At 41.6% G+C, this 144179-nt stretch overlaps 2 protein-coding genes, 2 long non-coding RNA genes and 2 pseudogenes across 6 annotated transcripts; 4 read left to right on the top strand and 2 right to left on the bottom strand.

Moving 5' to 3' along the window:
* The first annotated feature begins 2373 nt into the window (after positions 1 to 2373).
* LOC308563756 (cyclin-dependent kinase inhibitor 2A-like) lies at positions 2374 to 8617 on the top strand. Its single transcript, XM_081151175.1, has 3 exons — positions 2374 to 2501; positions 5954 to 6245; positions 8394 to 8617. The coding sequence occupies exons 1-3, from the start codon at positions 2376 to 2378 to the stop codon at positions 8405 to 8407; spliced, it is 432 nt and encodes a 143-aa protein (XP_081007301.1). The 5' UTR covers positions 2374 to 2375; the 3' UTR covers positions 8408 to 8617.
* A 10871-nt stretch (positions 8618 to 19488) lies between these two features.
* Positions 19489 to 20327, top strand: LOC308563564 (eukaryotic translation initiation factor 2 subunit 3, Y-linked pseudogene; annotated as a pseudogene). The gene has a single exon. The product of its transcript is annotated as a eukaryotic translation initiation factor 2 subunit 3, Y-linked pseudogene (transcript).
* A 16349-nt stretch (positions 20328 to 36676) lies between these two features.
* On the bottom strand, positions 36677 to 37511 carry LOC308563713 (small ribosomal subunit protein uS2 pseudogene; annotated as a pseudogene). Its single transcript has one exon. The product of its transcript is annotated as a small ribosomal subunit protein uS2 pseudogene (transcript).
* A 5560-nt stretch (positions 37512 to 43071) lies between these two features.
* On the bottom strand, positions 43072 to 83656 carry MTAP (methylthioadenosine phosphorylase). Its single transcript, XM_081151343.1, has 8 exons — positions 83513 to 83656; positions 70761 to 70847; positions 69560 to 69618; positions 67697 to 67864; positions 56003 to 56105; positions 51082 to 51321; positions 45262 to 45384; positions 43072 to 43301 (listed from the first exon to the last, which is right to left on the bottom strand). Exons 1-8 carry the CDS (start codon positions 83543 to 83545, stop codon positions 43263 to 43265), a joined length of 852 nt encoding a protein of 283 aa, XP_081007469.1. The 5' UTR covers positions 83546 to 83656; the 3' UTR covers positions 43072 to 43262.
* On the top strand, positions 83236 to 102322 carry LOC308563823. The gene is made up of 3 exons (XR_013999851.1): positions 83236 to 83318; positions 101069 to 101171; positions 102292 to 102322. It is a non-coding gene; the product is annotated as an uncharacterized lncRNA (long non-coding RNA).
* Positions 102323 to 104494: 2172 nt separating this feature from the next.
* LOC308563822 lies at positions 104495 to 128540 on the top strand. The gene is made up of 3 exons (XR_013999850.1): positions 104495 to 104774; positions 127487 to 127658; positions 128474 to 128540. It is a non-coding gene; the product is annotated as an uncharacterized lncRNA (long non-coding RNA).
* Positions 128541 to 144179: the final 15639 nt, after the last annotated feature.

Here is a 144179-nt window from a genome sequence, read left to right as displayed (position 1 = left end):
TTGTTATAACTTCTTATAAAGGATAGAGCAAGGTAGAGAGCTCATTTTAAAGATACCAACATTGACGCTAAAAATAGTCTCAAAAGAGTTCACAGTCTAAAAGCTATTTCTCTAACACCTTTTATTTTCCCAATAAGGTAATGTTGCTTATAATGTACTATGTTTGTATATGATGCTTATCATCCTTTGCCAACTCTGCCATTCCTTGTGAGAACCAGAATCTAATTTCAGAATATTACCCTCTCAGATACCTTTCCGGCGATGTTCTGAATTGACACATCTAGTGTCCTGATCGCCACTCTCCCGTGGGTTCTACAGACTGCCCGAAAGGCTGCTCCGTCTAAATCCTGACCCCCACCCCACCCGGCCCCTGTTTCTCTGTACGAGATGTTCTAAACCTCACCACTCTCACTTCCTAACCCACCATCTTCTCCTCAGTGCAAGCCAGCCAGCCTCTGTGCATGGAAGGAAGTGCTTCAACTTCCCTCCCTGCCCCGCCCTGCTCTCCCTTCTCAAATCTAGCTTTGCCTCCTGAGTAAAAAGTCACCACCACTCCCTCTGCCCTGCATTCCATTTCTTCCCGGCTTTTTAGGGACCTCAGGCCCTCAGAAACACCTTATCTTGCCTGTGACCTGAATTTCTTTTTTACTCTTCTAGCTGTTCTTTTCCTCACCTGGCATATCTCCTCCAGGGTGCTGTGTGTGCTCAGGTCTCCGCCACCTTCCCTGTGCCTCCCCTTCACCATCCGTCGCCTTGAACTGTCACAGCTGAGCTCTGAAGGAGTTGCCTACACACGGTGTCCTCGCCATTTGACTCACCCTTGGTTTTCCTTCTGACAATCTGAGAGGTCCTCTGAGGCTCCTCTGCAGACTCCTTCCAGAAGCTGATGGTTTCAGCCTCTCAGCAGGCATCCCACTGAATTACTTCTGGCATTCCCGGACTCCCATGCCTCTGCCCGGCTCTCACCTCCGCCTGGAACGTTTCTCCCATCTTTTATGCCTTTATGCTCCTGCACCTTTCTTCAAGGCTAGGGCCAGCTTCCACGTCGCGGCTGCCTAAGTAAAGCCACCGGAGGTGAGTTTTCATTTTCTCGGTTATACAGAAGCAGTTACGAAATAGTTGTGTGAGGAAGTGATTGTCTTCATGAGCTGCACATGAAGCATTGCTTAAGGCGTGAGCAAAGCCTGAGTGATCCATTAAAAAAAAACAAAAAAAAAAAAACCACATACATTTTTAAAGTGTAAAAGTTATAACCACAGGAAAAAATAGACTTTGGTGGTTTTTCTTTTGCTCGGCATATTCTTACTTCCGTTCAATTTTCCTTAAACATGAGGGCGAAGGTGGAGGGTGTCCATGGTCTTCCCAGCGACCAAGGTCTCCTTGGCCTTCCCCTTCACAGGGCACCCACAGTTCTACTCAAAGCATTTGCTTCTCCGTGCGTCGCAGGACTGCAAGAGAATCCCCAAAATGGGTGTTAAGAGCTAAGAGGGGTTCGCTTAGGGATGCGTGTCACTGTCCTAAGTGCTGTCTGTAGAATGACTCATTTACAGCTCACAGTGGCCCTGGGAAATAGGGACCAATCCTCGCCGTCCATTTTATACCTGAGAAGACTACAGGGCTTTGCTAATCGGAGGAGAGGTGCGGGGGGCTAGGGCGGTGGGGAGCCTCTCTCTGCCGGCACAGCCCCGAGGGCATTTTCTGACCTGGGAGGAATTCACTGAAAATGGAGCCCGTCGGCCCCCACTCCCCGGCCTCTCCTATCTGCGCTGCAGACTGGCCTCTCCACCACCCTGTTCCACAGGCCTCCCGGGGGGCGGGCGAGTGCGCGCACAGCTGCTCTCCGCGCGCGCGGGGGGCGGGGCGGGGGCTCCCCGACGGGCGCGGGGGCGGGGGGTGTCCTCGGAGAGGGGCGGCCTCTTAGTCGCCCTGGTGGGTGCAGGCCCTGGGCTGGGCTGGGGCGAGGAGGAAGGGCCCCGCTGTTCTAAGTAAAGCGACGGCTGTACTTGCCTGGGGCCTGCGGCCCCCGGGAATCCCGTGCGCGTCGCGGCCCCGCGGGGCTGCACATCCGGGAAGGAAACGGGGGGAACGTCCCCGGAACGGAGTGAGGGCGAGACGCGGGGCTCCCTCCGCGCCCCCGCGGGCTCGCGGGGCTCCCGGCGCCGACCGCCTCCGGCCGGCGGGGACAGCGGGGGCCCCGCGTGGGGCGAATTCAGGGAGCGTCACCTCCCAGGCTGGGCGCGGAGGCGCCGCCCGGCATCACGTGGACGCGCTCGCGCGAGGACAGGCTCCGCCGGCCGAGTCGGGGGGCCGCTCCCTCCGCGGGGGCCGGGCGGGCGGGAGGCTGGGCGGCGCGCTCGGGCGGGCGGCAGAGCAGCATGGAGCCCGGGGCCGACAGGCTGGCGACCGCGGCCGCCCGGGGCCGCGCGGACGAGGTGCTGGCGCTGCTGCAGGCGGGGGTGCCGCCCGACGCCCGCAACGCGCAGGGTCGCACCGCGATTCAGGTGGGCGGGCGGTCCCCGGGGGGAGGGGCGGCGGACGGCTCGGGGGTCCCGGTTTGCCAGAAGGTCGCAACCAGGTGGCCACCGGACTCCCGGCGCAGCGGTGATGTCCTCGGGAGTCCTCGGGCCGAGAGCCCTGCGCCCGGGCGCGGGAGGCCGCGGGTGGGAGGCGGCGAGGGCCGGGAGCGGGCCTCCCGCGCCCCTGCAGCCCCAGCCTGTTCCTTACCGGGGGCGAAGCTTCCCGACGTTCCGTGTGAGACTTCAGATGTTAAAAACAAGTAAGATTTGCTGCCATCACTGAGCCCTGGACTCGCAGGCTCCAGGTGCACGGGTTTCCCTGCCTCGGAGGGATTTCAGGGGACATCTGCTCCCCGTGCGTTGGAATAAACATCAATCGAAATTCTGTAGAAGAAACGACACAGCGTTGCTGTGGGTTTTTTTAAAATTATTATTTAACTGAGTAAGGAAAGCAAATGCTTGTTTTCCAATACGTGGTTGTAAGAACATGGAAAATGCAGACGAACGTGAAGCGCCTCGGTGCAGCCGGGCCCCTGCGCTCGGCGCCCAGCGGCTCCCGCGCAAGAAAAGGCGGCCGGTTGGGTGCCCGGTCCTGGCACCCGCCCTGGTCTGGGTGCCTCTCGGGAGCCACCAGTTCATGTTTCTTGCTCTTGCACGCGCTCCCACCCTCCCTCTTCCTTCCTTGGCCTGAAACATTAAAAACAAAAAAGAACAGTCGTGTAACCTCGCCTGAAATAATGCCAATGTAGTTATTGTATCTCCTATTATTGTTGCTATTGTTAAGCTACTTGCTATAGATGAACGTATTTGAAATAGTTTTCAGTTTCTCCTTTCAGAACGCCATTTCTCCTCTGCCCGCACCCCGTGTTGTTGTTGTTGTTGTTGGGTGGGGTTAAGGTTTTTGTTGTTGGCCTTCGCTAACTTTCTAAATCTCAAGCTAAGGATGAATTATTCTGGGCAGTCACCATCCTAGTTTTAGTCTCAGCTTGGACAATGGATACCTGCTTCTGAAAAATAAAATTTATGTAAAACAAATGCATCTTGCAAAAAAACTCCAGCAGCACAACACAAAAGAAAGTGACTCTGCTTGGAACTGCACAAACTTCGCAAGTAAATCTTCCTTTCCTGAAACCAAGCTAATAGGATAGAGTTTATACACTTTAAAATACAGCTATAAAAATAAAGGGCAAGTGCCTAAAACTTGAGATTGTCTGGGACTTGATGTGAGGAGAGAATCTGGATCTAAAGAGGTTGAGCGTAGAAGACAAGCATGTGTCCTTGAAAAAGAATGCTCGCCTGGTGCATGATTTGATCTCTCTAAAATATCACCAGCAGCTTGGAAACTGGGAGCTTGGCCTTAGACCTCTGGAATATGTTAGAAGAGACTTTGTTTGTTTAAATACAAAAAGAAAAAAAGTTGGATAATTAGTTTTAATTTTTTTTTTAATAGGGAGCATGAAGACATAGGGGAAAAGCATGATCTTGGTTTAGAATCCTAATCAAATTTGTGTTTAATATAGAAATGCTTAGTTGCTAGAAAAAAAATTTTAAGTACTAAATTAAATTTAATGTCTTTTCAAACGAATTTAAGCACCCTACAAATATTCCTGTCGTAGATTTATTTCTTTTTTCATGGGATTGCTATTGTGATTTAAATATTTTAATGTTAGGCTACTGTGCATCCTTTAATACTAAACATAATAAAATATACTAAAAAGATTTAAAGCCAGTTAAATGATGAAGGACTTCATTGGATAAATGTAATAATATGAAAGCTTTCAAGCAGTGGATTGCTCTATCGCTCTGCAACAGTTTTTCTTTCCTTTTTGGAGCTCTGATTTGGCTCGCTAACATTTTCTCTCTGTCTTTTTGAGAATTAAATCATTTTCACTTTCTCCAGGACAAAAATCAAAACCATAGTGTAACTTATGATGGTTCCTTGGTTTAGACAAATTCATTTGTGTTTAATATAGAATGTAACTAAAATGAGTAGCTCCTTTTTATAGTCACTATCATCCAACCAATATAACCAAATAGTGGTTACCCTAAAACAAGAGTTGTCTGCCACCACCACCCATCACCCACCACCCACATTGTAAGATTACTGTGATTATAGACATTTTGGTAATGACTGTGTTTCAAAGATGATCTAAGACCCAATGAAGTCAGCACCCCCTGTTCAATGGACTCAGAGTGTAAACTGCGGGAGTGTCTTAGTTTGCTGTTTGTGCTGTAACAAATTACCGCAGCGTTAGTGGCTGAAACCAACACGGGCTCATTGTATGACAGTTCTGGATGGATCTACAAGGCTGCGTGCGCTCCTTTGAAAGTTCTAAGAGAGAATCCATTTCTTCGCCTTTTCCAACTTCTAGTGACCATAACATTCTGGGCTCGTGGCCCCTGCATCTTCTCCCTGACCTTTGCTTTCATGATCACACACCCTTTCTCAACTGTGACTCTCCTCTAAGGAAACGTGGTTACAGTGGGTCACCCTGAAAACCCAGGTTAATCTTCCCCCAAGTTCTTAATCACACCGGCCAGGTTCCCTTTGCCATGTAAGGTAATATATTCGCAGGTTTCCAGTGTTAGGAAGTGGACATCTTTGGAGGACATTACTTACATAGCTTACTACAGCAAACATGTTAGGACTGGTTAGACACACCTTTTCACTGTATACTTTAAAAATATGAAGTTTGCCATGACCAAGTGGCTCAGTTGGTTGGAGTGTTATCAGATACAGGAAAAGGCTTTGGTTCTGTTCCTGGGTAGGGCACGTATCTAAGTTTCGGTTTGGTTTGAGCCTGGGATGCCTGTGGAAAGCAAATGATTCATCTCTCTCTCTCTCCCCTCTTTCTCTCTCCTCCTTCCCTCCCCCTTCCCTTCCTCTCTCTAAAATCAATAAACATATCCTCAGGTGAGGTTTTTAACAATATAAGAAAAAAAAAAGAATTTGAAGTTTAATATTCCAGGAAGCTAACAGTAACTTAAAATTTTTGCCAGGATTAAGGTTTGTTTTCTGTGTGTGTGTGTGTTTATTTTAATTTATCAGTTTTTAACAAGGGCTTGTACATAAAGCAGTGAGCCATAGAGAATCTCTGGGTCTTACATAATTTTATATCAAAGCGGGGGAAGGAAGGACACAGGACGTTAGGCAAGTGCACGCCTCCCTCTTGCCGTGGCCTGTGCCTCCAGCAGCGTTGTGTGTGTGGCTGGGATTCTGCAAAAGGTTGGAGGATATGGGGGGAGTTCAGTGTGCACGGGAAAGTGGGACGCGCAGGAGAACTGGCCAGGAGAGTTGGTAACTGAAAGCAAATAAAGGGCCACTGGACATCGGTGGCTTGTCCGGGCGTCTGCAGCGGGTGGCGGCTTCGCAAATAGTTTCTTTACGTGAATCCTGCCTCCGGCTCGCGCGCTGACCACTGCGCTCTCCCCCGCAGGTCATGATGATGGGCAACCCCCGCGTGGCGGAGCTGCTGCTGACCCACGGCGCGGACCCCAACCGCGCGGACCCCAGCACCCTCACCCGCCCGCTGCACGACGCCGCCCGGGAGGGCTTCCTGGACACGGTGGCGGCGCTGCACCGAGCCGGGGCGCGCCTGGACGTGAGGGATGCCTGGGGGCGCCTGCCCGTGGACCTGGCTGAGCAGCGGGGCCACCGCGACGTCGCCCGGTACCTGCGCAACGCCGCAGGGGGCGCGGAGCGCAGTAGCCCCGCGGAAGGTCCCGCAGGTGAGATGGCCCGTCTAAAAACGCGAACTCGGAGAGCTTCGTTAACCCAGGGCACTCCTTCATCAGGAAGGAAAGTGGGGCCCCGGAGAGCAGAGCCTGAGTCTCCTCCCAGCGCACACACTGCCCGCGTTTGGGCACAACCCCGGGCCCGCAGCGCGCTGCCTGGGCCGGGCTGAGCGTAGGAAATAGCTTCAGACGGCCTTCCGCGGGTCAAAACCCATCCCATGGCCCCTGCTCCCTGCTCCCCCAACACTCCTCCTCCCCGCAGCTCAAGGCCTAGATCTGGGGCATTGGCTCAGGGCTAGAGGACTAGTAGCCCTCAGTTTCCCCATTAGGTTACGTAGATCGGGGGACCAACCTTGCGATTTCCAAAACCGAGTGGGGGCAAGGCATCACTCCGCAGAGATCCGTCGTTCCCGCTCCTTTGCAGAGTTGTGGTGACTCTGCCCCTCCGCTCCAAGCGAACGGGTTTCCCCAGAGCTCCCCAGGGGCGCTGGAGGCGTCTGGGATAGAGCCCTCGCCACCCTCGCGCTGCGCACGCGCACCAGGATTTGCTACACACTCTGGGAAAGAGACCCTTAAGCTTTCCGACCCGGAGGGAGAGGTCGCTCAGAGAGGGAGATGGGTGCGTCGGTCTCCTCTTCTTATCCCACCACCAGAGCCTATTCCCGCGAACCCGCTTCCCTACCTCCACTCCTGCCTGCCTAAAGTGCCAACTTCAATTTTTATCTGAAGGGGGGGCCGTTTTTATCAAAAGACATATATATATGTGAAGCAATATACGAAGTTAGCACGAATATTTAAGGTAAACATGGACTTTGAAGATACTGAAATCTATGCGCCCAGAACTGGGGCCCTAGGCTCCCTGGGCCGCGGGGGGTCTCGCTCCGAGCGCAGCGCCTCGGGTGCCGGAGAGGAAGATCTCCTTTAACCCGCCCACCCTCTCGCTCCCCCAACTAAAGCCTGCCTCCGAGGGGCCAATCACAGGACTGAGGACTGGGAACCCCAGAAGAGAAGGAGATGATGTAATTGGGCCCCAGGCAAAAGAAAATTGAGTAACCCTTTCTAACCAAACGTGAAAGCCAAGGACGCGAGCCCTGCCTTTCTCCCTTCGTCCCGCGCCCTCCCCTCCGCCCCCTCCCTCCCTTTGACGGGGATCCCGTGGCGTGATCAGCCCCCTTCTAGGCAGGACACAAAACTGAACTAGACAAAGCAGGAGTCCTGCCCTCATAGAGCTTACATTCTGGAAAATAGACTTTAAACACTGTAACAACGTATGCTAAGAGAGTGAGTTTGTGGACCCAATGTGATGGGTAAGAGTGAAGTGTGAGCAGGAGCGGGAGGCTGCCCCAGGGCGGTGCAGAGAAGCTGTCGGGGCGAAGACTGCGGGAGAAATGAAGGGCGGGTCGAGGGTGGAGAGGGGGGCCCGGGGAGCGCGCGGGCGGGGAGAGCAGAGAGGAGGGCGGAGGCCAGGCCCTCGGGGGGCCTGGTGGGTCCAGGAAAGGGTGACTGGCCAAAAGGTGGGTTTGGCTCTGGAAACGTTAGGGCGACGTTAGCTGGTTTGGGAGGGGGACTTGAGGAGGACAATAGGGCTGGAAGGTCCGGCCCCCCCGCGGCGCGGCGCGGCGCCTCCTCCGCAGCCGCTCCTGACGCGGCGCAGCTGAGCCGCTCGCCGGCCTCGGGTGTTGGCGGACGCGGGGGGCCAGGCAGCGTCCTTAGGTTTCTGCGCCCCGCACCTGGCGTTGTGTGGCCCGCACTCCGCACCCAGTAGGAACCGGCTTTCCTCTCCTCCCGCCACCCCGCGGGCCCGCCCGGCTCTCCTCGCCCGCGCCCTGGGGGGTCCGAGCGCGAAGCCTCGGAGCCCAGAGCTGCCCGCGGGCCGTGGACGCGCTGCGGCCCCCGGGCGCCCGGGAGCGTGGCGGCCCCGGCAGGGCCCCGACTCCAGGGGCAGCCCCTGCGCCCAGGGCTGGCTGATCCTGCGAGGAGGCGTGCATGCAGGAGAAGCCAATCCTGTCCATAAGTCTCTGAACACCTGGTGTGGGACTGGGGCAAACAAACAAACACAAATCGAAGGGGGAGGAATGGGCGAGCACATCTTTGATACCCGATTTCTAATGTCTTTTTTTCTTTTCTTCCTGCCGTCTGCAGACACTACCGCCTGACAGAACCACTGAAAGGCAGAAACACCACCGGACCTCTTGAGCTCTACCCCTGCCCCTCCCAGTCCTTCCCTGCTTTGCAAGCTGCAATTTATCAAGTGGTTCTTTTAAGCATTATAAACCGCTTCTTCCCAAGCAGATGCTTTCCCCTTCCCCTCAAGTCCCATTCCTATCTGAATTTATGCATTGCTATAAAAGGTTTTTACAAACCCAACACCGTTCCTGCCTTTTCTTTGGGTTGGAGTTCCCAGGAGCCAGGACGCAGGCCCTGAGAGCGTATCTGTGCATGTGCCATCTTGTGAACTAGCAAAATGAAGCTTAAATGGGGTACGTGGCCTTTCTTGTGTCAAACTGCCAGCAAATGTCAGAGCCAGGGCTCAATTTAAAAAATAATAGTATCCTTTCATTCGCTCATTTATTCAGTTAGTAATTATTGAGCACCTATTATGGGCTCCGTGCCAGGGGTATAATGGTGGTGGTGGGGAGACAGACATCAAATATTAAATACAACACATGACTAGAAATTTTAATGCACTTTCATTGAATCAAAGACAGCATTGTTTCTGAGACTCACTGCTGTTTCATGTATTTCTTAAAAAAGAAAAGTGCAGCGGAGGAGTGCACACCGTGGATTATAAGACACACCTGGATCTCAGATAACATAATGTCAAAAGTCAAGTCTTAAGATCAATGAAATGGGGTGAAAAGTGATGTGGAAACCTTTCATCAATTTGATGGAAGATCTCAGATTGACAGACTCTCAGAGCCCACTTGACCTTCCGTTACTTATCGGGCTCCAGTATTGGAGCCCCTCCCTCCCCCACAAAGTTGGGGTATTTTGCCCAAGATGCCACAGCCAGCAGGTGGCTCATGGAGCCTGGCGCTGCAGCCCGCTGGGGCCTTCATGAGTTGGCACCCCACACCTGGTGCAGTGCTCTGGGCCAGTCAGCAGCAACTCCAGCTGGCCGTGAGGTTGCTGCTGGCCACCCAAATCAAAAGCAGTTCAGGGCTTCTCTGTCAGAGCTGGGATGCTGCAGGGACCGATCCCAACTGCAACTGGGCAACTGGGCAGAGAGGGAACACTGCTTCCTCTCAGGTCCAGGGCATGCCTCCAGTTATTTATTGCTTATGGAGGTGCAATGCGCATAACATAAAATTAATTATTATTATTTTAAAATATGTCTTTATTGAGAGAGAAGAAAGAAGAGGGAGAGAGAGAGAAACAGCAATGAGAAGAGAATCATTGACTAGCTGCCTCCTGCAGACTCCTGACTGGGAATCGAGCCTGCATTCTGGGCACGTGCCCTGAGTGGAACTGCAATCTCCTGGATCATAGGTTGATGCTCAACTGCTGAGCCAAGCTGGCTGGGCAAAAAATAATTATTTTAAAGTGTACAATTCAGTGGCATTTAGAACACTCACAGTGTTGTACAACCATCACCATTTATCTAGTTCCACAACACATTTATCACCTCCAAAGGAGACCCCATACTAATTAAGCACTCATTAAATACTCACTATCCCCAGGCTCTGGCAACCACTAATCTCCTGTTGACCCTATTGATTTACCTAATTGGGACATGATTCCACTTATAAGAAATGTTTGAAATGTCCAGAATATATGTTTGTCTTTATGACAAGTCCATAGTTTTTATTTCTGTAGCTTTGTAGTAGCTTTTGAAATAGGAAAGTGTGAATATTTTAGCTTTTTTTTTCTTCCAAAATTATTTTGATCTGTTTCAAACTTGTACCTGGGGCCCCTTGCAATTTTATATAAATTTTAGAATCAGCATTTTCCATTCCTACACATACACAAAATGGACATTGAGCTTTTCATGGGGATTGCATTGGATGTGTAGATCACTTTGGACACTATTGCCATCTTGGAAATATCGAGTCTTCCAAACTGTGAACACAGAATGTCATTCCATCCAGTTAGATCTTCTTTAATTCCAGCAATGTTCTGTAGCTTTCAGTGTACACATATCATAACTACTTGGTTAAATTAATTCCTAAGGATTTTATTCCTTTTGATGCAATTGAAAATCAAATTTAGGCCCTGGATGTGTAGCTCAGTCGGTTAGAGCATTGTCGCCATACCCCAAAGGCACATACAAAAATCAACCAATGAATGCATAAATAAGAGGGACAACAAATTGATGTTGTCTCTCTCAAAACAATAAATAAAAAAAGAATTGAATTGTTCTCTTAACCTCCTCCTTTGATTGTTTGTCGCTAGTGTATAGAAATAAAACTGATTTCTGCGCGTGGATCCTTTATCCTGCAGCTTCACTGAATTTGTTTCTTAGCCCTACTAGAGTTGTGTCCGTGTGTGTATACCTTAGGATTTTCTATATATAAAATCGTGTCATCCGTTGGATAGTTTTACTTGTTCCTTTCCAATGGGGAGGCCTCTTATTTCATGTTTCTTGCCTAGCTGCCGTGGTTAGAACTTTCAGGACAATGTCGCTTGTAGTATTTTGAGTAAAAGCAAAAGCAGACTTTCTTGCCCGGTTCCTGATCTTAGTGAGAGATCTTTCCTTTTTTCACCACTGAATATGTTAGCTGTTTTTTTGGGGTTTTGTTCCCCTCCCCCCCATAAATGCCCTTAATCAGATTAAGGAAGTTCTCTTCCATTCCTACTTTGTTGATTTTTTTTTTTTTTTTAATCATGAAAGAGTGTTGGATTTTGTGAAATTACTGCATCAATTGAGATGACCATGTTTTTGGGGTGTCTTTTTTTCCCTTCATTAATATGAGAGATTACATTGACTGATTTTCCTACGTTGAACCCCTGGCACTCCTGGGAGAATCTTACTTGGTCGTGGTGTGTAATTCTTTTAACATACAGCTGCATTGAGCTTGCAAATATTTTGTTGAGGATTTTTTGCATCGATAAGTCATAGAAGATTTGGGTCTGTAATATTCCTTCTCTCTCTCCCCCCCCCCCACGCGCGCGCACACACCCACACACGCGCGCGCACACACCCTTCCGTTGTTCCAGAGATTCCTCACCGCGCGCGCCCCGCGCCCACTGCCCCCCGCAGGCTCCTGCCCGCGGCCGCGGCCACAGCTCTGGCCAGCGCTGTTCTGAGGCCCCAGGGCCGGCCTTCACCGGCACAGCACCCTGGGCTCTCACCCGCGCAGGTTTCGGGGTCTCCCGGTTCCGCAGTGGGACTGCCCCCTGGTCGCCCACGCGCCCGGCGCCCGGACTCGGGGCCCAGCGCCCTTTGGAGAGGGGCCGGCGGGTGAAGCGCGCTACTGGGCCGGGGTTTCAGAAGAGCCCGCTGCGAAACTGGGGGGGAGGGGGGAGCGCTGGGCTTTGCTTAAAGCAAAAGTAGAAGCAGCAGAAGAAAGCGGCGAGGGGAGGAGTTTCAGGTCTGCTCAAGGCCAGCAGGGTTCAAGGGAAGCTGCGGGGCTTTCCCACGATAACGGACGGACGCCGGCGCCAGCCCGCGGCGGGGACCTGCCGAGGCGCAGCGGCCCCGCCGGGGAAACGCCGCGCCGCCGGGTCAGCGGGCGCCGCGGGCAGGGGAGCGGGCGGGGCGGGGGGGGGGGCTGGCCCCGGGCATGGAAACTGGCGGCGCCCCGGTCCCCGCACCCCCCGCGGCAGCCCGCCCGCATCTCATACCTGACCCGAGCCGTGCGGCTCGAGTGCAGAGCGGGAGGGAGCAGGTGCCGCCCGCCCCCCTCCTGGCTCCCGGGCGGGGAGGGTCGGGGCGCTGCCCGGCTCGCGGGGGCCCCCTGCGCCCCCGCTCCCATCTCCGCGCCGCTCTCCTCCGCGCCTCTGCGCCCGCAACCCTCCCGCTCCTTCCTTTTGTAAGCACACCGGTCATCGGATTTAGAGCCCGCTCTACATCCAGAATGAGCTCACGCTGAGGTCCTTCATTTAATTGCATCTGCACAGAGACCCTATTTTAAAATAAGTTCACCCTCCCAGGCGCTGGGGGTTCGGCCTCGGGCCTGTCTTTCCGGCAGACACCGTGCAGCTTACTACGCGGCCTAGTTCAGTGCTTTTTGTCGCCAGGCCCCAGAGAGGAAATAGGTACACCAGGGACTGGCTTTTCAGAGATGAGCCCTAAAGCCAAACACTCATCCAAGACCAACCTAAGACATTCAGAATCTCTGGCGAATAAAATGGGAGCACCGACTGGATATAAGTTTTTAGAGCAAGCTAAAAGAATGAGGATTTGACTTTTGTGGCCATCAGGGAAAATCAGGACGAGATTTCTCTCCCATAAACTGGGGTGAGGACACTAACAGGGATAATCTCTTACAAGGACCCAGTGGATTAAGGGAGATAAATCGGCACGCAAGATTAACCCAATTTAATCTGTAAAGGGGAGAAAAGTAGAATAGAGTGGGGGATCCCTTCTTCATGCCCCACCTCATGGTGCATTTAGACAAAGTTACAGAACACAATCCTGGCTCAATGTCACTGAGGAAAATTAGCATTACCTTTGATTTTTCCAATTACTTTCATAAACAATATCTCAATGAATTGCTGCAACCCCCTATAAGGCATTGCTATTCCATCTTTAAAATCAGGAAATGGAGAATCTGAGGGATCACACAAATTTGCTGAGGGCATGAGAACCCTCCAGGCCTTCAGTAGCGACGCAGAGATGGACTGCACAAGCTCCCTTACCTAACTGCCATTACTCTACTCATTTTATACATGAGGGAGCTGAGGCTTTGAGAGACGCTGTAACTGGCCCAAGCACATGCATCTAGTGAGCGGTGGAGCCAGTGTCTGATGCTAGTCCTGTCCAGGAGAGCATAGACTACGCCCATTAAGTCTGACTTTGCTCTTGACTGGGTAGTTTCTAGGTCCTTGACCTTTCTCAAAAAGGCAGCTGAAATTAAAGCCACCCGGATTCTCATTCCTGCTTTCATCAGTAAGAGATCTCTGTAAAAGTAAGTACTCCTGCTCAGTCCCCTCTCCCTCCCTTTCATTCCCCATAATGCTTAATACCTCTTTGCCCTTAACCCAAACCTCTCCCACCTCCCAAACTTTCCACTGTGTTCCCCGGTATTTCTACTACGTAATTAACCAATGCCCAATAGCCCCAGTTTCTTCTTAGATAAGTTTCTGGATCCTTCTTGGTATAAATGCAGTCCTATCAGAAAGCCAGGAAGTGAATTTGTGACACTCCTTACTTCCCATTGTCTCTTCCCCAACTGTTATGGGTTGAATTGTGTACCCCCAAAATACATATGTTGAAGCCCTAGCCTCAAGTATCTCAAAATGCGATCATCTTTGGGAAGGTCATTGCAGATATAAGTTAAAATGACATTCAATATGACTGGTGTCTTTATACAAAGAGAAAATTTAGATTCAAAAACACACACACAGAGGATACCATACGAAGATAAAGGCAGAGATCTACAAGCCAAGAAACACAGAAGATTGCCAGCAAACCACCAGAAGAATCTGGAGGAGAGGTATGGGACAGATTATCCCTCACCACTCTCAGAAGAAACCAACCTTACTGACACCTTGATTTCAGACTTCTAGACCTGAAAATTGTGAGACAATAAATTTCCATTATATAAGCTACCCAGTTTGGGACTTTGTTATGGCAGCCCTAGCAAACTAACATACCAACCCTCTGGTAAAAATCCTGGTTAAAGCTCAGACCATTCAAACCAACTCATCCTTCAGATCTCAGTTTAATGCTTATTTCTTCAAGGGTAATTCCTTGATCAGGTTCTTTGATATAAACTCTCATAGAATGATTCTCCTTTTTGGAGCACTTATTTATCTCAGTTTGCAATTGCACATATGCTAATGTTGTTGAATTGATATTTGGCTTTACCTCTAGCACCTAAACTCCATGGCCCCAGCCAAAGTTTGTTTCGCTCACCATCGTATCCCCAGAGTAGGCACTGAGCAAATATTTGTTGAGTGAATTAAAACATTCCATTGTTTTAGAAGTTGATTCCTTTTTGAAATACAAGTAAACTTTGGCAAATATAATCTGCCACACCTCACCGGTCATCCCATGTTTAATATGTACATGAAGGTTAGGCCTAAGAGGGCTTTGAGTTTTCTGTGATGAGATAATTGCTTCCTAAATGACACTTGGCTTTTTAGTCCTATTTCTTGCTCTTGCCTACTTTGACCACCATTTTATTGACTTTTTTGGGCTTATTTATTTGACTGTTTTATTGACAGTCCTGTGGCCTCCAGAATCTTCTTCACAGTCTTTTAACAGCAATTGCCTCAGATACTTTTGGGGGCAACAATTGCCACATCATAATTTGTTACAGCCATTACATGGCATTTTCACCATCTTTTTATGTTTGATCATGGTCGTCTTCTAGTCAAGGTGTTAGAACATTAAGAGGCAAATGGCCTAGCCCTAGTTTTAGCCCCATGTAGGGGAAACTTACTCTTTCTAAAATGGTAGCTATAGGTAGCTAGTGCTATCTTGAAATTAGTCAAGGATGCACCATTATGCAACTTGAGGCAGACAATGCCTTGGTGATAACTTGTGGATGCAAGGGAATGACAACCAATAAGGTGCTTCTTGAATTTTTTAAATAGGTGTTATTTTCTCAATTGGAAATGGGATGACAGATGTTGTGCAAGGGTTTCAGACATGACCAAAAAAAAAAAAAAAAAAGATTTACTTGTACGGTACTGTAGTATTGAGTAAGCATGAGGTCCCTTTTGGGTTTGGTTTTCTCTTATGGTACATTAAGATACTAGAAAAAACAGAAGGAAACATATCAGTATTCAGCTGCATAATTTCAAATTTAATTTTAAATTTTTATACCTACTACATTTGCAGGGTTCAAAAATCAAATATTACTATATGTTATTGAGGTATAATAAGAAATCTATTTGGTCTCCCCCCCCCCCCAAACACCTCTCACCTTCCTTCTTGGCACAGATTCCCTTGGAATCTCTTGAGTGATAAGAGTGTCTCTTGTTTGCTGAAGAGATGAGTCATGGCTGGGGCTCCTAGATAGCTTCAGATTAGGGACCGGTCACTAGGAAGATCAAGCCATGATCTCAGGCGAGGAGAGGAGTGCCTCTGCTGACTTAGTTCATTAACAAAGAGCCAATGATTTAATCAATCATGTCTGTGCAGTGAAACCTTCATACAAACCCCTCAACAATGAGGTTCACAGAGCTTCTGAGTTGGTGAAGATACTGAGGAGCTGGGAGGTGGTGTGCTGAAGAGGGCATGAAAGCTTTGGGCAACATCCCCACATACATTTGTATAGCCAAATGACAAATTGATACACAAAATGTGGTATCATTCAGCCTAAAAAGTAAGAAAGTACTGACACATGCTGTGGTGTGAATGAACTTCGAAGATATTAGTCCAAGCAGAAGAAGCCAGACACAAAAGGCCACATACTGTATAGTTCTTGTTATAGGAATTGTCCAGAATAGGCAATTCTGTTCTGGGAGACAGAAGGTAAAATTGTGGTTCCCAGGAACTAGGGGAAGGGGGAAATGAGCAAACCCCAAGATATGGAGATCCTTTTGGGGGTGATGAAAATACTCTGGAGTTAGATTGTGATAATGCACAACCCTGTGTATACACTGTAAACCACTGAATTGTACACTTTATAAGTGTGAACTTTGTTGTGTGAATTATATCACAATAAAGCTGTTATTAAAAACAAACACAGACACCACTATCCTTCAAAAAAATCCCCAGACCTTTCAGTGACTTTCATGCCTGTGTCTCTTTTACCACGTCTACTACTACTCTCCACTGGGCCGTTTGCTTCAGCCACACTGGCCTCCTTGCCATTCTTCAAACATGCCAGGCACTCTCCCAACTTAAGATCTTGGAACTGTTCTCTCCACCTGGGGTCCTCTTCCCCAAAGACGAATGTCTCCTTACCAGGTGTCATTTTCTTATTTGGGCCACCCTACTCCATGCTGCTTGCAGCCTGCACACCCCTCTGCTGAGCTTCCTTACCTACACTGCTTTCACCTTTTCTCTAGCACCTCTACTTTCAAACATGCTGTATAATTCACTTGCTTCTTTCTCTTTTTTCAGCTAGTTTATTATTTTTCCTTCATGCTAAAATGCAAACTTTTTAAAGGCACCAATCTCTTGTCTGTTTTAGTAACTGATGTGTCTTAAGTACTTACAAAGATACCTGGCACAAAGTAGGCATTTTATACATATTTTTGATAATTAAATGATGGGGTTTTGCCCAGCTGGGCATGGCTCAGCAGTTGAGCGTCGGCCTAGGATCCAGGCGATCGGGGTTCGATTCCCGGTCAGGGCACATGCCCGGGTTGTGGGCTCGATCGATGATTCTTTCATCATTGATGTTTCTGTCTCTCTCTCTCTCCCTCTCCTTCCTTTCCTCTCTCTGAAATCAATCAAGATATATTAAATAAATAAATAAATAAATAAATAAATAAATAAATAAATAAATAATAAATAAATAAAAATAAATGATGGGATTTCTTTCAAATACATGAAGAACCTGTTCTTTCTCTTTTTTTGTATCTTCATTGTTGAAAATATTGGATGTCCCCCTTTTCCCCCCATTGACTCCTCCCTATGTTCATAGCACCACAATTTACAATAGCTAAGATCTGGAAACAGCCTAAGTGCCCATAAGTAGATGAATGGATTAAAAAGCACACCATTTGAAATACATTGATAGCTTTGTTTTTATTATATACATACTATCAAGCATTAAGATATTAAGTGACAGCCTTTACAGGTCAGTGCATTAGAATCTAATGTAAATTAAATTCTGCTGACCAGCTGTCTAAATAGTCAAAATCTAGATTAGATGACCCCAACATCTGGCGTTGTACTTAGTTATCATATGCTATTTCTTCAATAAGAATTTCCAGCTCCCCCACTTTACAGTTAACCCAACCACATTCCTTCACAGAATTACATAGCCTGAATTACTGGAAAATACCTGTGATTTAACATTCATTTCAATTGCTGGGTTCAGTCTTCAGTTGCCAGGCTATTCACAAATTTACTGAATTGCTGCCAAGCATTCATTGACAGGAAAAGAGATAATTCAACTTCTTTTTTTCTCAAAAGGAATTAATTTTTGAGATCATCAGGCATAGTTGACTGTATATTCTGGTAATTCTTTCCCCTGATTTATGACTTCTGTTGCTGCAGATTGTGAAACATCTACTGTTAAGTGATGAGTGTCCTTTTTGTAGTAATCTTTTATCATTAGGTGCTGTTAAGAATTTTACTTTATGTGGAATTTTGTAGTTTCATCACCTTTGTTTAAGTATGAATTTAATTTCTCCAGCCTGGAACTTACTTTATTTCCAGAATCTAAGCATTTGATGTCTATAATTTTGGTGAACATTTCAGTGTTTATATTTCCCTCAAACATTCCCTATCAAGCCTCCATTCTCTCCATTCTCTCATTCTTTCTGTTCTTTCCACCTGATACTTCTATTAGATTTTATGCTAGTCTTCTTATAATCCATTTCAATTAATATCTATTGTATATTCACCCTCTCTTTTTTCCTATACCCCTCTCTTATTTGAGGTATTTCTTCAGGTCTATTATCCAGTTGCCTAACCTTCTCTTCAGCTGCGTTCATTTGCTATTTAACCCTTCCAATGATTTTTATTTTAATGACTATATTTTTCATTTCTATAATTTACTTTGTTTTCTAAAGTACATTTAAAAACATATAGTTTTTACATTTTGATCATATTTTTATCTCCTTTATAATTTTATTGGACAATTTGAGCTGACTTCTCCATTACCTCATGTTCTTAGGAATTTAATCTATATCTTCATCTGCTGACATTTGTTCACAGAAGATTGTACTTTATGAGTTTTGTATTTTGGAAAATGAGTTCATTTTAAGTGGGGCTTTATCCATAGAAATCCACTTATGGCAGCAAGTGGCACAATCTTATGCATTGTCATCTCTCTTTGCCATATTTTCTAGGACCTCCTAAATCATCAGTGTATAGCTCTTCCAGATATCTGATTCTATGTAGGGATTTCAATTCTAATTCCTGCTTTCATAGTCTCGAGGTCTTATCTCCATCAGAGAGAGTGGCTCTTATGACCCAAATATTGATCCCTGATACTAGAATCCTCCCTTCCCATCCTCTTACTGATATATTTTTTAGTTCCTTTGTTTTGGAGCCCTTGGAAATTCTTTCACTTTATTGAAATCTTACCTATGCATGTAACAGAATATTTGCTATATTTTCTCCAGCATTTCTAACTTTCTATGGTGAAAGATTTTTACATTTTCTAGTCTGCCATATTCTTGGAACAGGCAGCGATTGTGTGTGTGTATATGTGTGTGTGTGTGTGTTGTAATCAGGAATATTAATGGAAAATGGGGAGGGGACACCAACCTAAGCCAATAGCTTTTTTTAAAGGTATGTTGGTTTTAATTTATTGCCATCTATTCACTAAAAGAATAATAAGTAGATCAAAACCTCATGATATTAGCTCTAAGCAATTTTCCTCCAAAAAAAGGACAATCTCTGAATAACATTGACCCTAATGATATTCTAAGTGGGTTGAGGCAATCATATGCTGAAAACATGGTGTTAAAAACCAATTCTTCTCTCTGGACAAGATGGCCAAGGGTGGAGTTCTGGGCCAGAATCTTGCCACCTTAGATGTTACCAAATTGTGGCACTTTCGCATGAAGTTATCAGCAAACAAGCCACAATTAATGTAGGTACAATTGGTCAGATAGCTCATGGGAAATCCACAGTTGTAAAAGCTATTTCTGGAGTTCACACCATCAGGTTCAAAAGTTAACTAGAAAGAAATATTGCAGTCAAGCTTGGATATGCTAATGCTAAGATTTAGAAACTTCATGACTCAAGTTGTCCTCAGCCAGAATGCTGTAGATCCTGTAGAAATAGCACACCTGATGAGTTTCCTACTCATTCCAGGGATCTGGGGAATTTCAAATGAGTCAGTCATGTCTCCTTTTTTGACTATCCTGGTCACGATATTTTGATGACTACTCTGCTTTACAGAGAGTAGCAGCAATGGATGCAGCTCTTCTGTTGATAGCTGGTCATGAGTCTTGTTCTCAGCCTTAGACTTCTAAACGCCTGAGTGCTATAGAAATCATGAAACTGAAGCATATTTTGATTCTACAAAATAAAATCCATTTAGTAAAAGAGAGGGGAAAAAAAAAACAAACAAAAAAATAAGCTAAGAAGATTGCATTCTACTATTCCAATTTCTGCTCAGCTGAAACACAATATTAAAGTTGTCTGTGAGAACATAGTAAAGAAAAATTCAATACCCCAAGAGACTTTACTTCACAGCTCCCACTTATTGTTATTAAGTCTTTGATATCAACAAACCTGGCTGTGAAGTTGATGACCTTCAGGGAATGTAGCTGGCAGTAATATTCTAAAAGGAATGCTAAAGGTGGACCAGGAGGTAGAAGTCAGATCTGGTGTTGTTTCCAAAGATAGTGAAGGAAAACTCACGTGTAAGCCAGTCTTTTCCAAAGTTGTATCACTGTTTGTGTAACGTGATGATCTCCATTACGCTGCTGCAGGAGGTCTTATTGAAGTAGGAACAAAAATTGACCCCACTTGGTACTGACAGAATGGTGGGGCAGGTGCTTGATGCAGTTGGAGCTTTTCACAGATTTTCACAGAATTGGAACCCTCCTAGTTCCTGCTTGGAAGGCTTCTAGGTGCACATACTGAAGGAGACAGGAAAGCAGCAAAGGTGCAAACATTGTCTAAGAGTGACGTGTTCATGATGAACATAGGATCCCTGTCAACAGGAGGAAGTGTTAGGTGCAGTTCAGGCTGATTTGGGCAAAATCGTTTTGATTAATTCTATGTGCACAGAAGCAGGAGAAAAAATTGCCCTTAGTGGAAGAATTGATAAACACTGGTGTTTAACTGGATGGGGTCAAATAAGAAAAGGAATGACAAGCCAAAAATAGATGATGACTGAAGAATTCCAGTTTAAAATGCATTTAATTAAATTCAGATTTTTTTATTTTTTTTTAACAACCTTATGGGTATAGTTTCAAAACAATACTGGGGAATGAATTTCACAGCTCATTACCTTAGTAGTAGCTGTTATTCTCGTTTTTTGGTGATAAAAATTTAACCTCTAGTACTAAAATAAGGTCTAGCATAATCACCAAAATTGGCATAATGTTGGGTTGAATTTACATTTCAGGATAAATAAATCATTCCCAAATAATGTCTAATTTATATATCAATTCAGGTTTGAATGAAACTGTTTGCTACAACCGGCCTTTTCTGTAGCTCACATACCACCAAACCTGTTTGTAGTAAAGTTTTTCTCCTTATATTCATGATTCATCTTTGAGTAGCTCCAGGCCTGAAAGGATTGTTATACCAGTAAAAACTTGAAGACACAAATTCTTGAAGACCAGCCTCCCTCTGCCTCATATTTTATGTTGCTTTATCTTTGCAATGTTGAGTGAAAATGAATTAATAAGGTCAAAGAAAATTATCCTTTAGACAAAAAAACAAACAAACAAAATCAATCCTTATTAATCAGTAGTAACAAGTACCAAAGCAACCTCATGTATTATTAGGTCATTTTCTTTCTGCCCGGAACCCTTTTTTCTCTAATTCATCCTGGCTCTCATGTCTCATGTATAGTATATGTTTTTTGTTTTGTTTTTTAAGTGAGTCAGGGTTGCTTTTTCATGCGGTTTACCAATTATGAAGGCCTGTCTGCATACTGGCAAAAATGACTCACACAGGGCCTAGGTTCATGGAGCAAGAGCAGCAGAGAGGAGAAGCGTTCAGATGAAAGGGTGGTGAGAAGAAGAGAGCCCCTGGGGAAGACGGCAGCCCTGGGAGCAGCTGCTCGGGGCCTTCTTCTGCCAGGGTCTCTGCTCTGTATTTTTCATCTCTTCTCCTTCCAGGAGCCTTTCTTTCTAATTACACACATTATGTTATCAGTAGATGGCATTTTAGATACTGGTTAAGAGTTAGCCCTGGAGATTTTTTTTAGTCTTCGTTATAGTTTCAAGCTAACTTTCCAGAGATCATCATTTCGCAGCAAGCCTAAGCACGCCTCAGCCTCGGTCACCCGCGGCGCGCTGTGACTGTCCTACGGTCCTTGCACCCGCCTTCTGAAATCGCCTGCAGCTGAAGCCATTTGACAGAGCAGGTTCCACCCAATGCCACAGGAAGAAACACACACTCATGGGCTCCTTCCTCCTCATCTGCACCCAGAGAACATCACGGGGAAGACACCAGAGCCTATTTTGAGATGGTTGTCCATGTAGTTGAATCAGTTATCTCCCCAAGAGCTTCTGATAATTATTGCAATTTTTACTTCTTCATGGAAATCCGCCACTTTTGAGATTTATATTTTGGTGGACATTTCAGTTTCCAGGCATAGAGTGGCTAATTTTATTCCACAGTAAACAAGCATTATATGTTGATATTTCTGTTCTTGGCATAATCATTTGCTTTTATAACTGATGAACTCGGCTTTATTAAGAGCCCTTAGAGATAATAAAAAGGATTGGCTATTTTATCTACTCCTTCCTGAATTCGGGATTCTACCCTTGGATCAAGTTAAATTAATCCAATAGTTACATATATGGATGCATTAAGAGTAAAATAAATGCAGCGTCATAATACATGATTGAATTGAGAATGGTTAGATCAGTAAGTCAATATGGGCACAAGTAACAATTATTTTTACAACTCAAAGTAATTTCTGTTTTTAAAGAAGTTATAGTTGATACACAATAATATATTAGTTCCAGTTGTACATAGTAATTTGACTTTTTTATGTTTTACAATGCAGTCACCACAATGGTGAGTAACTATCTGTCACCATACAAAGTTGTTACAATAATGTCGACAATTTTTCCCTCTGCTGTACCTTATATCCTTGTGACTTTATATATATATATAACTAGAGGTTTATGCTTCTTATTCCTCTTTACCTTTTTCACCCATTTCCCAATACTCTCCTCTTTGGCAACCATCAGCTTCTTCTCTGATGACTCTGTTTCTGTTTTGTTTTACTTGCTCATTTGTTTTGTTTTAGATTCCACATATAAATGAAATATGGCATTTGTCTTTTTCTGCCTGACTTATTTCACTTAGCATACTCTGTAGATCCATCTCTGTTACAAATGGCAATATTTCATTCTTTTTTATGGCTGAATATTATTTCATTATATATATAAACATCTTTATCTGTTCGTCTGTCAGTGGACACCTAAGTTGCTTCCATATCTTAGCTATTGTAAATAATGCTGCAGTGAACATAGGGGTGCATGTACCTTGCCTAATTAGTGGTTTTGTTTTCTCAGGTACCCAGAAGTGGAATTTCTGGATTGTATGCTACTTATGAGTAACAACTTGCATTCTTAATTTAAATCTTTCCCAGAATTGATGTCATCGATCACACACAAACTCAGAAGTGTACCATATATGGTTTTGTCAGGACATTTGTCATCTATTTTCACTGCCCAGCAGCAGAACCATTTTTTGTTTGCTGAATCCCTAATCTTATAAATATAAACATTTGTTTTGTAAGACAGAAGCTAAAAATGTCAGATGCTTAGTTTCCCTTCCTCTTCTGCATCTAAGGCATAGACACACAATCGCGTCTTTACCGAGCAGAAGCTGGCATACCGGCTTTGACACTAGCTACCCTAGCTCTGCAGATGGAAGCGGCAATATCTGCAGCACTCGTGGAAACAGCTTTTATCTCCAGACCAATTCTAGAACATCCTTCAGTGCATTTTTCCTAGTAGCTTAGCCCGTATCTTTATCCATCATGGTGGATTCTGTGAGCTATCCAATATCTGTTTAGTAAATTATGTTTTTGCTTAACTCGGCTGCAGACAGCATCTGTTTCTTGCAGGTGAGAATCTAGACTGGCAGCTGTTTCATACACACTTTCTAGAAATGAGCACTATAACGTTGGTCATACTTTCCTTTTTCCCCTCTCCTGGCAGATAGAAATCTCAGAATCAAATTTGAAACTTGATCATAGTACAGAGAATAACTCTTACAATTAGCATAATTAGCTTATTTACCTTTGTCCCCCCCCTCCCCCATTTTTTATTAATTTTAGTTGTATTGTTATGCCATTTGTTTTAAGCAGCCTATCAGGAAACTCCAGGGATCTTTTCAAGCCCACATGGGTTCCTGAAATTCTTCTTCCTTCCCTGTGGCCAGCCCCCACGGCTCTGTCTCCTTTCCTTGCCCTTGTGGCCCTGGTTACCCTTTTATTTTCCTCCGCACACCAGGCAAAGGGAAGTGACATAGTCTCTCCAGGCCCTCACTCTCATCTCTGACTCCTAATAAAAGCTCGTTCAAGGATTTTCTAGTTAATAACAATAGGAAAAGCTACAGCAAAATAGAAGTAGCCGAGATTCTAAAATCTGCCAATTTTGTGTGCCTTATGTACGATTATTTCTGAGACAGTCAATCACAGTGCTATCAGGACTCTGTCTCCTTTTGAATTGTCAAGCTTCATTGAACTTCCTTTTACTCTATTAAACTTAAACTTAAAATATTGTGAAAAAAGTATACAAAAAAATTTTAAAGCTCAACTCTGTCCAATTTTTTTAAAGAATCAGAATTGCATTGGCTAGTTTATCTTGAGAAAAACTGATGATTTTGTAACACTGAGTCTTTCTTTCCATGCAGACTTTCCCATTTATTTAAGCTTTCTTTAGTGCTTTCAATAAACTCCTCCCCCCCCCGCCCCATGAATCTATTGTACATTTTTTCTAAGTTTTTTTCCTAAGGATCTTGTTTTGTTGCTATTATAAATAGGATCTTTTAAAAATGGGGACATCTGTAATGGTGTCAACAATAAAAATAAAGTTAAAAATAAAATAAAACTATATATCTAAATGTTTATTGATTGCATATAGGAACATAATAGATTTTAAAAGTATTAATCATGTATCCAGTAAACTTGCTGAACTCACATAGTAGTTCTAATGATTTGTCTTTGAATCTAATCTTGGATTTTTTATTTATACATTGCCTCTGTTAATAGTTTTGATCCTATTTTTAAAATTTTTTTATTGGAAAATGAAAGGTATTATTATTTTAATTACAGATATCCCTACTCTCCCCCCCCCCCCTTTGAACACCTCATCCGAGCCCCCACCCCCTCCCGCTGGCCATCACCACAGTGTTGTCTGTCTATGGGTCATGCATATACGTTCTCTGGCTAATCCCTTCACCTTCTTTCATCCATTCCCAACCCCTCCCCTCCGACAGCTGTCAGTCTATCCCATGTATCCAGGCCTCTGTTCCTATTTTGTTCAGCAGTTTATTCTATTCATTAGATTCCACATATAAGTGAGATCATATGGCATTTGTCTTTCTCTGACTGGCTAACTTCACTTAGCAAAATAATATCCAAGTCCATCCATGCTGTCAAAGTAAGATTTTGTCCAGCCGGTGTGGCTCAGTGGTTGAGCATCAACCCATGTACCAAGAGGTCACCAGTTCGATTCCCAGTTGGGGCACATGCCTGGGTTGCAGGCTCAATCTCCAGTGGGGAGCATGCCAATCAATGTTGATGTTTCTCTCTCATCAACGTTTCTCTCTCCTTCTCTCTTCCTCTCTCTAAAAAATCAATAAAAAATATTAAAAGAAAAACAAGGTAAGATTTCCTTCATTTTAATGGCCACATAGTATTCCATTCTGCAAATGTACCACAGCTGTTTTATCCACTCATTTACTCATGGGCACTTGGGCTTCTTCCAGATCTTGGCTATTGTAGATAACACCACAATGAACATAAGGGTGCATATATTCTTTTAAGTTGGTGTTTTGGGATTCTTAGGGTATATTCCCAGAAGTAGGACTGCTGGGTCAAAAGGCAGTTCTATTTATAATTTTTTAAATAAACTCCATACTGTGTTCCATAATGGCTGCACCAGTCTGCATTCCCACCAACAGTGCACCAGGGTTCCCTTCTCTCCACACCCTCACCAACACTTGTTTGTTGATTTACTGATGGCAGCCATTCTGGCAGGTGTGAGGGGATATCTCATTGTGGTTTTGATTGGAGCATTTAAGACATTTACATTTAAAGTGACTATTGACAGGTCTGTATTTATTGCCATTGAATTCTTTAAAAAAAACAAAACACATGGTTTTTTTATTGACTTGAGAGAGAGAGGAAGGGAGAGGGAGAGAAAGGGAGAAACACAGATGAGAGAAAAACATCGCTCAGTTGCCTCCTGCATGCCCGCGATGAGAGAGAGAGCCCACAACCCGAGTATGTGCCCTGACTGGAAATCAAACCGGTGACCTCTTGGTGCATGGGCTGATGCTCAACCACTGAGCAACACCAGCCAGGGCTGCCATTATAGTCTTTTCACTCTGTCCCTTTCTTCTTCTTCCTCTTCCTCTTCCTCTTCTTCTTCTCCTTCCTCCTCCTCTTCTTCTTCTTCTTCTTCTTCTTCTTCTTCTTCTTCTTCTTCTTCTTCTCCTCCTCCTCCTCCTCCTCCTCCTCCTCCTCCTCCTCCTTCTTCTTCTTCGTCTTCGTCTTTGTCTTTGTCTTCTTCTTCTCCTTCTCGCAGACCCTTTAACATTTCTTCTAATACTGGTTGGTCATAACAAATTTTCTTGTCTGGAAAGCTCTTTATTTCACCTTCAATTTCAAATGATGACTTTGCTGGGTAGAGCAATCTTGGTTGCAGGTCTTTGCTTTTCATCACTCTGCATATTTCTTGCCCATCCCTTCTGGCCTGAAATGTTTCTGTTGAGAAATCAGCTGACAGCATATGGGAGCTGCCTTGCAGGTAACTGTCTTGCTCTTGTTCCCCTTATGATTCTCTCTTTGTCTTTAACTTTTAACATTATGCTATGTCTTGGTGTGGGCCTCTTTTGGTTAGTCTTGTTGGGACTTTTTGTGCTTCTTGGACATGGGTGTCCTTTTTCAACAAGTTAGGAAAGTTTTAGTCATTATTTCTTCAAATGAGTTCTTGATTCCTTGCTCTCTCTCTTGTGTTTCTGGTACCCCTATGATCCAGATGTTGCTATGCTTCATGTTGTCTAAAAATGCCCTTAAACTAGCCTCCTGCTTTTAAAATCTTATTTCTTTTTGCTGCTCTGATTGCGTGTTTCTTTCTACCTTGTCGTGCAAATCACTGATTCAATCCTCTGCTTTATCCAACCTACTTTTTATTTATTCCATTATATATATATATTTTTAATCCTCACCTGAGGATATTTTTTCTTTTCTTTTTCTTCTCTTTTTAAATTTTATTATTATTTTTTGAATTTATCTTTATTGCTGAAAGTATTACAAATGTCCCCCTTTTGCCCCTTCCCCCGTGTCTTTCACCACACTATTGTCTGGGTCCATGGGTTATTCATATATGCATATAAGTTCTTAGGTTAACCTCTTCCCACATACCCACCCACCCCTGCTTCCCTCTGGATTTGTGAGTCTGTTCCATGCTTCTATGTCTCTGGATCTATTTTGTTCATTGGTTTATTTTGTTCTTTAGATTCCACAAATGAGTAAGATCATGTGATACTTGTCTTTCTCTGACTGGATTATTTTACTTAGTATAATACTCTCCAAGTCTCACCATGCTGTCTCATAGGGTAAGGGATGCTCCTTTTTTACAGCTACATAGTATTCCATAGTGTAAATGTCCAAGAAGATGCTTGATATGATTTCTATCTTCTTGAACTTGGAGAGACTTGTTTTGTGTCCTAACATATGGTCTATCTTTGAGAATGTCCCATGTGCACTTGAGGAGAATTCATAATCTGCAGCTTTGGGGTGAAATGTTTTGTAAATGTCAATTAAATCCATCTGATCTAGTGTGTCATTTAGAGTCACTGTTTCCTTGTTGATTTTTTGTCTGGAAGATCTATCCAGTAAAGTCAGTGGGGTGTTAAAGTCCCCTACTATTACTGTATTGCTGTTGATCTCTCCTTTAAAGTCCTCCAGAAGTTTTGGGGGTTTTTTTTAGCCTGTGTGAGGTTTTTGTTCTGAGGTGGGTTTCTTGCAGGCAGCATATATTTGGGTCTTGTTTTCTTATCCATTCAGCTACCCAATGTCTTTTGATTAGAGTATTTAATTCATTTATATTTAAGATTCTTTTTTTAAAAAAATTATATATATATATGTGTGTGTGTGTGTGTGTGTGTGTGTGTGTGTGTGTGTGTGTGTATCTTTAGTGATTTCAGAGAGAAGAAGGGAGAGGGAGAGAGAGATAGAACATCAATGATGAGAAAGTCATTGATCGGCTGCCTCCTGCACACCCCTGACTGGGGATGGAGCCCACAACTTGGGCATGTGCCCTGACTGGGAATTCAACCTCTATCTCCTGGATCCTAGGTAAATACTCAACCGCTGAGCATGCTGGGCTGGGCTAAGGTTCTTATTGATAGGTACTTACCTATTGTGATTTTATTTCCTTATGCGTATGTTTCTTATTCTCCCTGTTTCAACTTCTTATTACAGCAGTCCCTTTCCATTGCTTTTCAGAGAGAATGGAAAGGGGAGGGGGAGAGAGAGAGAGAGAGAAACATCAATGTGAGAGAGACACACCGATTGGTTGCCTCCCACTCTTGTCCTGACTGGGGCCAGGGAACAAGCCTGCAACTGAGGTACTTGCCCTTGACTGGGAATCAAACTTGAGACCCTTCAGTCCTCGGGGTGATGCTCTAACCATTGAGCCAAACCAGCTAGTGTTCTTCCAGTATATTCTTGATGTCAGATATGGTATTTTAAATTTCCAACTGGTCCTTTTTCATGGTTCTATGTCCTTTCTCATGCTATTGTAGTTCTAAGTTTCTTGAGAATCCTTATAAACTTTACTTAAAACTGTATATCTGATAGATTGCTTGCCTCCATTTTATTTAGCTTTTTCTGGAGATTCTTCCTGTTCTTTCATTTTGGGCCTGTTTATTTGTCTCCCCATTTTGGCTGTCTCTTTGTGTTTGTTTCTATGTATTAGATAGAGCTCTGTTATGACTCAGTCTTCAAGGGGTGCCCTTATGTAGTAGATGTCCTGTGGGACCCAGTGGTGCAATCTCCTTGATCTTATGAGCTAGATGCTCTAGGAATATCCTTTTTTGCGGGTTATGTTGGCCCTCTTGTTGTAATTGAGTCTTGATTGCTGGTGGCCTGTTCGTGCATGGGATTGATCCTCAGGCTGGCTGACTGTGAGGTTCAACCTTGACCATGTCGTGCAAGCTGCTGTGCAGGTGCTGACCAAAAAGTTAAGAAAATTTTTTTAAATACATAAATTTAAAAATGAAGAAGAAAATAAGAAAAGATAAAAGGGAAAAAAAATAAGAAAAGAAAAAGGAAGAAAATGTTAAGAAAAGAAAAAAGAGAAAAAAGAATAAGAAAATGAAAAGAGGAAAGAAAATAAAATAATAAAGAAAAAAATTTTTTAAGAAAAAAGAGAAAATAAAAGAAGTAAAATATATATATATTTTTAAAAAGCAGCTTTCACCTCCATAGAGTTTAGTGCCTGCTGCTATCTCCCTTTGGATATGCTGTTTGTAAAGTTTTTTGGATCCTGCTGTGATGTTGCCTGAAGCTTGCCACTTGGTGTGTTGTTTGGGGCCTCTTGGGAGGGACTCTCGTGCAAGCCAGTGTCAGACATTGTCTGTGCCCGGCCCTCAGCAACCTGTTTGAATCTACAAGTGATCCACAGTTTTTGGCTGCCTCTTCGGGGCTTAGCTGCACACAGGAAGGACCAAGCTGCTCTCCAAGACTGACTTTTACTAACACTAGGCCCCAGGGCAGGTCAGCAAACGTCCCAAGGCTCCCCAGGATCCACCTCTGACTGCCTCTGTTTGCTGGCTGCCTGTTAGGCTCACTCACTGAAAGAGCCTCTGGTTGAATTTGGAGGATGGGGCTAGTGGATCTCCCATGAGGGGAAGGTGCTGTTCAGGCTTCAAGAAATGTGATGAGTGTGGCCCCGTCCCCACCCCCAATACCAGAGCCACGTGACTGAGTCTATCCTGAATTTAGGCCTGACCTCAGTAGGATGGATACCCTAGTAGTCAGATGGGTGAAGCCTCCAAAGCTGAGAGGTTGGGTCTGCCGGAAGCCAGAAGGGTGTTTCTATCAGATCTCCTGTGAGGGGTAAGCACCAGTCAGGTTCACCAGAAAGTGACAGGAATGGTCCCTGCCCCCAAGCCAGTCACTGATACCTCCTAGTCAGCCCAGACTTATCTGCCTGAGCCTATGCAGCTGACTCCTCAGCGGGGCTTAAGATCTGCAGGGTGGTTCAAGAGGTATTCCTGAGGGTATGGTAATTGCTTTCCCCCAGGCTGATGCTGCTCAGAGGGGATCGCTCCACCCAAGAAAGATGGCAACTGTGGTATCTGAGACTGACTCAGTACAAGGATCCTGGTGGCTGTCCCCCAACATCTCTCACCAGAGCCACAAACCCCAGACTCTGCTTAGGTGACTCTAGTCCACACCACCTTCCATCTGCCAGAGCTCAGGGTGAGTGGCTGTGAATGAAATTTTGCACGTTGGGCTACTAAAAGGGTGCCTCTGTCTCCAGCAGACTCTACCTCTTCTTGGTGGACAGAAACCCCACAGCTTTTCACTGCCGGATGCTATGTGGGCACCTCTTCCCAGTTCTGATGCTCTGGCCTGGGAAGCCTGGCCTGGGGTTTAAGCCCCACACCTCTCAGGGGGAAATCTCCCATGGCTGAGATATCCCTTTGGCACCTCAGCTACCACCTGAGGGAGCAGAGCTAGCCCCTTTTGTCTTTGCCCTTCCTACTAGTTTTGATGTGGCTTCTTCTGCAAATCCTTGGTTATAAGACTCTTCTTCAGCTAGTCCTCAGTTGGTTATTCAGGGTGATTGTTCCCCAATTTATATGTATTTCCAATTTGGTTCTGGGAGGAGGTAAGTGCAAGATCCAACTACTCTACCACCACCTTGAATATTACCTCTTCTCTTTTTTTTTAAAGATTTCTTTAATTGATTTAAAATTTTTTATTTTTATTTTTTAGAAACAGAAAAAAGGAGACGAGGAGAGAGAGGAGAGAAATATTGATGTGAGAGTGCAACATCAATCAGCTACCTCCTGCATGGCCCCTACTTGGGATTGAGCTTGCAACCTGGGCATGTGCCGTGACAGGGAATCAAACAGGCAACCTTTCAAAGCATGGGACAATGCTCAACCAGTTGAGCCACACTGGCCAGTGCTCTTCTTTTAAAATTCTTATACCATTGACTGACTGACTGCAGTTGCAGTTTTTAGTTTTTCTTCTTTTCTAGTATAAGCATCTAAAGGCTATAAATTTTCCTCTCAGTGTAAGATTTAGCTGCATGTCACAGTTTGATATGTAATCAAGTTTTCCAATTATTCTTTATTATTTTACATATGAATTATTTAGAAGTATATTTTTAAAATTACAAATGATAACTATTTATGATTTTTAATTTTTATTGAACTTCACTTTTGAATTGTGGTCAGAGGGTAAAACCTCTGATAAAGTAACTTTAAAATTTGTTGAGACATGATTTGTGTACTAAAATGTCATTATTTCTTGTAAATGTCATGAGTTTTTGAAAAGAATGTAACTTTTCTAATTATCACATATAGGATATGTTTATTTAATAAAATTTGATAATTATGTTGTTCGAATCTTCTATATCTAAATTACAGGGGTTTTTTGTATGTGTTTTTGTTTTGTTTTGTTTTTTGGTCTATTTGATGCATCAGTTAGTGAAAGAGAAAAATAAAAATCTTTCACTTTGATGTGGTTTTAAAATTTTTTCCATGGAATTCTGTGTTGAATCTCTAGACCAATTTGGGGACTATTGCCATCTTAATAATATTAAGTCTTCTGAGCCATAAGTATGTGGTGTTTTCCCACTTATTTAGATCATTAATTACTTTCAACAATGTTTTGTAGTTTTGAGAGTATAAGTTCTTTTTTCAAATTGTGGTAAAACACATTACATAAAATTCACTATCTTAACTATTTTTAAGTATACAGTTTAGTAGTGTTGAGTATATTCACAATATTGTGCCACAGATCACTACAACTTTTCATCTTACAAAGCTAAAACTCTATACCCACTGAACAACAACTATCCATTTCCCCTTCTCCCCAGAACCTGGTAACTACCATTCTATTTTATGTTTCTATAAGTTTACTTTAGAAACATCATATAAGGGGAATCATACAGTATTTGTAGTTTTGTGTCTGGCTTATTTTACTTAGCATGATGTTCTTAAGGTTCTTTTATGTTGTAGCATGTGACTTTCTTTCCTTTTTAAGACTAAATAATATTCCATTGTTTGTATATCATATTTTGTTATCCATTCATCTCTTGATGGATATTTGGGTTGCATCCACCTCTTGGCTCTTATGAATAAAGCTGCTATAAAGACTTATGCTTAAGTCTTTAATCCATTTTGAGTAATTTTAATCCATTTTGAGTAATTTTTGTATGTGGTATAAGGTAATGATCCAACTTCATTCTATTGCATTGGGATATCCACTTTTCCCAACACCATTTATTAAAAAGACTATCCTTTTTCCATTATGTATTTTTGGCACCCTTGTTGAAAATCAGTTGACTGTATATGTGTGGGTTTACTTTGGGGCTCCTTTTTCTGTTGAAATGGTTTATATGTCTGTCTTTATGCCATACCACACTGTTTTATTTACTGTAGTTTTGTAATATATTTTGAAATCAGGAAGTGTGATGTCTAGCTTTGTTCTTCTTTCTCAAGATTGGTTTGGCTATTTTGTGTCCTTTGTGTTTTCATATGAATTTAGAATTTTTTTTCTATGTCTGAAAAAGAATGAGATTGGAATTTTGATAGGGATTGCTTTCAATCTGTAGATCACTTTGGGTAGTACGGAGATTTTTAACAATATTATTCTTCCAACCCATGAGCATAGGGTATCTTTCTATTAATTTGTCTTCTTTAATGCCATTCCTCAAAGTTTTGAAGTTTTCATTAGTTTGTTCCTAAGCATTTTATTCTTTTTAAAAATTGATTTGAGAGAGGAAGAGAGAGATTGATTTGTTGTTCCACTTATTGATGCATTCTTTGGTTGATTCTTTTTTTAAATTTAAATATTATATTGCTGAAGCTATACCAGATGTCTCCAATTCCTCCCCCTCCCTATTTGCCCACCTTCACCCAGCCCCGTCCCTACCCTTGCCACACTATTGTCTGTGTCCATGGGCTATGCATATATGATCTTTAACTGATCCCTTCACCTTCCTTTCTCTAGTCCTCCCCAACTCCCAACACTCTGACATTTGTCAGTCTGTTCCATGTATCCATCCCTCTGGTTCTATTTTGTTTCTCAGTTTATTTTGTTCATTAAATTCCATGTATTAGTGAGATCATATGGTCTTTCTCTGACTTGCTTATTTTGCTTAGCATAATAATCTCCAAGTCAATCCACACTGTCACAAAGGGTAAGAGCTCCTTTTTTACACACCCACTTAGTATTCCATTTTGTAAATGTACTGCAGCTTTTTTATCCACTCAATTACTGATGGGCATTTGGGCTGTTTCTAGGTCTTGGCTATTGTAAACAGTACTGCAATAAACATAGAGGTGCATATATTCTTTCTGATTGGTGTTTCAGGATTCTTAGGCTATATACCCAGAAGTGAGATCACTGAGTCAAAAGGCATTCTCATTTTTAATTTTTTGAGGAAACTCCATACTGTTTTCCACAGTGGCTGCACCAGTCTGCATTCTCACCAACAGTGTACTAGGGTTCCCCTCGCTCCATATCCTCATCAACACTTGTTTTGTGATTTATTGATGGCAGCCATTCTGGCAGGTGTGAGGTGGTATCTCATTGTGGTTTTAATTTGCATCTCTCACCCAGCCAAGCATGGCTCAGCGGTTGAGCATTGATTTATGATCCGGGGATCGCGGTTCGATTTCCCGTCAGGGCACATTCCCCAGTTGTGGGCTTGATCCCCAGTGGGGGGCTTACAAGATGCAGCCGATCAATGACTCATCATTGATGTTTCTCTTTCTCCCCCTCTCCCTTCCTCTCTCTGAAATCAATAAAGGTACTTTTTTTAAAAAAAAATTTGCATCTCTCTGATGATTAGTGAAGTTGAGCATTTTTTCATATGTCTATTGTCCATCTGTATGTCCTCTTTAGAGAAGTGTCTATTCAGGTCCTTTGCCCATTTTTTAATTGGGTTGTTTGTTTTGTGTTGAGAGTTGTATGAGTTCTTTATATATTTTGGATATTAACCCCTTAGCAGATGTATCATTAGCAAATATGTTCTCCCATCCAGTGGGTTGTCTTTTCATTTTGTTGATGGTTTATTTTACTGTGCAGAAGCTTTTTAGTTGGCTGAAGTCCCATTTGTTTATTTTTTTCCCTATTTCCCGTACCCTAGGAGACGTATTGGCAAAAATATTGCTCTGAGTGATGTCTGAGATTTTACTGCCTATGTTTTCTTCTAGGATTTTTATGGTTTTGTGACTTACATTTAGTCTTTTATTCATTTTGAGTTTATTCTTGTGTATGGTGTAAGTTCATGGTCTAGTTGCATTTTTTATATGTACCTGTCCAAGTTTTCCAACACCATTTATTGAAGAGATTGTTTTTAATCCATTGTACGCTCTTGCTTCCTTTGTCAAATATTAATTGAGTATATAGGTGTGGGTTGATTTCTGGGTTCTGTTCTGTTCCATTGATCTATATGCCTATTCTTTTACCAGTACCAGGCTGTTTTGATTACAATGGCTTTGCATTATATTTTGATATCTGGTATTTCGATCCCTCCAACTTTGTTCTTCTTTCTCAAGATTGCTGAGGCTCTTCATGGTCTTTTTTGGAATTTTTAGATCTGTGAAATATGCCATTGGTATTTTAATAGAAATGTATTGAATCTATAGGTTGCTTTGGATAGTATGGACATTTTAATGATGTTAATTCTTCTAATCCATGAGCATGGTATATACTTCCACTTGTTTGTATCTTTATTTCTGTCCTCAATGCCATATACACTTCTGAGTACATGTCTTTTACCATCTTGGTTAAGTTTATTCTTAGGTACCTTATTTTTTGTTGCAATAGTAAATGGGATTGTTTTCTTGGTTTCTCTTTCTGAGAGTTTGTTATTTGTGTATAAAAATGCCACATATTTCTGGATATTAATTTTGCATCTTGCTACTTTGCTGAATTTATTAGAGCTAGTAGCTTTTCGGTGGATTCTGTAGGGTTTTCTATATGCAATGTCTTGTCATCTGCAAATGACAATTTTACTTCCCCCTTTTCTCTTTATTCTACTATTGTTACACATATGTAAATGTTACAAATCCAACAATACAGGGTGGGGCAAAAGTAGGTTTACAGGGTGAGTACATGAATGAGTTTATCCTTATATTATTTATTAATTATTATAAAACTACTACATGGTTATAATTATTACTTTATGTAAATTTGTGTCTTTTAGACTTGTTAAAAGAAGGAATAAGGGCAAGTACATATTTATAGCCTTTGTTATATTAACCTTCTTATTTATCATTTCTGGTTCTCTTAATTTATTTTTGCGGATTCAAATTACCACCTGGATTTATCTCCTTAGCCCAATACAATTTTGCTCTCATGAACCTCCTTTGTGCTATCGGAAAATCTTTTACATTTCTATATATTATAAGTTCAAAGATACAGTACATACATATTGTTTTATACAACTGCCTCGTAAATTGGTTAAGAAAGGAGAAAATATACATTTATGCTGTCTTTTATAATTACCTTTATTAGTGTCTTTGTTTTCTTATAAGAATTGAATTACCATTTGGGTCACTTACTGTCAGTCTAACTTCTTTTAGAATTTCTTGTAAGAAGGGTCTGCTAATGACAAATGTTCTGTTTTTGTTTATCTTGGAGTACCTTTAATTTTGCCTTTATTACTTTTCAATTACAGTGTATATTCAATATTATTTTGTACCAGTTTCAGGTGTATAGCTTAGTGGTCAGACCATCATATACCCAACAAAGTGCTTCCCCGTTATCCCAAGCACCTGCCTGGCACCATGCACAGATACCACAATATCATTGACTGTATTCCCCACACGGTTCTTTTCATCCCTGTGTCTATTATGTAACTACCCATTTGTACTTTTAATTCCTTCACCATTTCAACCATTTCCCCCTCTGGCTACAGTCTATGAGTCTGTTTCAGTTTGCTTTTATTTTTTAAAGATGAAGTTGCTGAATACAGGATTCTTGGTTAACTCTTTCTTTTTGAATATATTATCCGTCTGGCTTCTGGCCTCTGTTGTTTTTACCCAAAAGTCACATATGAATATTATTGAGCCTCCTTTGTAAGCGATGAGTCATTTTTTTCTTGCTCCTGTCAAGATTCTCTGCCTGCTTTTGGCATTCAATATTTTTCATATGATATTTTAGTTCGTAGACCTCTTTACATTGATCCTACTTTGAGTTTGTTGCGCTTCCTGGATGTGTAATTATTGTTTTACAGTACATTTTAGAAGTTGTCAGTCATGATTTCTTCGGTTATTGCTGCACTTAATAGCGTTCCACATTTCTCTAAGCCCTGCTCATTTTTTAAAATTCTTTTTTCTCTGTTCTTCAGGTTGCATACTGACTATTGATCTTTCTTCAAATTTGCTAATTACTTCTGCTCATTCAAATCTACTGTTGAGCACCTTTCATGAGTTTTTCATTTCAGTTATTACACTTTTCAATTCTAGAATTTTCATTTGGTTCTTTTTCATAATTCCTATCTATCGATATTCTCTATTTGCTGTGACATTTTCACCATACCTTTTCTACTCTTTAATCACTGATTTCCTTTTGTTCTTTGAACATATCTGTAACGGCGACTTTGAAGGCTATTATTTGACATCTGGTTGCTTTCACAGGCAGTTTCTGTTGCTTGGGGTTTTTTTTCCCCCCCAGTGTACAGGTCATACTTTCCTGTTTCCTTGCATGACTAATAATTTTTTGTGAGAAACTGGGCATTTTAGATAATACATTGTAGCAGCTCTGGGTACTAGCGCTTCCCTTCTGGTGTTTGTTGTTATTATTTGCCAGGTTTGTTATTATTTTCTAGGTTTGTTGTTGTTGTTTTGGTTTCTTTAGCAACTGGCTGGATTATTTTAGTAGAGTCTGTTTCTTTCCTACACTGGTAAGCTTCTGATACTGCTCCCCAGGAAGCATATCCTTGGGTCATGCCCACTGTCATCCTGGGTTAACAGTGTTTTGTTTTTTTAATCTTTAGAAATTTTATTTTCCATCAACCTTATTTCTATTTTGCTTAAGAGTTTGTAGAAGAGTTTAAGACTACTCAGTGGTTGTTCCTACCCATTCAGTGGCCTGCACAGTGGGGGCTGCAGACCAGTCCTCAGTGGCAGGCTGAGCCTCCAGTCCTCGGCGGGGAACCGCTGAACAGGCACGGGGCACCCGCACGCCCTCAGACCAGTCTGCGGCCTCAGGCTGAGCAGCGGGGAACTCAGGAGCCGGAGCCGTCCATTCACCCTGAAATTCCTCCTTGGGGCACAGCCACGGCCTGCTCTTCCTTTTCAGTCTCTTCAGGATCTCTGTAGGAGCAGAGGTCAAGCATGGCCTCCCACGAGTGTCCATGGGAGATGGTGCCACGCATACACAGTACCTCCCAGGCCAGCATCCACCACATCGACCCAAGTGAGCCCCTTGTTGCCAGGGAGGGCAATGCCCACATGGCGCAGAGGAGAGTCTGTTGCACGGAGCGGTGGTACACAGGCTAACATACATGCCTCCGTGGTCAGCCCTGGCGTCAGCAGCCATCGGAAGCCTCGGCTCCCGGAAGGCGCCTGCATCTGGTCGGGGAAGGTTCCAGGAGCGACGCGGCGGCGACAGCAGTGGCTCTAGTGGCAGCAGCAAACCTCAGCACAGCTCGTGGCCTGTGTTCCTGGAGGGTTATGACACTGACATCAGCAAGGTTTTCAAGGGCAAGAGCTGCCAGCAGAAGCTTCTCCCAGGTTTGCTTCAGATAGGAAGCAGATGTCACCACTTTTCCTTTGTGGATATGCTGTTCCACTTGGAAGTCAAGGTTGGTGCCACCTAAGCAGGTTCCTGCTGCAAGGAAATTGAGGACATCATCTTCCTTCATTTGCAGGACATCAAGGGCTCCAGACATTGCGAGAGTGCCCTTTAAGTTATGTGGGAACTAACAAGGCCTTTGAGCCCTCCTCTGGGTAGCAGGGGTGGGGGTGAGGTGGGGACGGTGTTTACAGGCTTCTCTTTGGCTGCCTCCTTCCCCGGCGCCCAGCTGTTAGGCTTTACTGATTGCTGGGTGATTGCTTTACTGCTTTCAATAATGTCCCGAGGCATAAATTCCTCATCAATAAACTAATGAAATTCAGACTCTTTAAAAAAAAAAAAGAAATCTTTATTGATTTCAGAGAGAGGAAGGGAGAGGGAGAGAGAGAGAAACATCAATGATGAGAGAGTCATTAATCAGCTGCCTCCTGCACGCCCCCGACTGGGGATCGAGCCCGAACCTGGGCATGTGCCCTGACCGGCAATCAAGCCACCATCTCCTGGATCCTAGGCCAACGCTCAACCCGAGCCACACCCGGCCGGGCAAAATTCAGCCTCTTTTGAAGGGATAGTTCTGAAAATCAGTTACTGAGATTTGTTCTGGCCCATCTCCTCCCGGCTATGATGTCCCTCCCAGGTTCTCATGCAAACTAGGCAGCCTACAGTTTCTCTTATATGTCCAGTGATCCTACCAATACCATACTAACTGCCCTTCACCACTACCTCCATTGTTCCTGAGTACCCTGAGGTTTGAACTTCTCATTTCAAATGAAGCCAGTTCCTTTAGGAAAATAGCGCTCTGATTTATGGCCTGCTCGCCCCCAAGACAACTCTGGTTATGCCTATGGAGCTGGAAGTGGGGACAGTGGCAAGCTTCTCTGAGTAACTGTTCCAGTTTAGTGGCTGAGTGCTCAGCGGTGGTGGTGGGGGACAGTGCCTTGAGCTCTTTTTCGCTTGACTCTCCCCGGATGGAATCACTGCCTAACCAGCCAACAGAAAGGTGATTGAGGCCCCAGTCTTTTTAGCAGCACCACACTCAAGGTAAGACCCTCCTTGGAAGCTGGGCAGAAGAGAAACCCCACCGCTCACCCACACTTGCCCATAACTTAGCTTCAGTGACAGGTGGGAGAGGGTGAGAAATACTGACATCCTTCCCTCCTGGGATGACTGCCCTCCAACCGGGAGATGGGCCCTGGGTTCTTGGCTGCACCAGTTTGAAGTTTCCATCTTACTGAGTTTGGAGAAGTGATCTCAGTTCAAATCAGACTCTCACTGTTCTTATCAAATTTCAATAAATCTCCTGAATATGTGTTTCTTTAGTTGCTGCATATCCTTCAACCATATGGTTTTTAACTGGTTGTTTTAATTTTCAGGAGTTTTGCTGGTGAGTCCAGAGCTCCCCATGCTGTGACGCTGAAGTCAGTCACACCCCCCATTTTCTCTATTACTTCTTTCTGGAACATGTATTCTCTTTCATAAGATTTGTTAGAACTTGTGCTATATTTTATATTTCAAGCTACCCTATTTCCCATCTCTTTATTTCTCTATACCTTTTGGTTTTTTTCTTGAGTGCATAATGCACTTCACCCATTTCCTCTCCAACTCTAATGTTCTGAATAACTCTCTTGAGTTTCTAATTTGGTATTATTTTTATGTTAAATTTCCATCAGTACTAGTTAGTTCTTTCTTAAAAAAAGGTTTTTAATGATTTTTTTTTTTTTTAAGAGAGGAAGGGAGAGGGGGAAAGAGAAACATCAATGTGAGAGTGGAACATCCAGTGGTACACCCCCTACTGGGAATCAAACCAGCAACCTCTTGAACCAGCAACCTTTTGGTGCACAGGATAAACCCCCAACCAACTGAGCCACACTGGCCAGGGTCTATTTAGTTCTTTTAAAAATCTGTCTAGTATTTTAAGATAGTCTCGTTGTTTTATTTTTTCTTCTTGTGGCTTTGTTCCTAATCATTTATCAAATATGTATTTCATAGTATATATCTGATCCATTTTTAAATTCTAAGGAATTTCAATTGTTTACCAACCTTTGCTATTAATGATTGTTAAATTGTAGAAAATGCTCTTTCTGAGTATATTGTTTTTAATCTTAATTCAAACAGAGAGGCTGTCACCTTACTTTTCATGTATTTAAGTGACAGTCACTTTGAATTAGAATATAATTTTTTGCAACTCATTAACGGACAAAGGCATAGAAAGCTGATGGCTGCTGACATCCAAGAGATAAGACATTGTGACCCTCCTAATGGAAGAACATACCACCTCCTCCGAAGTAGTCTTGAAAAAAAAAATCTGTCTAGATCCAATTTATCAGTTTAGAGGACATACAGACAGGATTATGCTAAACTCCACTATGGGGATGCAGGTACAGGAATCTGGATTATATGAAACTCTCCAGGACAAACTGGGTTTCTTCACCAAATAAACTGTAAGGAGAGAGAGACAGAAAGAGAGAGCATGAAAGATAAAAGGAGAGGGGAGGAGAAAGGAACAGACAGCAAGAGAGGGAGAGTGAACAGAGATGAACAGAAAGAGAATCGTATCAACCACGTGCAATGTGTGCACCTCAACCGAGTCCTGATTCAAATAAAAGATGTGTAAAAAATGGCATTCATGAGGCACACACTTCTGGATATTGACTGCATAGTTGATGACATTCAGGAATTTTTATTCCTTTTTTTGTGTGCTGATGGTTTTGTGGCTATCTTAATACTTATCCGGTAGAAGTAACAGTGAAATACTCATGGGTTGAATGATCTGATATGAGAAATGCTTCAACATAACATGGGAGGAGGGTGGGGGGGGAGTTTAGAAGAGACACTGGCTGAGATAATTCTTGAAGCTGGAAGATGGATCAGGGTTTACTACTGGTCTTTGAATCTTTTGTAATATTTGGAACTGGCTTTCTTCGTACTGCTTTAGCCTTGAAAGCTTGATTCTTATGGGGGGGGTGGATTTGTAAACCAAAGTGAGGTCAAAAAGAGCAGTTTATGGATGCGTCATCACATTCCAATGTGTAGACTTTTTAAGCCTGAATCATCTATAAAACTGAGGGCATAGTTTGAAAACACTGACAATTTCCTTTTAATCGTCCCTAAATGAAATCATCAAATGCTTTTTTTTCTGTAAAAATGTGCTCTCCAACAAAATACTTATGAAATCAAGCACATTTTTCAGTTGCCTAGTGTAAACAACTCCAGGATGTACTGAGGCTAATTTGCAAAATAACCTTGCTATTCCAGCCTTCTCCACTCTTTCAGTTAACACTCTACATAAACTATTCTGATTGTCTCATCCTCAAAATCAGGAAAAACAGTAATAAGCAGCTCATAATGCGGGTAAAGATTTCTAAGTTAATGCAAATGTACTAATCAGTAACTGGGCACTCTTCCAAGGGCCTAAGTCACTAAGTTAGAACTCTTCCATTAAGCCCAAAAACCACTAGGGAAACTTTCAAATGCTCAGCACTGATCACAGTGTTGTTAATTTTGTAATTAAAAAAAAAAAAAAGAAATGAGAAGCATTCCAGGAATAAATGGTGGAAGTTCTCAAGAATGAGCTCTGAGGAAAATTATATTGGCTCTATACAAGGAGTACCAGAAAACAGAAGTATAGTCCATTTGTGAAGTCTGGAAATGAGGTTGCTAGAAAAGGCTATGGGTTAAGAAAAGTACCTCTAAAACAGTGGGGGGAAACAGTACTTTCTGAAGGCAGAAAGGAAAATGCCCACATGTTTTTGCCTTGACATCTTCAGACATCTAAGAATGAAGAAAAGTAAAGTATAGTATATATTACAGGGTAGTAAAGACAATCATGGGTTACAAAGCCAGAGAACCCTGGGTTCAGGTCCACTAGGTCCTTCATGGGTCCCCAATATGCAACCAGAGTTGAAACCACTGCATTAGAGAACCCAAGACATAATCACATGTAACCCAAACAGCTCAATATTAATGCTGAAGGGTAACTGGTTTATTTCACTGTTTACCGTTAGTAGCTTATAATCTTGAAGGCAATCTCATAGACAAAAATACACTGACTTTACAGACTCTTTAAACCAGGGGTGGGGAACCCTTTTTCTGCCAAGGGCCATTTGGATATTTATAACATCATTCAAGGGCCATACAAAATTATCAACTTAAAAATTAGCCTATTATATATTTGGTCAAACATTTAATTAACTCACCCCTAATCTGATGGCTGGAATTGGTTCTGTTTGGTGAGGCCTTGGCAGGACCAGACCAAACGATTCCGAGGGTGGTATATGGCCCACTGGCTGGATGTGCCCCACCCCTGCTTTAAACAGACAAAAGCTACATCACTAAAGGGCCCTGTAATAGACCACAGTGAAAAGAACATTAATGATTCTGAGAAAAAAAAGATCTTCCTGTGATAGAAAACAAAACACATTCCTATAAAGTTAATAAAATGTCAACTTTAAAAATATCTGGCACACTACAATGTGTGTATGTAGTCTCTTAGATACTTTAAGGCTATCTCAGTGCAAATTGCCCAGCTCTTCTCAAGAAGTTATTTGCAAACCCAAGTATCTCAATGACTGTTCAAGTCATTAATGATCCTTTTGTTTTTAACAAAAGAAAGATGGAACTCAAAAAGAACTCATTATTATTACCACCTTAATTTTTGCTTCTTTACCAGGAACAATGTGTTTAACAATTGGATTTTTCTCAGTAATTTTTATTTTTAAAACAACTTTACTTTGATTATATTCATGTAGAAAAAAATGTAAAGACAGAAAAATATAAAGAAAATTAAAATGATCCAGTATACCCCCAAAATACAGTAACAAAAGATGTATTTCTTTCTAGTCTTTTTTGTACAGTTATATAGAATTTTAAAACAAAATTAGTGCTGAAAAATCCTCACATATCCTTTTTTCATTTTATATTACAGAGCGACCAATTCTTTAGGACATTAAATGTTATATAAAAACAGGATCTTCAGCCCTGGCCAGCGTGGCTCACTGGTTAGAGCACCGGTCTGGGAACCAAAGGGTTGTGGGCTCGATTCCTGGTCAGGGCATGTACCTGGGCTGCAGGTTTGTTTTTGGCCCAGGTCGGGGTACGTACAGGAGGCAATCAATTGACGTATCTTTCTCACATTGATGTTTTTTCTCTCTCCCCCTCACTTCTACTTTAAAAAAGAAAATCAATGAAAAAAATATCTTTGGGTGAAGATCAACAACAACAAAATCTTCAGTTGGCTGCTTCACAATCTAATTAGAGCTAAATCGTAATTTATCTCTAATTTTTGGAGATTCGGATTGTTTTGAGTATTTGCTATTAACAGTATATTAAACATCCTTCTTTATGCATAATTCTCTATGCATTTCTGATTCTTTAAAGTTATATTTTGAAAGATAAAAGGAGTAGAATAGCCAGCACAAAGGGTGTATTTTTAAGTCATTTGATACATTTTACCAAACCACTCTCCAGAAAGACTGTACCAATTTACAGAGACACCAACAGTCTAAGAGTACCATTTCCTCTTCATAGTCCTTGGCAACACAGGAAACTGAATGTTACCTCCCACCCTTTATTGCAATGAATTTAATGAGGGGAGGGTGAATGGTGTCTTCCTGCCTTTTTTCTAAAGGGTAGGAATTTTTCCACATGTTTACTGGTCATTTGCTTTCCCTCTGTTTTTCGAAGCAGTCCATGTCTTTGAGAAGGCATCTTTCACATTGGCATGCTCTTATCACATGTTCTTCCTTAGGGGGCAAGGGCATGAAAGCTTTTCCACATTTCAAATTTAGCAGGAATTCCCCAAATGACTAGAATCAGAAAGTCGTCTCATCTTCTGGGCAGGCATGCTATTTTAATGTCTCGGTAATAAAACAGAGAACTGGGCCATGTTCTGAAAGGAAAGTAGACACAGATTTACAATGAACCAAGCACTTGTTGATTTTTTATGCATGATTTTATTCGGGATTCTGTTAAAAACCCTTATTTTGATTTTAGAGTACCGACTCATGAGACATACACTATTAATCAACTTTCCAGAAAATGCTCATGTTCATCAAAGTAACAGTAACTAATCAGATGTGGGACTTTCCACGTAGCTCGTAACCAGCTCCTTACTCTCCCTTCCTGCAAAGCGAGGTTCAGAACACTTATCTCTCATTCTCACTTATTTCCCTCCCCTTACGTAGGCACTAGGACACATTTTATATGCAAACCCCCAACCTGGGTTTTTGTTAATGCAACCTCCATTTTCCACTTTATCCCACCAAAAAAAAAAAAAAATCACTAAGATTTTAATATGTTGCTATCTCGAGAATAGAATGCTCTTCATGATAGCAAGTCCTACGCAGCTGTGCAAACCACAACCTGACATACAGTGGGCACTCCGTTTCTGGAATAAACTGGTGATTGAGTGAACGCTATACATTTCAGTGCTGAGAGAACTGGGAAATACTACCCCAGAATAAGGAATTATTCTAAGGTGTTCCATAATGCTATAGAATGAGGGCAGTGAGTCTTCATTTTCTCTCTTGAGGTCACTTTGTGGGGGAAAGGGATGATCATTTATTCATTAAAGCACATTTATCTCCTAGGTATATAGGTTGAAACCAACTGGTATGTTTCTTGCTCCTTACAGACTTAAAAGTCTAGCAGGAAAGACAGATTACAAATTCCCCTATTCCTGACTCCGCCAGTCCTAAAGGAACCTTAGTGACAGTGGTGTGTGGACTAGCTTACAAGAACCATCTATCTGTAGGCTCTCCCAGCTTATCAGTTGCTTCCTGTTGGTATCTTGAAATCAGCTGTGCTAGAGCATTTACACCATGAAAACTGGCATAAATCATGGCTTTTCCACACCCAGTGGTTGTCAATCATTTACTACCATATTGTGTTCTCATCACACTAATATTGTGGCTCTTAATCCAGGGCTCCTCTGTGAGAATTGGGGGAAGAGAGGGCTTATATCAACCTTTCAAATCCTCTCTTAACTACTGCCATAAGTCCTAAGAGTATAGGGATATTCTAGGAGACCTCAGGATATACTGGCTACCCTTTTTGGATATTAGGTGAATGTAATATCTGATCAATTTGAGGCAAATCCACATCTAATATGTTTAATCAAGAGTCACAAAATGTCCAAACAAAAATCATGCATCTCTGAACTTGGCAGTTTAAATTACAGGGTATGGCAAAAGTGGGTTTACAGTTGTGAGTACAAGAAATAGAGTTTATTCTTGTATTATTACTTATTAATTATTCTATTGTTTTCCATATGAGCAACTGTGAACCTACTTTTGCCCCACCCTGTATATAATGGGAGTTAATACTAGAGTTGAAAAGTTACCAATCTGCAACCCAGCCGATGTTTGTCATTAATTACTTAGTTTGAGGCAACATTAAGATTAAATACATATTCCTCAGGACCATTTCCTTACTGCTGTGTCAGTTTTAGCTTTAAAACTGACTTTAAAACCACTTTGCATGCATCTGCCAAAGGAAAAAAATGGCTTCCTTGGCAACTTAGGCCACATGCAGTGCAAGTGCTATCCATCTTCTGAAGTAAGACTTAGAGATATACTGCAGAGCAGAACAATGTCAAGAACTGAGCAGACTAGATAATAAAACTCTCCCCACCTCACCTTTCAGTGGTCTTGCATTACCAGCCAGATACAGCTACACAATTTCAAAAATGGTTTACTACTGAAGGAAATGGAATGCAAACTTGTAGAAAACATCTAGACTAGTATAAAATACAAGAGGGGATGGATGGACCAAGGGTGACATGCACATAAGAGGACAAGCAGCTGAGGATCTGTGGGAGTGTCTGCTTGCAGGTGGCTCAGGGTACTTACCTTCAGGTTATGGAGGGTTTCTGACCATTCCATGGACCCTATCTGAGGTATGGTGCTGAGGAGTAAACTTTTGGCTTTATTGGCATTTTCTTTCAGGGTCTTTAAAACCCGGTCCACTGAAACCTAGAGAAACAACAGCACAGGATGTTATCAGCAATTAAAAATTGCACAGCTTTTTGTGGAATGTTTTCCTAAGTTCATTCTTGAACTGTGAAGTCAGTTTACTCAAGTTTCAATCCCCTGAGCCCAAGTTTTGCACTTATCAAGACGGTCTTGGTCCCATGGGGGAGGTCTTAGAGAAACCCAACGACACCTCTGAAAAGCAGTTTTCAATATGAAGTCTGGGGAGCTGTGTCTGATGTACCACGTGTCAGCATGAAAGCTGTGGCTGTCCTCATGTCCACAGAATGGATCCCAGTCACAAAACTGTTGCTCCACTGGATAATCAACAAGTCAGAAGAAAAACATTTCTCTTCCAGCTACTAAAGAAAAATGCTGGAATCAAAGGCATTTTGGGTGGAGCCTAATAGCAGGAAAAAAGAGAACTGCTTTCTTTTAACAGTTCCCAATGAATTAATGAATGGGCTGCTAACATCACACACACACACACACACACACACACACACACACACACAACCCAAACCAAATAAACAGCCCAATTTTCTGATGGAAAACTAAACACTATGTATGATACCTGAATCTGATCAAGTCTCCAGATCCAGCTGCCAATTTACATAAAATACAGGGGACAGAGAATCTACTTAAACTACACGGAGATGATTTCAGCAATTCACACTGTGGAAAACTACAGGTCAAGTCACTTGGTTTCTTTTTAGAAAACTGGGGGTGGGGGAAATCACCTGAAATATCTGAGATAACTAGAAACTTGAACTCTGCCTGGGAATATTAAGGTTGGAATGTGACAAGGACAATATGGCTTGGTTAGATACCGCTTAACATGTTTATGGACAAAGTTAAAGATCAGAGAATAGATGAAATATGATTGGTTATAAGTTGCTATGATAATGGTTGAAGGTGGACATTGGATTCATGGAAACCCATAGTACTGTATGTAACTAAAATTGCTTCATAAGGAAAAGGTGGAAAAAGTTGTGAATAAAAACTGGATGGTCAGAGGCAGAGTACTTATCACACTTCACTATACAAAGAAGAAACCCAAGATTCAGGGCACGATTATTACAGCTCTCATTCTACTTCCTGGAGCACAGAATCCAGAGCCCTATCACACACCACGATGTGTTTAGAGAAGGCGATCAGTACCACATCACAGCAGGGAAAGTCCCATCGCTGTGGGAACACAAAGCAGTGACCAGCTGGGTGCCTCTCAGGCACAGGCACATTTTAAGTTGAGTCTTGGAATGCAGAGTCATAAAGCATGCAAGAGATTTACCTTAAACTTACTCTTTTCCTTACACTTTTCCTGTGACTGATATCTCTATATAGACTACTTTCTCTTCTCTTCGTTCCTGCTATTAGGCTCCACCCAAAATGCCTTTCTATTAACCTCCTCACAATAAAATCTAATCCTCTGTTCCAGGACCAGCTCAAATCTCGTTTCCTTCACAAACTTTTTTGTGGTCTTTCTACCCCCAACTCCATCCCTGCTGCCATCTGGTGACCACCCTCTCAGGGACCAGCACTATACTAGTTGCTCTACACATACCATTTGGCTTAATTCTCCCACTGATCCAGCAGGATCAGAAGTGTAACTGAACAACTCATGCCCCTCACCCTGAAGCCCTGGCTCCATCCTACAGAAGTGTAACTTGTTAAATAACAGGGCAGGTATTACATGTAAATAAAGGAACAGAAATTTGACGGTGGGTTGGCAACTAAGTCCTTTTGACTGTGCAGGCCGTGCATCTGGTTTGAAGCACATGGCTGGCTGAGATGATGTCATCTGTGTAACACCTTCCTTGTGGCACTTAATATGATTTGCCTTCATGCCTTACCACTTACATAGAACTTAGTTTCTCTACTTTTAACTGAAGTAGTGCCAATTGACTGCTTCCCAAAAGTCACATGGTCCACTAAAGGAAAGCACCGTTAGCTCTGTAAAAGAGAGAAATGTTCCTAGATTAAGCAGAAGCCACAGGCAGGAAACAATGTGTTCTCAGGGCGTGGTGCACACTAAAGCCTTCTATTCACTGGAAGCAGTGTCCTAACACCATGAGGCTGAGTGGTCCCTTTGGTGACCAAAGCTGCCAAGTCAAGGATTATGCTGCATCAGGATTTACAAATCTCTTACATTAAAAAGCATCCTTCAATAAGTGAATTCAGCAAGGTAGCAGGTACAAAATTAACACCCAGAAATCAATGGCATTTTTATACACCAATAATGAACTCTCAGAAAGAGAAACTAAAAAAAAAAAATATCCCATTTACCATTGCAACTAAAAAAATAAGATACCTAGGAATAAACTTAACGAAAGATGTAAAAGACCTTTACTCAGAAAACTACAGGACACCGAGAAAAGAAATAGAGGAAAATATAAACAAATGGCAAAATATACCATGTTCATAGATTGGAAGAATTAACATCATTACAATGTCCATACTACCCAAAGCAATCTATAAATTCAATGCAATCCCTGTTAAAATACCAACAGCGTATTTCACAGACCTAGAACAAACATTTTGAAAATTTATATGGAACCAAAAAACACTCAAAATAGCCACGGCAATCTTGAGAAAGAAGAACAAAGTTGGAGGGATCACAACACCAGATATCAAGTTATACTACAAAGCCACTGTAATCCAAACAGCCTGGTACTGGCACAAGAACAGACATATCGATCAGTGGAACAGAACAGAGAACCCAGAAGTTGACCCACTTCATTATGGTCAATTAATATTTGATAAATGAAGCAAGAACATACAATGGAGTAAAGACAGTCTTTTCAATAAATGGTGTTGGGAAAATTGGACAGGTACATGCAAAAAAATGAAACTAGACCACCAACTTACACCATACACAAAAGTAAATTCAAAATGGATAAAAGACTTAAATGTAAGACATGAAGCCACAAAAATCCTAGAGGAAAACAGGCAGTAAAATCTCAGACATCTCTCTTAGCAATATGTTTCCTGATACATCTCCTAGGACTAGAGAAACTAAGGAGAAAATAAACAAATGGGACTGCATCAAAACAAAAAGCTTCTGCCCAGCAAAAGAAACCATCAACAAAATGAAAAGGGAGCCCACTGTATGGGAGAACATATTTGCCAACAACACATCTGATAAGCGGTTAATATCCAAAATACATAAGGAACTCATACAACTTAACAAAAGGAAGACAAACAACCCAATTAAAAAATGGGCCAAGGACCTAAAAAGACACTTCTCCAAAGAGGAAATACAAATGGCTAAAAGACACAAGAAAAAATGCTCAACGTAGCTAAATAGAGAGATGCAAATTAAAACCACAATGAGGTATCACTTCACACCTGTCAGAATGGCTCCATCAACAAGTCAACGAACTACAAGTGCTGGCGAGGGTGTGGAGAAAGGGGAGCCCTAGTACACTGCTGGTGGGAATGCAGACTGGGGCAGCCACCATGGAAAGCAGTATGGAGTTTCCTCAAAAGATTAAAAATTGACCTGCCATTTGACCCAGTGATCCCACTTCTAGGAATATATCCTAAGGAACCCGAAACACCCATCACAAAGAAGTTATGCTCCCCTATGTTCATAGCAGCACAGTTTACAATAGCTAAGATCTGGAAACAGCCCAAGTGCCCATCAGTAGATGAGTGGATAGAAAAGCTGTGGCACATTTACACCATGGACTACTATGCAGCTGTAAAGAGGAAGGATCTTTTAACCTTTAGCACAGCATGCAGGGAACTAGAAAGTATTATGCTAAGTGAAATAAGCCAGTCAGAGAAAGACAAGTACCACATGATCTCACTTATATGTGTAATATAATAAACAAAATAAACTGATGAACAAAGTGGATCCAGAGACACAGAAGCTTGGAACAGACTGAGGAATCTCAGAGGGAAGACAGAAAGGGGGGTGTGGGTGAGGAGAGATTAATCAGGGAACTTATATGTTTATAAGCATAACCCATGGACACGTACATCGCTATGGGGAAAGCCTGGAGGTGGGATGGATGTGGGGTGGAGGGGATCAGTGGGGATAAAAAGGGGACATCTGTAATATTCTCAACAATAAAGATAAAGAAACTTACAAAATTAATTAATTTTTAAAAAAAAAAAGCTTCCTTGTAGTTAATTACACTGAGGAGTCAGGATAAAGCATCTCGCAGAACAAAGAACCTGTGTTCATCTATGACCCCACATCCATATAAATGGATGGACAGAGAGCAAGAATATCCGACCGTTTCACATGAAACTGGATGGCGAGACAAGCAGCTCTGAGAGGTGACGGTAAGGGGCCCCTTGCAGAAGATGTCACCTCTTCTAAATGTGCTCAGAACAGCCACCCCTATACTTTTTCTTACTTGAAAATTTCTTGACTGTAGTTCTGTCCCTTTCTCTATTTTAAAATAAGACAAACGATCTGGTTTCTTTAAGTAAAGTGCAAGGGATGAAAAGAGAGAGGGGAACATTAGGTTAAAAGAGACATTATTCAAATGCAATGTATGGATTATAAGGGATCTTGACTTGAATAGATGAAAATGATGAGACAAGAGGGAAAATGTGAACAGTCCAGACATTTGATTATATTAAGAAATTAATATCAGTATTTTTTGGTACAATAATGGCCCTGTGGTTATTTTTTATTATATTTTCTTTAAAAGAAGACTTTATAAAAAATATTTACTTCAGAATAATGAAGGCAGGGGAGAGAGGAGTGGGTGGGGGCATATACATGACGCAAAGCGGGCCATGGCCGATAACTGGAAGCTGGGTGATGGGTAACTGGGGTTCGTTATTCTAGGCTCTCTACTTTGGCAGATGTCCGAAGTTTTCCACAATGAAAGCATCTGTTTAGGAAGCCTGACTCAGCAGTCCAGTGCCCTTAATTTCCAGCTGGACTTAGCTGCCTTTCCTGCCTAAAACCCCTCACTGACCTCCCATCTGAAACGCACGCTCTCCACGGCCCTGCCTCTCTCGCTGCCTCCTCTCCACTCACCCAAACACACCCGCCTCTCCCACCATGTCAGGAAGCTTCCCAGGCTTCCAATATTCTGTTGAGACCACTGGACTCACTCCTGTATCTCACCACACTACTTCTTTATAATCCTGAGCTTTCTCATGCTGGTTCGCTTAATCTCTAACATCGCCCTGCCCGCAAGCAACCAAGAACGTTGGCTCCTTACAAACTTGTTTTGTTCGCTGTCATCCTCCTACACCAAGCATGGTATCCAGTAATAGTAGGTTAAACAGACAGATAGGAATAGAGTCCACTTACCAGAAAGAGATAAGAAACAGTAAGTTTTTCCATTAAAAAAAAAACAAAAAAACCAGGACAAGCAGTAGCACAGCACAAGGAAATTATAACCAAGACCTTTATCCTTAAAATAAGGTCCAAGTCTCAATGTGGTTCCGGGAATCCTCACATGCCTACAATGTACCGTGCACTGCTAATCCTTGGATAGAAGTACCTTCTTCTTTCCTATGAAGATCTTGGTTCTTACTTTCCAAAGGCGACTATAGAAAATATCTTGGTAATATCTAACGATGGTATATTAAAAGTTGACTTTAAAACCTGGTAGAAAGGTACTTTCTGGAACTAATGCAATAGAATGAAACAGATAAGATCCTCTCTTACTGGCCCTCATGGCACCCGGAAACTTAGGCCATACGTGCAAGGGAGAGAATTCCACCTACCACTTCCTCGTGCTCCTTCCAGCAATCATAATCTGTTGCCATGGCAATACTTGCATAGCAAAGTCCAGCCTCCTTAGCAAGAACCACCTCAGGAACTGTGGTCATGTTGATAACATCTGCCCCCCAGGTGCGAAACATGAAGCTTTCTGCCCGTGAACTAAACCGAGGTCCTTCGATTGTGAGCACTGTCCCTTTTGAGTGGTACCGGAGTCCTAGCTTCTTAGCAGTTTCTATGAGGACCTGGAAGAGAAGGAACCACAAACCCAAAACATTAAAAACATACAAACCTAAGTACAGCTTACCATTTTTTCCTTCTGAAATTTAAAACGTTGATTAATTAAAGATTTTTACTATAAAAGGCTAATAGCTGCAGGCGCTCAGGGAAAACCTGGGAGAATCACAGTTTCCCAGACCCTCAACCACTCACAGATCCTGTCTCCCCAGTCCCTGCACATACAGCTCACAGCTCCAGGAGCAAACAGGGAGCTGCTGCTAAGCACCAGGAATTTGTTTATATGCTTTAATCTCATTTACTTCCTAACAGCTTGAAGAGGCTAAGCCGGGCTGTGAACAAGGACTTGAGTTCAAGCTCTTAACCTCCAGGCTCAGCTCAGGAGGCACTGCTGACTCACATCTCCTCAAAGAGAGAGCTGACAGTGCTTTCCAAGCTCCCGAGAAACTCATTCTCATTGCTCTTTAGTAAAAAGTCTGAAGACTTCTGTAAAAGCTTTTTTTTTTTTTTTTGGTTAGAAAGTCATTTCTTCATAATCTCTTTTGCCTGTTGCCTTCCCAAGGACATATAGTGAAAACAGAATGAGGCCATGCTGACATTTTTCTGTCTGGGGACAAACTTATCTTAGCTTCCCTTTAGTAGCAAGACCATGCGTGGGTTTTAGAAACATTACTGAAAAGTTTGATCACCTTTTCCAGTGTCTAATTAGTAATGCACATCTGATCTTCAGGTTATTAATTAATTTCATTTTTTTCTTAGCCTGTGCTTCAACATTCCTTTTTAATTAAAAAAAAGTCTTTTAAACTTGACTGTTAATTAAGCACTGCTGAAAATTCACTTAACCTTTGTATATCTTTACTAACCTGTAAATGGGAATAATATTGTATATAACTCAAGAGATAGCGTGAGGATTAAATGAGTTAAAGATAGCACAGAATTGTGTCAGACACATTGTAAACATATAAATGCTAAATTGGTCTTCTATCCATTAGCAGCATAGCAGGCCCTTAAATGATGTCATTTTGGCACTTCGTTGTAACACTGGAGGGAAAAGAATCGATTCCCAATGGGCCACTGCCTGTGTGGAGCCTGCATGTTCCCTCCATCTCCACGCGGGTTTTCTCTGGGTACCCAGGTTTCCTCCCACATCCCAAGGATGCACGTGAGTGCGAGTGTGTGATGCGCCCTGTGACGGAAGGGCGTCCAGTCCAGGGGCCCTGCCTGGTGCCTTGAGCTGCCCGGATAAGCTCCAGCCACCGGTGACCCTGAACTGCAATAAGTGGGTGGGAAAATACTTACCTTACTTGCTTTTATTCATCTTTCATAAATGTATGTGTAGCTCACATTTATTTCAATGTTTAATATTAGAAAGGTTTTAGATACTTATGTTTAGAAGTTTGGTGATGTTTCAGTCACCAGAAATATGCCACAAGAACTTAACTCTTGTTATCTCAGCCTATGGAAAAATTGGTTTTGTTATCATTTTGCATAAAGTCACAGTTTCCAAGAACCTATGCACAAGGTTAAGTGAGGGTTTACTGCACTAGCAGCTTCTACAGGTTCGGGAAATAACTGGCAAAGGTTCCTGGAATACCATATGTACATAAAACGGAGTGACTCAAAGTTAATAGAAGGCTACAATCTAAGGAAAGTCTTGCCTGCTCATGTCTGAACCATATAAGTAAATTAATCTATTTCCTGAATAAATAACTTATACTACGTTATGACAATGGGAGAAAGAATTTTAACAGGAGCCTTGGCAACCCCAGGTTTGGAACCATGAAAAGCCACAGACAATGAATAGTTGATGCTACATCATGTTTATTTACTCTATAAATGCTGAAAATAAGACTATGCTTAATCAAACCTTTTCCCCAAAGAGTACAGGTTATAAATGCAAGGGCCTAAATCATGCCCCCCCCCCCTTTTTTCAAAATTAATATATAACCACAAGCCCTGGCTAGGTGACACAGTTGGTTGTATCATCGTCCTGTACATGAAAAAGTTGTGGGTTCAATTCCCAGTCAGGGCACATATGTATGTTGAGGGTTTGATCTCTGGTCCAGGACCATATGGGAGGCAACTGGTCGATGTTTCTCTCTCACATCGATGTCTCTCTCTGTCTGTCTCTCTTTCTCTGTCTCTTTATTTCTCCCTTCCTCCCTCGCTTTCCCTTCCTCTCTAAAATCAATAAAAACATATCCTTGGGTGAAGATAAAAAAATTAATATACAACCAGCCTAGTCCTATCTTCATTAAATGTCTTAAAAAATCCCAAATAACCAAGCTGTGCATCTTGGTCAACCTTCGGAGTACTTGTAGAGACGAGTGAAGGAGGACCACAGCTACCCCATGCCGCTGGCCTGTGGCAGGGAAGTCCCCACCATCACCCTGGGAGGTGGGGCTGTGACGGAGGAAGAGGAAGCAGAGGCTCCTGGATGCAGACTGGCCACAGTGATCAACCCCGGGGCCTCGCCGCTTGGATAACGCCATCACCGTAAGGTCCCAGGAACACAAACGACAGGCTAGAGATTTCTGGGCCTGAGGCTAAGAAGCTTGCATTTCCATGACTTGAGTAATCATAATGGAATTCCTGAATCTACCACCATTGTCACAAATATATTAGCAATATTAGATCACCAGGCAAATATTAGATTTCATGGGTCAGGATTCTCAAAAAGTGTATATGTAATTATTTCCTAAAATGACTAGAAGTGACAATATTTTTGGAATGAGTAAAACTTGCAGAGAACAAAATGGTATTACTCTTCCACCCATGCCCGTGACAGAGTTCACCGCCACAAGGGAAACCACCACTTTCTGGTCAACTTTCCAGAAACTCTCTATGTGCACATAAAAATTATCATATTCATCTCTTTACAAATATACACACATATTTTAACACAAATGGAAGGATATGGCACAACCAACCGCTGTCCATAAAAGGCAAGTTCTAATACTGGCAACTATCAGGCAGTCACCACATTTACATGTGCTCTATATATATTACTAGCATTTCCACCACCCACCTCCATCCTAATATTTTAAGTCACTATTTTCTGTCTGAGTCAAAACCTTAAATTTCTTACTAACATGATATTCTTTTCCTAGTCTATTTCTTCCCAAACTGGCCCCATTTTGAAATGAACAAGAATTTTATAAACATCTAGTTTCCTCTAGAGAGAAAATTTATTATGTGGGCAGATGTATGTTTCCAAGGGAAGACTAGCTGAGGATTGACACTCTCCCGGGACCAAAATGAATTTACAACTAAAATACAGAGAAACCAGCCTGAATGATCAACTGAAGACTAGCTGGATAGCACCCCCATAACCAAGGACAAAAAGTGGAGACCAGAGATTGGTAGGAAGTGCAGAGGCACAAGAGGGCTGACTGGGCTCCCACAGGCAGCAGCTGAAGGTCTGGAGGTGTATCTCAGCTGTGTTCACCCTCTGCTTTCTGGTCAACTTTCCAGAAACTCTCTATTTGCACATAAAAATTCTGTGTTCACACTGAGAACTCTGGGGCCTAAATCTCAAATTGGGCTTCCCAGTCCAAAGTACCAGAACTGAGAAAAGCAGCAGGGTTTCTGTCTGCCAGGGAGAGATAGCGGGAAATGCAGGCACCCTCTTAAAAGGCCAACACACAAAGTTTTGTGTTTAACCGCTCACCCTGAGGGCAAAGTGGACTACAGCTGTGTGAGGAGAATTCAGGAATGCTGGCTTGGGGGACAGAGCTCAGAGGGCAGCTATCTGGATTCCTGTGCTGAGTCATTACCGCATACGCAGAGGACATCTTTCCCAGGCAGACATTTACCATCCAAGCAGCCTTTGCCTGGGGGTGGGAAGCAATTGCCCCACCCATTGAAAACCTCTCATGCCACTGAGTGAACTTTCTACAGCCTGAGGCTCATTAAGACTCTGAATAACAATCAGCCTCTGGATGCTTGGAGTCTTTGCCTGATTTGCTTCTGGACCCAGGGCTTGGAAAAGCAGACCTGGGTGTGCACCTTGGTGCTTTCCAAACACACCCAGCCCCAGCAGAGGGAACCACAAGTTATGAAGTGTGGAAAGCCTCAAACAGGGTACTCAAGGTCAGTCACAAACAGCGTCTGACATTGGCCTGCACCAGAGGCCATCCAAAAGACTGGGAGTCCTAGCAGATCTATCTAATACATAGAAACAAATCCAAACAGGCAGCCAAAATACTAAAAGGCATTCAAAGCACTTTGTAAGTATTAACTCTTTTATCCCTCCCACAGCTCTACAATGTACACGTAGTCATTACCTTCATTTTACAAATGAGGAAACTGAAGCCCAGAGGTGTTAACTAACTTGTCCAGTGACACACAGCTATTAAGCTGAAGAGCAGAGATTTGATATCAAGTAATCTGGTTCCAGACTATACTCTTTTTCTAATATGTTAATCTATACTGAATTATGTAAAAGGTATCCTGATGGCAAAATCAAAACTTATAAAAAAGGTAGGCTGCAACTTTAAGAGATTTAGTTCACAAATGACAGTAGTGGAGGCGTTCTTAGCAAAGGGAAGCAACTTTCACCAAATCTTGCATAGCAAGTACACTTGAGAGGGGAAGCAGAAGTATGGCTTATTAGCCAATTAGTCTAACGAGATGCCATCCCAAGCCCTTAAGATTTATTTTGGTGTACCTTCCAGAAAGATTACAAACCTCTCTTGTTTTGGGGCAGAACGGCTCAGCCATTGGGATATGGCACACTCCTCTGGCACAGGGGTGACTCCCATCATAGAAGGTCTGAGGCCTCATGGCGGTCCTATAAAATAAAGTAAGAAGGGTTTGTTTTGTTTGTTTTAAAAAAGGTCATCTTGCCCTGGCCCACTTGACTCGGTTGGGCATGGTCCCCTGCACTAAAAGGTTTCTGGTTTGATTCCCGGTCAAGGTACATACCCAGGTTATGGGTTGCAATCCCTGGTCGGAGTACATATGGGAGGCAACTGATCGATACTTCTCTCTCACATTGATTACTCTCTCTTTCCCTTCCTCTCTCTAAAATCAGTAAAAACATATTTAAAAAAATAATAAAGAAGGCCATCTCTCCATTTTGCTGGGGGCTGGTGAAAATCAACTGTATCTAGGTCAACATCTTGGTCCTCCCTCCAGAATCAATAGCTCTGGGTAAGTTGAAGGCAATGGTAAAAAAGCAGCTTCAGGATGGTATTTGGCTTCCCTGGCTCCAGGTTGGTGGCAGCATACTTTCCAAAAGGAATGTAAGTGTCTGTGGTCTGGTGGCTGAGATAGGATAACCACACTGGATTTTAGCTACAACTCAACTCTGGGCTCAGGAGGGCAGGTCAAACACTTAAGATGTCAACATGAAATTTCCCAATCATTGTAAATATAGAGGACTGTATAGTGAACACCACTGATATCCACCACCTCAATTCAACAATTTCCAAAATTTTGTCAAATTTGCTTTATGTGCTAGCATTTCCATGGCTGCAAATCTCAGACGTTGTCATTTCATCCCTACTTCAGATGGACCAAAATATGTGGATTATTTCCACTGCAACAAATGTCATTAACACATTAATAAAAAATAACATTTACTTCCTCAGTATCAGCTAATACACAGACCATATGCAAATTTCCCTGATGTCCACAAAAATTTCCTTTTTGAAAAAACAGTTGCTTTGTTAGTTTCAGATCCATAAAAAGCCCTCTTCTTGCATCTGATTGTCACGTTTTCAAACTGAGAGTAACTGCTCCTCTCCACCCCCAACCGAATTTTTCATGCCATTGACGCAAGAAAGCAGCATAGTCCAGAAATCTAGCTCTCTGCTGCCTTGCTGGCTCATTCCTCTACCTGCTGTAATTAGTTCTGAAGTCTCTCAGTTCCACTTTTTCGTAAGACATTTTTTAATTTGCAAAAAGAGGATAAAACTAATCCAGTGGCAAGCTGCCCAGCGTTTCACCAGAAATTTTCAGAATAAGTTACTTTCTGAGTCCATGACATTGTTGTAAACTTGAACTCATGAGTAACACAGGAAAGAGAGCCCTCACCTTTCCTAGAAGGGAGTGCAGGGGAAGACGGCCACTTAATGCCTACTTCTGGGGACGGGAGAGTGGGGAACAGCACTGAGAAACAGGCACGTCTACCTCCCAAAATTATCCTGTTACTCCCACCGTTTGCCACGTAGTGAGCCCTGACACTAGCAGGCCAAGGCCACCTCACTCAAAGATGTGACCTCAGTGACATGGAGGAATGAAGACGACCCTGTCCGTGTTTTAAAGAAAAGGCTAACTTAACCCCGAAGCAATTCCAGATGGGTTGAAGAAAAGGTCAAATGACTGTCCCAGCCCAAGTGATCAGAGGCTTTTCTTTCTGTAAAACTGACCAATAAAATGATGCCACGTATTCTAGCTCTGGCTTGGTTCCAGGCTTCGATGAGTCAAGTATTAGTAACAGCTCTACTTACAACCGTGACTAAAACCTTCACTTGCTAGACCCCACTAGACATCCACTCTATAGCACCCCCATCTTATCTCTCTCTGTCTTCTCTTTTATCTCTATCCCCTCCTTCGCCTAATCACCCCTCTCTTTGTTCTGAACTTTTACCTTAAGATATAACATGTATTATTCATGCTTTACGTTAAGCTATAAATATGTGATACTTATTGACAAATTGCCATGTCTTTTTGATTCTCCATTTTCCAATAATAAAATATAGTGTTTATCCACCCACCCACAAGGGCTTTATGGGGATTAAGTCAACCATGAAGTCCAGATATCCCACAGCAGCTCAAAATGAGGTCTGGGCTAGAGACAGAATTGGAAGCCAGCACCAAGGACAAGCTGTGGCTGAGGATGGGGCTATCAGAACACCTCATCTTATAAGGGGCAAGTGAAGCTGGTAGCCCCAGGAAGAAATAAAGACTTTAAATTCAGTATTTGTAATAGTTCCAGAACTGAATATACTGTCAAGGTCCTAGAAAGAAAGCTGGAGGTGAGAAATACCTCTTTGCACAGTGGGCCTACTTATTTGTGGTGTTTTGTATGACTAACTGAAGTGTCAACGCATTCAGTGAAAGGCTTAATGATCTAAAGTTAAATCGCTCTCTTATTCTCCCTCTGAGGGCTTTTATTTAGAGAAAGGAAAGTTTTAAAAACTGAGCAAAATGCCAGGAATAAACTTGTCAGGCAAGTCCCACAACAGTGGGGACAGTCACCTGATGGGGCCAATTTCCAGCCAAAACAGCTCTTTCAGCCCTGGCCCGTTTGGCTCAGTGGTTAGAGTGTCAGCCTGCAGACTGAAGGGTCCTGGGTTGATTCCGGTCAAGGGCATGTACCTCGGCCGCAGGCTAGATCCCTGGCCCTCACTGGGGCACATAAGGGAGGCAACCAATCGATGTGTCTCTCTCACATCAGTGTTTCTCCCTCTCTTCCACTCTCTCAAAAGCAATGGAAAAAATATCCTCAGGTGAGGATTAAAAAATACAGCTCTTCTAGTTCACTCTCATGCTGAGTGTTCTCAGTGACATGAAGAAAACAATGGAAATGTAATTTTGTACCTGATTTGACCTTGTTACTAAATTTTGTGTGGTCCTGAACAAATTACTTAATCTCCCTGAGTTCTTTCTTCATAAGGCAAGTAACAGCAACATCTGCACTACCACCCTTGTTTAAACATGAAAACAGGGCCACAAAAACCTCCAGCAATTACATCCCTGTGGACTTCGATGCAATAACATCTCTATTTTATATGGCAGATGTGTGCATTTGGGGATCAGTAATAATTGGTGCAAAGAGCTATTGCCACTATTGCCTTGAGAATGGCCCAGCACCTGACACACAGTATTTTCTCAAATCGCATCAGAGATGGTCGCAGGTGCAACAGAAGCAAGCATATGGAGTAGGGCAATGGAAGTAACCTGCAGATAGCGTCTGCAACGGTGCTGGGTGGGCACCTTTTCCTGACAAAGGGGGCCCTCAATGTTCTTCCTTCCACCAAGAGACAGAACTGAAATTTATTCCTGGGCTCATGGTTCAATTCGCCTCACACTGGCTGGACCTGATGGGCAGCTGTGTTCCAGCTGTGGCTGACAAGAACGAAAAGGGTCACATTCCTCCTGGAAGCAACCCAGACCAAGGACAAGAGAGTTTAGGAGTGCCAGCTGTTCTACTGACTTGTGAAAGTGGTCAAGTGGCACTTGGTGGCAGGCGGAATGCACCCCTCACCCACACACAAACGTATCTACATCCTAATGACCAGGACCTGTGAATACATTATCTTACATGGCAAAGGGGAACTAAGGCTACAGATGGAATTAAGGTTGCTAACCAGCTGACAATAAAATAGAGAAATTATCCCGGATTAACTGGATGGGCTCAATGTCATCACAAGAGTCCTCACATGTGGAAGGAGGCAGAAGCACAGATGCCAGAGTGATGAGACGCCAGAAGGACTCAACCCATCGTTGCTGGCATTGAACACAGAAGAGGCCACAAGCCAAGGAATGCAGGTGGCAGAGTGCAAGGAAACGTTCTCCCCTGAGCCTCCAGAAAGGGATGCAGCCTGGCTCACATCTTGATTTTAGTCAGTGAGATCTATGTTAGACTTTTACAGAATTATAAGATAATCAGTTTGTACTGTTTAAGTCACTAAGTTTGGGGTAATTTGTTATAGCAGCAATAGGAAACTAATACACATGCTTGTATGGCTTAAGATAGTTAATTCAGTTATGGATTCTGCAGTAATAAAAACTGATGATGAAGGTCTATCCCCAATTCTTGCTTTAATAGTAACTCTCCCCGCTCAGCAAGGTGACTGCTAATTTCACCTCCCTGTTAGCGTGGGACATCCACTGGACTTGAGGGACTGACGGATCCGGTAGGCTTTCCCTCCCACTCACCAGCTGTGTGCCTCTAGAAAGTCATCCTGACCTCTCTTCACCTCAGTTTGTATCAGTTTTCTCATATTTAAAATGAGAAATTAATACCACCCACCTAAAAAGAAAGCCTATGTCCCTAACTTTAAAAATAAGATCTTTAATGTAAACAGTGATGTTATCTGTAGGATTCAGATGTTTTTTTAAATCATGTTAATACAGTGGCTTTGTATACTAAAAACAAAAAAAGCTCTACCCACCTGCTATGGTCTAGGTGGAGACTGTATAAGAGCACACAAAGCAAGTGCTCAGCACTAGTATTTCTGGAAAACCCGCATGGCACTAAGATTAGTGTACAAAAAAAACACTGCTCATGGAAGCATGAAGAAGCAGAAATGACACTGTGGCCAGCCGGGCGTGGCTCAATGGTTGAGCGTCAACCTAGGATCTAGGCGATTGGGGTTCGATTCCCCGTCAGGGCACGTGCCCGGCTTGCAGGCTCGATCCCCAGCCAGGGGCGTCCAGGAGGCAGCCGATCAATGACTCTCTCATTATTGATGTTTCTATCTTTCTCTCTCCCTCTCCTTTCCTCTCTCTGGTGTGTCCTGACAGGTAAAATGAGTTCAAGACCCAGGAGAGAGCACTGGGCACTTTCAGACAGCGGGGACACAAAGCCCAGAGAAAGACAGACTGGTGGATTGTTCTGGATCATGACTCTTGATGCAAATTCTGCTGTCCACAAGCCTCAGCAAGCAGGAGCGTGAGTCAATTAGTTAAGCAGCAACGTTGGCTGGCGGCTTGCTCATAAGAAGCCTGGTTTAGGGGAAATGATTCTACCTGCATGGCTTAAAAAATACTCAAATAGTAATGTCTATGGATAGAGACAAGCTCAGTTTTTAGAAACCAAACAAAATAACTTTTCCACCCCTCTTGACATTAAAGCCTGAGCTCTGAGGGCAAGTTTGTCACTGCCACCTTCATGCCCAATGGTTCTACTGCTGGCCATTTATCCAAAAGGTATGTTCACACAAAGATAACAGGACATACAAATGTTAACTGAAATACAGTTAATACTAGACTTCTCTATACCAGCACATATAAATCTACGCGATTTGTTTGAAGTGCTGCATAGACTGCCATGGATAGACCAGTATTTTAATTATCATACAATAAAGGAATTGAAAATGTTACAACAGTATCTCTGTATGAGCTCCGTAATGCATGTGTTTCTAAAAAACCAAGAAAAGGAACTGTTTGGGTAAATGCCCACATCAGTCAAACCTCGGTTATCAAATGTCTCCTGTCTTGAACAATTCACTTCTCAACCCAACAATCCTTTTACGCTGATACCTATATGATCAGTCACATGTCTCTCAGGTGACAAAGAAGTGAATGCATCAGTATGAGTCTGTTTACTGCTGTTAACATCTCTGGAAACTGTGCTGTGAATGTTTTCATGGTTTTTGATTTTGTTATTGCTCATTATTATTAAATTTTCATTTTTTAGTGTACACTTCACTTCTTTTGTTAAATTTTCATTTACATTTCATGCCCTTTTTGTTTTTAAAGTGTTTATAGATTAAGTAGTACATTAGACATGTACTATATATAAAAAAGGTTAAAACAAGGAATCATTTGGGGGATCTGATACAGATTAATTCAATTTATATTATTTTTAATGGGAAAAATGCTTCGGTTTTCGAATAGCCTTCTGGAACAAATTAAGTTCGAGAACCAAGGGTACATGTACATGATCAAGTTTGATGGAAAGATCTCACCGAACTGCCCTTCAATGGGCTGTAGCAAGGCACACACCTGCCAGAAACAAAGGAAAGTTTTGATTTTCACTATCTACCTTCCTATACTATTTACATTTCATTTTATCACAAACACATATTACTCTTAAAACACTTTAAGACACAGATAAAGTGCTGGATAGCATTTTAGTCAGAACACCAAAGACATTTTAAATTTTTTCAAAAGTATATAAAAGGGTGGAGATGGCAAAAAAAATTTAAGGCCAAGTCACCAACTGCTTAGAACAAAAGAATATTTATACCCTAGGCACTTTGCATAACTTCAAGATTAACAGGACGAAGGAGCCTCCTAAGTTCCTAGGTGTGTATTTGTGTGGGTGTGCACACACACATTTATGGACCACACTGTCAAGAGCATGCATATAAGTGAAGGTCAAATCCTCAAAGATTCGGGTCAGGAATTCAGGGTACAAAGGGCACTCAGGGAAAGGAAAAGAGTTTAAAACTACAGCAGGGAAAGCAGAAGGAGTTTTGGAAAGAATGGCAGCAAATTAAGAAATGGGATGAGTCTGTTCTATTAACCAAAAGGGACTGAAAGGTTATGAATCTGGACCAACATCATTAAGATCCTCTACTCCCTGATCTAACGAATGCCCCTAACTGCTCAGGAAAGGAGAGAAACCAACTGATGTTTATATTCCAACAAGGGAACGCTGCTCAATAAACAGGTAATAGTTTTCCCTTCACATTGCCTATTTTTCATCAGGTGTTGAGAAATATGGAGCACGCGGAGCAGCAATACAAGAACAAAATCCTGGCTCTGGCACAGGTGGTGAGTAAACATTTCTTTGGGCCTCAGTTTCCTCACATGTAAAAGGGGAAATTAAGGTAACCACGTGGGATGCCTAGTAGTGTAATAATTAGCACCAGGAACATACTACGGACTATAAAAGCATGTATTGGTGTCAGTTCTGTTTTCACTGTGAAGTGTCAGGGACACCGCTCCAGGTCACCACATGAAGCTTCAACAAATTCTATGTACAGCTGTGCAGCACCCCACAGGATGACTGTCAGCCCCTGCCTCAGGCGGCTCACTCAGTTAACAATATACCCACATCCTGGTACTTGGGGCTAGAAAAATGCTGTTGGGTGCTTTTCATAGGATTGCAAAGTGCAAAAGGGGAAGGCTGGTTGGAAAGGCATGCACATTTTAAACTTGCGTGAGTCAGATCTCCTTTAAAAAAAGTTCTAACCATCACCACAGACAATAGGTATGTGAAGGTTATTAATCCAGGGCCCAACAACACCTGACACGTGGGAAGAGCTCAATATTTCCTTTCCCTTCAGAATTACCTAGAAATAACGTCTTCATGTTCAGAAGACAGATGTAACCAAATAATAAACATTAATATTTTACTGGGCAGAGGAAAATGAGAGGGATAATGGAAGAAACCACCCCAAACGTGACATTTTTAAGTACATGCCAAAGATCATCAGCATCAATGACAAAAGGAATTAGGAAAAAACTGTATCAAATTACAGGAAGAGCTGAGTGAAGAATTGGGATGTTCCTCCTCCCCAACTACCCTGTTAATGGGAAAGTCTGGTGTTAGCTGGTGCCATCTCTGCTCAGTTACACCCCGAGGGTCGGATTCGAGGGGGAGGCCCTACAGAAGGTAGCCGGTATTGTTTCCAGCACCCTTCTGACTGTATCTTTGCTTCTGTTAGAGTTCCAGTGAGTAGTATGGAAACTGGCTTTGAGGGGAGTCAAATGACTCAAATGAGGGCAGTGGTGACAGAGAACAGTGAGGGCGGGACTCTGGGCACGGGCCAGACTCAGAGACTGACTGGATGGAGGCTGACAGCTCCCCAGGGACGACCATGGGGGGGGGGGCACGGCAGGGCCAGGCTCACCAACTTAGTTCACTAAGTAAAGCATGGGGAACCTGGGAGAGGGAGGCCAAGCTCTCCCAAGCTTGTGGGGTTAGAAGACAACCAAAGGGAATAATTTAATCTTAAATACAAAGTATGAGGTATCTTCGGGACCTTGTCCTGCAGCTAGTGTGGCTCTTGCGGGAAAGGGCGGAGCTGCAAGTGTGTGTGTGAGCGGTGGTTGAGGTCATCGGCTTTGGAGACTAACCGGAATTCAAACCCCACAGGTCGGCCTACCAGCAAATGACCAGTATTTCTGAGCTCAAGGTTCTTCAACTATAAACTGGGGAAATTACCCTTATATGTGGCAAACGGGATTGATCTATGGCACCCACTAGGAATTCAAAACTTGGGAGCTCATCAGCATTTTTCTTCACAGTGAGGCTACCCGGTGGGGTAACAGGCCAGGCTGCAGGGGGAGTTTGCCTCCTACAGGGAGTGGGGGCCCCCAAGGCCAGGATAGCTATTGGCAGGAAGATGACAGGGAAGAGGGGTGCAAGTAAAGGGTGAAAGAAGAGTGAAGGAACAGCTGAGGTTTTCTTTCTTGTAAAGAGGTACAATCTCAGCCGAGTGAAAGAGCTGGGCAGGAGAGAAGAGCAAGGGTTTAAAACAGCAGCTGACAGAACCCTCAGGAAAGGCACCCTGTGTAATCTTTACCATAAAACTCCCATTTCTATGAAGAATCCACGCCCCGCCCGAGAGGCTGCAATGGTGATGTAACCGATATGAGAGCCCACCTGAACCTCCGGCCTGTGCTTTATAGGGTGAGAAAAAGTAACACCACATATGACATCGGAGGGGAAGCCCAAGGCAGGGCTGTGCCTTGGGGAGGGGGAATAACCTGACATAATCCCTGGGCACTGTTTACAGCGGGACTTTCCTGATGAGTAAGCCAGCATCACGAGTAAAACTCACCCCAGCCCGCAACCCCTCCCGATCCCAGCGAGAAAATCATTCTCTCCGGAGGGCGGATATCTGGACCCCTAGGGATCAATCCAGCATCCTCACTTGGCAGATGACAGCACCAAGTGACAAAGGAATTTGGGGGCAGACCCAGGAAAAATTCTGGATGTCTTCATTCCTCAAGCAGAATCAAGCTGGGGGATCAGACACAAAAGGCCAACCTGTTGACAGCATTCTGCAGAAAACACTTGGACTAAGAATTACACTCTCCTTTTTTTTAATCTCCACTTTTTGGTTGGATTTTTCTCATTGTAAAAAAAAAAAAAAAATCCTTATCTGCAAAGCATCCCTGATAAAGGCCACTGTTCAAAAGAAAATTTCTTACCCTCATATCCTCACTGATGTTTGCTAGCTGCACCCTGAGATTATTTCCGATAGTGACCGAAGCAGTTTAAAAGATCCTATTATTATTCTTTTTTTTTTAACTTAATATAATGGGGGCACCAGTTTATAGATCTAGTTGTTCCTTTTATTTACTATTGTTATTTTTTTAAATCTTCATCCAAAGATATGTTTATTGATTTTAGAGAGAGGGAAGGAAAGAGAGAGAGAGAAACATCGATGTGAGAAAGGAACATCAATCGGCTGCCTCCCATCTGCACCCTGACTGGGATTGAACCCACAACCTTTTTGGTGTATGGGACAATGCTCCAACTGAGCCACCCAGCCAGGGCCGGTCGTTCCTTTAATTCGTGCATTATAAAATATGGTGAACTGGACTCCTTTCAATGCTAACAATCATGACTGATGGTGAAGGGGAGAAAAATCATGTGTAGAAATTGCTGGAATCCTCTGCCTGGGGGGGACCTTGCCTGGCATGGACAGTTAGTAGTTTGGGGTGATAGAAAGGTCATATAATTGGTCTCCCCCAAGACAGTGACCTTGGAGAACTCAGCAGTGACTGGGTGCAACAGAAGGAAAACAGGAAGAGACAATAAAATGCCTCATATTGTGAAACAAGCAGCCACTGGGCAAAAAGTCTTGCCTTACAACAGCAACCACCTCATTAGAAATCGCTTCTACACTCCACTTTAGGACGAGTCAGTAAAGTCAGGCTGTAAACGTGGGGAGGCAAGCGTGCCCTCCAGATGCTGAAAGGCAAAAACAAGAGCCAACGAAATCCACAGTCATGCTTCTAAATTTCTCTAAGTCTTGCCTCAGAGTGTGATGGGGCCCTTGCCATGCCCAGGCGGGCAGGTGCTTCCTCAGAGCCCTGTGTTTTAGAAAGCAGGGCTACCACCAGGACAGATGGTAACAGCAGAACTGACTGGCAAGGGGACAGGTGATTCTGGGGAGGGGAATGGACTTTGACTTGCTTAGGAGGGTTTTTTCTCTCCCATGCTCCCACAGGTGACACTGAGAGCCAGGCAAGCCCTGCACAGACAAGGTCTGCACCACAGGAGAAGAGCCCCCACATAATGAATCCTGGAGCATCTCCCTTATGATGATCCTTTTAAAGCATAAACAGCCTCACAATGTTCTCTCGGGACAGACGAAAGGTCAGGCGTATTCTTTCCCCAGTTCGAATGGACTGTTTAATGACTGTTGAGAAGTGGAACAAGCCCCCCCCAACCAATGACTTGTGGCTCTGCTGAGGGGGACCTCCGCCAAGATAGAAGAAATGAATGATGCAGACCCAATGGGTGGGAGGCAGAAGCACTGAGGAAACTGACTGTGGCAGAGCCGCCTACAAGTTCTTGGTATGAACTGCTATTTTAAATTTGGGGTTTGTGAAGGACATGGCCCATGGAGCCCTGAACCCAGAGCAGAAACCTGCCACTATGCAAAAAAGCGAGACAATGGCATAAACACTTTCCTTTAGTATGTAAATTCCAGACCAAGATACATTTTGTTTTCTGTGACTGCCCCAAACACTAATGAAAGATTTTTTCACTTTAGAGATTAGCATTTCCTTGCATGTCTGAGAAACAGATGCAAGGACCGACTATACACACCCAGAAATACCTGAAAGCACTCCCTCCCACCTGTCTGTGGTCCTGCTTTCTCCAAGTCGGGCACACCCAGGATTCCCCTTTTCTCATGCCAGACTTTCAACTTTTCAAAGGCTGTTCTGTAGCATGAGAGAAAAGAAAATGATTTGCAGGAGAATGACCTATTTTCTTAAAAGAGCTTCCAGCCTCTCAGACTCCTTGCAGGGTGTTTCATTTTTGGAGTAAAGCTAACATTTTGTTAAACAACCATGCAAACCAGAGCCACCTGTCACGCTCAGACCCTATGACCTCCGAGGCATGCACGGGACTGATATGCTGGGCTGGTGGTTTTATCCCTGTGCTGGGCACTGAGGGTAGAGAAAGCCACATGCTTTTGTTCTGCCACCTACTAAATAAGAATAGCCATTTTATTCTATTCTGATTCTTCATCACAAATTTCTGTTAGGGAGATTAAAACAATCTCTGAAGACCACTTTAGAACGAGGTTGTTTTTGCTAAAATGATGTGCTCTCTCTCTCTCCCCCCATCCCTCCCTCCCTTTCACTCCCTCTGAAAATCGACGGAAAAAATATCCTCGGGTGAGGGTTTACAAAAAAAAGTAAGTTTATGGGACAATAGGGAAAAGGTGAGAGCACTGCCCAGACACCCAATACTGAGCAAATATCACGTAATTATTTTTTGTTTTTTAAAGAGTCCTCATCTTGTAGCTACAAACTGCAGCGAGCTGAATGGTGAAGTGGGGAATCAGGAACATGAGAGTCTACGGTTATTACTCTATCCTGTATCTATGTTGAAAAGCTCCCACCATAAAGAGCCTAACAGTCTGTCCCTCCCCCCCCCAAGGCCCCACACGCCGCCCGTCTGAGCCGAGAATGACCTTACAGGCGCCCAAAGCGAGGCAGACGGCGACTCACCTGTCGATGAACTGGTCGATAACGACGATATCACCGGGCTGAATCTCTTCCCTCAAGGAGCCGCAAGCTGTGGTCACTACGACATGAGTACAGCCCTCCTCCTTCAGAGCCCAGATGTTCGCCTGATAGTTGACTCTCGAAGGCATGATAGTGTGCTGCCGTCCATGCCTGCGGGGGAAGGGCGCTCGGTCAACGGGTGAGCAGCACAGCGCGCTGCCAGGAGAGAAACCCACCACGCGGCGCCTCCCGGCCCCGTCCGCCGAAGCGCTTTCGTGGGCAGGGCGGAAAATGAGGCTGGGCAGTAACCAGTCCACGCCAAGTATAAACCATTCGGTTTTAAAGCGCAGGCGGCTTTACGTTCTATGCATTTAGTTTCCTCTCCAGGGGAGGTACCAACTGACTTAGAATTCCCTCTCCAGGAAGAGGCACCCGGTCTCAGATGAGCCATGACAGAGAAAACAAGAGGTGCCAATGAAGAAAGACGCAAAATACAAATAAAAACTCAAGTGTCCAGCTGAATCTCTATTCCTTCTGCTCCATCACCCAAATGAGTTAATGAAATGTTTAAAATAGGAGAGTTTCCAGTTGTTTATGATGACATGAGAAAGTTTCATCTGAGAAAAGATCACCTCACCCATGACCCATGTTACAGGCTGGACTGTGCCCCCCCATTCCCGCCATTCATATGCTGAATTCCTAACCCCTAGTACCAGCAGAATGTAACCCTATTTGGGGGCGGGGTCTTTAATAGGGTAATTAAGTTAAAATGAGGTCATTAGGGCGGGCCTTAATTTAACACAAATGGTACCATTACAAAAAGAGAAAATCTGGAGGAAGACATACAGAGAACATGTGAAGATACAGGGAGAAGATGGCCACCAACAAGCCAGAGGGGTCTGAACAGATCCCTCCCTCCCGGCCCTCAGAAGAAACCAATCCTGCTGACACACATCTTACAGGTGGATCTGAGACTTGATTCCAATCAATGGGATACAGCAAAGCTGCTGGGAGTCCGGCCCATGGTTAAGTTACAACTTGACAGCAGAGACCCTCCTACTGGCCCCGAAGGAGAAGGCTGCTATCATGTGAACTGCCTATGGAGAGGGTTAGGTGGCAGAGAACGTGCACAGCCTCTAGGAGACGAAGGCCTCAGTCCTACAACCTCCAGGAACTGAATTCTGCCAACAGCCACGTGGACCTGAATGTGGATTTGGAGCTCCACGCAAGAATAAGCCCTGAATCTGCCTTGTGTGACTCCAAAGAGCAAACCCAGCTAAGCCATCCCCACATCGCCAACACCCGGAAACTTTAAGAACATGTGCGCTGTCTGAAGATGCTAAATTTGTGGTCATTTGGTTTGTTACGCAGCAATAGAAAACAAATACATGAGATACAGATGACTTTTCTTCCTCTATAATCTGGAGCCGCGCTAGACTTATCAAAGAAACAAGGGCACAGAAACCACAGGGAATCCACCTCAGGGACCCAAAATCTGCTCCCCACAAACTTAGGACTATAGTAATATCCACAAGGGTCATGAATGAAGCAGTTTTTCTTTATCTTGCTAACTAGAAAAACAAAAAACAGAAGAAAACATTTCCTCTTGCAGCTGGAACTGAAGGAAGCCAACCAACCAGAGCTTCAACTTTAGTCAAACTCATCACTCCCTAAGGAGGGAGTGGGTGAGCTCTAAGTCAGTCTAACTGGCCCAAAACAACGTGAGGAGGTGAATGAAGGTGACTAAGATGACTTGGCGCCACCAGCACATAAAAACTCATACCTGCATCATGACTCTTTCCAGATTTTAAGTTAAATTTAAATTCTCCTTTAGGAGTGACATTTGTAAAATCTAAAACATCTTACCTTGCAAGTAGGACGCAATCAACATTCTTTATCTTCCCCAAAATTAAGGCATCAGAAGGCTGCACATAAGGAACAATGGTTACAACTCAGTGATTTGAAAACATATGAACAATTGAAAAGCTGCCACTCCACTTGTTCAACCATGTCAGGATTCGTGGGAACTTGGAGTTTGACGATATACTTTAAAGAAGAGTCTAGATTTGACGAGTAATCACTCAATAAATATTTACTTAGCCATTTACAAGCATGGAGGTTCACTGGACTCAGAAGGCTGTGTCAGGTGCTGGGTAGTAGCAAGCACCCAAGGGACTCTGACGGTAGGCCACCAAATACAGCTGTGTTGGTAGATACAAGTGCGAGGGTGAAACCCAGGTGGGCCAGGAGGCCACCGTCAGGGGATTTAAGAATTCAGCACTGGAACCATTTGCTCTGTTAACCAACCATAATATGGCCACCGGTGTCCTGAGGTAATGGAGAGAAAGGTTCTGAGACTAGGGGCTTAAGAAAACATAAGGCTGAGACATGAGCCAAGCTTACAGGCTTCTAGCAGGACTGGGAGAACATGAGGTCAATCTAAGGACTTGCTGAGAAAGGACTGGGTTGGGGATGTCAGGTGCAGGGATCCTCACAGTAGGATCGAAGAACAGCAGTGGGTGGAAGCAGCACCAGGGGATTAGAAGGCAAACACCCTCACCCTCGCTGGGTGACACGGGGGTTGAGAGAATGAACAGCCTCCTTGGAACAGAAAAGGAGGGTTCTATTTCCAGTTCAGTTATGCAATCGTATTATGAATCCCCAAGAAATCCCCCTTTGGGCCAGGGCTTACTTTGTAGTTTACCTCCTAAATTAGCATGGTATGACCTATCTGCACCAAATTAGAAGCTGATTTAAATGCTTTAAATGCAGATAACTGAAGGGTACAGTTGCTATGTCTAAAATGAGTATGTGGCTTCTAGGAATAGAAATTGAGAAGCTGCACACGTTCAAAAGCAATGCTTTCAATACAGGCGAGTCCAAGGCATCCTTGGGGATGCTGTCTCAGCTGGTAGAACCCACTGACAGGATTCCTGGCCACCCCCAGCCTGGGACAGGCAGCCCTGGGCTGACGACACAAAAGCAATTTTAAAAAAATTTAAACTTAAAAATCAAGGTAGCAAGGAGAAAGGAAAAGCTAATATGTCTCCATTAAATGGATATTAACCTTGCCAAATGGAGTATCCACGTATTTCTCAGTTCTTCCTTCTAAGATTTCTGGATCATCCAGGCCTGTACCACCAATGATTCCAATCTAAGGGAGACAACAAAATGTACCATATTTGATCAGTTTTTATTAGAAACAAATCATTATTTTAAGCAAATTCATTTACTCATGTTCTCCATTCCTGCTAAGCCCTAGTTATCTTAAAAATCTGAGAAACAGACACTGAACAAACATTTGTAGGCCGTTTGTATTCCAGAAATAACCAAAATGTGGGTAACCTTTTTGGACTTTATCACATTTATTGCTGGTCATTTGAATAACAAATTAGCACAGAAAGGTAGCTTAAGGGGAAAATCAAACCAAAAATAGGCAACTGTGGTTGCAGAAAGTACTCTCTAACCAATGTTTTACTGTCTACTAAATGGGCTATAGAATAAAGATTGTTCAAGCGACTGCTGGAATAGGAAATATTCTGAATGGTCACTGTGAAATGATTTCTCCTCATTACCCCATTAAATAAAGAAACAAGACAGATTTTCTTCCCTGTGCCACTCAAATCAGAGCTGTAGGGGACCACAGATAGAGAGTCTAGAATAGCATGAAAAGTTAGCCCCATGTACATTTATAAACTTCAAATGTCATTAATATATATGCATAAATATATATAAGGAATTCAAAGGTAGTTCTAAAATTTTTTTAAAAAATTCCAGTGTTGGATGCATTTTCCAGAAAATCAGTTAACAGCCCTTGTCTTCAGGGACTAATCAGAGTTAAAGAAACCAGGTACTGCCGCCTGGACTCAATCTAATTGGATAACTAAGGAACACAAACAACCAAATAACCAAAATGTGGGTAACCTTTTACAAAGATAGGTAAAATGATAACTAGCCAGTTAACCAAAAAAAAATTAGATAAATAAAATCGTTAGGAAGGTTTCTCCCTGGGCTGATACTTCCTAAACAAGAAATAGTATTTAAGTTGTCAGCAACAGGTGAGAGAGATGAGATTTTACCAAGAAGCCTAATGGAGCAATTTTTTTCCAATGAAAAGCTTTAAATCTATTTTCACTTGAGTAAAGTATCCACTAAATGAAGTCAAGTAGCCCTTTGAGAAAAAATTTGTGAGTTAAGAATCAACTAAACGTCTGAATAATTTTCAAATCATGTCAAGCTGATTTATAGTAATATGTGGAAAAATAGTTAACTCTCTAGCCCTCAGTTTCCTGGAAGTCAACGAAACAGAACATAAGGGCCATTTGGTGAGATTTCTGCTGAAGACCTGAACCGCCCGTTACATGATTTAGAGCTGTGTCCCCACAACTTCCTCAAGTGGCTAAACCAGTTTTTGAAGTTGGTGCCACCTTGTGGTGCATTACTGAAACCACAGCAGGTTACATGTCAAGACTAACCACATTTGCCAGATTTATAGTTTTCAAATCAGCAGAAATGTTCACTTAAGTTAGTACATTTAAATCATGCCAGTTCAACAGAATTGGTTTTTTAAAAAAATCATACTGTTTTGTGCAGTCTTTGTCTGGCTGGCTTCTCCGTTCTATCTTTCCTTCAAGTGCCCCTGAAGCATCACAGATCACAGGGGACTAATAACCGTCCGGCACATGTCATCAACCCAGACCACAGAACTGAACTGCTGATTCAAATTACTCTCAGTCTATTCTTCAGGGATTCTGCCATTGATGAAAACTTCCATTTTAAAAACTTATGACCACTTATGCTCCCTGGGCCACAGTATCTCACATTCTAGACTCTCAGACTCGTAGGCACAAAAGAAACCTGACTGTTTCAAAACCATGCTCTCAGTTTAGGCAAGCTGGCCCAGCATTGCAGAAGTAGGTAAGAAATGCTAACAGAGGTCCTGCTGAAGTTCAGTGTCCTTGAGCCCACCCTCAGCAGCCCCAAGCTTCAGTCCACACCACTTTAGCTCCATGACAACCTTGCATTAGGCATGTGGTAATTCAGCATTCAGCAAGGAACATGCCATCCTGGGCATGAAAACAAGAGCTGCTACAGCTGACCAGAATGGCCAGGCTGTGGCCTCTGGCCCTGGAATTATCTGCAGGAGTGTCCACCCAGTCGCCCAACTGGCTCTAGTTGTTTATGGAAACAATTATCTTGCAAGGAATACAGAACAATTGCAGCAACTGAGTACTGCCACCCCGTGGAACTGAATTTCTAACCACTTTCCTGCAGCTGCAGATCGCGGCCAGCAGTGCCAAGATGTGGCAATGTCGCCACCTGCTGTTCCTTAGCAAAGTACCACGAGGATGAAATTCCCAAGCAGGGCGGACATAATTCTGCAACTTCTAAATTCAGCTCAGCACCTGCCTCGGTAATGTTTTATTAAAACAAAAAAAGAAGAAAAAAAAAAAGGAACTGTGCCTGAGCACTTACATCACAAGCACTACGCTAGGTGCTTCAGCGCCTTATCTCATTTGATCTTCACAACTATCCTACACGACAGACCATGTCACATTACACCCATTTTACAAAATTGAAAAGAGAAAGCATAAAAATAAGAGCCTGTCCAAGAGCAAATCACAAGGAGCAGAGCTGGAATAGGAACCTCGGTCTTTCACACTCAACCACTGCGATGTGCTCCCTCCCAATATCCCCTGGGATTCTTTGTAACATCTTACCCAAGTAGAAAATTTTTGTCTCCATCTTATGAGAAAACTGATGCTCAAAGAGGTCAAGTTCTGGACTAAGATCACAGAGCGAGCTTAGAAACAGTGACTCTGGGTGTTTAAGGGACCACCTCGGAGGGCTGGGGGGTTCTCCATCAGTGACCTCATTCACACTCAGGAAGCAATGAGAAGATGTTACCAGGGCTCCTCGGCCAGAAGCATCAGCCCTCAGTCCAAGCAATCCTCGGCTGCCTAGGAAAGGTGTTCCAGCAATGAGATGGAATCTGTGGGTCAATTCTGCCAGGCCAGGACTTCATTACACAAGATAAAATTCTGAACAGACCTTTGGTCAATCAAGGTCATTGTCACATTTTAACAGCTAGTGTCACCCCACACTCTTCCTCTGACACACCACCAAGCCAGTCTCCTCAAGAGGAGAGGATTTGACTTGCTGAGACTATGAAAGCATTTTATTGAAATGTTGGCTTTTTTGGGCAGAATGGCTACTTCCAGCAATGTTGAAAGGTCTCATATTTACCCTTACCCTCTACTTCCCCTGGTGCCTGGACCCAGATTTCACATATCCCACTAGGTTTCAAGAACCACTCACCACCACATTGAGGCTGGGACACACTACCTAAGGAACCCAGTCCTCCAGGATGGCATTCTCAAAACACCATAACCCTGAGCAGTTGAGACTAGCTCCTGCCAGGAGGTAGGCTGCCTGAGTGTTCAAGCTCACAAAGCAAGAGACCCTCGGCTCGAGTGGGCAGCAACCCCTGATCTGAGCTTTTTCAGTCCTTCAGCTCTGGCTGCCACTGACAAGTTTGGCAAGCGCAGCAGCCCAGGGCCTTGCAAAAGCCCAGAAGTCCAGTTGTATGAGGAGAAAGTGGCCCAATGTCTGTCTGGGAGGCTTGTTCACAACCTGCGATAATATCCATGGGCACAGCTGGTGGCTCCATCTCTGACAAGATAACCCCTGTGGGTGATGGTTACAGGCTCAACTGTGCCTCCCAAATCTACACGTTGAAGTTCTAATCCCCAATACTTCGGAATGTGATTATTTTTGGAAATAAGCTCTTTCAAGAGATAAAGTTAAGTGAGGTCTTTTCGGGGAGGAGAGGTGTCCATTATGACTGATGACCTCATAAGAGAGTAGGACACAGATCTGCAGAAGGAAGAGCATGTAGACACAGAAAGAGCATGGCCACCTGCCAGCCAAGGGGAGAGGCCTCCAATGAAATCAAACTGCTGGCACCTTGATCCTGAACGTCCAGCCTCCAGCACTGTGAGGAAATAAATTTCTGTTGCTTAAGCCACCCAGCCTGTGGTACTTTGCTATGGCAGCCCTAGCAAACAAAGAAGTAACACACTATGCTTTGGTCAGAAATAACTGAGGGCTTGGAGATTAAAGATTGAAGTGGACTGAATAGAAGCTACACTGACACTCTCTCAGGACCAAACTGGAATTACAATTAAAATATAGAAAAACCGTCCTGAATAATCAACTGCAACTGAAAACAAGCTGGATGGAGAGCACCCTCCTAACCAAGGAGGAAAAGTGGAAACGGCATAGAAACTGGCAGGAAGTGCGGAGGCGTAAGGGCTGGCTGGGCTCCCACAGGCCACAGCTGAAGGTCCGGAGGGAGATCTCAGCTGTGGGGGTTCCCACTGAGGACTCTGGGGCCTAACCCCCAGGCTGAGCTTCCCAGCCCAGAGCACCAGAACTGAGAAAGGTGCCCGCACAACAGCTGGCTGTGGAAAGCAACTGGATTTCTGTCTGCCAGGGAGAGGGCTGGAAATGCAGGCCCCCCCCAAAGGGCCAACACACAACGTTTCGTGCGCAGCCACTCACCTTGGGCTCCTGCAGAGGGAGGGCAGAGTGGACTGGAGCTGTGTGAGGAGAATCTAGGGTTTTGGGCTCTGGCGTTAGAGTACACCCCTCTGGATTCCTGTGCCGGGTCATTCCCCCAAACTGCAGAGGACATCTTTCTCAGGCAGAAAATTTGCTACTTTTGCCTGGGGGTGGGGAAGCAATTGCCCCACCCTGTGGAGTTTCCACAGCCTGAGGCTCATTGAGAGAATCAGATTAATCAGTCTGCAGGCAGGGGCGGACCTCAGAGTGCTTTGAGTCCTTGCCTGATCTGCTTCTGGACACAGGCCTTGGAAAGCAGACTTTGGTGTGCATCTTGGTCCTGTCCAACTGCACCCAGCCCCAGCAGAGGAGATCTCAAGTCAAGGGTTGTTGATAGCTCCAAACAGAGAACTCAGGGCCAGTCACAAACTGCGTCTGACTTGGCCTGCACCAGAGACCTTTCAAAAAGACTGAGAGTCCTAGCAGATCCACCTAATGCATAGAAACAAACCCAAACAGGCAGCCAAAATGGGGAGACAAAAAAAAAGCCCCAAATAAAAGAACAAGAGAAGTCTCCAGAAAAAGAGCTAAATGAAATGGAGATAAGCAATCTATCAGATATAGAATTCAGAATACTAATTGTAAGGATGCTCAACAGCGTGAAAAAAGATAAGGAAACTATGAAGGAAATTAAGAATGACATGGCAGAAATAAAGAGTACATTGGAAGGAATAAACAGCAGATTGGAGGCAGCTGAGGATCGGATCAGCAAATTAGAAGACAGGGTAGAAAAAAAATCACTCAGTCAGAGACCCAAAAAGAAAAAACAATTAAAAAACAGGAGGACAGTCTAAGGGAGCTGTGGAACAACATGAAACGTAACAATATTCATATTATAGGAGTGCCAGAAGAGGTCAAAAGTAAGCAAGGGTTAGAGAACCTATTTGAAGAAATAATGGCAGAAAACTTCCCTAATCTGGTGAAGGAAAAAGTCACACAAGTTCAGGAGGCACAGAGAGTTCCAAGCAAGAATCCAAAAAGGCCTACACCCAGACACATCATAATGAAAATGCCAAGAATTCAAGACAAAGAGAGAATATTACAGGAAGCTAGAGAAAAGCAATCTGTTACTTACAAAGGAGCTCCCATAAGGCTGTCAGCTGACTTCTCATCAGAAACTCTACAGGCCAGAAGGGAATGGCATGAAGTACTCAAGGTAATGCAAAACAGGGATCTGAAACCAAGAATATTCTATCCAGCAACCCTATCATTCAAGATAGATGGTGAAATAAAGAGCTTCCCAAACAAAAAAAAAGGCTAAAGGAGTTTATCACCACCAAACCAGCATTGCAGGAAATGTTAAAGAAACTGCTGTAATTAGAAGTAGAAATAGAAATAGAGAGAGAGAAACATAGGTATAAAGAATCAAAATGGCAATAGATAAGTATCTATCAATAATAACCTTAAATGTAAATGGATTAAATGCCCCAACAAAAAGATACAGTGTAGCTGAATGGATTAGAAAACATGACCCAAATATATGCTGTTTATAAGAGACCCACCTCAGAACAAAAGACTCACATGGGATGAGAATGAAAGGATGGAAAAAAATTTTCCATGCAAATGGAAATGAAAAAAAAAAAGCTGGGGTAGCAATACTCATATTGGACAAAACAGACTTCAAAATGAAGACCATAACAAGAGACAAGAAAGGTCATTACATAATACTAAAGGGATTGATCCAACAAGAGGATATAACCCTGATAAACATATACGCACCCAATATAGGAGCACCTAAATTTATAAAAAACCTCTAGAGGACTTTAAGGGAAAGATCAACAGCAATACAGTCATACTAGGGGACTTAAAGACCTTGCTGACTTCACTGGATAAGTTTTCCAGACAAAAAATCAACAAGGAAACAGTGACCCTAAATGATACACTAGATCAGGTGGATTTAATTGACATTTACAGAACATTTCACCCCAAAGCTGCAGAATATACATTCTTCTCAAGTGCACATGGGACATTCTCAAAGACAGAACACATATTAGGACACAAAACAAGTCTCTACAAGTTCAAGAAGACTGAAATCATATCAAGCATCTTCTCAGACCACAATGGCATGAAATTAGAAATCAACTACAATAGAAACACAAAAAAACATTCAAACACATTGAAGCTAAACAGCCTGTTTTTAAACAGTGAATAGGTTACCAAAGAGGTCAAGAAAGAAATGAAAAACTTTCTGGAAACAAATGAAAATGAACACACAACTCCAAATCTATGGGACACAATGAAAGTAGTCCTGAGAGGGAAGTTCATAGCATTACAAGCCTACCTCAAAAAACAAGAAAAACTTCTAATAGACTCTTTAACACTACAACTTAAAAACTTAGAAAAAGAACAGTAAGAAAAGCCCAGAGTAAGTAGAAGGAAAGAAATAATAAAGAGCAGAAATAAATAACATAGAGACTAAAAAAAAATACAAAAGATCAATGAAACCAAGAGCTGGTTCTTTGAAAAGATAAACAAGATTGATAAACCTTTAGCCAGGCTCATCAAGAAACAAAGAGAGAGGACCCAAATAAGCAAAATCAGAAATGAAAGAGGTGAGGTAACAACTGACACCACAGAAATACAAAGGATTGTAAGAAAATACTAAGAACAACTATACACCACCAAGCTGGACAACCTGGATGAAATGGACAAATTCCTAGAAAAATATAACCTCCCAAAACTCAGTCAGGAAGAGCCAGAAAACCTGAATAGGCTGATAACTGCTGATGAAGTTGAAGCAGTAATCAAAGGGCTCCCAGCAGACAAAAGCCATGGCGTGGATGGCTTCACAGGGGAGTTTTACCAAACATTCAAAGAACTAACACCTACCCTCCTGAAACTAATCCAAAAAATCCAAGAGGAAGGAACACTTCCAAGCTCTTTATGAGGCCAGCATTAGCCTCATTCCAAAACCAGATAAAGACACTACAAAGAAAGAGAATTACAGGCCAATATCCCTGATGAACATAGATGTTAAAATCCTCAACAAAATATTAGCAAATTGGATCCAGCAATATGTTAAAAAGATCATACACCATGAACAAATGGGATTTATTCCAGGGATACAAGGCTGGTACAATATTCGCAAATCAATAAACATGATACATCACATAAACAAATTGAAAGATAAAAATGACAGGATCATATCAATAGATGCAGAAAAAGCATTCAATAAAATTCAACATCCATTTTTGATAAAAACTCTCAGCAAAGTGGGGGTAGAGGGATCATATCTCAACATAATAAAGGCCACATATGACAAACTTACAACCAATATCATACTCAATGGGCAAAAACTAAAACCATTTCCCCTAAGAACAGGAACAAGACAGGGGTGTCCACTTTCACCATTCTTATTCAACATAGTACTAGAAGTCCTAATCACAGCGATCAGATAAGAAGAAAACATAAAAGGATCCAAATTGGAAAGGAGGAAACAAAACTTTCATTATTTGCAGATGACATGATATTGTTCATAGGAAATCGTAAAGACTCCTCCAAAAAACTACTAGATCCATTTAATAAATGAATTCGGCAAGGTAGCAGGATACAAAATTAACACCCAGGAATCGATGGCATTTTTATACACCAATAATGTACTCTCAGAAAGAAAAAGTTAAAAAAAAATCCCATTTACAATTGCAACAAAAAAATGTAGATACTTAGGAATAAACTTAACCAAGACGGTAAAAGACCTGTACTCGGAAAACTATAGGACATTGAAAAAAGAGATAAGGGAAGATATAAACGTGGAAGAATATACCGTGTTCATGGATTGGAAGAATTAACATCATTAAAATGTCCATACTGCCCAAAGCAATCTACAAATTCAATGCAATCCCTGTTAAAATACCAATAGCATATTTCACAGATCTAGAACAAACACTTTGAAAATTTATATGGAACCAAAAAACACCCCAAATAACCATGGCAATCTTGAGAAAAAAGAACAAAGTTGGAGGGATCACAATACCAGTTATCAAGTTATAAAACAAAGCCACTGGAATCAAAACAGCCTGGTACTGGCACAAGAACAGACATAGATCAGTGGAACAGAACAGAGAACGCAGAAATCAACCCAAGCCATTACCTCAATATTTGACAAAGGAGGCAAGAACATACAATGGAATAAAGATAATCTCTTCAATAAATGGAGTTGGGAAATTTGGACAGGTACATGCAAAAAAGTGAAACTAGATCACTATCTTATACCATATACAAAAATAAACTCAAAATGGATAAAAGACTTAAATGTAAGATGTGAAACCATAAAAATCCTAGGAGAAAACGTAGGCAGCAAAATCTCAGACCTCTCGTAGCAATGTTTGCTGATACATCTCCTAGGGCAAGAGAAATGAAGGAAAAAATAAACAAACGGGACTGCATCAAAATAAAAAGCTCCTGCACAGCAAAAAAACCCATCAACGAAACGAAAAGGGAGCCCATAGAATGGGAGAACATATTTGCCAACGACACATCTGATAAACGGTTAATATCCAAAATATGTAAGGAACTCATACAACTTAACAAAAGGAAGACAAACAATCCAATTAAAAAACAGGCCAAGGACCTAAGTAGACACTTCTCCAAAGTGGACATACAGATGGCCAAGAGACAGATGAAAAAATGCTCAGTCACTAATCATCAGGGAGATGCAAAATAAAACCACAATGAGTTATCACTTCACACCTGTCAGAAGGGCACCATCAACAAATCATCAAATGGCAGGTGCTGGCGAGGGTGTGGAGAAAGGGGCACCCTAGTGCACTGCTGGTGGGAATGCAGACTGGTGCAGCCACTGTGGAAAGCAGTATGGAGTTTCCTCAAAAAATTAAATATGGACTTGCCATTTGACCCAGTGATCCCACTTCTAGGAATACATCCTAAGAAACCTAAACACTAATCAGAAAGAATATATGCACCCCTGTGTTCATAGCAGCGCAGTTTACACTAGCTAAGATCTGGAAACAGCCCAAGTGCCCATCAGTAGGTGAGTGGATAAAAAGCTGTGGCACAGTCACACCATGGAGTACTCCGCGGCTGCAAGAAGAAGGATCTCTTACCCTTTGGGACAGCATGGATGGAAATGGAGAGTATTATGCTGAGTGAAATAAGCCAGGCAGAGAAAGACAGGTATCACATGATCTCACTTATAGGTGAATCTAATGAACAAAATAAACTGATGAACAAAATAGATCCAGAGACATGGAAGCATGGAAAAGGCTGGCAAAATCTCAGAGGGAAGGGAAGAGATTAACCAAAGAACTTACATGCATATATGCATAACCCATGGACACAGACAATAGTGCAGTGAAGGCCTGGGCAGCGGTGGGGGTGGAGGCAGAGCAGAGGGGTGAATGGGGGGAAAAGGGGAGATCTGTAATACTTTCTACAACAAAGATTTTTTAAAAAGCCCCTTATCTCGTTTTGCTGTGCCTGTCAGGAAACAACCTGGCTGCTCCTCCATCTCCTCACCAGGCAGGCAGTCTCTGTCTCAGGGATTTAGCCCAGGGTCCCTCAACCAAGTGTGAACCAGCCCTCCCGGGGGTGCCTGGAAACCCACAGGGACAGTTCTGGCTGTCACGATGACTGGGAGGGGTGCTACTGGCATTTCGGCAGGAAAAGCCAAGAAGTACTCTATGTCTTGCAATGCTCAGGACAGTCCTTACAAAAGGAGGAATTGTCCTGACCAAAATGCCCTTTGTCCCCAGGCAAAAAATAAAGGCTCATTAGTCATTTCCAGCTGAGGCATGTGGGTTATGCCCCAGTTTCTGAGAGTTACTCAAGGACCTTCAGTCCAAAGGCCTTGGCCAGCCACACTCAGACAGCCAAGAGGTGCGCATAAGAGGCCCATTCTCCGCAGTCTAGATTCCATGGCTTACCCATTCCCCTAAATACCATATCCCCTCCCTGCCATAGCAACCATGATAAACAAGACTTATTTTCAATCCCCCAAAGCAAAAGCTGGGAAGCTGCGTGGGGAATCCACATACATACCATTGAAGGAGGCCTCCAGAATGCCCTGTCAGAATGCCAAAGGCCTGCTCAGCCCTCTGCATGGTTGAGCTTGCCACCTGCCCATGGCTGATGCTGGAGGTTCTCCCAGACAACGGCTGTTATTAGTACCATGGGCGAGCATCTGGTGAGCACAGGGAGGTGGCCGACTTCTTGCACTCACTCTACAATCCCTCTTCCTTAAAGCTGCATGATCTCTTTACTCACACAATAAAACAGGGCACAGAGACCACATGTTAGATTCAAAAATGCCTCACAACATCTAGTTGGTGGAATGTCAGAGTCTAGGCCCAATTCTGTTACTATCTAGGTCTGACTGTATAATGCTGGACACCTCAGTTGACCTTTCTGGGACTCAGCTTCATATCCACAAAAAGGGGTTTGTGTGGCTCTCTGATCTGCAAGAACGTTCCAGCTCTACATTCCACGACCGGGGGACAGGACATGGTTTTTATTAGCCTGTTTTGCTCTGGACACTAGCACCTCATGTTTTCTAGACAGGATGTGGCCTCAGCAATCTGGGGAATTTGGTGTTGGCATCATGGATTCTCAACAGCCAAGGCGTTACCCTTCTAACCTCAAAGACAGAAAGCAGCAGGCAGGCCTAGCACTGTTTGTACTTAAGTTTATATTCAGCAGCTCGCCAAGACCAAAAATATACATCATTCAATGTTTACGTCAGGCTCTAACCACAGTGCCCATGCAGTGCCCAGTCTGCATTTAAGTGCACTGCACCAATTTTACAGGGAAAACGTGCGGCGAGGAGAATGCTGAACAAGATTAAAATGAGTTGTTTTAAATATCACCCCTCTCTATTTTTAATAATATTCTAAGTGTAGTCCTGTAAGGGAAAGGTGAGAGTTTCCTGCTTGCCCACCGAAAGCAGTGGCCATCATAGCTATCATTATAATTTAATTGTTGGACAACAGATATCAAAAATTAATCTCAGCTCCCCCACTGAAAAGCACTACCCTCGAATAAGTTTCAGTGCCCCCAGCAAACCCTGCAGTAAAAGCCCCACTTTACAGATGGAACTCGCTTTGCCCATGAGCTTCATAAAAACTCTGCCTTGCTCTCCGTAACTGGTAAGGGAGAAGCTTCTGCAAATATTTCTGAACGCAAGATTCTTTCCAACATGACCAAAGGAGTTCCAAGTCTAAGTGACTGCAACACTCCTCACCCCACTCCCTTTCCTAACTGTCTCTTTAGAAGCTGCCAGGGCCTAATAAACTAATAATCACTGGCTGATTACACAGCAGACCGCAGAGATTCGCCTGCTCCCTGGAGAAGTGAACACAAAGTGAGGAACCAAGAGATGCTTGGATAAAGCCACGGGCCTCCTCCCTATGCAGCCGGCCAAGGATTTCTAAACTTAACTGATTTCTTAGCCAATCATAAACCGAGGAGAGATCTTAAGTTTTACCCATTTTTCCTTATGCACTGTAATTCTACACTCCCGCCCAGGATACCAGCCAGGAAAGGAGTGTTGAAAAGCCCCAAGGGAGCTTGGGGCACCCTTCAGAGCTCGTGCCCTCCTCTGGTTAGGGATCCTGCCCACAGAGGTCTCTGGTGCGGAGACTTCTAAGTCTCAGGGCCCAACGAAACCGACCTCGAACTTCCCAGTCCGCGCACAAAGCAGTTTAAGCCAGAGGCGCACGCCGTGGCTGCAGAGGTCTCAGCAGGCCTGGAAGACGGCGCTGCAGGGGAACTTCGGGGGGAGGCCTACGTTTAGGGAAAAACAAAGGCGGAAGCCTGTGAAGAGCGAGCCCGCGGCTCTCCCACGTGGGCCGCGGGCGGCGCGCGGACCCGAGCGGAAGCCGGAGGCGCCGTCCCACCAGCTGGGGCTCGCTGCCGGCCGCATCCCCCGGGCACCGCGCGCCGCTCGGGAGAGGCCGGGACCTGGGCGGGGCTCTGGCCCGCAGCCCCTCTCCGGGGGGCTTGCCCACGCCCTGCACCCGAGGGTGCAGCCCGGACCCAAGGCGGAGGGGTGAGTCTGCAAGCTTTCCCTCGCGCCCCGCTCGCCCCCCCGGGGAACCTGCCCCGATGCCGTGCCCGAGACCTTTTCCGCCGCGGCCCGGGCGCACCGGGAGGGCGCACGGCCCCGAGGCGCGGTCCCCGGGTGCGGGTGCGAGAGAGCGGCGGGCAGGGGCGGACCCCAGCCGCCGGGACGGCTAATCTCACCTTCACGGCGGTGGGGGCCGCAGCCGAGGCCATGCCTGCGCTGGAGGAAGGCCGCGAGGTGGGCGCGCGGGGCGCGGAGCAGCCGAGTGGGTTCGTGCACGCGGCGCGGGACGGAGCAGTGCGGTCCCCGAGTGGCTCTGGCTCCTCCTCTTCCTCCCCGGGACAGCTGGATTGGCTGCCGGCGTGGGAGCTCCCCCGCCGCTCCCCTCCTCAAATCGGGGTTCCCGCGCCCCGCCCCCTTTGCGGACCTTTCCGGTTCTCCGTCGGTTTGTGTGTTTTTTCCCCACCCCCAGGCACAACTAACAGGCTCACGATGACAAGAATGGAGACCGTTTGTGGGGCGCTTGCATTGCCCCAGACTCTGCTCTGCCCTCGCATCGGCTCGGTTAAGTTCAACGGGAACCCCGCGGGGAGGAGCAGCGCTCCCCCTCTGCCCAGCGTCGCCGCGCGCTCGGTAAAATCAGCCTCTCCGCGGCCGGTTCTCGCGGGGGGCGAATCATCGGCAGAGGGAGCAAACTAGGGTTTACTCGTCTCCAGTTTGGGGGGAGGCTATTTGAACCCCGCGACGGCGCCTAACTCCAGCCTGACTCCACGGGGCCTGGACCAGCCTCAACCCCTCCCACCCCGGGGGACAGCCAGTTCACCCGGATTCAGGACCCAGACTCCTGTCTGCATCATTTCCCATTGGCTGCCCCCCCCCAGGTACCCCTGTATCACAGACACAAGGGTTAGGAACATCCTGTCTGCATCATTTCCCATTGGCTGCCCACCCCGCCACCCCCCCCCCCCAGGTACCCCTGTATCACAGATACAAGGGTTAGGAACATCCTGTCTTCATCATTTCCCATTGGCTGGTCACCTCCAACACACACACACCCGCACACCAGATACTCCTGAATCACAGATACAATGGGTAGGAACATTTTGGCCACTACTTTGCCAGTGGGTTAGAGTTTGGCATTGGAAGCTTAGGGGAAAAGCTAAAAGTTCTATGAATAAGCAGCCACTCTGGATATAGCAGAACATTGTAAAAAACATCTTAAAAGGGTAATAAGAAAATTAGTAGTAATAATAAATTTTAAAAATTGTTGCCTCTTCAAATTCCCAGTCAGGCAAGCCCGACAGCCATGAAATCCTTAGAGAACTGGTGTAAATGCAGGTTTAAAAACCTCAGTGTCCTCACTGACTAGTAAATTGACAGTGCAGAGATAGGGACTTAAAGGGAGGAGTCATGATCAGAGGAAAGGGGTGCCAAGTGTATTCCCGAGTCTGTCAGTGTCATCAGCTTTGAGGGAAAGAAGGTTTTGTTGATTCAAGATGCCCAGTTATTAGCAATAAATGAATCACTTTATTTCAGATATGGTGATTTACAGTTCAAATGGCAAGACTCCGTAGTTTTTATAAAACATATACAGAGTGATTTACATAAATATTTGGTTTTCTATCATGATCGTTCACTGCCCTTTATGTTGGCACACGCTGGGGCTGTTCCATTAGCTTGGCTGAGTGCCTTGACTCATTCGTGGTGACCACACTATTTTTTACAACAATTATCAGACAATCAGATTTCTTAATAATCTCAGGTAGAATTATCAATGATTTATATTCACTTTGGACAAACTTAAAGAATGCCATATGAGCCTTTATGATTAGCTGGTTAGAAATTAAGAGATAGCTCAATAGTTCTGGCAACTATTCATGGTGCAAAAGCAATCATTTTTCTGATGGGATGGATAAGTAGAGTTAGGAAAAATCTGGGCATAAAAGCAGCTGCTATCACAGAAGTCCTTGCATTCCTTGCTGGCCAGATAGTAGTAAAGTGTGGGGGGAAAAATTTGCTATATTCTGAATAACATAGATAATCTGTAAGTATATAAATAATTCTCTTTCAGAAAATATTTGAGTTCTTGGAAATGTTTTGCTTATCAGTGTTGTAAATTTGTCCTGTCAGGAATTTGAAATACTTAAAAATGAAAGAAATTATGTTAAAATTTTGAAAAATGCTCAAAATATTGAATATAATTACAAAAGAGGACTGAGGGAAATTATTCTGTTTAATATAGAAATATTAATCCGATAATAGTCAATCCAATAATCAATGAAAAAGTGAAGCTATTTCTCATGGTACCCAATTTAGAAAGAGAATAGCCACATTTGTTAGTCGAAGTTAAATACTCAGGGAAGACTTGTTTTTGATTTTGTGACCTTAATAAATTGAACATTAACTTTAAAACCAAATAGCCTTTAAATACTTCTTTATACATACAGAGCTCTCAACTCCAACATATTAAACATAAAAACAAAATACATTGATTATTCCACCAAGAGTAAAAACTCTGGCCAGATTGAAGACCGCGAGGGCCAGTCTGGAGGTGAGGAAAAGAGATAGTAGATACCTCCTCCTTCAAGAGTTTGGACAAAGATAGAAGAGACATTGGGGCGTGATAAGAAAGAACAGGCAGTCAATGTTTTTAACAGAGTTGTAAGCAGAGGGAGAAGGAAAACTGGGAGATACTAGTAGAATGGGAGGGCTAATGGGGCAAGATCCCAGAGAATCCCGGAGGGGTGGCGTCAGAAGCACTGGTAGGGACATAGTCTTGTATCAGAGGACAGAGACATGGGTCTGGAAGAGAGGAGGTAGGAACGGGTGCTCTAGATGGACTTAAGAGCAAGTGTTGTGAACCTACTGGACACCACTCCTGATGGCCTAATTTTCTCATCAAAGTGCGAGGCGGGGCTGCATAATGGGTTTAAGGATAGATGGCAATTTTTGGTGTGGTTGTGGAACCATGTCAGACTAGGGACAGGGAATTTGAAATGGTACCCATCTGCAAGGGTATACAATGTAGTGAAGGAAGAAATTTTATTCTACTCTTCTAGGTTCTTTTGGCTGGTCTAATAAACAAATCCACGAGACATACTAACAAGATAAAATAACCAAATTTAATTATATGCATACGATGGGAATCCCATGTATATGAGAGGTTCAGAGACAGAAAGGTAAAATAGCATATATATGACATCCTGAGCTAAGGAATGTGGCAATTAGAGAGGAGGACAATTAATAGTTTGATAAGAAGAGCAGATATTCAGTAGTCAGATGTTTGCTCTGCCATATAGATAGGTTATAACAAGTTATCTCTCATAATAACTCATGATGTTTTCCCTACCATACAGATAGGTCATAAGTTATCTTTCATAATAACTCATGATGGGCCAGGCCCCTAATTTAAATTTTCTAGGTAGTAAATGAGGGGGCCGAAGTTTCTTTTGAGCCCACAAGGGCTCTATTGCCATCAGATCAAAATAATCCACACGCCAAAGCAGCACATCTTGGGGACGCCTTCTCTGAACCCCTTCATATTTTCCCCGATAGGTCCCTAATGACTAATTAGTTAGGGATTCAAGGAATGAAGGTGTTGGGGAGGTGAGTTGATATTATCAACCATGGGAGTTCAGCCTTTTAGGGAACAAAGAAGCCAAGAAGGAGCAGAGCGATGGGTGAAAGTGAAGGCCAATGAAGTAGAAGTCTCAAGGAAATCTAAGAGCAATGGCAGTAAGGTGAGGGGGTGTGAAAGATGGAGGAGAGAGGGTCCTGGAGGGCGATACTGAGGCTTGAGGTTTTAGAAGAATTGTAACTCCAAGTTATGGCAAGATCCAGGAAGTGAACAACTGAATTAGATAACCTGGGTAGAAGCTGTTTTTGCTGTGTGTTTTCTGAATTTATGCTACATCTCCTGGGGCAATGGCAGAGCTTGGGGTAAGAGGAGAGTGGTCAGCCAGGATCCAATTGCTGGAGGGGCTGGCTGGTCAGAGATGCCACAGGGATGGTAGGAAACTCACAATAGTCATAGTCTCGTAGAGATCATGGGAGAAAAAACATTTGGAATTGGCAGTGAGGAACCAGGAGAATGTTACCCTTTACCATGGTTCCAAGGTATGTGGGGTGGTGTATCTACTTCCTCACAAGAGACCCGTGAAAGGAGATGGTGACTAGGTTTCTAAAGTCGAGTGGAATGGGTGATCTGGAAGGAGGCTGAGGTTGAGAGGAACTCATTCATGATTTAACAACCATTTCACAGAGTGCAGTGGAAAATGTATTTCTAAAATGCTGAGGGAAAGTGGAAGAGGGCAATTCTTAATCAAATTGGTAGCTTGGGAAGATGCAGGAAAAACTTCCAGAGCTGGTGATATGTGATCAGAGTCCTGAAAGACAAGTCCTAGTCAGCCAAGCAGAGGAGGGAAGGGGGAGGAAAGGAGAGGTAAGTGTCAGGTTTTAAGCCAAGGGATAATATTTCATGGAGATACGGCACCCCTGTGGTATTGCCATATGTCCCGAGTGGCTGGGTTGAAGAGTAGGTATGAAGCACTGGTGATCACTGAGGCAGCTTCTGATCTAACTGTGAAAATATCTCTCGCTGGCCAAAAGAAGCAGAGGTAAGAGAAAGGGAGCATGGGGCATGGTGTTGCTGAGTTACATAGGCCTCCCCAGAGATCTTGTACCAGATGCAAAATTTTATCCTGGACCATCTGATGATAATTGGCAGAATTAAGTTAAAACGTTATATGTGAATCTTGCGCCGAAAGGAACATCCTCCTGTTAAACTCATTTAGCCCTTTATTAAAAAGTTTTATGCTTATAATGGACTTAAAACAGGATTTTTAAGTGCATTATAAGCTGTCAGGACAGGATTAGGTTGTGTTCTCTCTGCCTGCGCCCTCTTTTCCTCTCTCTCCCCTCTCCTTGCCTGTTCCCCACTCCCATTCCCTCTCCCTCTCTTCCTCAGACTATTATTAAGCCTGGGCATCACAGATTCGGTACAATGGAACTGATGGATTCTGGAGACACTTTAAAACAGATTTTCATGTAATTTTGCCTTGAAATTCTTCGTTTTTCTTTCCTTCTCACATTGGCCAGTTTTGTGTCCCAGTCATCTTGCCTAGAGCATGGTTATAGGTACATAGTATGGCTTATATTCATTCACCGAATGAGAAAGCACATTCACCGTTTTTAGTTTCAGCAAAAGATCAGAAACACTCAGGAACTTGAACAGCAGGGGGCAGCAAATGTTTGCTTTTTTTGTTTGTTTAAACCAAGTCAAAATTGTCTAATACTTGAGTCATGTTGGCTTCATATGAGAAAGAGAAAAAAGAGAGAGAAGAGTGAGAGATGAGTGCTGTAATGGAAAGCTCCACTCTAAAAGGCAAGTGTACTCTACTGGAATGTACTTCAGTGGCTTCTAGGACAGTGCCTGTGTTTTTTCTCAGTTCTTTTCTCAAGGACCCCAAAGTGTTCATGTAGTACATACAAATGGCAAGCAGATGGCAGCACCCTTAAAGGTCAGGAATATAGAACAAGTTTTGGTGTGTGGGCGGGGAATAAAGCACATTTGGGCATGAAATCTTTATTTAAAAAAACCACAGAAGTAAAATCGATATTAAGTAGGGGATCAAGCGTTTCAGGTTTTAAATATTTTGATGAAGGGAAGGTAGAATTTTAACCACAGGTACATTGTTCATTTTGAAGCAAGGTGATAACTAACATGTTTTAAAATATCAAGTTTGAGTCTTAACAAAAGGTGAACTGTAATTGATGGAAATCATTTGGATTTTCCTGTGCACTTTAAGAATGTTCCTTTATCAGATTTTTCAATGATCAATTCACAGATGTTAGCCAAGGGAAAGACATTTGCACACAGACACAATGCTTTTAGATTACTGATTAATAGCACTAAATGGCTTCCAGCGTTGTCCTTGGCTACCTTATTTAAGTGTCAACAGAGTAACGTAGAGCCTCTTAGTTATTATCAGGTCTTCACCTTTTCTAAACATTTAACTACTTTAGTTGGATATTTATAATCAGATTAAAAACAGGAACAATGTTTGTCGTTTGAGTGCTTTAACTGCAAAGGAAAATGCAGACCCACTGGTTTCTGAGAGTGACACCACTTGCCCTGAAACTTCAAACGGGTCTGTGAAACTTCCATTTGGGTGAAGGGGCAGAGGCCAGTCTAGCACTTAGTTTCTTTTTAAGGCATCTTCCATCCCTGAGCTATGAGATAAATAACTGCTTGAATGGGAATAAAAAGTATTCTGTGGCATTTTTGCGTGTAAGGAAAAGTCCCCTGTCTTTGGCTTTTTGATCTCCCACACGAAGCCCAACTTAGATTTTACTACAATAACAAAGAGCACTAGAAAAAAACAGAAGGGCATATTTGCTTAAATTGCTGTTTGCACCAAAAGAAACTCCCTAATGGGGTTATCACGGGGTCAAGGCTACACTCTGTTTTCACCAGGCCTGAATCAAGGGCAGAAGAATTCAGAAGGCTAGGTGAGGTTTAAATACCACTTTTTAAATAAAGTTATACTTTTTTGGCAAAACAGTTTCCGAGCCCTTCTATTTGACTAACAACTGAAAGATACATAAGAGAGAAATTAGAAATACGGAAGAGTGCTCAACTATAGGAAATGGCCCTGAGACTTAATTTTATCTCCAAGGAATAATGTCTTCCTCCCTTATGGGTCTGGGACCCCAAAATAAGGTCCTTTTGGCCAGTGAACTCATGCCAACAGAACAAGACTGTATTCAGTAAAGCAGAGCAGACATTTTATTTATCAAAGAATGCAGAGCAATGAGCTTATGCTCTAAAGATACCCTCGTCCCGATTTGAGGAAATCAGGAAAGTCTTAAAGGGTTGGTGGGAGGTATGTGGGTTCAGGGGTACGGATTTCCTAGAAAAAGGTAGAGACTTCTCTGAATTGTGGGGGGAACATGCACAGTTTCTAAACATGCTTGGAACATGCCTGGCCATACATCACCTGTCTCATTTTAATGTTAAGTCTTCACCGGGCATGATTTTTAGCATGCTAGTAAGGGAAAGTTCCTCCAAGGTCACTTGGGAAGGGGTTTCAGGTGCCATCCTGGATTCTCCTAATGCAAACCCATTTCTTAGCTGTGGTCCTTGGGTTTCTAATCTGGTCCTTGCTGACAGGCTTAGCTCCCATGGAATTTCCACCCTTTCCTTACAAGCTCCGCCTGTTTTATCAGGGGTTACGCTGGAGAATGAAAGAGTACGAGAAAGTTAATAGTTTAAGGATTAACTAATGTGGTGACACAACTTAACACTGCTTCATATGGGAAGAAATGTGGTCTGGAAGCATGGTCTCTGACTCTTCTATGTGGTCTTGAATCTTGTCACACTCTGCTTCAGTTTCCTCATCTGTAAAATGAGGCTAAGGCATGAGGTTGGTGTGAAAGTTCAAGTTCATGCTTATAAAGCACTAGGAACATCCTTAAAGTATTATATGTGCTAATGGTGTTGATGACGTACCTGGCACTGCATTCGTTATAGAGAATACAGAGATTGATGAGATACTGTCCCTGACTTTGGGGAGCTTAGAATATTTTAGGGGGAGTCAGGTAAAAAAAAAACAAACAATTTCACATGTGTAATAGGGAAGTTGTATAGAGTTCAGAGAATGGAGTGTAAGGAGCAGTGTGATGAGTGTGGCCTGCGTAGGGGTGACGGATGCCTTGAGAAAAGGCCCTAGAGCTGAATCGTGAAATAGGACTATGTGTTTGTGTTACAGAGCTCAGGGGCTCGCCTCCGGGGGTGCTCTATTCAAGAAGGAGCCCTTGTTGCGAGGTAGTTTTATTTACTTGTAGCAAGTAAAGGGGCTGGGGATTCATATTCAAAGCCCTGCCTCTCCCAGGGCAGCTCCGCCATTGTTCATATGCACGATTTGGTCAATTGCATGTTGATTTCTTCTTTGCGGTGGGGTCCTTTCATCCCTTGAGTTCCTGTCAGTTCATCTTGGTTACAGCTGAATCTACAAAATACTGTGCTACATTTTCCCATTTGGCAAGAAATAACGGTTAAAACGGGAGGAGGGACAAGAAGGAACTTGCAAACATGTGACCAAAGGCGGGCTGGGGAACAAGTGCCTGAAGGCACAGAAGTGAGAGCCCGTGTGATGCATTTACAGAGCTACCTTATCAGACTATGAACAGACCACAGGTAGGCGTGTAAGTGGCAGAGTTTGTGGTGAAGTTCTACGGGATGAACGTCGAAGTCAAGCATTGCAAAGTGGGGCCCGTGGGCTGAATTCAGAAATTAGATGGGTTTTGTTCAGCTCATTCAGTATCTTTTTTTTTTAAAAAAAAGGTGTCAACATTTAACATTTAGGATGTTTTACATGGAAAAATCTGGATTTCCAGGCTTTCTAGAAAATTAGATGATCTTGCAATACGGTTTAATTCCAACACAGGACCAATGAATGATATGTATTGTCCAGTTTGTCCCAGACCTCTCCCCTTCCAGTCCATCAACATTTGTGTCTCTAATCTTTATATAACACACCAAGGAGTTCTGATTTTATTCTATAGGGCATACAGAGCATTGAAGTTTTTTAAATAGGAGATTCTACTGTGATCTAATTTGCATTTTTTATGTGGAGAATGGATTGAAGGACAAGATGTGAAATTGTTTTCAGCTTTTAACAAAAGTTTTGTCTTTTAAGAAGTTACTAGACACACATCAGGGCAATTAAATATCATTGGCTTTTACTGTAAGATTTTATTAGAAAATAGAGTTCATTCTTTGTAAATTGTGACCTTTAATTTTGTTATGGAAGAGTGATCAATCTTCTAGGCACCTCTGGGTTACTTTTTAAAGGTTTGCAAGTGGTCTAGGATTTTAAGAGGAGAACTCAATCTAGTTTGGCAGCTCCTTTAAGGATCAATAGATGGTCTCCTTGGAATTGATAATGAAATAAAATCAGATCTTAACACATCTGGAAAGGGCTAAAGGGAATGCATACATTTCAACAGAGGAGGTGGCTGGTACAAAACAAAAGTTACTGAGGGGCAACAAAGTATTTCTGGCAGAGTAGGTTTTGCTGTCTAAAGCTTGCTCTTACTGGTGGAGACAATCCCTCATTTTCAAATAATCCACGACTTTCCAGGGAAAAGGCATATGACTTAAGTTGAGGTGGTGGTTACAAATAAACCCAGGGCTTTTCTAGCTTGTGGTTCACGTCCCTGAGAGGTTAGCAGATGCAGAGCAGAAGCAGCAATGCTGGGTTCAGAGGGAGCGTGATGCAGATGTTCGTGAAGCATCTCATACCCACTTCCCTCTGGTCCAGGGGGTTGGAGCAGGGAAGCTTATGAGAGGGGTGAACTAATCATATACTCATGCTCTGGCTTTCTGTAAGAGCACTGGTTGGTTCCTAGCAAGAGAGCTGTGCTGCCAGAGAGTAGGCTAGAGACCCAGGGAAGGTAGAATTCCTTCTTCCTCTGGGAATCTCAGTTTTTCTCTGAAGGCTTCAACTGATTGATGAGGCCCACCCACACTATGGAGGGTCATCTGCTTTTTCCAGCCTACTCATTTGAGTGTTAATCACATGTAAAAAAATACCTTTACCTGAACGTCTAGACGTGTTTGGCCAAACTGGCCTCCGAGCCAAGTTGATACACAGAACTCACTATCACACCAGGGCATAAGCTGGTTTGGGTGTCATGGGCTGGAGAGAGGGGAGACTCTGCTACTGAGCTATGCCCATTTCTGAGAAACCCAGTTTCAACTTCTGAGTTACACCTAATATTTATTGAACAAATGTAGAGAATCTGCTATGTGCAAAGTTCTTGCCAATTCTCTGCTTCTAGGGGGTCTATTGCTATTGTAAATATTTGTAGAAAGGGTACACTTGAATGAATAAGACAAAGGTTTTGGCCTTAAATGAGCTTATAGAGGAAACTGCCCTGCAAACAAAGAACTGTTTCAGAACAGAGTGATACAGGAGTTTATTTGAGGGGCAGAGCAGGGTGCTCTTGGCCCAGAAGAAAACCCCATGAATTCTGATTTGTGGGTGAATTCAAACAATGTCTTTGGAGAGAAGAAATGACAGTATATTTTCACCCAAAATTTTCTGTGAGAATGCCCTAGAAATAATGTCAGGGAGTGAAGCACTAATAGAATCTTGCAGCTCGACTGGACCAACTAGAGGTGAGTGTATTCTAAACTTCCACTTTATGTAAAAATTAAATCCTAGCAAAATTCCCCTAGCTTTAAAGAAGTAAACACCCATATCCAGCAGGCAGCAAACACTTCTGTTTATGCCACTGCATGGTCACTTTAATGAAAATCAAAATCACTGGCTGGAAAAAAATGCATTTATGCTGTTAAAACTGAGGTCTGTGAAATCTTTCCCTTTGTTCAAATTAAGTGTTACAAATTTTACACTGAATCATACTTTATTTACAAAGCATCTTGCACCTCAGTGAATCTTTCTTTATGCTCTTTCTAAGTAGGTTCACTTTCTTAAAAAGAAATTTAAGATACTATGGATTTTTTTGTTTTTATTTTTTATTTTTCACTTACAGTTTACTTTCAATATTATTTTGTATTGGTTTCAGGTGTACAGTTTAGTGGTTAGACAGTCATATAGTTTACATAGTGTTCCCCTTGATATTTTCAGTACCCACCTGGAACCATACATAGTTATCGCACAGTTATTGACTATGTATTTTTTTAAGGGAAGTCTCAACTGGCATTAAATAATATGTCATGTATATTATATATAAATTTTCTTCATAAACATAGCAATGCATCTTTAAATATATAAAATTTATTATATTATATATTTATATATATATATATATATATATATATATATGTATATAAATACCCACCCTCCCCCCAGCATAACATAGATAGTTAATGTAATTTTGTGTTTTGTACTTTGTAGGAAAAAATCCCATTAGAAGAATCTTAAAATGTTTTACAAATGTGCCATGGGGTAGATTTTAATCACTGTCCTTTTCTCTTTTGTCCACTAAGAGAAAACAAAAATGACTTACACAAAGCTGACAAGCCTTAGCAAGGCTTACCCCTGACTGTGGCTGCTGACATGATCCTGTCCCAGAAGCCACATCGTCTAACTGCTGGTCATTGTGTAGAAGGCATTTCTGGCGCCTTGCCTCTAAGTGAATTTGCTTCGTAGTCAGTAAAGCAGGGGGGATAAATTAGTGACTTCCTCCTACATACTGAACAATTTGCTGAACATCTTGTACACTATCCAGGTCACCCAGATAAAAATCTAAGGGGGAAAAAACAGCAAAGTCCAAGTAGCTATGAGTATGCCCAGAGAATAAAAGCAATTTCTAACCCAAAGGTAGTTCAACAAACTTGTTTTAGCTGAAAATTAATCTTTGCGCATTTGTTGTTTCTTTCTACCGTCTCAGGTTTCTTTCATTATTGCCGAGACTTGTAGGAAAAGTCCTTGAAATATTTAGATCTTAATATATGAAAAATAAGAAAAAGTATTGATTCTTAGGAGTGAGCTAGAGATGAAGACTAGTTTGGGGTGATGAATCAGTATTTTGGGCCTGCTGAAAATGTCAACACAATCCTGAGGCCTCACACTATGCAAGAAAAATCAGTGCATTGTTCCCCTAAAAGAAATCTCTCCTGGGTATGCGTGCAGGATGACACTCAATACCTTTGCTGTTGAATGGAAGCAAAAAGAATGCTCTGTCATCTGGCACAAATGATCAAGGCAGAATATTCTGCAGGCTTTTATTTATGAAAGGAAAAAATATCCAATTGTTGTAACACATTTATTTTCTAGCCTGTGCCTCCGCATTTTTCCGCACAGGAAACGGGATTTTCTATGATTTCATTGTACAGTAGTCCCCAGTTATCCACAGTTTTGCTTTTCTGTGTTTTCAGTTACCCACGGTCAACCAAGAGCCAAAAATATTAAATGAAAAATTCCAGTAAACAATGAATGCTTTAAATCGCTGGCCTTTCTGAGTAGTGTGATGAAATCCGCCGCTCCTCGCAAGAGGACAGTCACCCTGTGCCCAGCGTATCCGCGCTGGAGGTGCTCTGCGAGCCCATGGGTGCTTGGCCATGTCTTGGTTAGAGAGCCACTGCTGCAGTGTTGAAGTTCTCGGGTTCAGGTAACCCTACTTACTCAGTGATGGCCCTAAAGCGCAAGAGCAGCGATGCTGGCCGTCAGGCATGGAAAGGAGAAGCCGTGAACGTGCTTCCTTTAAGTGAAAGGTGAGTGCAGTGCAATGAAACACTCCCAGAGAGAGACCACATTCCCATAACTATTATTACAGTGCATTGCTATAACTGTCCTATTTTATTATTAGTTATTGTTGTTGAACCCTTACTGTGCCTAATTTATAAATTAAACTTTATCATAGGGATGTATGTGTAGGAAACAACATAGTATATATGGGGTGTGGCACTACCCATGGTGTTGGGCATCCACTGGGGACCTTGGAAGGTATCTCCCACCACCAAGGGGGGCACCCCTGTAGCTCTTTCTGCAGCGTGGCAGCTCCCACCCGCCGTGGAGGGGGTGGTCACCACAGTGCTGTGTCCGTGAGGACACACGGGCATAGCCTTCATCCCAGCGTGCAAGGCACAGCTGACCGGTCTGCAGAGCGCCTGTATTCGCTCGCCCTGAATGAGTTATAGCGAAGGCTGGTTTATCAGGAATGATAGTAGGGATGGAGGGCTATTTCTTGTTTTTCTGACTTTTTAAAACTGCATAATTCTTAAAGAGTTAGAGAAATCCCCATGGAATTTGGCAAAGAACTAAAGAGATTTCTTTTCTATACCTTTTCTCTGAATGGGCAAGTTTACAGAAAATCTCTGTCAATCATTTAGGCAATGGCTCAACCGTAGTCTAGGACAGCTTGGAAACAAAGAGAAACTCATGGTTCTGTCATCATGAGACTAGGTTGCCAGAGGCTGAATTCTGACTGTGCCCCTTTGCAGCTGAATGACCCTGAAGAAAGTTAGTCAAGTTCTTTGGGCTTCAATTTCCTCATCTATAAAATGGAGATAGTAATGGTACCTGCTTAATTGGGTTGTTTGAGAATTACATCAGATAAAATGTACAAGGTACTTAGTAAATATTAGCTACCACTATTATTAATTTTGAAACAATTATATTAAAAATGCATAGTCCCTTTTCATCTTAGTCCAAATTGCATATATTTGGGGGGATATACCCTCCAAACCTCAGTGCACACACGATTTTAAACTTACTCATTCTTGTCATCGATCTCCATAAATATTTTTTCATGTGGCTACATAGATTTCAAAAGTATTAGTTTCAATAGCTCCATGAAGTTGTTGCACTGCCATGTCCAAGAATGCCACATCCACATAATACTAGAACATCTCTTTGTTGTAAATTGTACAGGTTGTTCCTGTTATTTTACAATTATAAACAAAACCACAATGAGCATCTTGGAACATTTTGTATTCATTCTATTTATATTTTTACTTAGGAACTAGAATTATTAAATATAAAGGTAAGAACTTTAACACAATGACATTTCAGTATAGCTTTCCAAAATGGTTCCCCTAAATTACACTATCATGTATTGTGTATTTTTTACCACAACCTCACTCCCATTTGGATTATTATTAATCTAGTTTGACTCATTTGATAAGTGCAAACTAATATTTTTATTGTTATTTTGTTTTATTTTCTTTACAATTTATATCTGTTTTTGTGTGAAGCTGTTCATATTCTTTGATCACTTAACTATTTGGGTCATTTTTCTTATTTACTTAAATATGGATATTAACCCTTTTTCACATTTGGTGAAAATACTTTTTTCTCAATTGTTTTGTAATTTACATATTTGCAATTTAAAATTTTTTTGTATATTTGAATATTTTCCTTTGAATTTTATTATTGCCTATGGGCTGCATCCAGATAGGACTATCTTGGTCTTCCATTTTTTTCTTTTATTTTTCCTTAAATAAATAACTAACTTTGGGATTTACTTTGATATACAACATAAGAAAATGGACACAGACAATAAGGCCCAGGGGGGCGTGCAGAAGCGGTGTAGGGGTAGAGGGGGTCAATGGAGGGAAAAAAGGTGACATTTGTAAAACTTTCAACAATAAAGATAAATTAAAAAAAATAATATCCTAGTAAACCATTAGATTAAACACCTGATATTTAGTTTTTTTAGATACAATATTATAAATAAAAGAGAACTACAATAGGATAGTATAAGAGGCTGAGAGCAGACAGCAGATTCTTTGAGTAGGGAGTCTCTTTGCTTTTGCTTTCTGTTAGATTGTCCTGATTCCAAATAACAAACTCCAAAGAAAAGAAAAAACCTGTACCTCAAAGGAAAAAAAGTTTAGAACTAAGGATAATGTTAAGGTCTCATTATCTCCTTAGATCAGCAGCTCAAATTTATCTTTTCTTTCCAGGAAATTAATCTTAAGCATGCCACACTCTTCACACTTTTGAATTAAGGGATGCTTAATATACTTAGTACAAGCCAGAAATATTGATTTCTTAATGTAATACTTAAACACATATATTGTGGCACCGATTCCTGGCAGAAACTATTTTAATTTAATTCTTTTAATGAGTAAAAAATAAAAGTGCTGTTTGTGGTTAGGAATCTAAGTGTACTTAGCTTTAGGTCCAGCTTGGTAAGGTTACAATCCAGAATTTCTAACAAAATATTGTGTTTCGCTTAGTTACTTCACTCTAGACACAACAAAACTTTGCCTTTGGCTTTTTAACCATTTCATTTCAGTACATCAAACATTTATTAAGGGCCTCCTTTATACCAAGCACTGTGCTGAGTGCAAAGGGTAAAAATATAAATAATAAAATAATTCTGCTGGGGTAACTTAAAGCCAGGTCATAGACAGGCACATAGATGATTGAAATATAATTCAATAGATCCTGAGATTCAGGCTGTTTAACTGCTTGAGTCAAAGATTTTAAGGGAGGCCCATAGTTTACTCCTAGCAGGACTATTCTCCTCCTCCTTACTGACACTGTAGCTAGTCCAACTTAAAAGAGCTTCAGAGCCTCACAGATTCCCTTCCCTTCCCACCACCCGTCACCCTAGTTCTTCTACCTTTTTTCTTTATCATCACATACTACCTAAGCACTCTATCCCAAGAAGGAAGCTATACTTAGAATTAATTTTCTACCTTTCCCTAAGACGCCATGAGACTAATCATGCCCCGCACTTTCATTGGTCTCAGTTGCCACCAGAAGTCCAAGCCTATGAGATCAACACAGGAAACTCTCATCCATAGATTTCTGTAATCCCTTTATCTTGACCCACTCTCCCATCCCTTTCAAAGCTGCAGTCCCTTCTGATGTGGTCACTGGAACTCAGAACTTGAACAGCATACTCTCTTTTACCTTCAGACTCTTCTCTGAAAATTCCTTCACCTTTTTGCTCTAAGACCTGGCTCTTCCCACTGCAAACTGCGTACCTGGTGCCCTTGCAGAAGGTGGTTGCTTTTGCTTCCACAACCCACACTTCCAGGCCCTGGAAGTGGGAATAGGAAAACAGACATTCTTCTTCTTTCTTATCATTGCTTCTCTTTCAGAAACCCCAGTTCCTTTAAGGTTATGGTAGGCTGCTTTCATTTGCTACACACCCAGTCATTCTGCTTTATGCTTGGAAGATTTTAGCAACCGACTCACTGAATGTCTTTACTCCATTACTCTTGACATCATTTTTTGTGACTTCGACATCTACATATATCATTGATTCTCAAATTTGGCTGCACATTTGAATCATTTGGGGTTGTTTTTAAAGATTACCTGTGCTCAGGTCCTCCCCAAGTCCCATAGAGACTGATTTGGTTACTCAAGATAGGATTCAGACATTAGGTTGTTTGCTTGTGTGTGTTTTTTTAAATGCCAGGTTGATCTGGACGTGCAAGCAGAATTCAGAACCACTTTCTTAGGAGATCCATTCTAGTTCCTTGACCGCCTCACTCCAACACCCCTTCCTCCTCTCCACTCTCCCCCCAACCAGGTCCACCTACTCCCACAGTCATAGCCTAGATCTTTTTTATTATCAGTAACCCTTCACACCTTGTTTTCCATCATCCCACTTCCTGATATTCACAGCATCTCCTCCTGCCTCCTCGCTCAAGAGAACCGCCACTCCAGTAATTCATAGATCTGCCCCATGACATTTCTCTGTTCAATTCTCTCCTCTTGTCCTTGCTTCTTTCTGTACCCAGCTTAGATTCCATAGATTGGTACCATAACTCCCTTGCATGCACCCTCAATTCATTTCTCCTTTATCTCTATTGTACGTCCCTGGCAAAACCCAAACTCTAGTTATATCCAACTCTGCCTGCTCCACATGTGCTCAAGCAGCTAACTGGGTTGGAAGAAAAACACATTTGCCTTACATATATGGCTGCCATTCTCAAGTAGGTTCTCAGCACTGGAAAGTAATTCTGCTGGGATTCTCTGACCAGTTTCCTGTCCACTTTTTCCAGATGACTGTTTTATATCTTAGTCTCTCTTTTCAAACCTACAACACTCCCTCGCAGTCTTCATGCTCAGCTAATAACTTCAATGGTTAAAATTTGACTAAGAAAATAGAAGCAAGCAGGAGAGGACTGCTTCCTTTTCCCTTCACCAAATCTACCAACAGAGCTTCATGGCCTCAGGCTGTTTTCCCTTCACTTAAAAAGAATAAGCAGCTCCCTGCTCTTCTTGAGGACAAACCCTCCACTCTGGGCCTCACTTCCTGCACGTAGACTTTCCCCTCTTTCGAGATCATTCTCATCAGCATAGGAATAGACATCCCATCTCAATAAAACAAAAAAAACCCAAACCTTTCCTAGACTTCCTGTCGCATTCTAGTTCCAGCTGCATTCCTGGGCTGCTTTTTTTCGCAAGACTTCTTGAGAATATTTTGTATTCGCTGTCATACTTTCTCACCTCCATCTCTTTAACTCACCTCAACTAGAATCTTGCCCTCACCACTCCCCTGAAATTGCTCCATGGATATCACCAGTGATCTCTGCCTTTCTAAAAGCAGTCAATCTTCAGTCTTCATTTTATGGGACCTCCCGGCACAGTCGCCCTCTCCTCCGGAGCACCTTGTTCTTGGCCCTCCCGCACGCCCCGCTCTCCTGGTTGTCCTCTCGCCTCACACTGCTGCTCTCTGGTTTCCTTTGCAGCCTCCCGCTTCTCTCCAGAACTCTGACTGGTGGAGCGCTCCAGCTTCAAGCTCTTGGCCTTGCCCTCCTCACTGTCTGTACTCACTCCCAAGGTGATCTCGGCCAGGCACAGGCCTTTAAATAGCATCTTCATGCTGATGACAATCAGGCTCCACCCTCTCCCCTTAGCTCCAGGTTTGAATCTCTAACTATCTAGTGGATACTTTCACTTGTATGTCTAAGAAGCATAACTAAAAACCATTCATTAATAACTTATTATTTGTTAAAATTATTTATAAAAAAGCAAAATTATTCATTTTTCCTTCTCAGATCTGCTCTTTACACAGCTTCTCTTTTTTAGTATATGGCATGACCATTGCCTGAATCGCACAATCAAATATCTAGGCATCCCCTCGACTGTCTCCCTTATACTTTCAAGAAACTTTGTTAGCTGTGTCTTTAAAACATACCTTGAACCTGACAATTCCCACCTCTATCATTTCGGTCCAAGTTATTATTACATCTGGCTGTGACATTAAATTCCTAACTTGTCTTATTATTTTTGTTCTAGCTTTCCTCCAATCAGTTCTCTCCAGATTACGCTTTAAAAATAGAAAGTTGTGCATAAGCCTGCTTCAAACCCTCCTGCAGTTGGCTCCTCCACTTTGAACAAGGTAAATCCTTACAAAGGCTTCCAAGGCCCTCTGCCACCTGACCCTCGAATCACCTTCCTGATTCACCAGCGCCCCTGGGCTCGGCCTGCTTAAGTCAAGCTGGCTGGCTTTGCTTCCTGGAATTCACCAGGCTTGCTCTCTTTCAGGCCTCTGTACTAGTCATTCCTTCTGTAGGAAGAAATACCCAGACTTCCCTGCCTAAAATCAAGCCAAGGCTGTCTAATCATATTCTGTTCCCTTACTTTCCTTAATTTAGTCCATATTACTCATCACTACCTGAATTTAAATGAAATATTTGTTGACTTTTTAATTATTTATTTGTCTTACTAAAATGTAAGCCTCCTGAGGGTAGAACTTTTTATCTGCCTTATACATAGTGGAATCCCCAATGCTTAAAAACAGAGCCTAAGGTTTAGAGATTCTCAATAAATATTTGTTCAATGAATGAAAGAAAAGTGTAAATCATCACCAAAACTGACTTAAATAGTCATGCAAACAGATTACCTTGTTGATATTGCTTTGTTACTCATTAAGAACCAACATATAACTATTTATGTGTTCATGTGCCACCTGAAAGCATCTTGCTTATCTTAGAATCTCATGACAGTTACCACACTTCGATGAGCACTATTCTCAACTCTGTAAACATATATCTGCTCCTCTGACTGGTTCAACCGGGGGTGGGTACCTGGCCAAAGAACCACTGATCTATTGTTTGATTACTGACCAGACAGTTGGCCTGGTTTGAAAATTTGGTCAAAGGGATTATTATTACTTAGTTAGATGGATGCCTGCTTCTGGGTAGGATGGAGTAGCTGGCAGCAGACCATCATTACTGTCTTGTTGACAATATTAGAAAAATTTTAATACCCTGAATGTCCAACATTAGAGGACTGGATAAATGCATAGTATAGAATATTATACAGTCATTAAAATGATAATATAGGCCTTTGAAAGATAGACTTTCTATGTAATGTGTATTTTCAAGTGAAAGAAGCAGAGAGTAAAGTTGTTTATGCATTGTGACTTCAATTTTGTTAATTCTCTCTCTATAAATATGTATATCTTCACACACAAAAAAATGATACAGAAAATTTAACAGGGCTTCCTTTTTTCCTAGGTTGTGCTACTGAGGGTTATAGAAATATCCCAATTACAGGTAATTTTAGTTTTTCCTATACTTTTATAAATTTTTTCAAATTAAATTAATTTAATTAGAATAAAAACTATTATTTAGAAAGCTTTCCATGAAAACCTATATAAGATTTATGTATTTTTAAGAATTATATTGGTACTTTTGCATTAGGTGTGTGTTATATATAAAACTATATACATAAAATATTACATATCATTATACATTAGGTATATATTTATACCAAGTAATGGATTAGAATTTATTTTATATATTATGTCTACACACATGTGCATACATGCACACACACATAACTTCATAGATTAGTGAATTCCTTGGCAGCCCTTGAACTGTTTCTTCAGTTCAAATTCTGGTGTGATTTTATAATAATCCCTTTGAATGGTTGCCAAATATTTACTTTTTATTTTAAAGAAAGTATAATAAAGATTAAGTCTAAGTGCAGTTATATCATTTTATGAGACTTTAAAAGTTAAAGTCCAGTTGTTTAAACTGTGGGATAATTAGAGCTTTATTTTAACATTATTATTCCTTTTATAAATTCAAATATATCTCTGGTTAGATTATAATGATCTCCTCTTTAACCCCTAAATGCTGCATACATCCAGAGTAGAAAATTATAAAGAGTAGTTTATTATAATTCAAATATTAACACCTAGGACTGAAAATTATTTGAAATAACAGCTTTAAGATGATGTGGAAGAGAATAATAAATATGCTTTTTGAGTTGAGAAGTAAAACTAATGGGCTTAGTTTGTATTTAATTAGGAAGTCCTTTAATTTTTTTGAAAATTGGGTTTAGTCCATTAATTATTTTAATTATTTGACAAATTTATAGAACTTCTGGGTGTCAAGAGCTAAGAATACAATGATGAAAAAGAGAGATGAACCCTTTCTTCTTGAAGTAATGTGTTAGGCTATTGATTATATAATTTATCAGTAAGTTTTATTTATGATACATATTAGGACAGCAATTTTTTCCCTTAGATTGTAAAAAAAAAAAAAAATGAAAACAGTCAACACAACAATAGCTATCCCATGTGAATCAAAATTATACCTATTTTTTTGTTAGATCAGCAAAAAATGTAATATGTTTTTCGGTGTGCCACAGAATTTTAATAATTAGTTTCTGTGTGCCATGAGATGAAAAAGGTTGAAAATTGCTGTATTAAAAAGTTGAAGTGGGGTCAAACATTAGGTTTGAGGTGAAATATAGGATCTCAAGGGATTCTTTCTTATAAAGGGATATTTAAAGTTTCTAAACCCTATTGACCTAAAGCATCCAGGCATGGGGTAGGATCTGGTTTTCTCTCTAGCCTAGTTGAAATCTCACTGTACAATTTGACACTGATGTGCTTGAAATTCCATACTTAACGTTTCCCCAGAGTTAAGCCACTGGAATGAGAACAGAGCCAGGGACTTGCCAATCTGTGAGAAAGTTCTCCAGATACTGTGCTCCTGAAATCCCCAGTGTCATGGCCTCAAATTGTTGTTTGGGTTTAGTCCACTCATTCTTTTATTTATTTGACAAGTTTATAGGGCTTCTGCTGTGTCAGGTGACATGACCACAAATGGTCAAAATGGACAGATTTATGTGGTGGATGCTGGATGAAAGGAAGGACAGAAGGGGAGAAATTATAAGAAAATCAGTTCCTGTCTTTTGAACCCCTACTATGTGCCAAACCTATCATGTGTAATGTCTAACCCTTGCAAAACTCTGCAGCACAGGTATTATTGTAATTTAAAGATGAGGAAACTTAGGCCAAGAAACTCAGAAGGTCTCATGCAGGGTTACTTAGCAAATACATAGTAGGTATGTGATTAAAATTAAGGTCTTTTAAACTCTAGAGCTAGCACCATTTTTAAATACCTCAGTGCTAGTAGCAGAATATCTACCCAGGGAGGAATGGGGGTGTAAGTGTACAAGAAGTTGTCAATGTATTGTAATGATGCTGAAATACAAGAATTAAGGATGCTAGCTAATAAAACCATCTAATATTATGTAAATGTATAATTGCTTAATTTAACTTATTTCTGGGAACTTGCTATTCTAACTGCAGTTTGCTTTTTTTTTTTTAACCCCATTGAATTTTTTATTTCAAGTCTCCATTTTCCCATAAAAGATTTATATCATTCTTTTCCTTGCTTTGCTTTTGTAGGAGTGAAGTATATTTTTTCTACTTTTCTACTTTGGGCTTAGACATGTAAGTTGCTTTGATAATGCGGTGTTGGTGACATAAGCAGACCAGAAACATGCCTGAATGTTCTACTTGCCAGTGCTCCACCATGAGAGGAACATGCCTTGGACAGGTACTTCCCATCAACATAGTCCCAGAACGAAGACACTTGGAACAGACTTGAACTGAACCTACAGCCGGGAGCCAAGACTGGCAGATCCACACTCTGAAAGAGCTCTAGATTAGCTGGATCTTATCATGTACGGATCCACAAAGGTAAGAATAAACATTTATTGCTGTAAGCCACTGAGTTATAGGGATCATTTGTTATGCAGCAATATTATGCCTCTAGGTGACTGAGATAACCATGAGGTACACACAAAATTATTGAAGATGCATAAGAAGGAACATCTTCATGGTCTTTAGTCATTCTGGTCATCCAAGACAGAAAGTCGGAAATGTCGGACCATGAGTAAGGGACTTGAATACATGGCCTGAACACATGTGAGAGGACTGTTCGTGGGTGTTTATTTGCATGACCAGGGGAGAGTTTGAGGGCAAGGGGTGGAAGAGAGACCTACCAGTGTGAAAACTCTTCCCCAGCCAGACTCCTAAGCTTAGCTCTAGGAGCCAACCAAACATTGCCTGTCAGTGGGTGGGAATAGTATAAGGAACAAAGGATTAAGGCAATTGTCTTGGCTCTCTGCTCTGCAGCCTGACAAATGAAATTAATAAATTGCTAAACATAGTTTTTATGTTACTAGCTGACTTCATAATAGTAACCACATTTCATTTCCCTAGAGAAAGGTCTTTTAAGTCAACTAAGGTTTAGGCCTCATTAGATATATTGGTGTATACTTTGCTCATGAAGTAAGCTGTAGATTAAAGTCACTGGAACAAAGTACTAAAAATGAAAGGTGCTTGAGGCAATTTTAGTCTCAGTATAGATCATAGCCTGGTGAAGGATTTACCACAGAAATATATTATTCAGACTTATGCAGGTGGGGATTTACTGTAATATTTAATAAAAACACGTATGGGGCTTATCATGAAATATGCTCATGTGATGTGTCTGACACCCCTCAGGAATTTGGCACGAACACTAAAGCTCTGCTATGTGGTGCCAGAGACACTAATATGAGGTGGTTTACTGCAGGAGACACAACTGTTTGATTTCTGCAGTAGACCACAGAAAATAGCACTTAGCTCAGTGAAAAACATCCATGTGCTAGTCCCACATTTAAGCCATTGTCTGATAGAGTTAAACCATTTTCTGATAGGTTTCTGTGCTTCACTAACTCCCTTTTATTGACTTTTTAAAAGTTCTTGGGCTTCTTACATAAAAAGCTGTACTAGAACTGGGAGGATGCTTTTGTCAGTTATGTGAAATAGTCATAATTGTAAGATAACGAACATATATTTCAGAAAAACTCCTTTATTCGGCCAATTTTTAAATTTTTGAAGCCATATGCTGTATGACGATACATGCAGTCAGCCAGTGCTTCACATCCATTCTGGGGTATGGGTGGAAGAAATAATAATGTCATTAAAGAAGACAAACAGAAACTTCACCTTATTGTCTTCTTCATAGTCCAAATTATGAGACTCTTTTATCACAAAGTATTTCTGTATTGAGGTAATTAACTCCCTTTACTTGGGACTCAAAATTTCTCATCTAAAATTCAGGAGAATAATAGCCCCCCCCCCACGTATTAATTTCCTATTGTTTCTGTAACAAATTGTCACAAACTAAGTGGCTTGGAACAACACACATTTATTTTTCATTCTGTAGGTCAGAAGTCTGATGTGGGTCTCAGGAGACTAAAGGTGTTACAGGGCTACATTCTAGAGGCTGCCCACACTCCTTGGCTTGTGATCCCCCTTCGGTATTCAAAGCCAACAAGAGCCAGTTGAGCCTTTTTCACATTGTATCACTTTGACACTAACTCTTCTGCCTCTCTCTTCTATATTTAAGAATTCTCCTGGTTACTTTGGGCTCAATCAGATAATACAACATAACCTCTATTTTAAAGGCAGCTGATTAGCAACCTTAATTTCATCTGCTACCTTTCTTGTTTTTGCACTGTAACATATATTCATAGGTTTGGGGAATTAGCATGTGGACAACTTTTGGAGACCATTTTTCTGCCTACCACACTTCTCTTCTTTGATTGTTGTGAGGGTCAAATGAGACAATGCATATATAAATTTGACCCATAACAAATACTCAGTAAATCCTAGTTAATATTATTTTTGTTACTTTGTAAAGCATGGTTTTAAGTGTGTTACCACTGATGGAATGCTTGCCAATCACAAATACTACCACCCTTCACATTCAAGTAAATATTCTCAGGGATTGGATTTTGAAAACACCACAGTTTTTAGCAGGCTCTGTTGCTAGGCACTTGGGACCTCAGTATCTGCCTGGTTCATAAAGGATGGATCAGGTAATTGGGAAATGCCATGATTTTCAGGATATGACCTTCACTGATAGGATGGTCATCATAGACATACATAACAGTCCATTTTTCAATGTTCATAAGGACCAAAAAGTAAACTAGTACTCAATCTAGGCTGGTGTTTGATAGCCATGGGAGACAGAGTAATTTTCCAAGTCTTTAGTGCGGCTCTAATTGGCCTATCTGATTTGGATCAAGGCCCATGCCAGTGGATAAAGAGGGTAATGTCCACTCACATGGAAAGGTATCTTGATGACTGGATTTCAGCCATGGGCAGCCATAGGACTAACAAGGTAAATGAGATACATAATAAAAAACTAAAGTACAAATTCAGTATTGAACCATAGAACAAACAAGTCAGTTGCTGAGCAAAGAAAGCAGCCTGGCGGAACCGTCTTGGTACGCTGACTACTCTTTTTAGGGGAACAAGACTAATTCCAGATGCATCTGAAACTGCAAACACTTAACTGCTTTGGCCAGGTTTAGTTCAGGGTGTGGGCAGGGTTTGCTTCTGGATGCAGGCCATAGCTGAACAAACCTGGGAGATGGCAGTGCATGACATGTCACTAGATTCACATAGCAGTTTAATATTTGTCATTAATTTAGCAAATAGTTATTGAACTCTGTGTATATATATGTGTGTGTGTGTGTATGTAGAGGACGTCTAAGGAAAAAGTGATGGGAAAAGTACAGGTTTCATTTATACACCAAATTATATATAAATTTTGCTTCTAAATGTTACAAGGTTTATGACCTGCAGCAAGTTGCAGACCTCTGTGAACCTTAGGGTTGTTGTTTTTTTATCTGTTAAATTATATACAAGGTTGTGTAGATTAAATGACACAACATGGTAAAGCACCCAGAATTGTGGCAGGATAGTAAGAAGCTAGGAAAATCCCTGAGCAAGGGGACTGGGGAAACTGAGACAAGAAAATGAAACAAGGCCAAGCAGTTGGGCAGCTTGCAGCCAGCTTGTGAACGGCAAGACCTTATCTTCCCCAACCAAGGACGCTTGAGAGCAAATGGTTCAGACCCTCCTCCCTAACCAGGGAATACATAGCTCAAGTCACCCTGGCCTGGGAAATAGAGAACAAAGACCCAATTAATGCCATTTGTGCCAGCTCAACCCAAGGACAGATGAAGTCTAGGGAACAAATAACAAGAACCCCATTAAAGCCAGACGGACCTAAGATAAAAGTAAAACAGTAAAACAGACCAAACAATAATTCAGAATTCCCCTATACACTCATTTTGATGTGTCAGCATATTAAAAATGCACCTGGAAAGCTGATGAATATCCTACTGAAACTCTCCCCTAAGATTCTCACCTGCAGGAGAAAAAAAAAAGGGTAAAAAGCCCTTGGGACAAAGACTCAGCATGGTTCACTCCTTCCAGGGTGTGAACTTTTTATTTCTTCCTAAATTCTAAAGGTCCCCACGAGACTTGCAGCCAGGGCAGCAGTGGGAAGCAGCAGCTCAACTGGGGCTCATCCTGATCCTGCCTCCAAGATCCCCTTTTCTCTGACTTCCCAGCTTCTGTCACTGTGACCTTCACTTCCCAGTGAGCTAACAGCAGACCCACCTTGGCTCACTTTTTCTAATAACATCTCTAGAGAGCCAAAGCAGAGCATTGCCTAGGCACTCCTCTACTGTTTCTTCTACCCTAATTCCTTCTTTTGTTTCATTGTCCTCAACGTTAATAAACATACTCTCTAACCCATCCGGACTTGTGTTGCAAAATCTTCCCTACACGAAGTCAAGGACCCACACACCACAGGCCGGCCTGAGGCAGGCCTACTCCGGGCTGGCCCCTGTCCAGTAACAGAATGACCTACCACACAGTAGAAACTCAATAAATGACAAATGTATACCAATTTGACAACCGAGGATACAGTTCTTTTTTTCCTTCCCAACTACTTTAACCAGGAACCAAGACCTTTGTCCTTATGAAGAAGAAAGAAACTCTTTGTAGAGCTAATGACAAACTCTTTGAAGTGAGCCTCCAACTCTAAGTGCTCCCTGTGCCTCTTTAGAGCAAACTCAAAATACAACATTTAGATTTATTATCTTTGAAATTCACTTGGCTCTTTGGAGGACAGTTTTTAATCAAATCTGGAAATTGTTTTGGCTGGTATGTCTGTATAGATACAGACATACACTTCTTAAAAATTCATTTTTCTCTTCTCTGATGGAATTCTAATTACACACAAGTTAGATCGCTTGATATTATCCAAGATCACTGGAGCTTTGTTCATTTTTGAGGCTTCCTTTTGTCTGACTTCATCTTTTCTGGGAGGAAAATCCTTAATTTACTCCTCAGGCCTGTAAGACTCTCAATTTTTTTGGTGCTCTACATTCAAACACCACAGAGACCAGAGAGGCCCTCAGGGGAAAAGCTAGATAAACCCTGTGTGATTCCCTAATTTCAGGGGTCACAGCATCTCATTTTCTGCCTGCTTTTGGTCACTCTCCAGTGCCTTTAAATTGTTGGGTTTTAAATATTTTGTGCAGAGTTTATCACGGCTTTCTGAAGAAAGATTAGTTTCACACAAGATGTTCTGTCATTATGAAGCTGGAAGTCTCTGAGATCATAACACTGAACTTCCATTAAAACCTTTCAAGGAAGGAAGAAAAGCTCTCTGCTGAAAGAAGCACTGGTAATGTGATGAAGGAGTTTAGACAGAGTGTGACCTGGTGTGATCCACATTTTAGATGGATCTCTCTGGTGGAACGGTGTGGGTCTGAAAGAAAAGTAGGAACTCGATTCAGGGAACCCAGTTAGGAGAATATTGCAGTACTTAAGGCGAGAGATATCAAGGGCTGGAGAGGTGGTTCTAGAGAGCGAAAGATGGATCTGAGTGATATTTAGGCAATGCAATTGGCTGAAATCAGAGACTAAGTCGATATCAGGTGTAAGGTCTAGCATGCTTCCCAGATTTTTATTTTGGTGCCTAGTAGCAAGAACAAGCCATCACGGAGACTGAGAACACAGGAGGGTGAACAGATTTAGGGGCAGAGGAATTGAGAAGTTTGTAGTTTTCATCACAAATACACATCCAGGGTAGACTTCCCAACACTTAGTTTGGTAGGCTCTACATATTTTTTAGGAAAAACAAACAAATAAACTGGATATCTCAGTATTTCAAAATGATACCTTGATTAATAGGACTTCAAATTTGTTATGTTGGGTTTCTAAAATATTTTCCCAGCAAAAGATAAGTAACATAAAATAAAATATATTCTCAGCATATTGATCCTCAGCAGGACAGAATTCCAATATTTATTTTCAGTATTCTTATTTTCCTCAATCTCCTATAACATTCATTATACTTCTTATAGGAACAGTTGGTATGTGGCTGTCTTCCAGTATCTTTTTCTCAATGGTTTCTGTAGATACGGAATAGTAATATGCATTTTAAAAAACACACATATAACTATTGAAGATTCTCCATGCTATGAATAAATTGATATTCCATATGCTTTTTGTAATCCTTTAAAATGGAATCTAATTATGGAACTCCATTAAGATTTTGATTGTTTCAATTATATAAAGAACATTGCCCCAATCTATTGGCCACATTGTCGACAGTGACATTTTTTCTAGAACAAGAAGCCCTTCAATTGCTTCTTACTTTCCTTGGGGGACAGTGGTGGGGGAGAATTCCTTAGCATGGCTTGCAGTATTCTCCTCAATCTCATCCTTATGTTTCAGCTTCATCTTGAGACATTGTACCTTCTCCCTTTGAATTCCAGCCATTCTGAATTTCTATCAGTTCCATGTTTTCACTATGCTTTCATTTCACAAACCAAAGAATGCTTTGGAGAGTGTTTCAAACATAGTGTTACCTCTACTTCTTTTCCTAACCCCAACTCACCTGCCATTCAGGTACCTTTTTAGGTGGCACTTCTTTCAGAACTTTTCTCGACTGTTCCTCTCTACGAGAATGCTCTGAATTTCTTCTGTCATAACACACATCCAACTTTGTCAAAGCTTCTTATTTAATTAGCTGCCTTGATTCTACACTGCAAGCTCCACGGGAACCAGGACCATGTTTTACTAGATCTATTTGCCTGGCATTTAGTAGATTCTCAATAAATATTTTTACAAAAAATTGCCTATTCCAGAACCTTTTAAAGAAGACAAACTATTTACTGTTCTACTAGTTTAAAGCCTTAAAAGTTAGGAATTAGATCCTTAGGTGTAACTTGATTCCCATTTATACCCATTTCAGACTCTTCTGAATCCCTCTGGCTTCAGTGGAAAAAGGGAAGCTTTATGATATGCCACCATCATTATCTTTTTTAATTATAGCTAAAGAGGCTTAGAAACTTGGGGAGAGTTTGTTAAGTAAGTTGGAGTACGTAGACTATTTTCCTCATTAAACAGTTAATCAGTGTCTTTCAAAAATAGTCACTGAGGACATTTAGGACTAGGAGTTAAAATGCCAAGTCATTGGTAGACTAGTTTGACATCTGCATCAAGAGTGTGACTTACAATGTTATATGTCAATTATATCTCAATAAAGTAGGGGAAAACTAGTTTATTAGTAATAATCAGAAAATAATCCCTCTTGGAATTCAGCAGTAAGAAAATTTATTCATTCTGAAAGCCAGAAATGGCATCCCAACACTTCCCATGGAGATTCAGGCAAAAATGCTTGAACATTTGACATTATTCACGTGTCTTCTACTTCTTGCAGTAGAGACTTACAGAAGAGCAATTCAGGACAGAAGTAGAAATAGCAAGAGCTCTAGAAATGTGGTTGATGAAGTTTGCAGCTCTGAGTTTAGAACAGTTGCAAAGCAGATAAAAAAAGCTCCACCTTTAGTGTATCGTCCTGTTACCAGGAAGCGACCAGTCTGGCATACAGCAGTGTGGGTATGTAGAAAAAAAATCCACAAGGGTTAGAAATACAAATTTAGGACAAGGGAGAGGCAAATCCAGACTAATACTGACCCAGATCTCAAGTCTGATCACAGCTGCTTAAAAGCATCACCTATTACCCCGGTGAAGAAGGCTTGGTAGGTAACATCAGAGTATACAGCAGTTATATTTTTATGCTATTTATAATTTGTTCTATATGTGTATGCTTGAGAGAATTTTAAACAACTTAAAGACTCTATCAAAAGATCTCTAATTGCCTGGGAGAAAATGTGAAACTCCAGTCACTCAGTTATTGTGCTCAGTGCATGGAGACATTTCTAAAACTGAAGATTGATGGACTGGGTCAGTTCCCCCCTCTGAGATGTTTGCATTTAAATTGGTAGCATTTCAAACATTTCATGTAAATGGCTAGGGTTAGCATCTTCACTCTGAACAAATTTCTAGTAAAATATGAAAGTGAGAACAGGTCTTGAAAACTGGATGTGGAAGTAAAACTTTGAAACAGTATTCACAGTTCCTGCTCTCTCCTTCTTTCTCTCTGCCACCATCCCCTTATTCCGGCACCATTTCTCTGACAGGTGGTGGTAAAATGGAATCACAGGTAAAACTTTCAAAAATTTAAGGATATTTGTGTTTTGTTCACAGCCCTCCCACCATTCAGGACAGTTAAATCTCTAAATAATTAAGTTAAGGCAATGCGTTGCAATTTTTCCAACTGATGGACAAAATCCGATCCTTATAGAGAAATAAAAGGCCTATAGTATTTTGGGGAAATGCTCCATAAGCTATGCAAATAAATTATCTATCAAAAGGGCCCCACTTCTAAAAGTTTGTTTCCTCTCAGACACAAGCATAATACAGCCCCGTATAAGAAAATGCTAGCATATATATAGCACTTCAGTTGAAAATCCCTTCAGGTGATGAAAAAGGTACCATCTGCTTGGGAAAATGGAGCGCTCAGGAAACAGGGGTTCCTTCTGTTGTTGCTGTTAAACAGATTCTTGTCTTTGTGAGCTTTGTTATGGTCTCAGTAATGGCTACAAGCTGACAGAAAACTTGATCGGAGGCAATTATCCCTCTGAACCTACCTGGGGGTGACATCCCAGCCTCACCTCCCTAGAGGGCAAACACATTTCTTTCAGAGTTGAGCCTAGTGCAGAAGTGAGTCCTGAGGCTAGAAATGAATGCACTCTGTCAGCTTGTTATATTTAGGGAGGTTTGCTCTACTTTCTTGTTTTCAGCAGATTTCCTTTTACCTCAGCATCTGTTTATCTTGGCTGAAAGCATGTGAATTAATGAAAAGAAACTGCTCACCTTGATGTTCAAGTGAGATTTTGTTTTTCTTATTTTATTTATTGATTGTTTCTTTAAAAATTTTTATTGCTATATCTTGACAAATAAAAATTTTATATATTTAAGGTGTACAATATGTTTTGATATATGTATATGTTGTGAAATGATTTATCACAATCAAACTAATGAAAACATCCATCACCTCGCATACTTACCTACATGTATGTTTGTGGGGGGTTGAGGATATTTGGGATCTATTCTCTTAGTAAATTTCAAGTATATAATGCATTATTATTAACTATAGTCACCATGCTGTACATTAAGTCTCAAGAAATTATTCATCTAAAAACAAAGTTTGCACCCTTTGATCAATATTGCTCATTCCTCCCACCTCCCTCCCCCAGCCTCTGGTAACCACCATTTAATTTTTTTTTTTTTTTTAGATTCCACATATAAATTAGATCATGCAATACTTGGCTCTCTATGTTTGGCTTATTTCACTTAGCAAAACAGCCTTCAGTTTCATCCATGTTTTTGCAAATTGCAGAGTTTTTTTCTTTTTAAAGGCTGAATAATATTCCATTGCATATATGTACACCATATTTTCATGATACATTCATCTGTTGAAAGACACATATCTTGGGTGCTAACTGCCTATCATGTCCCAGAAAAAAATTCTTTATTCAATTTTTACTTGTTTATTTACTTGTTCATTGACTAAACATTTATGGAGCACCTACTGTGCATGAGGAATTGTACTGAGGGTAAGGGGCAAGATGATTATAAAAATAAATAAAGCCACCTTGGCCGGGTGGCCCAGTTGGTTGGAGTGTCGGCCCCCACACCAAAAGGCTTCGGGTTTGATCCCCTGCCAGGGCACATACCTAGGTTGTGGGTTTGATCCCTGTTTGGAGCACATATGGGAGGCAACCTATCGATGTTTCTCACATTAATGTTTCGTTTGTTGTTTTCCTCTCTCCTCCCTTCCTCTCTCTCTAAAAATCAATAAAGACCATTTTCTAAACAAAGGATATGCAAATTGCTATGAACACGAGGGGATCCTGGAGGACGTCATTGAGAAGGTGGCATTTTTGCTGCATTTTGAAGGATAAGAAATATGTCAGTACAAAGAAGGATATTCTGGGCAAACAATACAATTTGCAAAGGCACAGAAACAAGAAAGTGGTATTTGTTCTATTTAGGAAGCATCAAGGATTCGTATAACTGCAGCATAGGGGTGTGTGTGTGTGTGTGTGTGTGTGTGTGTGTGTGTGTGTGTGTGTAAATGGCTGGACATGGTTGACATAGTTTGGGACTATCTTTCCATGAGTGGGGTATACTGGAAAGTTTTCATGCTGTTTTTAGAGAATGAGCATAAATTGTCTCCACAATATCTTCTCCATAGTCCAATTCAAATTTAGGAATAGCCTGGATTAGAATTATATCTCTCTAGCTTCTCTCTTGTTCCTATCTGTTCTTTTTAGACAGCTGAATTTGCAGGTTTGATATGAACCAGTGGCTGAAAAATATTCCCCCTGTCAACTGGTTTATCTTGTTACTGACATGAATAATCGAATTCAATTGGGTTAAACGAGCTGTAACCACTGTCAAAGCCATTAGCAATCTACGAGCCTCCAGCCAAAGGAACTCTTTTTGTATATCTTAGAGTTTTCCTCCTGAAAGGAAAACCTCAGACAAAAGGGGAAAACGTGTTTCATTTACAAGCTCAGTCCTCTAGGGTCTTCTCATCAGCTCTGTGGTTTGATTTTTTTTTTTTTCCTTTCGTTTTTCCTGGATATTAAGAGTAGTGCCATTTTCTTGATAATCTCAAATGTATCATCTTTTCTGGGTAGGATTAAAAACCTGGCTACATCAAAGCTTGCATATTGTCCAGATTTTCAAAAGGGGGGAAAAAAAGAGGGGTTGTAATCAAAACCAAAGCAGAGGAAACTGACACCAGCTCTGCCTTTGGAGAGATTGTTTTGCCCACTTCCTGGGCCTCCTCCCTGAGCCGGGGCACCATGCGGCTCCCGGATTCACACGCCGGCCCAGGCAAGGGGCTGGCTCCTGGAACTGGCAAGACGGTGGCCTCACAGGACTGGCAGAAAGAGGAGACCTTGACAGAGCTACGCAAAAACCTAAGTGAGCTGCAAAGGGACCTTTATTAAACAAGCTTAGGTCCACTTTCAACTGGTCATTTTCCTTTAAAGAAAATATCGTCGCAGGCAAAAGCGATATCTGAGGCTTTCTATTTAATAACTTTATTAAAATGTCAAGAGACTAGAGATTACTTACGCCTGCCTGATGCATTTTTGAATATCACACTGTCCCTGCTGAAATGATCGATCAAGCCAGATATACGAGATGAAACGGAAACCCCCACCACCGTTTCCCATGTCTTTTGGGTCGAAGTAAATAAAATGAAAGCAGAAAGAAAAAAAAACTGAAGGGGGTTTTAATGCCTCCTATAGATTTCATTTTCCCAGAGTGCTAGAGGGCAATATTATAAATAACATTTATGCAGACACCCTTGCTCCCCAGTGCCTCGGACAGATTCTGTCTCTTTTGAAGTTCAGGCAGGAGGAGATGAGCTCCAGTCTTAGCTGAATCCTCTTGTATTAGAGATTTAGTTAAATCCTTCAAGCTTAATCTTGACCTTTGTTTAGAAAATAAATGGTTGATTTCCAATGGCAAGCTCTGAGAGTTCAGGTTGCAAGGAGCACCGCCAAGTTTCCTTCAACACTACTCGTGTATTTCTAGTGAGAGAATATGCCTTAAGGCATTACTTGAAGTCCAGGGAACATAGGTCGCTGGTGGTCCTCATCTGTCCAAGCTCTGTCTTGGGAGCAGACACAGACAGGAAGACCTGGGAAGGGCACTCTATTTATCTTTCTTGGCCTACTGGGCATGGAATTTTAGCTGCAATGGTCAGCTGGGATTCCCCTGGCCTGGTGTCCCACCTTTAATACTTGGAGAGGTCTGTTATCTCTAGACTTTATATATATATATATAAAAGATTTGTTGAAATAATTGAAACTACACTTCAGAGTAGAAATTATATAGAGTTTATAGTACCTCCGCTTACGCATAATTACTCATTATAAATAATTATTTAAATTATATAATTACTTATTATAAATGAAATTTGTAGGTTTCTGCCCAGACTTCCAATCCTTTCTTTCCGAGAAGAAGCCAGTGTGTGTTGGTTAACTGCCTCTGGTTTGGTCTCATTGGATTTCTTTTCCTTTGTTATCTAGACCCCATTTATTCTTATCTCTATGATGTTTACTGACCTTACTACGACGGTCACTTCTTTGTAAGTCAGTGTTTATCAGGAATAGCAAAAACATTTTGGTCATTGAATTATTTCATTCATGGTCCTTATCAAGTGTATTAATTGAAGGTGGGACACCAGAGTGTCCCTCTGGAGCCACCTCTCTTTCCATTTGCCTGGATCCCCTGCTTTCTGCCCCCACCGGGCACTGTCTGCTTGCCACCCGTCAGCCTGCTCCCTCCACACCCTTCTTAAGAGTAGAACTGAAGAGAGTTGTTAAATTTTGCTTCTTTCGGAAAGAAGAACTTCCAGACTGAGTCTCCGTTGAAAACGGGTCCTCCATTTGGCAGAAGATGAATGCTATGCCCTTTCCTATGTAAACATGACTGAATTTGCTCCTTGGCTGCTCTAGACATTCAGGGGTGTTAGTCTTTCAAAACCATTCTCAGTCTTATATGTGACATTCCACAGTGACACGAATTATTTTAAGGAATATCCTGAAATACTTCCCCCCAAAAAGCACTTAATAGACATCTTTTGAAACTTTAGGAAGAAATGGATAATAAAATCAAACAAATTTCAATAATCAACCAGCAATCAAGCATTTGTTGGACACCTATATCATACCTCTGTTGGTTTGTCTATATTTTATTAGCAATGATGGATTACGTACAAAGCATATGACTTTTGCTGTCTGTTATATGTTTGTGATATAAGGCAACTTTCATGTAATTATAAAACACATTTTAAAAATGCCTATAGTGTAGATTCTGTCAAGTAAATATGACGTAATAGAGAAAGCATTGTGAACACTGGTAGCACAGCCCATAATTTGAAGATAAATTAGGTGAAAATGTATGTGAATGTGTACATATCGACTAAAATCGCTTTCTGTTTTCTCAGCTTGACCAGACTTTAGACAGGCTTCTTCCTCACTCTAGGCCCTGACCTCCCTTTTCCTGGAGCATTTACATAAGAAAATTTATCATTGTAAATTCTTTCTCTGTTCCTTTGTAATTCTTTTCTTTTAATTTTAATTTTTTGAGGAGGGGGCTGCCTTCTGAGTATTATTTATTATTCATTATTATTTATTATTAATAATTAATTATTATTTATTGTTATTATTTTAAAATTTATTGCGGTGACAATGGTTAATATGAATATAAAGGTTTCAGATGTGGGTTTCTATGTTACAAGATCTGTTTATTGCTCTGTGTGCCCACCACCCGAAGTCGTATCTTCTCCCACCACCATATAAAGCCTCTTGCCAGTTTTACACCCAGAACTGATTTCTCACTGGCCTGAGAGATAACATTTGAAATGTAATCATCAAGGAAGCTTAGGCCCCTGTCTCCTGGTCTCTGAGGCAATAAACAGAAAACACAGCCTGATCACAGAGCAAAACACGGTATTCTGTTATAGCAGCCATTATTATTTCCTAAAATCTTCCTGTAGCAGACACAGACTTGCACTTCTCAGATGTTCCTCCAAGAAGGGACTGGCTGCCTGACTATGAGGAATTCCACTGACTGGAGGCCTCCAGCCATCTCCTTCACAGTCCTCAGCTTTCAAACGGAAGGCATGCCTTTCTTGGAGTGCTCTGGAAAACCACTAGGCCACGTGGTGGTAGCTGTTTTGTGCTTCTCAGGATTGCTCTGACCAATAATTGATCAAGGCAGGGTAGGTACAAGGGCCCAGCCCTTTCCACCAAGCTCAAGATGACACTAATGAGCAAATATTGATCTGGAACTCTCCTATGGCCTGGCACAGACCTTGCTAGTCTGCAACGAACCTGAGAGCTATCCCTGCCCAACCCTGCCTTCTTTCCTTCCATTTTATTCCCAATAAGTCTTTCACATTCCTCACTGCATTTTAGGGTCTACTTCCCAGGGAAACCAACCCCAACACTTTGCCCAAACAAACATATATATCAGCTGTTTTCAACCTGTGCGCTGTGAGAATCTTTAAAACATGTGATACCTGACTATTTAGTCGGGAGCACTGGCCTCTTTTACCTTAAAAAACAACAACAACAGCCAACACAACAATAGCCATTGGGTGTGAATGAATCAAAATTACACTTTTTTGTGTGTGTCAGATGGGCAAAAAATATATTTTTGGTGTGCGGCAGAATTTTAGTAATTAGTTTATGTGTACCCTGAGATGAAAAACGTTGAAAATTGCTGATATATATCAATAGATATTAAAACTATAAAGGCTAAACATTAAAACAGAAAGGAATAAATGCTGCTGGCAAGTGGAAACTCCCCACGAAATTTCTAATACAAATAAAGAGACAGTCATCAAATGATTTTTGTGAAGGGATAGTAAGAAGCTAGGAAAATCTCTGAGCAAGAGGAATGGGGAAACTGAGACAAGAAAATGAAACAAGGCCAAGCAGTTGGGCAGCTTGCAGCCAGCTTGTGAACTGCAAGACCTTATCTTCCCCAACCAAGGACTCTTGAGAGCAAATGGTTCAGACCCTTCTCCCTAACCAGGGAATACACAGCTCAAGTCACCCTGGCCTGGGAAATAGAGAACAAAGACCCAATTAATGCCATTTGTGCCAGCTCAACCCAAGGACAGATGAAGTTGGGGAACAAATACAAGAACCCCATTAAAGCCAGAAAGATCTAAGATAAAAGTAAAACAGAGCAAAGAATAATCCCAAACTCCCATATACACATTTTGATGCATCAGCATATTAAAAATGCATCTGGAAAGCTGAGGGATATTCTACTGAAACCCTCTCCTAAGATTCTTGCCTGCAGGAAAAGAAAGATTAAAAGCCTTCAGGACAAAGACTCAATGTGGGCTTGCTCTAAAGCACACCCATGCCCCTTCCCAGGTGTGAACTTTTTATTTCTAAGGGTCTTCATGATACTTGCAACCAGGGGAGCAGTGGGCAGCTACAGCTTGACCCAGGTTCACCCCAATCCTGTGTCCAAGACCCCCCTTTTCTCTGACTTCCCAGTGAGCCAACAGCAGCCCCGCCTTGGCTCACTTCTTTTCTAAAACATTTCTAGGGAGCCAAAGCAGAGCACGGCCTAGGCTCTCTCCTATTGCTCCTTCTACCATAAGTTCTTCCTTTGTTTCACTATCCCCAGCATTAATAAATCCATCACTCTCAAATCCATCTGGACTGTTGTGAAATCTTTCCACATGAAGTCAAGAACCCACACACTACAGGCCTGCCTGAGGCAGACCCATTCAGGCCAGTCCCTGTCCAGTAACAATTTTCACTGTGCAACAGGGCCAACCACAGGCTCTCATTAAATATCAAGAATGTATTCAAATTACTTTACTCTAAAATTAATTTCAAAACATTTAAAAAATATGATACTGAAAACATTTAAATTTCCCTTTAGTATGATTTATATCGTACTAATATTAACAAGAGCTGTCTTTTTTGAGTACCTACTATGTGCCAGGTATTATTACCACTTTACATATACTTTCTTTTGTTTTCTCAGTATGTCTTTTTTCCAGTTTTATTGAGATATAATTTTCTTATTTAATCTTCACAGTTATCTATGTTATTGCCTAGTTTATAGATGAGGAAACCAAGGTTTAAAAACTAAATAAATTGCCAAACATTCCTCATTGGCAGGCTTCAGATCCAGGTGAAAACAGGCCGCTCAGGTCCTTCCCCACTACCCTACAGGAGCAGTTCACACATGCCAATGCCATACCGGTGCCAGGCTGACTGCTTCACATGCACCATTTTATTTAATCCTCACAATAGCCCCTTAACAAAGGTACAGTTGTTATCTACATTTTACAGATAAAGTAATTGAGGCCAGTGAGTTGTGTGATTAAAAAAGAGTAAACCTTGTAGGTAGAAGAGTTGAGTTTTAGATCAAGAAAATCAGATTTCAGAGCTTATCACTATAAGCTGTGATGCTTCCATTAGGTTGACCTGCAATCTGACTTACATGGGTCCACAGAAAGAGGATGGTCAGTTATATCCAAGTTAAAGCCATCACAGGAAATCAAAGGACTATCCGGTGTCAGTTTTGCTAAAGGACATACTGTACTTCTTCAACTTCAGACTCTACTTAGTGTTGACATGGCGGGAGCCTGTCAATCAGTGTTATTTGCCTATTAAACCTGTCTTGTGCTTTTATAGAAATTGAAGTTGAATATGTGGTAAGCCCCAGAAAGTTGTGTGTACTTTGATGTGCTTAGAGACCTTCCAGGTGTTCAAATGAGAAATGACAGATGGGTCTTAACTTTCCACTGAAATGTTTAACCAGAACAGTTTCTGGGTCTGAGCCTTTCCTCTTTGAGATGTGACAGAGAGAAGAGCAGACAGAATGTCTGCCTACTTGTCATTCCTTCAAACACCACTTTCATGCCCCTGGGCCATTCCTCAAGCTGGTACCTACAACCAGAATTCCTCTTATTTCCTGTACTGTTTATGCAGGTCCTTTTAATCTTTAAGATCGGATTCAGACCTCACTTTTTCCTTGAAAACTCCCCAGCCCTTTCCCTCTGCACAACTACCAACCACATTCTTTGAGGGAATAAGTGACTTTCATGCTCTCACTTTTTTATACCTTTATTCTAGCATCTTCCATCGTGTATATGGTATATGTACATTCTATGGTATATAATATTGCACATGTATATGCACATCTTAGATTGTTAGTTCTTTGAAAGGAAGGACCATGTATTTTAATTATTCTTGAACTTGCTGTGCCTAGCATAGTGTCTGGCACATTTAAATACTCAGGTTGTTAGACTGATATTTAAGAATCTAAGAATATTTAAAGGAGTAGAGAGGTATTACTTATTTAATCAGATTCTGTAGGACTGAAATTTCCAGTAGATGTATCGGGAACATTCACTAATGCACAGATCCACTAATAATCTTGTCTGGGACAGTGTGAGGGCAGGGACCATGTTTACCTTATCTCACAGTGGTACATCTGGCCTGTAGCATGATGTCTGCTTATCACGCAGTTGCTGAACCAACATTGTGAGAGCATTATTCTTCAAGTCTGCCATAAAGACACAATGTACACTCCTAACTGTATATTATTGGTATGAAAAAGCTCTTATTTTAAAAATTGGATGCCTGTGCCAAAAAAGGGGCAGTAGCCCTTAGTTAAAGTAGAGACTTGGTGACCTGCTCCATCAGTGTACTCATAAATTTCTTCTTTCAGGCACTGTGTGACATAATTTAGCAACAATCAAGATTCCTGTGACTTTCCACTGTTTATTGGCTCATATTACAACTAATGGTAAAATGGGGTCCTGGTAAATCATGTCTTTATATGAGCACTGAAGAGCAGCCCGTGAGCTCATGCGCCAGGTGCACCGCAGCGGACTCAAAGGCCTCGCCCTTTTCTGGCAGAGCTTCAACCACTGCCTTTCAATCTAACAGGATTTGCCAGCCCTGCCGCACCCGGGGAGACCTTTAATGCTTCTGAACACAAATACAGCCCTTCCTACCCGCCCGCCCCCTCCCTCACCCAGCCTCCGACCAGCTCGGGCTCCATAATGGACCTCATGCTTCCTTTACGGTGACACTCACACTGCCCCCAGGGCCCTGTATATTCTTCAGTAAAGTCCACCCTGCAGGTGACTCACTCTGCGGGTGGATGATGATGGCTTGTTTAAAAGAAGAACGATGGGACGGCCGAGAGAAAGCTAGCAAGGTGGAAATTTGTCAGCAATCAACTCAAGGAAAGCTTGAGGAGTTTTTGTCACTATGTCCACTTAGAACAGGTTTTAGTACCAACAAAACTCAAGGTTTTTCCCTTTATAGAGAAATTTTCTTTATGAATGTTTATAGTTGTATTACTCATAATAGCCCAAAGGTATAAGCAAGCCAAATGTCCACCAACTAATTAATGGTTCAACAAAATGTGGTGTATCCATATAAAGAAGCATCATTTGGCTATAAAAAGGAATGCATCACTGTTACACACTGCGACGATGAATCTTGAACATGTTAAGTAAAAGAAGCCAGTCACAAAATGCCACACGTTACATGACTCCATTTATATGAAATGTCCAGAACTGACAAAGCTACGGGGACAGAAAGTAGGTTAGTACTGGGGGGACGAGGTGATAAGGTGTTGATGGCTAAAGGATATGGGCTTCTGAGGTGATGAAAATGTTCTAAAATTTCCTGTGGTGATGATTACACATACTTGTGAATATTCTAAAATCCATTGAATTTGATACTGATAAATGGGTGAATTGTGTGATATGTTAGTTTGCTAAGACTAGCTTAACAAAGTACCACAGACTTGATGGATTAAACCACAGAAATTGATTTTCTCATAGTTCTGAAGTCTAGAACTTTGAGATCAAGGTATTGGTAGAGTTGGGTTTTTTCCTGAAGCTTGTGAGGGAAGGATCTGTTCTAAGCCTCTCTCTCTGACTTGAGATAGCTGTCTCCTTTCTTTCTCTTCACATGCCCTTCTCTCAGTACATGTCTGTGTCCACATTTCCTCTTTTTATAAGGACACCAGTCATATTAGATTTGGGCTCATTCTAATAACCTAATTTTAATTTAATTACTCAATAAAGACCCTATCTCCAAATATGTTGGCATTTTGGGTCATATGTTAGGTTAGAAGGTTAGGACTTCAACATATATATTTTGAGGGGACATGATTCAGCTATTAACATATGCTATGCGAGTTATAACTCAATAAAAGTGTTTAAAAAAAGATTGTCCCCTAGACATTGGGCCCGATTCTTAGATAGGGTTGACCTAGGTAAGAGGAAGTTAAGTAAGAAACACACCTGTTTTCTGCAGAGCAGTGTCCTTTGCTGCTTCTGTGACTGGTCCAGGCTTACTCTACCCCTAAGTCCACAAGTATGCAACTACAAGAATGAAGTAGGAGTTGTCCGAGTTTTGTAAAATAGGGCCCATATTTTGAATCCAATAACTTACATGTTTTATTTAACCTGTACAGTGTTTTTGCAATTTTCTAACTCGAATCTTTGAATTCAAGGCATGCAGGCTTACCACAGTTTGCTATAGTTCCCACCATCCCTATTGTCTTATACACGGCATGCTTCACTTATTGGTAACTACTTGGACATTTGATCTTGAGACATTAGGAACAAAAACATTGACAGGACACAACATCTCTTGAAACATCTAACACAGCATTATTGTTTAAAAAATAGCTGTTTCATGATTTCCTGATTAAAAGTCCCAGGGTAGAAGAACACTTATATAAGAGTTTGGATTTAAACTTACTGTATAGGCTATGTTTTGCTGGACTATGTACAGCAGTTATAAATATAGGCAAGAGCTAAATCTGTAATGAATTCTATTATCAAAGGAGGATTGGGTATGAGGAGGTTTCAGATATAAGCAAATAATTTTTATTTAAAATTTAAATCAAAAGGGTCTTAGAATCAGAAACATATATTTGGGACATTTTCCATCTTAGTGTAACAAGTCCTATGTAGGCAACTAGTTTAGGACTCTGATATGGTACAGTTACAAATATTTGCCTATACCACGGGTTTCATTATTTTTCTTCAGTAGAGTACTTTATATGATGAAGACTTATGTATCAAGGTTAGCTTACAGCAGTAATTTTTCCCCAAGTACTGTTAGGGTTTGTTTATAATTTCCTTCCGTCACCAGTTCTTAACACCATTATAGTCACATTGGTGACATTACCAAGAAGGTGCAGTTTACTCCTTTTATAGGACATTATGGATCTCAGAACAAAACAGCACACTTCCTACAGAAAGCATTTAGCTGTACAGCATACTCAAAACTATTGTTTTGAAGCCTGGGCTCCTGATCATGTCTTCATTTCAGAGGAAGTCCTTGGAATAGCCTGCATAATGACTTACAAACTTTTCTACACCCTGAAGCAGAACAGACCCTTCCTCTGGAATTAGAGGTGCTACTGGTATCACCTGTAACTTCCCTGCTTTGCTTAATGAACCTCACACCAGTATTTTTTAAGGCTAAGGGTTCATCATCTGGAAGGCTTGTTAAAACAGATTCCTGGACTCCATCTCTAGGGTTTCTGATTCAATAAGTTTGCAGTGAGGCCCAAGAATTTGTATTTTTAGTAAGTTTCTAGATGATGCTGCTGGCCCAGGGACCACACCTTGAGAATGACTCACCTACACAATGAATGTGAGCTGCTTCTCCATTTCACCTTACACAGAACCTCATTCTAATTTTTTTTAATTTTTGAAAAGTGCTGAGGAAGGAGTCTAACTAACTAGTTTATAAGTGCACCACCCTTCAACCAGTGAGGTGATGGCATGTTAGTGGAAAGACACAGGGAAGGCCTGCTGAGCAAACTAAAACAATGAATGTCCATAGTGCTCTCTCTTTGAGTAGGTGTAGAATGAAGTGTTTAAAGAAACGTTCTCTTGAGTATTACAGAACCATCTGCTTATTTTATTCATGATTTTATATTTTAAGATTGTCAAATTCAAGAGCTTGACCAAATATTAGTGGTCACTAGACTTTTGCATTTGGAATCATGAACTAGCAAATAAAATAGTATTGACAGATCATGTTTGTGAAACCTATTATGCCCTGCATGAGCCATAAAAATGGGGTTGGGGGCGGGAAATATGAAATAATGCTCACTTGTTTGTTCTTCAATGCCAGGCCTTCTTTTATGATATACAGTAAAATATTTTTTTATCAACTTGGGCTAATCTCAAAATTGTATTTCTTCAAAATTATGGCCATGTTCACACTGAGGTTTTGTTTCTATATTTATTGAAAATGCTGCTAGTAATAATTGTTCCTGTTAAATGCATATTTTTTACATAGATGTTTTATTTTTCTTTTATTTAAATTAAATTTGTCAGGGAAACATTGGTTAAGAAGATGAAATAAGTTTCAGGTGTACAGCTTTATAATCCATCATCTGTATATTGCATTGTGTGCTCACCACCCAAAGCCTAGCCTCCTTTATCACCAGATATGACCCCTTGACTCTCCTCTTCTCCCCCTCCCCTTGTCTGGGTCTATAAGTTTATTTGTTTGCTTTGTTTGTTGCTTTTTATTTTATATCCCACATATATGTAAAGTCATACGGTTCTTGTCCTTCTCTGACTTATTTCCCGCAGCGTGACACTCTCAAGATCCATTCATGTGGCCATGGCAGCGTTTCATCTTTTTATGACCGAGTAGTGTTCCATTGTACGGATGTGCCGCATCTTCTTATTCAATCATCGGCCAAAGGTTGCTTCCATAGCTTGGCTATTGTGGACAGTGCTGTAATGAACATAGGGGTGCACCTATCTTTACGAATGAGTGTTTCAAAATTACTGGCGTAGACACCCAGAAGAGGGGTTGCTGGGTCATGCGGGAGCTCTGTTTGTAAATTTTTGAGCAACCTCCATGCTGTTTTCCATAGAGGCCGCACCGATTTCCATCCCCCAGCAGTGAGCGAGGGCTCCCTGCCCTCCACGGCCGCTCCAGCACTTGTTATTGCCTGTCTTGTTGCCAGCAGCCACTCTAGCAGGTGTGAGGTGCTATCTCATTGGGGTTTTGATCCGCATTTCTCTTATAGCTAGTGCAGCTGGGCCTTACCTAGGTGTTTTAGACATGTTAATTAATTTGAATCTTACAACGATCCTATAAGATATTATTATCCAGTAATACTATCCATTGTTATCCTTTAGAGAAATTGGGACTTAGAGTGTGTTCATCGCTTTCCCAATGCCACACTTTCCCAGTCTGATCGGCTATGGGGCCTGGGTGCCTGTTTTTTTTTCTACTTTCCAAACTTCTTCCACGTCATTTCGAAAATACCGCAGCATGTATTCATAGCAGGAAACTGATTAGGGCAGGAGCATAGGTCGGCAAAATGGTGATCCCTGAGGTCTCCAGGGATTCGTATTACCTTGAAAATCAAATGAAACATTGGGATTGTTTTTGAAAGTGTGGCCTAAGGGTTGAAAGAAAAGGGATAACAATTTATACATTTTGTTACTTTCGCTTCTTTTCTTGAAACCAATTTTTTGTTACCTTGCCCAAATTTTGAGGGCAAAATGTGCTAAGAACTATGGGGAAGAGAGAAAAATACACTCTGAAAGGAAAGATGTTATGATTAAAATTTTATGACAGCATCAACTTTGGTATTAAGTCTTCAATATTAGAGTGTTTTGTTACACTCTTTCATTTATGCTCATGCACCCAAGTTTCCATTTCCTCTTTCAAAACTCCTGATTTTAGCTTAGGTAAAAGTCCACATTATTTTCTTACGAGTCAGAAAAAGTGGCTTTCTCCCTGCGAGAGACTCAACCACAGGCTGACGGAGGCTGATGTCAGCTCCCAATTAACAAGACAGGAATAGCATTTACTGTTATGAAACTTAAATGTGTGCAGACCAGCTCCTGTCCTTTAATAATACACCCCAGTAGTTAATTCATGCTGATTAATGACGTAAGAAAATAGTCACACATTAGCTTCCTTTAAAAAATTTTTTATTGATTGATGTTTAGAGAAAGGAAGGTAGAAAGAGAGAGAGAGATTTGTTGTTCCACTTAGTTATGCATTCACCGGATGATTCTTGTATATGCCCTGACCAGAAGTTGAACCCACAACCTTGGTGTGCCGGGAGGACACTCTGACCAACTGAGCCACCCGGCTGGGGCACATAGCTTCCTTTTGCATGTGGGCATAGCATGTAAGTCCATCCTGCCTCTGGCTTGCTTGCTTTGCCAGGTGATTCTTTTTACACATTAGAGCCTGGCCTTCCAGTTGCTCAGCTTAAAAACACTGGGATCCAGCTTGATGCCTCTCATTGTCTTCCACTCCATAACCTAGCAGCAAATTCTGTCAGCTTTAACTACAAAATATATTAGAGCCCGGCCGGGCGTGGCTCAGCGGTTGAGCGTCGACCTAGGATCCAGGCGATCTGGGTTCGATTCCCGGTCAGGGCACATGCCCGGGTTGCGGGCTCCATCAATGACTCACTCATCATTGATGTTTCTCTCTCTCTTTCCCCCTCCTTTCCTCTCTCTGAAATCAATAAAGATATATTTAAAAATAAATAAGTAAAAACAAAATATATTAGAAATCTAACCATTTCTCACCACTCCCCTGCTTTTACCCTAGCCCAAGCCACCATCATCTCTCATTTGGATCATCTGCTTTCCCCCCTGCTCACCTGCAATCAATTCCAGCAAAGCAGCCAGAGTGATTTTAAGAGGGAACAGACAACATACACTACTTTAAAAGGAGTTATTGGTGTGCTCAGAATCCTCCAACGGTTCCTCATCACTGCAAGGTAAAGGCCATGGTGGCTTGCAACGTCCTGCACTATGGCTCCTGGTTCCCTCTTTGAGCTCATCTCTCTGCTCCCGCCACACTGGTCTCTCCTGGTCGCATGTGACCTCACCCTCACCTTCTTCGGGTCCTTGTTCAAATGTTAACTTCTGTTCCATAAAGTCCTCCTGGACTACCTTATTTAAAACGGATCCCTCCCTGCTTCCCTGACACGGTCTTTCTACTTTATTTCTCTCTATTACTCGTATCATTTTATATACTTTATATATTTTACACATTTATTTTAAAATACCTGTATTCCTATGGAATGCAGGCATTATTTATCTTTATCGTTGTATCTACAGTGCCTGGAATAGTGCTGGACATGTAGTAGGTTCTCAACAAATACTTGTGAAATTGAATGCTTTCCAGAAAAAGTTACTTCTGACTTCGGTTAAGGCACCTCCAGTGAATATTTATTTTGGAGTAAAGCCAGAGATTAAAATGACCTTCCTCAGCTCTCTCTCTGACGAGCCAGGAAATTTGACAGGATGTGATATGGTGTGGTAGGGTCCAGTATGGCATGCTGTGTCTCACAGCGAGAGAACAAGCACTGGAGGCATTTTCTGGAGGAATTGTATTATATAGCTGCACCCTTTTCCCCATCTCTGCAATTCACTTGTGAGTTGGGTAGTTGAATTTATGGCTTTAATTAGGATCATGAATGGCAGTACATTTAAAATTTAAAAGGACAGAGCCATATCCCTGCCTTTGGAGAACTGTTTTGTTTTTTTCATAAGCAGATCAACTGGTCACTGGTATATTATTGATTTCTAGGTGATGTTAAACACTGGACATCTAATACAGACCTAGAGGATCCAAGAAGGAACCATCCCCAACAAGACACTGGCATGTAAGTAAAGTAGAACTGTGATTTCCTTAAGTAGAGGTCCTAGGGAATGTCACTTTCATGAGACAACAGGACTGTAAAATCTCCATCCCCACCCACCGAGGTCCTGGGCTACCAGCTGTGGCCAATAACTGGTAAGTGCCAGCGTTCTTATCTGGTAAATTGTCAGATCACTAGATAGGCTCCCTTCTAAAAGAGACATGAGCTTTTGTGCTTCATAACCCCTAACAAACATGCCAAGCAGCTTAAGAAATTACGCTGAATCAGAAGCAATACAGTCTGCCAATTCACACATGTCAAAGGTTTCTTAGCACCACTCAAAGTTTGCTTTGACTACCAAAGCCTATGATGGTAGGTCCGAGTTTCCAGCACGTCAGGAATGAAGAATCTGGCAGAAAGTTGGATGTGTGTGTTTTTTCTTGACAAATTTCCCCCTACATTTTCCTGACTCTCCTAACACCCATTATGTCATGTTCTATCATGTTAGGCCAAGCAGCACCCTATAACGTGGTGGAAAACAATTTTAAGAAAACAAGGGGATTAGATGTCTGTGTATAGCTTGTCCTCAAATAAGTAGCTCCTGGATACACAGTTTGTATCGTCATAGGCGCGGACACCTGAGACTTCTGCAGTGGTCACTCTCTAGGGCTATTAATCCAGCAGTGAAGCCAGACATTGAATCAGATTGTTGTAATTTGGATGAAACGCATAAAAGTCAAGAGCTGGAACTATGGGAAAGAGAGGCAGAAGTCAGAAAGAATCACGCATATATATCTGCATGGAAGAGTGGCAGAACCAATGCAAAGTCCTTAAAATAAATGTTTTCAAAGGGCTAGGTTTCCATGGATTTTTATACTTAACCTTCTTTAACTTCTGCTAAGTATAAATACAACTCCATACAGTAGAGTTCTTGAAATGGAGGAAGTAATCACCCCAGTTTTTGGTGACTGGTCCCTTTTAAGCGTTCCTCCCTATCCTCCCAACCTGACTGTCCACCTCCTCTGCCCTGCTCTGTGCCTGTGTTTTGCTAGGAGAATACTCTGGCTGATATAGTAGTTCGAACTAAGAGTAGCCTTAGGAAACAGACCTTCTGGAGGGAATTCTGAAACTAGGGTCCCTCTCATATTTTATGATCACGTGAGTGACCTCCTTGCTAGGCAGAAATTGAACCCTGGTGATGAGTGGCATGTGGTGGTGTCATGATTTCTCACATTCTCCCTGGTGATGGTGTGAGATGGTGAGCCGCTGAAGAGCAAGGTTTTGAGCGATCAGGTAGAGCTTATATCCAATTGCTATGCAACAGTGTGATCACAAAGATTATACATGTGTTAACTGCCTTTGGTTGTGTTAGAGAGCTTATAAAAAGAAAACAATAAGTTTAGGGCCTTGAATTTCCAACTCAAAGCAGGAGTGAAGAAATAGAAAACTTTTCCAATGGCAAGAATATGGCTATGAATGCACAACACAGAGCTCACATCACCCAGGCTACCTGGCTGTGGCCGCTACAGTAGCACAGAGGCCAACAGTGAGCCCCTGGTATGTCATTATTCGTAAGGAAAATAGCCACTCGGAGAAGGCAGGTATATATATGTCCTCATGGAATAGTTATGTATTCCAGAATAATTTCCCCCCCATGCTTGTAGTGCTTTTGCCTAGCCCACCATTGCTGGGCTACTGATTACCTGTTCACTGCCATGTATCCTTCGCAATAGAGCATCCATCCAAGGAATTCATTTTATAGCAAAAGGAGTGCCAATGTGATACTCATAGAATTACTGGTATTGGTATAAACTACATCATCACTCGAAAACAAACCAAAGTGGAGTGAGGATGGAGGGGTAAGAGCGATCCACCTGAGGTGCAGGGAATAAGGGGATGTACCGCCTGCTGAGAATTAAAAAAAAAAAAAAAAAAAAAAAAAGACCAAAACTCTATCTTCTTTTTATATAATCCCCATGTGCTCGCAAACCGGAACAGCAGTGATCAAATTCTTCTCAAGGGTGGCTGTTTCCTTTAATCCTCTTTGGTTCTTTACTTACAATTAATTAAAATAATATTTAGCCCAGCTGGTGTGGCTCAGCACTTGAGCGTCTACCTAGGATCCAGGAGATCACGGTTCGATTCCTGGTCAGGGCACATGCCTGGGGTGTGGGATCCATCCCCAGGAGAGGGCGTGCAGGAGGCAGCCCATCAATGACTCTCATCATTGATGTTTCTCTCTCTCTCTCTTTCACTCCCTTCCTCTCTTTGAAATCAATAAAGATATATTTAAAAATAAATAAATAAAATAAAATAGCATTTAAATTTGCATATTATTCTTTGCAAAAATTATCAGGCCACTATCTGGGGCACAGGTTTTCAAAAAAGATTTTTCTGTAGAGTCTCCCTCCATTCATGGAGCTGTCTTACGTTCTTTTACATTCTGAAGTAGAAAACTCCACGTCAGTGCCTGAGCATTGCATTTTTAAAAGAATTAATTAGAGTGCAGGCATCATATTATAAAAAGAATCTTGGCATCTCTTGAATTAGATTCAGATCATTAAATGAGAGAGAGAGCAACTCAAGGCTAAAATGTTAGAAACCATTGTTGAATAAGAATCGATCAGAAAATAAGACAAGCAAATATAAAATTGAAACAATAAAATAGATGAATCATTTACAAATGTTTCTTTCATTTTACCAGATAAAATGCAAAGACACTCATCCGCTCTGTTCACTTTTGTAGACCTAGCAGAGTCTTCAAGCCTACCAGACACCACAGTCAATCCTCAGAAAGTCTTGGGTTAAGGGAGCAAAGAAGATAAAGATGGGATTAGGTTGGGTAGAGAGTATCACCTGGCACCTTGACGTGCCAGAAACCATCCATATTTCAAGGCTCCTGTCCCCTGTTAGGTGCTCCAGGCATGGTGCTTGTGATCTTTTCAGTACCTGTTGCACTGGACACTGTCCTGCCCAGCTGTCCCCCTCCCGGTCTCTTTCATCAGCACTGAGCTGCAGCCCACTGGCCTCTGTGTTCTTTGCTGCTAAAGGCCCTGTTGTCTCCGTGAGAAGATGGTCCTTGGGCACATAAGCTGCCTCACCAGTAAAAGAAGTGCCTGGGGGTAGTTTTATCCAGCTCCCTTGTCTCAAAAGGTAGGACAAACCCTGCTGTGTCGTTTATGCTCCAGAGTTTCCCAAGGGCTGAGGCTGAGGCTGGGACTCACTTTCTTTGAGAATGACTGAAAATGACTGTAAACGCTCATTGTCTGCCTTCCAGTCAAGTCATTTGGCCTTTCCTCATGCCATTCATTCAGAGCTTTCCTAAAACTGAACGTATATTAGCAAGAGGGGGAAAAGGGACGCTTCAGATTCCCAAGGTTTTTGTTGGCTCTGAGATGATACAGTTAAAACCTGACTTTGAAATAGATTAAAAAAAAGTATTAACAAAGGGACCAACTTCTAGATTTAGTAAACGCAATTCCTGGTGCATGGTGCATCTTTTTTCATCTCTAGAAGAGAGGGGACTTGTTTGTTTTCATTTATGAAATCACCTCAATTTTATTTGTCTAACATAATCATTTTACAAATGGCATGGAAAAGAAAAGTTGTATGAGGGACTTTCTAAAAAAATTATTTGATACTTAAAATTTATAGAAGTTATAATCCCTGAATAAATTATTAATGAAAAGGTTTACAGAACAAAGGGGAAAGGAATTTTTTATTGTCTGGACAGATTTAAATATAGTTAACTAAACATCAAGACAGACAATATTTAGTAAGACCTTCTAGCACAGTATATCTCAGACTTTAATATGAAAAGGAAGTACTTGATTCAATAGTCCAGCATGGGGCCCAAGATTCTGCATTTTTACAAGCTCCCACTTGATGGTCCAGCAGCTACGCTTTAAGGAGCAGGAGGTAGAGAAGTCTCTGAGCTTTGTATTATGCGGGGCTACTTTTTATGTTTTCTGAAGTAAAAAAATGACCAGTGGGGTAAGGGACCTTGACACAAAAAGTTCTTGAATAGAGTAGGGAAGAAACTTCATTTCCTTATCTGTCAATCTTGGCATATTGCTTGGAGAGCTTTCTGAAGGAGAAAAGGCTGGACTTTCACTCCCGCAGTGTATTTCCTCTGCTCCTGATTCCCCACTGGCCTAAGATCGAGTCTACTGATTTTCTCCAAGAGAGAATTAACTGCCTCTCCATCTCCAGGTGATCCAGGAAAGCAGTTAATTCTAGCAGGTCAGGTTTCACATTTTTAATGTCTCTTCATGCAGGAGGCTGGCTTCCATAGGGTTCTATGGCCTCAGTGACAGATCTTAGATAAAACAGTGATCCTTTTGATTGGTTCATATTTGTATTCTATGGCTCATGATGCTCAGTAGTGTATTTTGGATTGGGGCAATATTGCCTGCCACGGTGTTTGACACTGCCTTTCACACTCCATTTCTCTTAGCCATTTCAAATACATGTTGCTATGAACATTAGAATGATGCGTTCATTCACTCCTTCATTCATCCCTATTTTGTTGAGAAAACAGTATATGCTAGGTAGTTGAAGTAGAAATTGATAAAAAAAAAATGGTTCATGCTCTTGAAGGTCATTCATTCTGGGATTAAATTTCAGTCAAATGTAACTGAAAAAACCTTAAAATGTTTGGTTTAGAAAACACATTATTTTTCTCATTTAAGCCTGGAGGTGTGCGGTTGTTAGCATGGGTTCCACACCCTGAGAGATCAGAGAGAAGTCTTTACGATTCTCTTTTTCTTCAAGGGTAGCTGATGATTGTTGCGGCTACAGCTCTAGTCATTGTTCTCATATCCCAAACAGTAGGAAAGAAGAAGAGGGTAATGTTTATTCCAGGAAAAAAATCTTCAGATACCTGCACTTGATTTCTACTTACGTTTCATTGACCAGACCTATGACACATTACCTCTTCTTAGCTTCTAGAAAGATTATGAGATGCCTATATTCTGTGTGTGTTTGGTTCTGTTTTAAACTGAACACACTGAGATCTCAACAAAATCATGAATGTTAGGAAGAAGTGGAGAATGAATACTAGGTAGGCATTTAGTTGTGTCTACTCAAGGAGTGTAAAGTCCATAGGATATGTAATTGATTCTGCCTGATTTTGTTTCTAAGGGCGATGGAAAACTCACTCAATGCACATATGCCAAAACACAGCTTTTTAAAATGCCTTCAATTAGCAAATCAAGAGTTACTTCTGGTAAATTCTGACCCTCCTAGATCATCTGCTTGAATATTTACCGGAAAAACATAAAAAACATTACATGTGTTCAGTGGAGGAGGTTTGTTTCATTGTGTATGTGAAGGCGCAGGCAGTTTTCTCTTCTGAGTTGCTGGTGTTAGTGGCAATTTTTAGCTATGCATGACTGAACATCGATTATTTTTATAAACTTTATCTATATTTGTGCAGGCCAGTGCACTGAACAAAGGAACAATTCAGTATGTTGTTTTCATTTTACTATGAGTATTGTTTACTTCCCCTGTCTTGATCCAGATGTAAAACAGCATGGAGAAACACTGATCTCAAGGGCATATACTTGCTGGTGTTTTACTCTGCAGATTATAAACCAGCTAGGTATATTAAAAAACACTTTGTATTTTATATTTCTCCCTCACCAGATCACACTACCAACAACTTCTCACTTTCCCATTGTATTGTACCCTTCTTACTGACTTCATGGTCAAAAATAGGTACTGGGAGTTTTTATTAGCTTGGATATGTTCCTGCTGTAGCATTTAATGATCCAGCAAATGTGCAATTAAAACCAGAAGAAAACAGACAGGAATAGAGAGAAAATGACACGATGGCCCTTGTCTGATAGTTGGGCAAGTGCCAAATCACAGGAAATTTTATATTTACCTGCAGAACGGCCCCAAAGCCTTCCCCAGCCATCTATGCAACAGATATTCATTGGAGGATAACAACGAGGAGTGAGATAGAATATTCTTGAAAAACCTCAGTCCTAATAGGGAAGATGACATGAAAACGCAGTCTCGTTATGAAGGACAGACAGAGTCCCTCCAGTTTGAGCGGGGTGAGCTCGGTGGCGGCTGGTGGGGCCAGCCAGGGAGGGCTTGGGGGCGGAGGCGCTGGCGTGCAAACCTCAGCAGCCTGAACCCGTGGCGCTTGGGAGGCGAGGTGAAGGCCACGCTTGCCCTTTAGTCAGAAGAGCGAGCAAACATCCCGAGCAAAGGAACAGTGGAGGGCGTAGAAGAAACTCTGGACTATTGAATGTGCCAGGAGCAAGGAATTTAGTAAGGGGAGCCATCAGAAATAATTTCTATTCTGTTACGTTCCCAGGAGACTCCCCCATGTCTCCAGGGTGTCTGGGCTCTGCTATCCCCCAGTATCCTCAGCTTATCCCCTCAAACCCTCCGACTAGAGTATATGGTCAAAAGCCTGGTGGGGGCCGTGTTTCTCAGACTTCGAGGTGTAGTTTGAAATCATTTACCTATTTTTTTACAGTTCCTTTTTATTTAGGTCTACCCGCCTATTGGTTCTTCCCTGTGTTCTTCATTTCTTCTTGTGCGATTAACCTTCCATCCGGAGTCATTTTCTTTCTGCTTGAAGAATCCCATTGAGTATTTTTATAGGGATGATAAAATTCTTTCAGTTTTTGTCTGTCTGAAAACATTTTCATTTTGCCTTCATTTTAGGAGGCTATTTTCCCTAGATGAGAATTCTAAGTTGGCAGTTATTTTCTTTCATCGTTTTACAGATGCCATTTCATTTTCTTCTGGTTTCCAACATTTCTGTTGAAAATTTTGAAGTCAGTTGGTCTTTTGTTAACCCTTTGAAGGCAATATTGTCTTTTTTCCTCTGAGCGCTTTTAAGAGTTTCTCTTTGTTTTTGGCTTTCAGTTGTTTTGCTTCAGTGTGTTTTCTTTGTAGTTATTCTGCTTGAGGTACAAAGAGTTTCTTAAATTTCTGGTGTCTTTCATTAGTTTCACAAAATTTTGGGCCAGTTATTTCTTCTCTTCTCTTGAGGATGTTCAGTTACACGTGAGTTGGATGTATTCTCTGAGTCTCGGGTGTTTCTTATAACTTTTCTGTATTTTTTTATCTTTTTTTCTTGGTGGGTATCAATTTGAATATTTTCTGTTAGTTTCCATTCCAGGTCATTGACCTTGTTTTCTGCTGTGGTATTAAACCCATTTATTGAGTTTGAATTTTTAAATATGATTACTGCATTTTTTAAGTTCTATGATTTTAATTGGATGCTTTTTTTCAGATTATAGTTCTCTGATAAAGTTCTTTTATTTTTAAACCTCTTTTCTTAAAAATATTAATTATGACTGTTTAAAGTCTTTGTTTGATAACTTTAGTGTCTGGATCATCTATTGGCCTATCCCCATTATCTATTTTTGCTCTTGGCCTTCAGTCATTTGATTCTTTGTACAGGTATACTTGGTAATTTTGAATTGAATGTTGGACATTGTCTATGACAAACTGTAGGAGATGCTTTCTCCAAAGAGATTTAAATTTTCTTTTGGAAGAAAGATATAGTACAAGCAAGATACCTAGATTCAATGAGGGACTGAATTAATCTGAAGTAATATTTCAGGATTTGTGAGAACTGGTATATTTATAATTTGTATTTATTCCTAGGGCCTAATCTTTTAAGGATATTCAATGAAATCTTGGAATATTTGTCTTAACAGGATATAAATTCTATTTTTTCTCCCCCTATCACCAATGCACAGCTTAGATATTAGCAAATGTTTCGGGGGTAAAAACATGCAGAATGTTGGTCTCTGTTTTATGTAGAATACGGGGCCTTTAAGTAATGGCTATCTTTGCAGTCCTGAGCTCTAATTGTTGACCTCTCAGCCCAGAGAGACTGCCGCAGACATTAGAACACTGCTGTGGCTGGCTTTGGTGCCCTGAGCTGTGTGCATTAGCAAGTTCCCAAGAGGAAAAAGTAGCGGCAAATAGAGGAGACTGCAATGCATTTTTCTTCTCTCTGCATCTTATGCTCCCGGCTGCTTTGGTTGTTTTTTAATATCTTCATACTCATAGTTAAGCTTTGATTGCCAACTAAATGTTAATGGGAGTCAAAGAGCTATGCACACTTCAGAGGGCTAGAGGAGCAGGAATCCACGATGTCTGCGGATATAAAACCCCACGGTATCTGGCATCTGATGCTTCTTACGTTTACTTCTGAGATGTAGGAAAATATTTTCTCCACCATTCAACAAGATTTCTAATACATCTGGGGATACTTCCCACACAACCAGAAAAACATGAAAAAGAATTCTTTTCTTTAATTTTGTCTACCATTTTCATTTAAAATATGTAATAAATATTGTGAGATGCTACTTAAAACAAAAATAGGGACAAATAAGCAAAACACAACTGTGATAAATACAGAAGCACTTCTATTTGAAATATACTTTTTTCTTTTTCTTACAAAATGAATTACTATTGTTTTTGGTGTCCTTCCTTGATTATAAAGGGTAAGAGTCTTATTGATTTTCAAAGCTAGAAACTTACCAGAGTTCCTATATTAAAAAACCCCTGAGACTTTTGGCAATTTAGCTAGCCCATTAAATTTGTAATTTATTTTCAGAGTATGTTCTGCTATGAGATGTTTAAACTTTTACACAACTTTTGGGGTCACTTTTCCATGTTAGTATCACTCTGTTTTGATCCCAAGGTTAGTACTATAGCTCCAAACAGGAACACAAATTCCATTGGGCTTCATGTAAGTCAGTGCTTTTTAAAAAAGGGTTTTATTGTTTTTATAAACCATCCTGAAATGAAGATAATAATTCTTTAATTCAGCCTTGTCATTTACTATAAACACCAGCTGCTATAATTGTAGGTATCCCCACATAGAGGATTTTTACTAACTGTTAGAAAATATTTTAAAAGGAGCACAAAGCAATCTGGAAGTATGAAACAAAAGCATACAATGGCTGTGAAAATACAGAAATTTGGGTCCATCCATAGTTCACAATTTAGATTTATTTCTGTCTGATTACTTAGGACTTTTAGTTTCTCTTTTATTATATCAAAAAAATATTTACATAGAAATGTATACACCTGAAACCTATATAATCTTATTAACCAATGTCATCCCAATACATTTAATAAAAAATATATGTATTTAAAATCAGGAGCCCTAAGAGAATACAGTAGTGTTGAGAATTAGAAAAAAAATCTATGCATTTCCAAAAGAGGAGCAGAGATTATTTTCAAATTTTACTAACGCATGCCAAAGGAATTCTCTATTATTATATTACTTATGTGTAACAATAATGACCGTATGACAATATGCATTTTTAATATGCATTTTGTATTGGTTTATACAGAGTGCAAACTCAAGAAATATGTCACGTCTCCTCTTAACATATCTGTTCATATGCTCGTTTCCCCTCCTTCGGCGTCGTCTTCGCACCGGGCCACTTCTCCTGGGAATAGTCGGCCGTGTGCCCGGCTCCTCCCTGACGTGCTTCATGTTGCCTGTCGCGGCGGATGGGGCACCGCATCCTTAGCCCCCGTGGCAGCTCGGCCTGCCGCTCCCTGCCCTCGCCGCCACCCCTTTAGACAGCCTTCATCGCCTCTTCCTGCGGCAACCGCCTCAGCCTCCACCTGGTCTCCCGCCTGCAGGCTCAGCCCCCCTTCAGCTCTCCACTCTGCACCCGGCCGGCCTTTTAAATGCAAACGAAAGCTCCCTTTCTTCAGACACTTCAGAGCCCCCCCTGCCATCTGTAGAACACCCTGAATACTTAATGTGGCCTCACAGGCAGCATGATCACACCAGCCTCATCCCGCACCCTTCCCACTTTAGAAGCTATCAGTTTCTCCAAAACGTCAAGTTCTCTTTCGGCTCAGAGCCTTTGAGATGTTCATTTCATTAGAACCCGTCTTTGCTGAGCCCCCCTCACCTTCACCAAAGCACCGCTCGTCTTTTGGGGCTCACGTTGAACACTTCCCCTGGGAAGCCCTTCTCCACCAGCTCCCCTGGAGGTCTGGATTAGTTGTGCCTCGTCTGTGCTTTTGCATCGCTGTGTCCTTGCATTTCACTGGTGCTGGTGCACCAGTGGGTATCCCTTGCTACACCGCAGGTTCCAGGATGCCAGAACTGTATCTGGTTTGTTCAGCGTTTTAGTCTCAGAACCCAGTAGAGTGCCTGGCATATTATAAGCTCAACTTTGCTGAATGTCAGTTATGAACTGGCCCCAGCATGCCTTCAGGCCCTTCCCCTTTACCTGTTTTTCTCTGTCCAGTTTCAAATCACTTTCTCAGTTCAAGCCTCTTTATTTTTTCTTTTTGTTTTTACAGCTGAGGAAATTGAGAATGATACTTTATGTCCCAAAAGAAACCCTCCCCTTCTCCTCCCCCTCCCCAATATCACTGTTTCCCAAACTATTCACTTTAAAATGAACTCTTCAAGACTTTTGGAAAATAACCTTTGAGAAATAATGTATTCTCCTTGGAAATGGTCTTGCATATTAACTTACTAAATGGAGAAGTCCTGCAGTAAGAAAGCTATCTTTGGAAGCTAACACTTCTCAAATTTATGGATTATGGAACACTCTTTTTCATGTAAAACATATTAGCGTTCTATAGGAATACAATTTGGAAAATACAACAGAGGGTACCCAAGCATAGATACATGCACAGGGTTTTGAATTATTTCCTCTGTCCATATGCCAACAATAAGTGCTTTGTGGCATTTTTAATAACAACAATAATAATGATAGTAAAAACAAAAACAATAATGACATTGTTTAACACTTGTTTAGTGTGCCAGGCACTATTGCAAAGTGGCTTACTGAATTTTACACATTTCTTATTCACTAGTGATATTTGCTGAGTCGTTCCCATAGCAGGTGAAATTTTTGAGGTTCTACTTTACTATTTTGTTCTCATGCATTTCAGATGAGCTTAGTGGGTAGTTAAAAATTAAGTGGCTACTATTAAGTTTCTCAAATATGACTCTTTTCCCACACCCATTCATTTCACCTGCACCCACTTAACTAGATAATTAGTAGACACATGGCATTTTAACCGTGACAGGTTAATTGTCTTACATACAAGCATATTTTAAAATTATGGTGAAAGCAAATTTTTCTGATAAGAAAATTCTAAATTCATTTTTACTAGAAATAGTCATAAGGGCGAGGTGTGCATGAGTGATTTCAAGGAGATGATAGATTAAAGAGGAAAAGAGATGAAAGAAGACAGGAGTGTAGAAACACAGAGTAGTGATTATTATGGTATATGTCGACTTCATGGAATAACAAATTTAAGGACTCAGAGTTGGAGCCATCTCAAGGGACAGTCTGGAGCACTGCCCAGCCTTCAGGCAGGTATCATTATCTCATCCACAGATGAGGCAAGGAGGCTCTGAAAGGTGACATAATCTGCCTAAGGCCAACAGAAGTAGGTGTTGTAGTTTCCCTTGCATTGCCTTTTCCCTTAAACTAGGCTGAAAGCCTTTAGCACCACATCATAAATTTAAAATATATCTTGGAAGTAAAAAAAAAAAGTGTCTTCCCCATAAAGGATCCCCAGGAATCAGCTACAGAGTCTCCCATGTAGCTCTTTTAGGGAGTGACTTTCTACCCTCAAGATGTAGAAAATCCTTTTCCCTCAATAGTTGAATAGAAATATGGGAAAATAGGAAAAGCCAATAAGAGTAGCCCAGAAAGAGTTTTCCAGGTGTAATGAGTGCATGCCGTGGAAGGCTCAGGAAGGATGGGATGCTAATGGGCACCAAGAAAGTTCAACATACCTACAAAATGCGGCAAACCCAATAATCATGTGGCTATGGGCTTTGAGCTAAATATAAATGAAGCAGCAGATGGGTACAAATATTGACACACAAAAGGGCAAAGCACTTTGTTCCTCGAGCTTTATGTGTATCACAACCACACAGAATAGTATTAAGAATTTGCATTCAAAGGCCTCACTAGATCTCAAATAGGATCCAGGAAATGAGTGTTTGACAAACATCCTACTCAATTCTAATACAGGTAGTCAGTGGTTTCACTTCAAGATCTACGAATGAGAACAATGCTTCTCAAATTCTAATATAATTGCAAATCACCCAGGGATCAATGCAGATTCTGATTCAATACACCTGGGGCAAAGTTTGAGATTCTGCATTTCTAATAGGCTTCTGGAAGATGCCTCAGCTGCTGTTCCATGGAGCACATTTTGACCACTGAGGAATGAGAACACCGATGTCTAATCAAATAATATTGTTATTGTTTGATACAAAAAATATTGATGGCAATTTAATAGGTGGATAAAAAATATTTCCCTACTTTAAAAATTGCTTTTCTTTACCTCTCCCTCACCCCCCTTCCCCTCTGAATGGTGATGGAAGGAGGTTTGACTTGGGGTGGTGAACACACAGTACAATGTACAGCTGATGTATTATATAGCATTGTACACCTAAAACCTATATAATTTTATTAACCAATGTCACCCCAATAAATTCAATTTTTTAAAACATCTGAAAAATTTTAAAAAGATCAGAAAACCACTTTCCTTTAACATATCTGTGTATCTGGTGAAAAAAGAAGAGAATGAAGGAAATGTTAATGATACTAAGCTTTTGTTGACTTTTTAAAAAACTGGCAGTAGTGTGGTGCATTATAATGAAATTTAAAAAATTTTGAGTTTTTTTCCGATAATGAAAAATTTTATATTTTCTAATTTCAACTTGATTCCATTTTAAAAGATTGTATGTTTCTAGAAATTTATCCATTTCTTGTAGATTTTCCAATTTGTTGGTATATAGTTAGTTGTTCATAACATTTTCTTATAATCTTTTGTATTTCTACGGTGTCTATTGTTATTTCTCCTCTTTCATTTCTGCTTTTACTTATTTGGGTCCTCTTTCTGTTTTTCTTGATGAGTTTGGTTAAGGCTTTATCAATCTTGTTTATCTTTTCGAAGAAACTGTTCTAAGTTTCATTTATCTTTTGTATCTTTTTTTAGTCTCTATGTCATTTATTTCCACTCTAATCTTTATCTTCTTTCTTTTACTCACTTTGTGCTTTGTTTGCTGTTCTTTTTATAGTTCCTCTAGGTATAAAATTTGATTGTTTATTTGAGATTTTGCTTGCTTCTTAAGGTAGGCCTATACTGCTATGAATTTCCCTCTTTGGACTGCTTTCCCTGTGTCCCATAAATTTTGGGTTGTTGTGTGTCCATTTTCATTTGTCTCAAGGTAACTTTTGATTTCTTCTTTGATATTATTCTTAACCCATTCATTGCTTAGTAACATGTTATTTAGCCTCCATGTGTTTGTGTGTTTGTCAATTTTTTTCTTGTAATTGACTTCTAGCTTTATACCATTGCAGTAGAAGAACAGAGAAAATGTTTATTATGATTTCATTCTTCTTAATTTAATTTGAGTTTTAATCTGACTCTGACAACAGCTGTGTAAAACTTCCATCAGTAAGATAAATGAACAATATGAGGGTAAAATTTCTTTAAAATGATAATTTTAAGCTCTCCAGCACACCAAAACTGTAACATCTAATAGCAGTACATCAATCAGAGTCATCATGGCCTGCATAGTTTCTAGCAAGAGCTTTAACTTTTTCTCTTTCTCCCCACTCAGGGACCCATACCAGAGTTCAACTGAATAAAAGTAATGTTACTCCAGTTCATTAAACATATGTAAATTATTATTGTTAGTAATATAACCTACATAAAGCTGAGCCTCCCTCTGACTCTTTCTCTTCATGGAATCACATTCAGAGAAACATTAATCTGACATTCAAAATAATTGAGAAGCAATTTAATTCTTTGCTTCACTTCCCTTGAAAATGCCAGAAGATCCTACATCCATATTTTATCATTAAAATAAGTCCTTTTTCCTCATTTCTATTACTTTAAATTATTCTAAAACATTTTCAGGTGCCCCTGTCTTTCCTCTGCTATTGTCCCCCAAACACACAAACCCAGCCTGATTAACTTTTCATTCCTCTCTCCTCTGCTTTCTAGCTCAGCTCTTTATTTTGTAGATCATCATTGCTTCTCTTGCTTCTATTAATTTTTAAGTTTCCCCTTTACCTGCATTCTGTGCAACAAAAGGGCAGCAGTTCCAAAAGCTGGTTCTGGGAACAAGAAGTCTTTTTTTTTTTTTTTTTTTAAGAAGTGGGGGCAGAAAGGGGGGGAGCAATTTTACAAATCTTGTAGCTTAATATTTTTGTCACAGTAAAAAATTATTTACTATGTGCCTCCCAAGTGATCGTGACTCACTCCTTGAGAACTTGCTATACTCCTCTGCCATGGGCATTTTTTGCAACAGTAAAACCTTGATATAACAGACGAATTCGGGCGAGGGGGTGTCAGTTAAAGCCGAAAGTCTGTTATACAGCAAAGTAGGTTTTCAGAATGCGTATGTTAAAAAATTGACAAATTGGTTAGTTTACCTGTTTTTACTTGTGTAGATACATTTGTGTAATTAAAATTATGTGTGAAAAGTTTAATTTCACAGAAAAGTTTTCTACATGTATTACTGTAATTTTAAATTTATACTAGATAGGTCTAGTAAATTCGTGCATTCACCCACCAGTCACCCTGAGTAAATAAATGCACATGGCTGGGGTGTGACTTAGCACTCGAACGTGGGCCCTCACAGGTTAAAACTGCTGCGGAGTCATGCCACTTGGCAACAGAACCAATTACCACTCACAGGGCAGTGTGATCATGGGCAAATCATTCACCAAACATAGTTTACAAGTGGTGACCCTTGGATTTAAGTATGTAGACTATAGTTGTAGATATGTAATATTTATTTATGTCAGCGAAACTGCTGCAGTGTTTTTTCCAACATATGGCCTATTCACTAAAATTTGTTAACAGTGAATTAATAAATAACAGTGAATTAATAACAAATAACAGTAAATAACAGTGAATTAATAACAAAAATAACATGTTAATTTAATTATAGGCAAATCTTGGTTTAAAGCATTTTAAAATTAACAGGCTGTTAATTTTCACATATGACATATGGACCGGAAATTTTGACTATTAAATTCAAAGTCTGTTAAATTGAGGTCAGCAAAATCGAGGGTTTACTATATTCTAAGGTAGTGTGTAAAAACCTGATGTAACAGCCGAAAGTCTGTTATATAGCAAAGTAGGTTTTCTGAATGTGTATGTTAAAAAATTGACAAATTGGTTAGTTTACCTGTTTTTACTTGTGTAGATACATTTGTGTAATTAAAATTATGTGTGAAAAGTTTATATTTCTAACCAGGGTATTTCCCATACTCTTAAGGTGAATGAGTAGCTTCCTAATCTATCTATTAAAAAAAATCTAATGACAACTTTCAAAACATGCCTAATTTTAATTTACTTTTAACTAAGATATACCATATATAAAACTTTATTTTGTGAAAAAGAGCTATGACTCAATATTTTAAGTATATCTTTAGTCAATCAAGAGAAAGAGCCCAGCTGGGCGTGGCTCAGCAGTTGAGCGTCCACCTAGGATCCAGGCGATTGGGGTTCGATTCCCGGTCAGGGCACATGCCCGGGTTGCGGGTTCGATCCCCAGTCGGGGGCGTGCAGGAGGCGGCCGATCAGTGACTCTCTCATCATTGATGTTTCTATCTCTCTCTCGCCCTCTCCTTTCCTCTCTCTGAAATCAAT

This window comes from Miniopterus schreibersii (genome assembly GCF_964146895.1).
Source record: "Miniopterus schreibersii genome assembly, chromosome: 11".
NCBI classification, from domain to species: domain Eukaryota; kingdom Metazoa; phylum Chordata; class Mammalia; order Chiroptera; family Miniopteridae; genus Miniopterus; species Miniopterus schreibersii.
Note: the sequence above shows the minus strand (reverse complement) of the source record. Positions and strands in the feature narration are given on the sequence as shown.

Excerpts from the sequence above, each read along its gene's own strand:
- LOC308563756 (XM_081151175.1), top strand. The coding sequence starts at position 2,376 with ATGGAGCCCGGGGCCGACAGGCTGGCGACCGCGGCCGCCCGGGGCCGC. Across the intron at positions 2,502-5,953 it reads AGGGTCGCACCGCGATTCAG|GTCATGATGATGGGCAACCC; the intron begins GTGGGCGGGCGG and ends TCTCCCCCGCAG.
- MTAP (XM_081151343.1), bottom strand. The coding sequence starts at position 83,545 with ATGGCCTCGGCTGCGGCCCCCACCGCCGTGAAG. Across the intron at positions 56,106-67,696 it reads ATCGACCAGTTCATCGACAG|GACCGCCATGAGGCCTCAGA; the intron begins GTGAGTCGCCGT and ends TTTATTTTATAG. Across the intron at positions 51,322-56,002 it reads TCTGCCCCAAAACAAGAGAG|GTCCTCATAGAAACTGCTAA; the intron begins GTTTGTAATCTT and ends CTTCTCTTCCAG.